Source organism: Nomascus leucogenys, chromosome 14 (genome assembly GCF_006542625.1).
Source record: "Nomascus leucogenys isolate Asia chromosome 14, Asia_NLE_v1, whole genome shotgun sequence".
NCBI classification, from domain to species: Eukaryota; Metazoa; Chordata; class Mammalia; order Primates; family Hylobatidae; genus Nomascus; species Nomascus leucogenys.
The window spans coordinates 31,637,406-31,781,584 of NC_044394.1; the positions used below are offsets into that span (position 1 = coordinate 31,637,406).

Here is a 144,179-nt window from a genome sequence, read left to right on the forward strand (position 1 = left end):
CATTTAGAAGTGCAATGATCATACTGAGGGAGAGAAAGAAATTCAGTGGAATTGACATGTCTATGATTAGGAAATAGGCTGAGACTTATTTTTGTATCACTGAAGAGTAAACTAAAATTTAAATTAGATTATACAATGGCTGGTTATTTATAGGCACACATATTGAAGTAAATCTGTATATAAGGACAAGTATCTTACTTTTAAAATTCAAATTACAAATAAGTTTACTGAAATACACAAATAAGTACATTCTTGAAATTAGCAAAATAGCTTTTCTTCTTCAACCAATTCTGTAATTCGGATTTTGCCAATGATGGTAAGTGTCTACATCGTATAAGTGAAAGTTTGATGCATATGGAAGTCAAGCAAGAAAGTAGGCTGTTCTTACCTGTTGGCATTTTGACACTATACTGTCATATTTTGTGAGTGTATATTTTGCTACATAGAGCCTATTTCTATGGACTTGCAAATAGTCTGTTTCTTCATAGACTTGCTATACAGATGTGGGTAAAGATTTTTTACATCTTCCATACTATATCTGTATTTCCAAAGTGTGGACCCTTGATGCCTGTCTATTGGCGATGTTGAAGTTTGCTGATATAATCCATTTCTGATATATTGACTTCCTCACCCTCCCCACCTCCAAAATTGAGATTTGCAATGTTTTGAGAACATTCAATGAAAATTATTAATAGATGCCTTTATGGAGATAAACAGTTTTCAGGACCAGATTATATATTTAAAAATACTCACAGACATTTTCTATTCAGCCAGTTTCTACCAGTAAGTGTGGCAGCCTGGGGTAGGAGGAACTTTATTACCTCCCACTGAGTGCTAGGGGACCATTAGGTAAATAACTGACTCTCCCTCAATGGCTGTCTTGCAGCCTGATGGAGTGAATATCTACAGAGGGACATTTACTCCTAGAGCTCACCAACTATGGCTCACTCCCGCCTGAGCAGGCTCCACTGACCATCAACTTTGATGGTTATTGCTGTCCAAAGAATTTTAAGGTTGCTGTAGAGAATAATGACAAAACCCATGGGTCCTGTGGCAAGACTCCAGAACTTTGAAGGTCCTCAGCTCTCTGACCAGTGGGCTTGTGGTAATATTTGTTGCTCTTGGCCTTGGAGCCAATCTGTTCCACACCCAAACGAGCATCTGGAGAAAGTATGACTTCTAAGAACTGTTCCCAGAGGCCACATCTGTCTCTCCATTACCAGAATAAAAATAGCCCTGGCTACTCCAACATACCCAGCTAATGAAAAGCTGTCTTATTTAGCCCAGCCAGCTTACACCAATGACCTATAGGTCGACTTTATCCTGCCTGCTTACATTTCCCACCAAATCAAGGGCATAGAGGACTTAAACATCTGTCTAAAAAATTCTCCTCCTTGTCATTCCCTAGGATTTATACATCATTTTGCTCTTATAAGTCTACAAGGTATTAATGCATGAGACCCAGGGGAGGGTACATGGACAGACATGGAGAAAAGCTTTCCTTTCCTGCTCCAGGGCCACCGACCTCTTAGGGCCTCACTTTCCTTGTTTATACAATGAAAATTTGTGTTCAATGAAAATTAAGGCATGTCAAGCAGTATCTTATGCTTAGGGTATATCATTATAACGTTTAATAGTAAAGTGAAAAAACATGTACTATACTATCACAATTATAGAAAACAGCTTTGCGGCCTACAGATTTCTCTGCAGTTGGTGCAGGTTAAACCTGCACTCTATAGTGAGATAACAAATCCTTTTTTCTTCCCACCACTATCAGAAACATATTCCAAGGCACTCAGACCCTAAGCAGGTCCCCTCACACCAAATTTCCCCAAGCTGTCCAAACCGAAGTTTGTACAATGCTGCAGGGAAATTAGGATGGGGAAAATGATTCAAAATGGTGAGCCACGCGAGAGGAGGAAAATCACATGTCAATGTATAGCAGCAGGCGTTCACTGTTTCACCTGAATTTAGAGTTGGGATGGAAGAGAAAGTGGTGATTAAGGATTTGTTCTTTGTGTGTGTTCTGAGGGGGTGATATGGGTTCTGAGGGGGTTCATCCGTTTAGAATCGCTGGGGGACTGTTTGTTTCTTTTCACATGGCCACAGCCCACTCCTGCTTGATCAGTATTCTATGGTGTACTTCTTCATCAAATTGCCAAAATTCTAGTTAAGTCTTCTGTTTGGGGAAACTCAACCTGAAAATTTGTATTTGAACACTAAAACATGCCCATGTTTCTGTTTTATATCCTAAGACATGAACTCAAATGGGAAGTTCCTTTTCCTGGGCTATTGAAATAGTTCTTTAGTATATTACTGTAGTGGGGAGAGAAAAAATTGTATCTTAAAACCCAAATCGCCTCCATCAGAGGGTGGGTTCTTGACCTCAGGATTTTTGCTTTGATGAGAGACTCAATGAGTTGGCCTCAGAGATATTTGGAAGGGGAGAATACAAGGAAATTAAGAAGAATATGGAGTTTCTGGAGCAATCTTGTGAGTCAACAGAAAAAGAGAAATGAGAGAAGAAAGAGAAGCAATTGGATAATAACAGGCTAGGGTGAAGGGGCTAGTGTTGCGCCATGTGGAGACTTTTAGGAACAGGGACTGGCCCCATTGGTGGTCTGTGTTGCTGTGACATAAACACCTTCCTGCTCTCTGCATGCCACATCTCAGCTGGAATGAAGTCTCTGTGCACACAAGTGTATTGTGTTAATACAATGATTGCAGAGCTGGAGGAAGCAGCTGAGTTTTCCATTTAGGTGCTCTTTGGGCACAGCAGGCCCAGAATGGCAAGATCACCCATACCCTGAACTGATCTAGGAAAAGGAAGAAGTTCAATCCAGAGGTAACTATGAGAACACCACTTCCGAGAATTTGCAAGAATCTCAGGGACTCTTTCAGGCTCCCATAAAGCATGGAATGTGAAGCTTGTGACTATCTTATCTCCATTGTAAAGGGCAGGGAGACCCCAGCTGACATATGGGTTCCATTATGGGGGAAGACTTTTGTTACAGCAGCATTGGGAATTAAGCTAATCTCTTTGTATCAGACCTTATCTGTTTGTGGTAATATTTTGTGGAATAAGATAAGCCCTGGAATATATTCAGATGTGGGTGATAAGTGATTTTATAAGTCAGTTTTGCTCAACATGGACTATTTGACTTCTAATGCAAATCTCCCTCCTCCCATACCACCCCCTCAGAACACACACAAAGAACAAACCCTTAATCACCACTTTCTCTCCCATCCCAACTCTAAATTCAGGTGAAACAATGAACACCTGCTGCTATAAATAGACATGTGATTTTCCTTCTCTCGTGTGGCTCACCATTTTGAATCATTTTCCCCATCCTAATTTCCCTGCAGTGGGTTCTGTTGTCTGCCTTCAGCCCTTGGCTATCCTCATGGCCAGCCCCTCCTCTGCGAAGAGGGGGCTTCACTTCCTCTTACATCTTCAATGCACCACAGTGACCTTAGAGGCTGATGCAGGTGCTTTGGGAGACCAGTTCATCAAGTGCTGCAGACAGCGAGGGCTGGGGTGAGCCATCAGCCCCTCAAAACTATGGTCTAGAACTGCCCTGGACCAGATTAGTAATGGTGACCTGGAGGTGAAAGGCTCTGTATTCCATTACCAGTCTCCTGAGTAATCTACCTAATTCAGTATCCTTTCATTTAATTGAAACATTATTTTCTCTCTGTTAGCCAGGGCACTCAAGCTGGTATAGCAGTGTTAATCTTTCAGCTGATTTCCATCTTTGCAGAATTACCTTTCCAGCAATTAGACCCACTGGTATAAATTTGCTTTGCTCCTTCCTGGAGTTCAACATTAAAATGGAAATCTCCAAGCTCAACACGTTTTCCTCCAGGCTGACCCAGGGCAGGTATTAATTAACTGGGGTGTCGTGAGAAGGTTGAGCTGAAAAAGCCAAGTAGGAGAATGCTACTCTTGGGATATCTCTGCGGCCAGCAGACGGACTAAAGAGGGTGAGACCCGGATGGAGAAGAATCACATTTAAAGTTACGTGAAATGACCGCACTATTAGTGAACCGGGGAGCAGAACAATGGTTATTCTGCAAGTACATCAGTACGTTCAGGTAACAAATCTTTTGCATCCTTTGTTGAAGTCTGCATGTAGCTAATTTGTGAACATTCTCTAAGACACACAGGGTTACAGTGGTAAACTGTCTCAGCTTGTTGGGTACTGAGAGATTCTGGGACCAGAGAGACTTTCTGAGTAAAATTGTCAAAGTCCTGCAAAAACTAGGATGTGTTGGTCACCCTGTTAAGTCCAAGTTGTTGTTTTAAGCAGTCTCATTCTGTCACCCAGGCTGGAGTGCAGAGGCATGATCTTGGTTCACTGCAACCTCCACCTCCCGGGTTCAAACGATTCTCCTGCCTCAGCCTCCTGAGTAGCTGGACCACGGCCGGCTAATTTTTGTAGTTTTATTGGAGACAGGGTTTCACTATGTTGGCCAGGCTGGTCTCAAAATTCTGACCTCAAGTGATCTGCCCGCCTTGGCCTCCGAAAGTACTGGGATTATAGGCGTGACATGCCAGTTGATTTCTCACATTTCTTGCCAAATGGCAACAATAAGTTGATACTCACCCCTTATTTTCTGTCATTTGACTTTTTCTGAAATCTGGTGTCTGCTCCTACAAAAACAGAGAAATTAACCCTGGATTTTCAAGGTGGACAGGATTGCTAATTGTCAAATCCAGTGACCTTCTCTTAGAACTTGCCCTGTCTCTAGCATTGAACACGACTGAATACATCTCTTTTTTGAACTCTCTTCATTTGATTTCTAGAGCTGTGAAATTTTCTTATTCTTCTTTCTAACCGTGTCTCTTTCTCCATTGCTTGAATTTCCACTGGCAGGCATGCCTGTTCTTTCTCTGCAGTTATTCCTGTAGACGCTGCTGGTAATCTGCCTATTGCCTCTCAGTCCTGCATTTTATGCTCTGCTTTATGCTGCCAGGGCTGGGAGTTAGCAAATTCTTATTTCCTTGGGTTCACTCGCCAGCTGGTTTGCCATTTGGCTCTGTCAGTAGAGGCACCTGGGGGAGGTCAGAAGGCAGGAGAAACTAGAAACCTCCTTCTCCTGACTCCAGCAGTGTGGCAGTCACTCACAGGGACAGGTAGTTGCCATTGGCACAACAGAATGTAGGGGATTCTAGTCTCCAGAAGCCTGGGCAGGGGCGTGTCTTCCCAGAAGCTCCAGCTGTGGTCAATGGTGAGTCTGGAACTAAATTTTGATAGCTTTTCCAATAGCACAGAAGCCAGTGAAGCTGAAGGCTCCACTTCAGGCACATTCAACACTTGCATCCTCTGGCTATTGGCAACCCCAACTGTTGCTCTTCTAGTCCTTTCGATATTGTCATAACCAATTCTGTGCCCTCAAGTGTGAAATATACAGAGTGGCTGGTGGTTTCCTGACTGAGTCTTGACTGATCTACTCTTGGGCTTTCAATTCTTTTTTTTGTTGGTTTGTTTGTTTTGGGGGGTGGGGTTGGAGCCTCACTCCGTAGCCCAGGATGGAGTGCAGTGACACGGTCTCGGCTCATTGCAACCTCTGCCTCCCAGGTTCAAGTGATTCTCCTGTCTCCACCTCCTGAGTAACTGGGATACAGACACACGCCACCACGCCTGGCTAATTTTTGTATTTTTAGTAGGGATGGGGTTTCGCCATGTTGTCCAAGCTGGTCTCAAACTCCTGACCACAAGTGATTCACCCGTCTCGGCTTCCCAAAGTGGGGTTTCAATTCTTAATGATATATAAAAGACTCGACCTCGGGCCTGCATCAAAAACCACTGTCAGGACCTATCCACATGGTTGTAATGCTAGTTTATACTATACTAGTCGTCATCCTACAGCTCTTGATCTTCCTTCCCAATTACTAAAACAGCGACTAGTGATGAAGCCATCATTCTTCTATTTATCATGGACACTTGCCACTCCCTTGCTTCCAAAACCTAATCAACCACCAATTCTTTTCTTTTTATTAGAAAAACAAAATTATTTCACATGGGTCATTTTGTTTCCTTTCCTTGGTTTTGGCCTCTGTAACGTCAAGTCTGAACAAAAGCAATATCTTTCTCATTTGTTAAGAAAATACTATTAATACCTTCTGTCTTGTAAAGTAGTGGCTACCCTGGAGAAAGTACTTATTTACATGATTTCCAGATGAATTGCCTTGACTCTAGGATACATGCTGTCTCCTCCTGCAGATGAGGTGACTGAAGCTTAGAGGTTAACTTTTCAAAAGTCACAGGGGTGTTAAGTGGAAGAGGCTGGATCTGAACCTAGGTCCTTGTCACTCCATAATGTATGTGTTTTCCTTCAGTCCCTCCCTTTTTAGTCTCTTCAACATCAAATCTGTCACATAACTAGCCTGGTTAATATTCCTAAAGTTTACTTTTAAATCACCTGACTCATAGACAGGATTCAGTAAATACTTACTGAATGAACTGAACATACTACTCCTCTAATTAAACACTTTTAAAATAAAGTTTTAACAGCTTGATTGAGGTACAAAAGGCATATAATAAACTACACGTATTCAAAGTGTACAGTGTAATAGTTTTTGACATATACAAACCTGTGAAATTAATCATTACCATAATCAAGATAATGAACGTCTCCATCATTTCCTAAAGGTTCCTCATGCCCTTTCTCATTTCTCACTCCCACCTCTCTCCATACCTACCCCCTACCTTATTCTCCAGTGATTCCCAGGAAAGCACTAATCTGCTTTCTTTCACATAGATTTGTTTGCGTTTTCTAGAGTTTTATATTAATGGAATCAGACAGTGTGTAAGATTTTTTTCTCTAGCTTCTCTCACTCAGCGTACCTATTTTGAAACTCATCCATGTTATTTCAAGTATTGCTATTTTTATTGTTAGTGATAGCCCATTATATAAACATTACTTTGTTGATTCATTCACTTGATGATAGCCACTTAAGTTTCTAGTTTTTAACCATTACAAATAAAGCTTCCATTCAGCATTCACTTATTAAGTCTTCGTCTAGGCATATGCTTTTGTTTCTCTTGTGTGAATGTGTAGAAATGGCATGGCTGGGTCATGCGGTAGGTGTATGTTTAACTTTTTAAGAAACTGTCAAACTGTTTTCAAGTGGTTGTATCATTTTACATGCCCACCAGCAGTGTATGAAAATTCCTGTTGTTCCACATTCTTGTCAACACTTGATATGAACGGTCTTTTCAATATTAGCCATTGTAAAAGGTATGGTAGTATCACATCATGGTTTAAATTTTCAGCTTCCTAATGACTAATAATGTTGAGCATCTTCATGTGCTTTTTGTCATCCATACGTCTTTGCTGAAGTGTCTGTTCAAATATTTTGCCCACTAAAAAATTAAGTTGTTTGAATTTGAGATTTCTCATTATATTTTAGATTTCAATTCTTTATCAGATATGTGATTTGCAAATATTTTCTCCTAGTCCATGTCTTGTCTTTTCATCATTGCCTTCTAAAGAGCAGAATTTCTTACTTTTCATGAAGTCCAGTTTATCAAATTTTTGTTTAGTGCATCATGTTTTGGTATTATATCTAAGAAAGTTTGACCTAACACAAATTCACAAAGATTTTCTCCTATTCTTTTTCCTAGAGGTTTTAGACTGCCAGGTTTTACATTTAGCTCTGTAATTCATTTCGAGTTAACTTTTATATACAGTTGTATTGGTTGAGGTTTAGTTTTTGCCAATGAATCTCCCATCTTTTTAGCACCATTTGTTGAAAAGATTGTCCTTTCTCTATTTAATTGTCTTTGCACCTTTGTTGAAAATCAATTGACCATATTTATATGGATCTGTTTCTTCTCAGTTCTGTTGCAATGATCTATTTGCCTATGTTGATGTTAATACCACAATCACTCTAATTTTTAGATCAATCTTGATGTTAGGTACTCTTAAGTCCTCCAACTTTATCTTTTTGAAAGTTTTCTGGTCTATCTTAGGTCTTTTGTATTTCTATGTGAATTTTAGAATCAGCTTGCCAATTTCTACAAGATCTTGCTAGGATTTAGTTGTGATTGTATTGACTCTATACATAATTTTAGGGGGAATTGACTCCTTGATAATATTAAGCCTTCCAGTCTATAAATGTGGTATGTTTCTCCATTTGCTTAGATCTTCTTTAATTTCTCTCAGCATTATCTTATAAATTTTGTTATATAAATTTTACATATCCTTTTGATGTTAATATAAATGGTATTGATTCTTTTAAAAATTCATTTTCTGAATGTTGTTAGTCCATAGAAATACAATTTTCCCCAAATCTACAAACTTGGTAAACTCACATTAGTGATTTTAAAAGAGATTTTATAAGATGTTGTACATAGACTATGATGTAACCTACTAATAAAGACAGTTTTACCTCTTTCTTTCCAATCTGGATGTCTTTTTTTTCTTGCCTTATTAAACTGGCCAGAACCTCTAATATTATATTGAGTAGAAGTGTTGAGAGTAGACATTGTTGTCTTTTTCCTGATCTTAAGGGGAAAAGCCTCCAGTATCTTCATTTTAAGTTTATTGTTTGCTATAAGTTTCTTATAAGTTCCCTTTATCAGACTAAGGAAATTTCCTTCTGTTCCTAATTTATCAAAAAGTTAATCTTATTTTCATGTGTTCCTGTAAATATTCTTGAACTTGGTCAAATATTTTTTCACTATCAATTCCTGCCTTTTGAATTTCGAAAGCCTGTGTCTCATGGTCATAAGAATAACTCGTGTTTATATAAAATAGATTTTGCAGAAGTGCTCACTGCTTTTCTGGCTCACTCCAGCCTTTCCTACTTGGCTAAAGAGGAGAAAGAATGAACAGGGAGGGAAAAGGGAAGCAGACCTGCAAGGACTTCTAGACAGGGGCCACTTCTTTTTCTAGCCTCTAATCCAATGCGTAGGAAGTTCCTGGAACAATGAGTTGGCCAGCATTCCGTCGTATTTATCATGTTATGCCTTTGCTACCATGTTTGTTGATCTTGCTTTTACAAATGGTTATTCACTTCATCATGTTACTGGTTAAGTGGATATTTTGCTTTTTTTTTTTTTTTTTTTTTTTTTTTTGAGTTGGAGTCTTGCTCTGTCGCCCAGGCTGGAGTACAGTGGCGCAATCTCAGCTCACTGCAAGCTCCACCTCCCGGGTTCATGCCGTTCTCCTGCCTCAGCCTCCAGAGTAGCTGGGACTACAGGCGCCCGCCACCTTGCCAGGCTAATTTTTTGTATTTTTAGTAGAGACGGGGTTTCACCGTGTTAGCCAGGATGGTCTCTATCTCCTGACCTCGTGATCTGCCTGCCTTGGCCTCCCAAAGTGCTGGGATTACAGGCGTGAGCCACTGTGCCCGGCCAATATTTTGCTTTTACATTTATTTAATACCATCTAGCTTTTTATTATTTACTTAAAAAATTTAAAAAAGTATTTAAGAGAATTTTCATCTTGTCTACTTAATCTTAAATCTAAGATTTTTATGATAAAATCTAACATTTTATTATTTGTTTTATCTTCAGCTTACTTCAAAATTGAAAGCAAGAATCATTGACTTGAGGGTGGGATCTGTGAGAACTATCTATAGATTAAGCAGAAATGGCTGGAAGACTTTCCATTTCCCAGGGTCCTCTTCAGTAGATTTTTCAAACCCACCTCAATATTCCTCAGGGCTGCAGCACTGCAAGGAGCACTGTTCAAAATTGTGTTCCATGTAAATGTTAGGAGGAAACTGCTCCAGAATTCCATTCACATTTGCATACAATACAATGTGCATAATCTCTGAAGGTGCACAACAGTGATACTGGCCACCTTGCAAAGATGATACACTTCATTTTAAAGTCTTTCAACTGAATAAAACAATAGCTGCATGGGTCAATCTCTCTTTCCAAAGCTCATATTAACCCTACATTCAGTCACAGCACAGCCAAACCATTGAAATAACGTTGTCTGTTCACATCACAAATTATCCAAATCCTTTATAGGGATATGAATTATTTAAACTGATGATCTCTTTTCAGTACAACCACTGGACAAGAGGTAAATAATACGCATACTATAAAAAGAAATTGTATAGGAAGTTTCCAGCCAGAAAGGGCTCTCAAATAACTCATTTATTTCATTTTTCTTTACAATTTCTAAAAATTCCAATATTTTTATGTTACTTAAAAAAGTAGATACAATGTAGAATAGCAAGATAAAAATATGGAACTAAAAGTTAAAAATGGGAATTAAATAGCATATGTCATTTAAGTTTAATTTTGATAATGACCCAAATTACCTTAAAGGTAAGCAGTTGTCAATAGATGCTTCTTACAGGCAGAATTAAAAAAAGAATTCTCTAAGTGTATAGACTGAAGGCAAAAATCAAGTTGACTAGAGCTGGAATTAAGGTTGAGAGTGTTATCCAGAGGAAGGCAGCACCACCAGTGATGAATGATCCATACACAAACACACACACACACACACACACACACACACACACACACACAAAACAATTTTATTGAATACTTGCCCAGTCTTACTCTGTAATTATACACGACAGTTTCCTAAAGAATACCTCTGAGGGCAAGTGGACTGAGGGCAGGCTTATTTACTCCCTAAATTAAAAGACAAACGTGGATAGACCTAACTTTCTACAAGGTAATTTGATTGACATTCACTACTTCCTCCATAGATGTTATGACCACCAACCCAATGAGATTCTTAGTAAATAAACTTTCCAAATACCCTGAGGCTCACCACTTAAGGACTCTATCCCTGTTGTGGGCCCTATCTAATTGATACTCTCTTTAAGTGCTTGTATACATTTCATTTTTTTCTCTGCAATTTTATCCCTTTCTAGATGGACATAGCTCTTTAGTAGGGGCTGTGGAAGGCCCTCTATAGATGGGTGATGAAGTACTTGCTCTTCAGAAATGCGCAGTGTTGTGGGGAAAAATATTTGCATACATGAAAGATCTGCATGTAGTCAAGTGATAGAATCAATTGGATGATATTCTGTAGCCAGTTATACCCGCCTGCCTTTACACACAGAAAAGATTCCATTGAATTCCCATTGTGAAAGAATCACATGGCCTGCTGTGTGGAGAATAGATTATAGAGGGACAACTACAGAAAAAAGGAAACTAATTAGGAGGCTTCAATGAAAAGCCAGACAAGAGATGAGGGTGGCTTGGACTAGGGGATAATGGTAGAGAGTATATGTATTTTGGTTTTAACATTCTCTCTCTCTCTTTTTTAAACGTTTTAGCGTCTTTGAAATTGGAATGAGTCTTGTGATTGATGGCTTCTTACCATCACTGCAGAACAGGAGACATAGAGATGTAGTTGCCACTTTTCTGCACACACACATAGTTGGTTTTGCATTTTTATTCTCACTCAATTGCATCACAGATTCCTGGAGCTTTGCAGCTTCAGTTCAAAATCTGCAGGAAGCAGAGCATTGCATTGCCCACTACTCTTAATGGCACTATGGATGATATTTTGTGGAAAACCATGTACTTGTATGATTCTGAATCGAAAGTAATTAAGAAGCTAGGTTTTGAAATCAGTAATCTTTTTGGAAACTTTAACCAACTTATTTCACATACACTTTCCTCATACTGAATAATGATATATGGCAAACTTATGTTTACATAAGTGTAGAGGTCTTCAAATACATATAAAATAAAAATTCTAAGCAATAGCACTGATAGATTGCTAGATTTTTTTTTCTTTTTTAGGGATGGATAAGATAATCATGTACCTCACAATTGCTGGTAGCTTAGATTCTATAAATTACTGTATTTTGAGGGTAGATTTAATGAGAAGAATGAGAGGAAAAGAGTCAAGGATGACTCCAAACTGTTTTGTCAGAGCAACCAATAACCTGGAGCTCCCAGTCACATAGAAAGGGAGAATTGTCCAGGGAGGAGAGTGGGGCAGGAGCCCTTCTTAGGGCATGTAAGATTTGACATGCTTCTTAGGCATCTGCGTTAGTTTTCTAGGGCTGTTGTGACAAACTACTAAAACTGCATGGCTTAAAATAACAGACATTTATTGCCTCACAGTTGTGGAAGCTAGAAGTCTGGAATAAAGTTGTCATGCTCTTTCTGGTGACTCTAAGGAGGAACACTTCCTTGCCTCTTCTAGCTCCTGGTGTTTCCCACAAGCCTCATTATTCTTTGACTTGTCCATGCATGCCTCCAGGCACATTGCCCTCTTCTCCCTCTGCATCTTCACATCATCTTCTCTCTGTTTGTGTCTGTCTCTGTATCTAAATTTTCCCTTTTATGAGGACACCAGTCATATCAGACCAGGGTCTACCCTAATGACCTCATTTTAACTTGATTAACTCTGTAAAGACTTTATTTGCAAATTAAGCCACATTCTGAGGTACTGACACTTCAACATATCTTTCAGGGGTTGGGGAGACACAAGTCAATCCATAACAACATCCAAGTAAAGACGTCAAATAGACAGATGTCAACGAGGCAGTCTACAGTCAGGAGAGAGGTTTGGTCTGGAGACAAAAATGTGGGAGTCGTCAGCATTCTAAATGGTATAAATAAGACTGGGTGAGATCACCAGAAAGTGAGTGTAAACAGAATGAAATCGGAAGTCATTTAGAAGCTGGGAAATGTAGAAGAAGTGTCAACATGTCATATTGGGAAGATGTGTTCTAGTGCCTCATGTAGGTGGAACTTATAATGAGTCTGCCAACCTCAGAAGAGCTTTGAACTAGTTTTTTTAATGCCTGTTACCGAAGAGAATAGGGCTGAATAGATATTCCTAAGTCAATTTGTCTAAATAAAAACTACTCTCAAAAACACAGTCAGATAACTGGTGCTAAATTTCGGTAGAACATCCCATCAAAACTCATTAAAGAATAAAATAGGCATGGATTCTGCATAATGCAAAAGAGTCTAACCTTAAGTGGGCAGGCTTTCAGTTACAATGTATGAAAATTTTTTGGATCATACAGTCACACAAGTAAGTTTTCCAAAAGTAAAATTTTCTAGTTGTGATGGAATTTAGAGTTGAGTGTGGTTTTCTAACATCCTGCTGACAGACAAGGAAAGGGAGGTCTGGAGCTACCCAGGGACTAACCCAGCCAAGACGGCATACCCAAAAGGACATGACCCAGGGTCAACAGAGTCCTTTTACTTCCAGTTCAGTGTGCTTTCTAGCACACTGCATCATTACACCATTGAAAGAAAAAACACCAGAGAATTTTATGAGAAGAGTCATAACTTCAAACACAAATCAAAGCCTTATTCCAGTAACAACAAAGTAAAAATGTATAAAGATCACGGTTGCACATCAGAATGCCATGGATATTTTATCACCATTTCATGGATCTTTAGAGTTTCACTGGACAGTAACTTAGCTTGAGAAATTCAGTTTAAATGTTGTTAAAAACAAAAATAAGATAAAGTAAAGCTGCATCCTCCACTTAGGGCAGTTTGGTGTGAAGGCAAAGAGAACACTGAAAAGACTTCCATGAGGCAAATGCTTAAGTCTTGTTCAGTTAGTCTCAATAATTAATAAACATTAAGGTTATTTGAGTATCAAAATATGACCATTCTCTCCAAATAATATGATCACCCCTCCTTGTGAATAACCCTTAAACTTTATCAATATCTTTCACTTTCAATTTGGTATAGGCTCAAACTTATAGCACTTCCATAATAAAGGTTAATCTCTCTCTTTCTCTCTCTCTCTCTCTCTCTGTGTGTGTGTGTGTGTCTGAGAAAGAAAGTTCCTCAATAGAAAGCTACTCACTAAATTAAGTAGTAAAAAAAAGTTGAAGCTTTGCAGTTAGACCTGAATTCATACTTTAGCCTATTACTGATCAGCTATGTGACATTTCCAAGTTTCTTGATTTCTCTGGGGCTCAGACATCCCTAATTTGAGAATTGGGATGATATTACTCACTTGTAAAGATGGCTGTGCAATATAAATGACTTAGTTAAGATATATGAAATCTTAACACAGCACTTGGTACTTACTAAATATCCAAAAATGGCTTCACAGTACATGTTTGTTTTAGCCATTTTTCTTCCTGTGGACATCTCTGCCACTGTTTATTTTCTAGTCTATCCAGATCAGATTGTTTTATTCACCTTATTGTCATAGGTAGTAAAAACCAATACAAATATGTTTTATAATGTTGTGTTTCTTTTTATTCAAGAATCATAAACATTTACAATCCTTCAGACACCTTTTTAGTTGATCTCTTTTTGTATTTCTTGATTCCATTCAAGTTACAGAATAAGTAGCTCTCATGTATCAGCATATATCTGTTTACTACTTAAGACAAATACTGTTTTCCTTCTATTGAGTAAAAGAAAGAGTTGCTTTTATAGAATATAAATCTGAATTCATTTCATACCTTTACTTCACCCTAACTGCACAGACACCACCTTCAGGGTATATAGTACATAATCAATTTAGGAAAAGATAATTTTGAAAAAAATCACATTTCATTGTGGTTTCTCACATATATTTAAATGACTAAAGCGATTTTTCAAAAAGCTACTTAAAATCTTTCTAACAAAAATTTAGATCTTTCCTCTATACAATCACCACCCTGCCTATGACTAACTGATCTTTGAGGTTTAGACAGTAGCTTTGCTTGAGAAATATCTTCTAAATTTTGTCAGAAACATAAATAAAGTGTAATAAAACTGCCCCTTCCATTTGAGGAAGTTTTGTAAAAAAGCAAAGAGGAAATGAAATGATTTCCAAAAATGTACCATTTTGCTGCATGCTCAAACTTGAGTCCTTTTTGCCTTGTGCTCATTTTAAACAGAGCCAGTTAGACCAAGATGAGCAGATCACTTGAGGTCAGGAGTTCAAGACCAGCCTGGCCAACATGGTGAAACGTCTCTACTAAAAATACAGAAATTAGCTAGGCATGGTGGCAGGTGCCTATAATCCTAGCTACTAGGGAGGCTGAGGCAGGAGAATTGCTTGAACCCGGGAGGTGGAGGTTACAGTGAACCAAGGTTGTGCCACTACACTCTAGCCTGGGTGACAGAGCAAGACTGTCTCAAATAAATAAATTAAAATGAAAAAATAGAAAGAACCAGCTGTGGATGACTGGGTACCAGAAGTTCAGCACCTTCAGCTTGAGGACTTGAGGTCTGTAACGAGAAGGGGGCTAGCTGTTGTCTGTACATCTGATGGTTCCGGGAACTTGTCTAGGGAACACTTCATCACCAAAGAAACACTTCCATCACATCAAGTCTAGCACCTTCACATGTACAACTCATTTGACAAGCACCAGATGTAAATAAGTCTGCACTCAGGAGCAGGAATATGTAGAGTCCTAGCACCTTCCATAAGAATTATAAATTGCCCAATTTCAGGATGGAGTGAGATGCTTTAACAAAAGTTGAGAACAGCGGCAGATCTGGCACCAAATCTATTGCACACTAATTGTTTCAATGAGATAATTTTGAGGTAATTACACCTCACCAACCCACAAGTAACCTCACTCAAGCTGTACTTAATCCAGTGTAGCTTGCTATTTCCAAAAGGTCAGGAAATCTCTTTCCTCACCTCTAACTGCTCACCTTTCTTGGGTGCACTATGGGGATGCATAATTCCAACGGAGTGGAAATTCAGTCGGTAAATGAACCCTAGACATAAATATTCATGGTAAAAACTTTTGGAAAAAAGTCAAGAAATGAGGCTAAGTAAATCACACCCCACCTCTAGAGGTGTCTAAGATATGGTCTGACAATTTGCATGGATTTGCTTAAAATCTTTGCTCTGTTATTTAAGAACTATTTTCATGGCAACTGACACATCTCCTGGGCCAGTATTTGGGCACCACCTTTATGCTTTGGCTTATTGAAGAAGAAAGCAAGTGCATTTGGAGCCTCTCAAATTCTTATTCCTGTGACACTTTATTCCTTCTCTATAGTTCTGGTCCTTAAAAAAATAATTCAAAGATTTAAACATTTTCTAATGTGGATAAATATGCCTCAACTAACATAAAATTACTTGGAAACTTGGAATTTGTTATACACTGTGAAGCCTGCTATTGAATTCATTCATTGCCAAAATTGGCTAAACAACACTCAAACATTGATTCTAATGTATTCTATAAATTATAAATTCTACTAAGTCAATAACCCTTCTCCCCTTTCCCATCCAAAAATATGTATGTAGGCGTGAGATGTGTTTATTATAAAAAACAGCCATCCTCTAGTAATAGCAATGGCTTTTCTCTTTATTACTTACATGGTTTCGCTCTGTGTCCCCACCAAATCTCATGTCAACTTGTGATCCCACGTGTGGAATGAGGAACCTAGTAGAAGGTGATTGGATCATGGAGGTAGATTTTCCTCTTGCTGTTCTCATGATAGTGAGTGAGCTCTTCCAAGATCTGGTTGTTTAAAAGTGTGTAGCACTTCCCCCTTTGCTCTCTCTCTCCTGCTTTTCCATGGTAAGACATACTTGCCTCTCCTTCACCTTCTGCCATGATTGTAAGTTTCCTGAGGCCTCCCCAGTCATACTTCCTGTACAGCCTGCAGAACTGTGAGTCACTTAAACCTCTTTCCTTCATAAATTACCCAGTCTCCGGTAGTTCTTTGTAGCAATGTGAGAATGGACTGATACAATCACAAACACCAGACTTAATTTTTATACTCTTTAACCCAAAGATGCTATCAAAAAGGTTACCTTTCCTTCAAGAATCAACACACAGAAAACTCCTGGTGTGACTACAGTTGCAGAAGCAACATGTAAGGGGAAGACCTTTTATGACACTTTACTTTGTACTTTATCTTCTTATGCCTTGGGAAAATTAGTAGCAATTCTCCTTGTCAGGATGCACTAAGAATCATACTGGGAGGAACCAGAAATTTTGGTTCTTTTTAGCGTTTGATCATCAAACAGTGCAAGTAGCTATGCCTTGTGGTCTTTTGTTGTTGGACTTTGCCCAGTAGCAGTCAGTGTAAACTTGCCTGTCATAATTAACCAAAATCAGGATAAAGCAGAATTTCTTAATTCTATGCAATTAAAGTTGTTAAAATATTGATATACAAGTAATTGTTTTGTCTTATTTTTGTTCACTTGTTTCTTTGTTGTACCATTGACTAGTGTGGGGAAACCCCCTTATCCAATGAATTTGATGATTGGATTTAAGGATTAAAATCACAACTACCAGATAAAACTGTGAGAGTTCTGCTATGACCCCCCTGGTGGCACTCTTTTTTGGCAATACTTTAAGTATAGATTAGCTTAGAAGGAGGCATGTGGCTCTAGTATGCTCCAAACCAAATACTAGTGGAAGACAAGAATGTTTACCTTGTTCTTTATTGTTTTCTCAATTCTGCTACATGATATAAACAGAAAAATAATCTTTTTACAAATTCTTGTGGTAATCCTATATGTAATTATATAAATAACTTTGAATAAGTCTACTTGATTACCTTCTTGATTAACACACTAAAAGGGCATCTTATCCTTCCACTACCAAATTGTAAAAGAAAGAGGAAGACAGCACATATGTGTTTAGTGGCCTTATAAATGTGATGCCATATCTTGCATTTTTCATGCTTGATTGTGGCAAGACCACAGGGCTGTAGAACAGGACTATGTCGTCTTATGCTTGCTTTATGTGTGACCTTAGGCAAGTTGCTTCCCCTCCTCTTGGACTCAGTTTCCTTACTCTTACAGCTGCTGGTCCAGCAAGTATTCAGGAAACAGTTTGGAAAATGACTCCTTTCTGCCTTAAAATATAATGTTTTAGGTGGACAAAAATGAATGTTCCTTCTTTGGGATCTGGGCCTTCCATCTTAAAAGATCTATTTCCCATCACATTTTCTATAGTATGTGCTTATGAGCCTCAGGTGGAAAAAAAAGTAGTTAGCCTTTGGAAGGGCTACAGGTATATCCAACCTTTCTGACATATAAATTGTTTTAAAACGGGTTTGGTGAGACATGAATATAGCATTCCAAATTCAAACCCAAACTCAAAATTTTTCTTTTTTGTTTCTTATTTCGCAGGGATTTCCAAGAATAGCCATTTCATGGTTCAGTTGTGAAATAAAATCCTCATATCACCATCCAGGGATGTTGAACCATAACTAAGGGGAACTAGAAAATGTACAATTTGCTCTTATGGCTTCCACTATGATCTTGTGAAGTTTTTATTATTTTACTATTTTTAGTAATCATCTCAGCAATATAATCAGAGCAAAAAAGATTCTAAAGGCACAAATCAAAGACGAATCTTAGTTTTCAGTAGGAATATCTTCTCAGTCAGTCCCCTTTCTTCAATCTTCTGGTTTCATGAAAGAGGTGATGTCATAATTTATGATGTTAAGCTGACTAGTGAAATGTCATTGTAGAAGTGATGTTTTAATTGATGATGTTAGGCTGGTTAGCAAGAAAGTATCAAATGTCACTTTTCTGACATAAACTGGCAGTTACGATTATATAATACCAATTATTCTTTGGAAAACTGCATTAGATCAGTTAGAGCTGAACCAATTTAGTTTAAGCAAGTTCATATTTTTTTTTCCTAGCTGCTCATCCAGTTCTAATTATTAGGAGTAAAATACATTTTGGACGTAGTTTAGACTTTGATAATGTTCTCTTTGGAAAGGTAATAGGTGTCTTACATGGCCTTTGTGTTGCAGAAGAGGTATAAGCAAAGTCTGTAATGACCTTCCTGAAAGGAGGCTGCACCTTGAATTGCTTTAGCAAATCATCCTCCTCCCAAATTAAAACTCTTGGAATTATTTTAATTGTTAATTGCAATTTAAGTGAAATATGACATTGTGAAGGAATAGTTTTTTAAAAGTCTTAGCTTATTTTGGTTTTCTATGCATGTCAGCTGCTAAGTTAATTTAAATTTAACCACAAAATACTAAGCACACTTGCTTCTGCCCTTTCCTTTGCTTTATAAGTAAAAAGAAAAAAAAAGAAGTGAAGAAACATTTTCTCAGATTCTTTCTCCTTTACTAGGACATCATTTTGAAAATGTGATGAGTTAATTAGAAGGATATAGGAACTCACAACTCAAAAACTGAATGATAAGATTAATATTAATAACAAATACCATGATATCAATAGCTACTATTTGTTGCAATTACTATATCCAGGCACTGTGCTAATCCTGTAGATGCAGTCCCTTATTTATTCCTCACAACAAATCTGTGAACTAGATATGGTTGATATCATTTTGCATAGGAGAAAAAGGGAGGCTTACAAGTACTTTGGCATGAATCAGAAAATAAACATTTTGTAAATGTTAAGTATTTTCAGGAGTATTAGTATTGTTTGGTGGAAGGTAATCATGGGGAAATACGTCAATGGAGGGAGTCACCTTTCTCGGCTTCTGTCATCATTATACCCAAGGTGAAGCATGGCAGCTGAATCTCAGTGTGAAGGTTCAGTGCTAGCAGAAAGAAGAGCAAGGAGAAGTTGGTGAAGCTGGGGCAAAGTGAGGATATGTGTGTGTGCAGGTGTGTATGTTTGTACATAAATTTGCACGTGCATGTTTGTGTGCATGTATGTATGCACAGGTGTGTGCAAATGTAGACTTGTGTGTACACGTTTGTGCATATGTACGTACATGTGTGTGCACCTATGTTTGGGGAGTGGGAAGCAGGATGAGGAGGAAGTATAGAGTAGTGCCAAGACAGGAGTGATATCAGCCTCCTTGAACATATCTAGTGCAACCTGACCATCTGGTACAGATTTAAAGACAGGCCATCCCTCTGGAGCAGGGTCCAGGAGGTGCCATGTTGAGCTTGGCATTAACTATCCAATTTCTGGATTTGGGGCTGGTCCAGTAGGGAAGACTTATGGGGGAGGGGTCAGAGGGACTAAGGCAGGAGGTAGGCTCTGAGGGGTTGGTGTATACTTAACACGTGGCACAGCTGTATTTCAAAAACTGAATAGCAGATACGGTCCTACCATTTAAAGCTGAGGACATAAATTCATAGATTATTGGCCTTCTCTTGTCCTTCCCATATCTCCTATTTCCAGTTCTATCCACACTTACTCCAAAATGAGCTGCCTTCTTTCCACTGCTATAGAAGGGATTTCCTCCAAAACATTGAGCTCATCGATTTTTTTCAAGCACTTCAATTCTACAGGACTGCTTTCCTTCTTACAGGTATTATGCCTTTTTGTGGGTGTGTGTGTGTGTGTGAAAACTAGAAAAAATTCAAACCTGGGGCTGAATGAGTCCATTGGAATCACAGAGGAATGTGAAGTTGTAAGACAATATCAGACATTCTAGAACTTGGGTGAAAGGTTTTCACATTCGCTCGCAGGCTCTGTCAAACCACATAACAAAAATAAATTAATCAATAAACGTGTCAAATGAGAAAACATCACATTCTTGTCCTTGGCAGCATTGTATGGCTTCATGATACTTCTTCATGGTAGATTATTGTATGTGCCTCGGTCCAAGTCTCTTCCCTTTGTTCTCTTCTCCTTCTCTACCTTGGTTTCAACTTGGTTTAGGAGCAAAGGCAAACTATTTCATTTGGAATCTGATGAAAAGGCAGAAATGGTTCCTGGGATTTTGAACTTTCCTCTCTTACTCCAACCTACAAGAGAGGCAACTCCGGAGGAGGTAGGACAAATAACAACTAACAATTGTCTAGTGCTTTGTGATTTTGCAAAGTGCTTTTATGGATAAACTCACTGTTTCTTACAACAGCTTTGTAACATCATGATTATTGTTTCCCCTGACAGAAAACAAAATGTCTCAAATAAGTTAAGCAAACAGCTTAAAGGTTTTCTGAGATACCATAATGTATCCAGTGTAATGTGGGATTTTTTTAACCTATCCTCACTCTGGTTATTAGGAGAAATCCTCAGCACCCATGCCAGGACTCTAAAATCATGTAGGCTTGAACTTTCCTTGATGTAAATAATGACCACGACTCGCTTGCTCACTCACTCACTCCAGTTCTAATGGGGACTGGAAGTCAGTGGGTTAATGCTTTTTCCTTTTTCCCTTTTTCTATCCCAGGAAATAAATACCTTTTTGAGATACGTTTTATTGAACAAATGCTGATTGAGCATCTATTATGTGCCAAACACTGTCCTATGGCTTGGAATATGATTGTTAGCCAAATCATGCCTTTCTAGAGTTTGCATTCTCGTGGAGTGAAGCCTAAAAAATTTTAATAATGAATTGTGGCACTAGGTGTTATATGACAGTTCTTTTCATTAGAAACAAGTCATTATGTTTAGCTCACAAACAAGGAGAGAGGATTACACTGGGCATGTGTACCAGTAGTTGGTGGTCTTTGGAAGCCATTTTAAAGAGATTTCTATCAAAGGATCTGAGAATGTCTCTCAGAGGCCCAAAATATCCTCCCCCAACAATAACATGCTTAATAAATAAAATCTACAAGCCAACTTCTGCCTTCATATGATGATTTTCTGTGTCTCATACCTTCAAGTTCTATCTCTTAATTTCCACTAAGAAACAAGCAACTAAAGACTTGAGGTGTTACCATTTTGGGGGTTAATTCCCTATCCACGAGGATTTTCCACACCTGAAAATCTTTTAATTAGGTAACTCTTAAGCATCATATCTGATCTTCTAAGCCACACCTATATCCTGTGGCAGCCACTGTTGCCACCAACAGTTCTGTGTAGGCTCCAATCAGTTTCCAGTAGGTACGGTTTTGCTTCAGGCCCAAAATGCACACCTCTTGCCTCCAGCAGGTGTGGAGTTTCTTTACCGATGTCACTGCATTGAGAACTATAGAAACTTAGTGTTCAAGAATATGCATCCTGAAAGTGAGAGTGCTTAATACCAGGTTAGAAGAAATGTTCACCAGTGGGGACTGGAAGTCAATGGGTAAATGCTTCTTCATTTGACTTTTCCTGCCTCAGGAACATTTTGCAAAGCATTTCATTCTGCTTCTCAGTTGAGCTCACAGGACTGAACAACTGGTCACCCATGGTGATATACTTGCATGGGCTCTCTCTCCTCCCATGTTTTATTTTTATTTATTTTTATTTATTTATTTTTTTAATTATACTTTAGGTTTTAGGGTACATGTGCACAATGTGCAGGTTTGTTACATATGTATCCATGTGCCACGTTGATTTCCTGCACCCATTAACTCGTCATTTAGCATTAGGTATATCTCCTAATGCTGTCCCTCCCCCCTCCCCCCACCCCACAACAGTCCCCGGAATGTGATGTTCCCCTTCCTGTGTCCATGAGTTCTCATTGTTCAATTCCCACCTATGAGTGAGAACATGCGGTGTTTGGTTTTTTGTCCTTGCGATAGTTTACTGAGAATGATGTTTTCCAGTTTCATCCATGTCCCTACAAAGGACACGAACTCATCATTTTTTATGGCTGCATAGTATTCCATGGTGTATATGTGCCACATTTTCTTAATCCAGTCTATCGTTGTTGGACATTTCGGTTGGTTCCAACTCTTTGCTATTGTGAATAGTGCCGCAATAAACATACATGTGCATGTGTCTTTATAGCAGCATGGTTTATAGTCCTTTGGATATATACCCAGTAATGGGATGGCTGGGTCAAATGGTATTTCTAGTTCTAGATCCCTGAGGAATCGCCACACTGACTTCCACAATGGTTGAACTAGTTTACAGTCCCACCAACAGTGTAAAAGTGTTCCTATTTCTCCACATCCTCTCCAGCACCTGTTGTTTCCTGCTTTTTAATGATGGCCATTCTAACTGGTGTGAGATGGTATCTCACTGTGGTTTTGATTTGCATTTCTCTGATGGCCAGTGATGATGAGCATTTCTTCATGTGTTTTTTGGCTGCATAAATGTCTTCTTTTGAGAAGTGTCTGTTCATGTCCTTTGCCCACTTTTTGATGGGGTTGTTTGTTTTTTTCTTGTAAATTTGTTTGAGTTCATTGTAGATTCTGGATATTAGCCCTTTGTCAGATGAGTAGGTTGCAAAAATTTTCTCCCATTCTTTAGGTTGCCTGTTCACTCTGATGGTGGTTTCTTTTGCTGTGCAGAAGCTCTTTAGTTTAATGAGATCCCATTTGTCAATTTTGGCTTTTGTTGCCATTGCTTTTGGTGTTTTAGACATGAAGTCCTTGCCCACGCCTATGTCCTGAATGGTATTGCCTAGGTTTTCTTGTAGGATTTTAATGGTTTTAGGTCTAACATTTAAGTCTTTAATCCATCTTGAATTAATTTTTGTATAAGGTGTAAGGAAGGGATCCAGTTTCAGCTTTCTACATATGGCTAGCCAGTTTTCCCAGCACCATTTATTAAATAGGGAATCCTTTCCCCATTTCTTGTTTTTGTCAGGTTTGTCAAAGATCAGATAGTTGTAGCTATGCGGCATCATTTCTGAGGGCTCTGTTCTGTTCCATCGATCTATATCTCTGTTGTGGTACCAGTACCATGCTCTTTGGTTACTGTAGCCTTGTAGTATAGTTTGAAGTCAGGTAGGGTGATGCCTCCAGCTTTGTTCTTTTGGCTTAGGATTGACTTGCGATGCGGGCTCTTGTTTGGTTCCATATGGACTTTAAAGTAGTTTTTTCCAATTCTGTGAAGAAAGTCATTGGTAGCTTGATGGGGATGGCATTGAATCTATAAATTACTTTGGGCAGTATGGCCATTTTCACGATATTGATTCTTCCAACCCATGAGCATGGAATGTTCTTCCATTTGTTTGTATCCTCTTTTATTTCATTGAGGAGTGGTTTGTAGTTCTCCTTGAAGAGGTCCTTCACATCCCTTGTAAGTTGGATTCCTAGGTATTTTATTCTCTTTGAAGCAATTGTGAATGGGAGTTCACTCATGATTTGGCTCTCTGTTTGTCTGTGATTGGTGTACAAGAATGCTTGTGATTTTTGTACATTGATTTTGTATCCTGAGACTTTGCTGAAGTTGCTTATCAGCTTAAGGAGATTTTGGGCTGAGACAATGGGATTTTCTAGATATACAATCATGTCGTCTGCAAACAGGGACAGTTTGATTTCCTCTTTTCCTAATTGAATACCCTTTATTTCCTTCTCCTGCCTGATTGCTTTGGCCAGAACTTCCAGCACTATGTTGAATAGGAGTGGTGAGAGAGGGCATCCCTGTCTTGTGCCAGTTTTCAGAGGGAATGCTTCCAGTTTTTGCCCATTCAGTATGATATTGGCTGTGGGTTTGTCATATATAGCTCTTATTATTTTGAGATACGTCCCATCAATACCTAATTTATTGAGAGTTTTTAGCATGAAGGGTTGTTGAATTTTGTCAAAGGCCTCTTCTGCATCTATTGAGATAATCATGTGGTTTTTGTCTTTGGTTCTGTTTATATGCTGGATTACATTTATTGATTTGCGTATGTTGAACCAGCCTTGCATCCCAGGGATGAAGCCCACTTGATCATGGTGTATAAGCTTTTTGATGTGCTGCTGGATTCGGTTTGCCAGTATTTTATTGAGGATTTTTGCATCAATGTTCATCAAGGATATTGGTCTAAAATTCTCTTTTTTGGTTGTGTCTCTGCCAGGCTTTGGTATCAGGACGATGCTGGCTTCATAAAATGTGTTAGGGAGGATTCCCTCTTTTTCTATCCATTGGAATAGTTTCAGAAGGAATGGTACCAGTTCCTCCTTGTACCTCTGGTAGAATTCAGCTGTGAATCCATCAGGTCCTGGACTCTTTTTGGTTGGTAAGCTATTGATTATTGCCACAATTTCAGAACCTGTTATTGGTCTATTCAGAGATTCGACTTCTTCCTGATTTAGTCGTGGGAGAGTGTATTTGTCAAGGAATTTATCCATTTCTTCTAGATTTTCTAGTTTATTTGCATAGAAGTGTTTGTAGTATTCTCTGATGGTAGATTGTATTTCTGTGGGATCGGTGGTGATATCCCCTTTTTCATTTTTTATTGCATCTATTTGATTCTTCTCTCTTTTCTTCTTTATTAGTCTTGCTAGCGGTCTATCAATTTTGTTGATCTTTTCAAAAAACCAGCTCCTGGATTCATTAATTTTTTGAAGGGTTTTTTGTGTCTCTATTTCCTTCAGTTCTGCTCTGATTTTAGTTATTTCTAGCCTTCTGCTAGCTTTTGAATGTGTTTGCTCTTGCTTTTCTAGTTCTTTTAATTGTGATGTTAGGGTGTCAATTTTGGATCTTTCCTGCTTTCTCTTGTGGGCATTTAGTGCTATAAATTTCCCTCTACACACTGCTTTGAATGTGTCCCAGAGATTCTGGTATGTTGTGTCTTTGTTCTCGTTGGTTTGAAAGAACATCTTTATTTCTGCCTTCATTTCATTATGTACCCAATAGTCATTCAGGAGCAGGTTGTTCAGTTTCCATGTAGTTGAGCGGTTTTGAGTGAGTTTCTTAATCCTGAGTTCTAGTTTGATTGCACTGTGGTCTGAGAGACAGTTTGTTATAATTTCTGTTCTTTTACATTTGCTGAGGAGAGCTTTACTTCCAACTATGTGGTCAATTTTGGAATAGGTGTGGTGTGGTGCTGAAAAAAATGTATATTCTGTTGATTTGGGGTGGAGAGTTCTGTAGATGTCTATTAGGTCCACTTTGTGTAGAGCTGAGTTCAATTCCTGGATATCCTTGTTAACTTTCTGTCTCGATGATCTGTCTAATGTTGACAGTGGGGTGTTAAAATCTCCCATTATTATTGTGTGGGAATTTAAGTCCCTTTGTAGGTCACTCAGGACTTGCTTTATGAATCTGGGTGCTCCTGTGTTGGGTGCATGTATATTTAGGATAGTTAGCTCTTCTTGTTGAATTGATCCCTTTACCATTATGTAATGGCCTTCTTTGTCTCTTTTGATCTTTGTTGGTTTAAACTCTATTTTATCAGAGACTAGGATTGCAACCCCTGCCATTTTTTGTTTTCCGTTTGCTTCATAGATCTTCCTCCATCCCTTTATTTTGAGTCTATGTGTGTCTCTGCACGTGAGATGGGTTTCCTGAATACAGCACACTGATGGGTCCTGACTCCTTATCCAGTTTGCCAGTCTGTGTCTTTTAATTGGAGCATTTAGCCCATTTACATTTAACGTTAATATTGTTATGTGTGAATCTGATCCTGTCATTATGATATTAGTTGGTTATCTTGCTCATTAGTTGATGCAGTTTCTTCCTATCCTCGATGGTCTTTACAATTTGGCATGTTTTTGCAGTGGCTGGTACCGGTTGTTCCTTTCCATGTTTAGTGCTTCCTTGAGGAGCTCTTTAGGGCAGGCCTGGTGGTGACAAAATCACTCAGCGTTTGCTTGTCTGTAAAGTATTTTATTTCTCCTTCACTTATGAAGCTTAGTTTGGCTGGATAGGAAATTCTGGGTTGAAAATTCTTTTCTTTAAGAATGTTGAGTATCGGCCCCCACTCTCTTCTGGCTTGTAGAGTTTCTGCTGAGAGATCAGCTGTTAGTCTGATGGGCTTCCCTTTGTGGGTAACCTGACCTTTCTCTCTGGCTGCCCTTAACATTTTTTCCTTCATTTCAACTTTGCTGAATCTGACAATAATGTGTCTTGGAGTTGCTCTTCTCGAGGAGTATCTTTGTGGCGTTCTCTGTATTTCCTGAATCTGAATGTTGGCCTGCCTTGCTAGATTGGGGAAGTTCTCCTGGATAATATCTTGCAGAGTGTTTTCCAACTTGGTTCCATTCTCCCCATCATTTTCAGGTACACCAATCAGACGTAAGTTTGGTCGTTTCACGTAGTCCCAAATTTCTTGGAGGCTTTGTTCATTTCTTTTTATTCTTTTTTCTCTAGACTTCCCTTCTCGCTTCGTTTCATTCATTTCATCTTCCATCAGCGATACCCTTTCTTCCAGTTGATCGCATCTGCTACTGAGGCTTCTGTAATCTTCACGTAGTTCTCGAAACTTGGCTTTCAGCTCCATCATCTCCTTTAAGCCCTTGTCTCCATTGGTTATTCTAGTTATCCATTCTTCTAATTTTTTTTCAAAGTTTTTAACTTCTTTGCTATTGTTTTGAATTTCCTCCCGTAGCTCAGAGTAGTTTGATCGTCTGAAGCCTTCTTCTCTCAACTCGTCAAAGTCATCCTCCATCCAGCTTTGTTTCATTGCTGGTGAGGAACTGCGTTCCTTTGGAGGAGAGGTGCTCTGCTTTTTAGAGTTTCCAGTTTTTCTGCTCTGTTTTTTCCCCATCTTTGTGGTTTTATCTACTTTTGGTCTTTGATGATGGTGATGTACAGATGGGTTTTTGGTGTGGATGTCCTTTCTGTTTGTTAGTTTTCCTTCTACCAGACAGGACCCTCATCTGCAGGTCTGTTGGAGTTTACTCGAGGTCCACTCCAGACCCTGTTTGGCTGGGTGTCAGCAGCGGTGGCTGCAGAACAGCGGATTTTCGTGAGACCACAAATTCAGCTGTCTGATAGTTCCTCTGGAAGTTTTGTCTCAGAGGAGTACCCGGCCGAGTGAGGTGTCAGTCTGTCCCTACTTGGGGGGTGCCTCCCAGTTAGGCTGCTCAGGGGTGAGGGACCCACTTTAGGAGGCAGTCTGTCGGTTCTCAGATCTCCAGCTGCGTGCTGGGAGAACCACTACTCTCTTCAAAGCTGTCAGTCAGACAGGGACATTTAAGTCTCTGGAGATTCCTGCTGACTTTTTGTTTGTCTGTGCCCTGCCCCCAGAGGTGGAGCCTACAGAGGCAGACAGGCCTCCTTGAGCTGTGGTGGGCTCCACCCAGTTCGAGCTTCCTGGCTGCTTTGTTTACCTAAGCAAGCCTGGGCAATGGCGGGCGCCCCTCCCCCAGCCTCGCTGCCACCTTGCAGCTTGATCTCAGACTGCTGTGCTAGCAATCAGCGAGACTCCGTGGGCATAGGACCCTCCGAGCCAGGTGCGGGACACAATCTCCTAGTGTGCCGTTTTCCAGGCCCGTTGGGAAAGCACAGTATGAGGGTGGGACTGACCCCATTTTCCAGGTGCCGTCTGTTACCCCTTTCTTTGACTAGGAAAGGGAACTCCCTGACCCCTTGCACTTCCTGAGTGAGGCAGTGCCTCGCCCTGCTTCGGCTCGCGCACAGTGCGCTTCACCGACTGTCCTGCACCCACTGTTTTGCACTCCCTAGTGAGATGAAACTGGTACCTCAAGCAGAAATGCAGAAATCACCAGTCTTCTGTGTCGCTGAGGCTGGGAGCTGGAGACGGGAGCTGTTCCTATTCGGCCATCTTGGCTCCACCCTGCTCTAATCCCCTCCCATGTTTTATTCTGGTTCCCTGGAACTACATTTCCAAATAAGTTACTCACACATGGCCTTCTCCTTGCACTTTACTTCTTATGGAATCTAGGTGAAAACAGCCTTTAAGCTTTAATACCTCAAAAAAGACTGAAATCAATACATTACTGATGATGAGATTCTGTGCTATATATAATACACCTAAGCTTCAGTAGTTACAATGGCATTTTATGAGGTATGTGACTTACATGACGTTGCTCATGCTGGGCACTGGAATATTCATTCTCATAATCAGTTACCACACTGGGCTCATGCATTTCTATTATGATAGAGGGTTTTTTAAATTTGAGCCATATAAAATGAAGATGAAGATAACAACAAAAACAATGAGTAAGACTCACTCTATAATGAGAATCATATGATATTTTGTAAGTATTTATACATATGCACTTATTCTGGGCAAAGTTCTCAGGATGGATGCCAGCAATGACATTTGGTGCAGGCTGAAACTCAGGGGCAGAAGGGTCAGTAGGTCCTGAGTTCTCTGCTCACCCTGCAGGGCTGTGCTTGGCCAGGGAAGCTACTGGATGTACCGTGAAGCTATTACACCATTGAAGGAACCTCAATCTCTACTGTTAACCCTTTTTGTAAGGCTATTGTTTGAGAATACTTAGCTTAGGACCAATGGTTTTAAGGATGTTCTGAAAAAAATATAGATGACCAGCATCTGGAAATCTTAGGGTTTCTGGTTACTTAGGAAGTGATTTGGGTGTAGTCTCTCATGCAGTCTCACACCCCCCTACAAAAGAAGGAGGCCATTAGTTCCAGCTAGGTCATTTTAAGGGAGGCCAAGGTCATTGTCAGAGAGCTCCAAGGTCATTTATTAGAAAATCCTACCCACCTCTTTACAAAATGTAACAGATACACAGTGGGCTTGGGTGATGATTTTCCACTTCCTCACAATTTAGGATTTAGTGATAACCTTTAGCCAGTGTGGTCAAGAGAATATTACTGAACTGCTCCTCATTCTTTACTTGCCAAATTTGGCTCCTCTCCCACATCATTTACACCTCTTGGTTGGGCAAGGTATACTTTTGGTTACAAAGGCTATACAAATACTATTGAGTGTTATTCTTCCTTGGGCCCTTCACAAGAGCAGAGTCATCAAGTTGAGTCCTCATCAAGTGGTTTTCATGGAAAGCTTTGCCTGCATCCATCATCCTCTGTGGACTGCTAGCTGTGGCTGGCTCTAGGAGGTTGCTGTACCTCTCTAGCTCTTAAAGCCATCCTGCAATGTCTGCCTTCTCCATTGCTGGATTAATAGGTTCTCCTATGGACTTTGAAATAGGCTTGGTGGGTACTGGAGCCATACAGGAAGAAAAGGACCTTAAAACATTTCTTTTACAAAAAAATTTTTTTTTTGCTTGAATTTGGAATTAAAAAGAAGTTCCCTTTTTGTACTATGACAAGGTGCTCTCTATGAATAACACTGTTAAATTCCCTGTCAGCTACCCTGGCATAAGAGGAGATCCAAGGTGTTACCATTTCATTTCACTGCTTTGTAGGTTTCACTAGGTAACATGATAAGCATGTCATGTTAGGGCAGCAATATTGTGGGCACCTGGGAGATCTTCTCAGTTCCTTTGGTAGGAAAGCTTCTAAAACGGCTCCAGTGATCTTGGCCTCCTGGCATCCCTGTCCTTCTATAGACTCCTTCCCTTGTATGTGGTCTGAAGCTAGTGACTTGCTTCTAATGCAGAAGTGATGGTGACTTCCATCTGGAAGGCACCCTCTCTTTTCTCTTCATTTTGCTGTGTTTGATGAAGCAGGCTCCCATATTAGAGCACGTGACATCATATGGCAAAGAATTGAAGGAGGTCTCCAACCAACACTCAGCAAGGAAACAAACCCCCAGCCCAACAGCCACGAGGAACTGAATCCTGCTGACAACTGAGACAGTCAGCTAGAAAGCACATCTTTTCTGTTAAAGATGAGAGGACCACAGGCCTGGCTGACAAGTTGATTGCCTCCTGAGAGAGACTCTAAAGCCGAAGACCCAGCTCATCCAGCCCAGATTCCTGATCCACAGATAAAAAAACAGTTTTGGGGTACTTCATTACATGGCAATAGGTAACGAATGCAGTGCTGCTCCAATTACAGGGGTTAGGAGGCTGTCTCTCTTTTGTGAGGCATTGCAACAGCATCCTGTGGTCATAATGCCCAAGAATTGTCTGTAATCTATGATCTCCTTTGAATGCAGGCAGCCATTTCCACTCCTGGATCACTAAGCAACATTCAACCGGTCAGAAACTAGGGCATACAAATTCTATTACAGCCACTATATTTAACACAGGAGCCTGGATAATAAGGTCAGAGACGTATTTTACAGCCTTAGCCTGGCATCACATCTTTTCTGGACTAAGGGCATTTTATATGGTTCTGATTGAAAATAGCAGTTATTTTTCCCCGTGATCAGTTATCTTTACTGAAAATGTACATTGCTGCTGCTCCTGACAAGGAGGACTTGTATTAGACACCATGGGCTTGCACCTGAATACCCAAGTGATGCATTACATGAATATAATTTACATAATGAGCCAGGCAAAATGCATGTGCTAGAGTGTACATGCTTGTCAACATTTAAAAATGTTGCTGTGTTGACAGAGAGCTGCCTCTTAGAGTGAAGAAAAGAGTGATACTTATCCCTCCAGCCTTCAAACTCTTATCTGTTGCCGTGCCACAAATATTACTCATGGAGGAAATTCAGATAATTCACACCAAGAAATAAACCTGTTATAGGTTCAAATGTTGATAAAACTGGCATATTGGACTTACCTGGCTACCTTAGAGCAGATATTTTTTTCTAATTTTTTAATAAATATGAAAGATTAAATTCAAGCACCAAGTGAATTTTATGGTTAAGTCACAATTTATAAGTGGGCGTTAATTAACATCAGATAAAAATGAGATTCCTAAGGAATTACATTTTGCCTTCTCGTTAGTGGCTGTTTTATCACTATAAACCTTGCTAGAATGAATAATTAAGAAATTATAATAAATAACTATACTATAGGAAGGCCCTGGGATAATTAAAACTACAGTGTTTGGCACAAGTTTTAGTCAATAACCTCTAGATCTGGGTTACATGCCATCCCTTTGGCTACCTTTATAACCTAAAGATTGATTAGGTTCTAACAATTAAACTTGAATTTCAGGATTATTTTAACTTTTTATTAGGTTTGAACTTCTGAGATCAGGTAAAATGAGCTGTAGAGATTCAGGTGGAGTTTTCAGATTACTGGTAGTTTTTTTTTTTTTTTTTTTTTTTGAGACAGGGTCTCACTGTTTCACCCAGGCTGGAGTGCAGTGACACAATCACAGCTCACTGCAGCCTTGACTTCTTGGGCTTAAGTGATCCTCTCACCTCAGCCTCCTGAGTTGCTGGGACTGTAGGCATGCACCACCATATCTAGCTAATTTTTTAATTTTTTTTTTTTATAGAAACAGATACTCACTATATTGCCCAGGTTGGTCTGTAACTCTTGGGCTCAAGTGATCCTCTCCCACTTTCCACCTCTGCCTTGCAAACTGTTAGGATTATAGGAGTGAACCACCGTGTCCAGCCTACTGGTAGTTTTAAATAAACTTGCTAGTGGACTTGAATCAAACACATACCACATCAACTGAAAAGTGAAATATTTCCTAGTTTGCTTTTTCCCCCATATTTTGAGATTTAGGGATTTACTTTTATGATATCAAAATGTATCTCCTTGGTAGAAGAAAACAATACACAAAAATGGCTATTTTGCTCCTTAAAAATTCCACCCAACTCCATCTCCCCAAGATATACCTTGTTTTTATTAATTCCACCTTTTTAAAGGCGATACAATTTATAAAATAAACACTTTTATTGTACCTTCAAAATTTTTAGTTCTTGTCCTAAATAAAGTGTTTAGAGGTATCTTTTGATACTGCAAATACTACTGTTACCTTGATCTAGTCACTAAGTGTTAATAAGTGCAGCACCAGACCAGGGGCCACATCATCAGCTTCCTAGGCTGACTCCTGTACCTGAAATAAGGAGGTCAAGAAAGCAAAAGGAATAAAAAATTCTGACATGCTGTGGCATTTATTTGCCCTATAACCTACTGACCTAGACAGATTTTATGAGGTAGGAAAGCATAAGCCAAATGCTGACCTAAATGGAACCTGTCAATCCTGCTCAAACGTTAGCCAGCTAGTAATTACCTTACAGAGTAACGGTTGAAATGCCAAAAGAATCGAAAGGCCTTTCCTTTTGGAATGAAAGGTGGTCACCTGTACTTTCTGGAGGATGTGGCCCTTACCAGTCTCTGGTGCTATCCTGCAAGTGGACAATGATGGCATTGATAAATGGGGCTTCCCCCAGCCTGCTGGCTTTCTCTCTTGACCTTCACTTCCAGTGTCTTCCCACTTCAGGTCCTTGCATTAGAAGTTGCTTTTGCTAGAAGGCTCTTTCTCACTGTTCTTCAAATGATCTTCATTTGGCTGGCCTCTTTCATTTAAGGATCCAATCAAAGGCTACTCTCTGTGATTAACCGTTCAAACTTTTCAGTTACCTTTGAGTTTTGGGTGGATGCATTTCTTGAGTCTCAAATCCCAAATCCATTACTTACTAGCTACATAAACTTAGACAACTTATTAAGACTATCTATCCATACTGTAATTGTAGATGGATGTATTCATGTTTATCCTTCATTATTCCAAAAATGATTTAAGACAACAAAGTCTGTTTATATTATTTGGGTGTTTCCCATTTGTAGTACCTTGACATTTCTCTTTTTCTTCTCAGTTGCCATAATTCTTCTCAATAACCATAGAAAAAGGGTACTTTTTCTATCTTAAGATAGAATGGAGAATAAGAGAATTGAGGCACAGCCTTAACAGGTCTGGTAAAAAGGATGTTCTATCTTTGAACTCTAAAAATATTCATTTATCTTAGATTGCATACCTTTCTCTGAATTAAACAGCCCAAACAGTATATAGAATACCAAGACAAAAAAAAAAATATCTAAACACACAGAGCCAAGAAGTTTCTGGATAATGAAAGAAATGTAGAACTTCTTTTAGGATTAGGATTTTTTTTTTTTAGAAATGCATTGTGATTATGATGTTCAAATTCCCAATTTAAGAAAGATGAGGTAGGTGATACTACTATGTCCTTTGTTCGATAAGGAAAATAGTGACAATAAAAGGATTTTATAATTTAGGTTTTAAAATCCCATTGAGATGATATGGTTTTACCTGATAAACTCAGCTACATATCTGACCAGTTGCAATTATCTATTTCGTATGAGTAAATACATTCCTTCTTTACATTTGTCCCATGTAAGAAATCCCCACCAACTAGAATGATTTTGTGACACAGTGACCTATTCAACAGAGACTCCCTTTAAAACTGCACATTCCATTGCATGTCTTCAGCCTTTATCTAGGGCTGTCATTCTCTTTGTAGGCTGCACATTAAAGTTACCAGGGGAGGTTTTAAAATATGTCCATACCTGAATCCTAACCACAGAAATCCCAATTTAATTGTTCTGTGGTAGAATCCAAGCAATGGTATTTTAAGAACACCTCACTAAGGTGCAGCCAGGTTGTGCAACATCTTGTGCACAGCCAGGTTGATGACTTTATTTCTCTTTCTCTCATGGCAATTGTTGAGCACCCTCAAAGGACCAGATAGTCTCAACCATGTTCAAGTTCACACATGGGGCTTATGCAACAGGGAGATCACCTACGACCCCAAGTTCTTTCCATCACAACCCTTCACTCAGCATGAAGAGGAGAGGAATCTGAGGAGCACTTCCTTTTAGCAGGCTTGGCTACTCTGTGTTGGCAAGGTGCCCCGGGAGAACTGGCTTTCAGGCATGCATGCAATGGAATGCAATATGGACCTTGACATTAATCAGACTGTGTCTTTTCCTCTTCTCTGCAAAAGCCAGCACAACCATAAGGTGAAAAGATGGGGCAGTTTCATCCTGGCTGGATTCCCCTCTCTCTCTCTGTTGTTGGGGAACATGAAGCCCTGAACTTCAAGCACTTATAATAATGTTTAACAACAAGCAAAGAGCTCTGGTCAAATTTCTGGAGGGAAAAGCAGTGAGAGGTTGGAAGTCACCATTTTCTTCTTGTTTAGGAAATGAAGCTTTTAATTTTTTTCTAGCTATGCTATCTGTACTGAGTTTTGTCAGGAAATATGCACCTGGTGATAGCCTGTTGCTGAAGTAAACTTCAGGCTTTTTTCCCTCTCTTCCTCTTTCTGGTTTCCTCCTGCAACTTGGGTTCATGATAGCTTGTTGTTGGGCAGGGCATTAGCCTTTTGTAATTTATTGCTTTTAGATTAAATCTGGGGAAACTCAATATTGCAGTTGAATGATTAGAGCAATACCCCTTGGAGTAATAAATTTTCTTTGGTGCTGTGCATCTCCAGATCATGTTTCCCTTCTAATTACATTTACATAAATGATATTCTGTAAAATTAAATTAACATTCAAACGGTTACACTGGCAGGGAGAGACAAAAATTAGTTACCAAGTTGCATCTCTTAAAAAAATCTAGTTCTTTTCATAATATGAATCACTACCCACTCTCAAGTGTCAGCAATCAGCACAACCTCGGTGCCAGAACTGCACAGGGATGTTTGTCACCAGTTAATGGAGATGTTTTGTTTCTTTCTTGGAGATTTAGACTGTAAAGCCTCATTAGACAGTGAGTATAGTGACTTTTCAAACTTGGCTGCTAATGAATTGCTAATTTTTCTTCAAGCTTCTTGCCTTGAAATTCTGCAGTCATCATGGGGAATGTCCAAATTGAATATGCACACAGAACTTTGTTACGGTCTTTGCCTTCCTCGCCACCCACCCAGAATCTTTTTCAAGCTTTGGTTTTCCAGCCTAGGCATTAACAGAAGGCCTGTCACGGATGACATCAGGATCTCCCTACTCTTTCATGATCTCTTTACCATTTCAGGATGTTTCCATTATAAAGAGTTTGGATTTCTTTAGAAGTTGCACTACTTGGAGGGTTTGAATCAGAATATTCAAAAAATCTACAGCTTCCTTGACTTGGCTAAGAATGTTACCTCCACCACATTTATCCTCAGAACAACTTCAGAACCATATCCATTATGACTTTCAGTAAAATTAATCAGTGTGCCATGTCTAAATGGATGATCCATCCATTTTATAGCTTGTTGATTGATACAAAATGTCATTTTATTTATGTTAAAACATATACCTCTATCTATAGGAAGATGTTTACCAAAACATTAGCAGTAGCATCCCTGAGCAGTGCATTTTTCTTATTTATTATTGTTTGTATTGTTTGAATTGACTATGTACTATTTTTATTAAGAAAAACAAAACAGTAAGTTACTGCAAAAGAAGCATCTCTTCAGGTCCTTGAGGTTCAGGTGAAGAGATGCTTACATGGAGTGCTGGTGGCACGGGCTGTAGCTGCTTTTTTCTCCCTGTTAAGCACCAGAACCTGTGATTCCTCATTACCTGGATTTGGCAAGACTTTGGCCACAATTATACCCCTAGATCATAATTACACGCATTGAAATGCCTGATAAAATGTGGCTGTCAGGAGTCCGCTCTCACCTTTTAGTGACCATCATTATAAGATGATGCAATTAAAAGAAGAAAATAAATACCTCTTTTCCAAGAAGACTGTCCTTTCCAGATCCTCGCCCAGATCAGTCTACTTGGATTCCACCACATCTAATGGGATTTCTCATAATCGCCTCTTTCTTGGGCTTACATTCACTTAAGACTCAATCATTCATTTCTCATGTTTGTATTAAGCACCAGCAGTGTGCCAAGTACTGTGATTGTCACTGGAGATAAAATGGGAAGCAAAAACATATGTAGACTAGGCATGGTGGCTCACACCTGTAATCCCACACTTTGGGAGGCCGAAGTGGGTGGATCACTTGAGGTCAAGAGTTTGAGATAAGCCTGGCCAACATGGTTAAACCCTCTCTACTAAAAATACAAGAAAAATTAGCTGGGTGTAGTGGCATGTGCCTGTAGTCCTAGCTAACCGGGAGGCTGAGGCAGGAGAATTGCTGGAACCCAGGAGGTGGAAGTTGCAGTAAACTGAGATCGGGCCACTGCACTCCAGCCTGAGCAACAGAGCAAGACTGTCTTAAAAAAAAAAAAAAAAAAAAAAAAAAGTAAATGTAGCTCGTTTTCATAGAGATTACAGCGTGCATGAAAAGATGGATGTATAGAAGTTAAATAGTCATATTGATAAATGTTTAATTACAAACTGAGAACAAACACAGTCCTAAGGCAAACATAAACTCAGAGAATCTATCTGAAACTGAAGATGAGGGGTGAAGCTTGAGATCAGGGAAGGCTTTCTAAGCAAGTGAAACTTTCATTGAACTGAGATGTCAAAAATGGGTCTAGGTGAACCAGGAGTCATGGAGGGTAGTCCCAGGAGGGAGGAGGTGACTTTGCCAGTTCAAAAGAAGAGCATGAGCTCCTGCCCTGCACCAAGAGGGAGCCTGCCATGTTTAATACCAAAGGAGGGCCATTGTGGCTGGATTAAAAGAAGCTTGGGGAGAAAGGTAATGAGGTTAGTGAGACAAGTTAAGTGAGATATACAGCAAGACCCGAGGTCATGCTGATGATTTTGGTTTTATTATCAGAGCAACATGAAACATGGAAATGTCATAACCATGGGGGTAACATAGTTATATTTCCATTTTAAAAGATCACTCAGTATGGGAAATGGATTGTGGAGTAATCAGAGTGGCTGTGGGGAGACCTCTTAGGAAGAAATTACAGTTCAGTATTCTAAATAGGAGTAGCCACAGAGATGGGAAAAAAGTGAATGAAGTCAAAATATAATTCAGAGGTAAGTTTGGTAATAGTTTGTGGTGGGAGAAGGATAAGCCAGTGGCAAGAATGTCTCTTGGGTGTCTCATTTTATAAATAAATGAGTAATGGATGATGGAATGATTAGGGAACATGAGAACAGACCTTCCATGCATGACATTGTAGGAAAACTTCACATACTCCTTTGACCCTGCCATTGATAATGACTTGCTGAACTTACCATTTCAGCTCCCTCTTCCATCAGCTGCCACAGTCCCATTGTCTTGAATCTTGAGAAGAGCTATGAAGCTATCAAAGATGATGCTTAACTTGAAACTCAGTTCTTCCATCTGGGCTTTATCTGGGAAAAAGGGCCTCCTGACTTCTAATTGATTTGTTCATTATTTCTGTTTGTATCAAGAGTTGATTTATAGTATATCCAAAGACATGTACTAATGAACCATGTCATAATGGAGTTCTACACTGTGCAAATGCATGTAATTCATTTTATACCTCTCATGCAGCACTTATGCCATAAATCACAGTTATTTTCATACTTGCTTTATCTCCCCTATAAGAATTCAAGCTCCTTGAGGACAGGGATGTTGCTTTGTGTAGTTTTTGCCGTCAGTAGTACCTAACATAGTGCGACTCACATAACTAAACATCAATATTTATTCACTGATTGTGTCTTCAATGACCAGGGGCTGTGGGCTCCCTAGGAAAAGCAATTGCAGTTATCCAGGTGTAGGGTGATGAGAAATTGAGGTAGGAAATAAAGGAATACCAATATCTAGCATGGAGTAAATATCCAACATGTATTTGTTGATTGATTGAATTTTAAGAAGACTGACAGGTAAAGAGGGAAAAGGTCAAAGTGAAGGATGGGAAATATACCCATAGTTAATAAAAAATGCCACTCTCCTTCATACCTCACATCTGGTGTATGCTGTTCCTTTGCCTGCAACTCCACAGCATTGCTTCCTCTGCTTCCTATGGGATTCAGCCCAGTGGTCACACACTGAATAGCCCTTCCCTCATTGGCTTGTCAGAGATGGCAGTATCTTCCTTTACAATCTCACTGGTCATACAGACTATTCTGTCATTCAACACCTTTTTTCCTATTTAACGTATATACCTCTGTGTTCTCATGGGACTTCACAGGGTCGGCTTCTAGCACAGAAGAGGTACAATAACAGGACAGATGGGTAGAAGGATAGACGCATGAATAGGGATCCGCGCATAGTTGAGCTTAATTTCAGCAGTACTTATGATACTATCCTACCTCTGAAATACATAAATGTGATTTTTTACCTACCTGACATTCCTTTTTAAAGAAAAAATAACTTTCAAAAAATTATAGAATTACTTTATTCTAGAATTACGAAGTTCAGGTTAAATGTAGCTACAGCTGGGATATGAGTCAGAAAACAAGAATTCTACCATTTTGTGTCTAAAAGCTCAATGGCTTTGGACAAACCACCTAAACAATGGTTTTAGTGCTATTTTCTTTAAAATAGGCATAATAGTCTATCAGGCAATGCGTGTGGAAGCAAATTATCAACTGGGACTGGACAGACATAATGGAGTGTCACACCAGTACTGGTTACTGCTGCTGATGTGAGGGAGGTCAGTGGTAGTGACCATCAAGCTATCATTCATCCCATACATGATTACTGGGTGCATAGTGTGCACCTGGTATCATGCTAGGTGCTTCGGAAAGGAGAATTTTTAGAAGATGTGGTTGGTGTTCTCAAATTATTTTCGATACAGATAAGAGAAAAAACTAAAGCAAATTAAAGACAAAATATGTGCAAGTGTAGGATCGCATACAATCAGATCATTTGTGCCACTGCAGTTTTCAGAAGGAAGTGGGTGAATGAGGGTATGGTTTCATTTTTATACTAGAAGAGGCCTCCCTTCCTTTGCTCTTCATAGCCACCTTTGGGTTTTTCATTATCTGATTTGTGAGCCCTCACATCAGGATCTACTAACAGGTACTTCCCTTCTTTGTCATTCACCTACCTTCTTCACTGCAACTCAGTTCTGAATACCCCATGCAGCTGAGACCTTCAGCTCAATCCCTCCCAACACCACCTGCAAGCTGTGGAGGACCAAATGTTTCTGCAGCCCTGGCTTTCCCAGGTGGGATGCTGGGTGCGGCTCTCAGAGCTGGATCCAGCCTGCTGGCCTCTCAACTGCCTCCATCTGGGCCTGCTATTAGTGGATGGATGCCCAAAGCATGGGCTCACCCACCCGAGGTGAACAAATGGGATCAGTGCTCCAGAGTTCCTTGGGGAGAGCTATGAAGACTGGTCACTGGAACCCTTCATTGCCTGTGACTTATACACCAGGGAAAGTTAGAGAAATTTATGAGCGGGCACCATATGCCAGCCCAACATCTGCTTCCTCATGTGGGGCATGAATACAGGACAGTGCTACGTACATTAAAGATGAGCCTCAGGCATATACACAGAAAATGCAGTTTAACTGCTTAGGGGGATGAGGATTCCAAGGCACTATTAGGAGGAGTTTTCATACTCATTTTTTCAAATTGTAGAGCACAAAATATAAATATAGGTAATGCTGTTCTCTTTAGGGGTGCTGAGAGTCCCTGAATCCTTTCCTTAGTCTTCTTCCAGGGGTCCCTGAGCTACTCCCATCAGTGCTGTGATTCTAAAAGACACAGTTTCAAAACAACTCTTTTGGTTGGTTGAGAAAGGAGAGCTGACTTTTTTTTTCTTTCAGTATTTTCTGCATTAAACCCTGGGGAAAGACTTACCACATTTAAACATAAAATGTTTGGATGAGGGGTCATCACAGATTGGATCTTGTTTTTCAGAATCTCAATGAAGTCAGTTATGAAATTAACTTGAAGTAAACAATCAACATTCTTTTGATGAGCTGAATGCTTTGCAGAAGAGAGGGAAGTACAGTGTTGGTATCTTGATGTTGTTCTTTAAACTTTCCAAATCTACTAGACAGCAAGGTCGTGTTTCTACTATACTATTGCTCAGAGCCAGGTTCTAATATCCAAGTCTTGGTTGATAGTGTCACGCAGGCAGTCATGAGAGCAGGAGGAAAGTGGTGGAACTACAGTGATAGTATCACCCTCAGATTTTGCCACTTTGGTTTTAAAAATGATGATGATGGATATCACTTTGGAGCCCAGATTTTCGCAGGACTGTACATGACAGGGTTCTTTGGAGTAATATTATTTAAATATTTGTCAGAAAGGAATAAAAGTCATTGTAATATTTTAGCCAAAAAAGCACCTATTCTGACAACCCGCTGTTACATAATTTGGATTTGGTTAGAATTTGAAAATTTGTCGTTCTGAGAGTAAAATGACGAGGTAATTAGTAAATGTCCAGGCTCTTTCACTTGTGTGCCATTGGATAAACTGCTTCTCGGGCCTAAGTTTCTTCATCTCTGAAAGGGGAATAACACAGGGATATGGTTTGGCTGTGTCCCCACCCAAATCTCATCTTGAATTGTAGTGCCCATAATTCCCACATATTGTAGGAGGGACCTAGTGGGAGATAATTAAATCATGGGGACAGTTTCCCCCATACTTTTCTCATCGTAGTGAATAAGTCTCACAAAATCTGATGGTACAAGGGGTTCCCCCTTTTGCTTGATTCTCATTCTCTCTCGAACTGTCACCATACAAGACGTGCCTTTCGCCTTCCACCATGATTATGAGGTCTCCAAAGCCACATGGAACTTTGAGTCTATTAAACCTCTTTTTCTTTATCAATCACCCAGTCTCAAGTATGTCTTTATCAGCAGTGTGAAAATGAACTAATACATACCGTAATATAACCCAACTTATAGGGTAGTTGGAATGATTAAACCCAAACTTATGAAGCACTTGGAAAAGTGGCACTCAAAAAAAATTGTAATTATGAATCATTTTTTAAAGCAAGTCACTGTTCAGGCAGCATGGCATAGTGAATTATATTATGAATCAGGCATGTGAGTTCTAATCCCAGTTCTACCACTAAATGTGTCTGTTAATGCCTTGGGACTTTGGTCCCTTGACCTGTAAAAAGGGGTGTTTGGGCCAGTTGAATTTGAAGGTACTTCTGATTCTAACAGTCTACAGAGTTCTGAACTATTTGGGTCAATGGATTGCTAAGAATTTTGGCTTTTGAACTGATTGATAGTCAGCATATGACCCTTTGACATAAAATGGTGCGCTAATTTCCTCCCTTTTTGACATCTCGCTTCCTCTATTTATTCCTGTTGTCCATGAATTCCACCACTTAAAGGAAAATTAAGAAGTAGTTTCACTTGCAATAGAGAAATACTGAATTTTCTTAAAAAGTTTCATTTTTCTGCTATTCTATTTTTTAAAAATTAGTAGCTTAAAGATATGAATCTAATGAGAGGAATAGAGAAAATGGTCAGTTTCCCAGCTCTTCCTAAATTAAGATTTCACAATATTATTAGTTTGAAGTGAATTTCTAGAATTTTAGGCATCTTTATAGTATAAATGTTAGGTTGAAAACATTCTAAAACAAAATATGATGTGTTTAGTCATTTTGATGACTTCTTATTCATTTTTTAATGTTTCTCTTCTATTGATTTGGAAATTCCAAAAATAACAGATTTTGAGGTTATACCATGGGTTTGAGGTGATATATGACAGTATCATCCATTTCAGGACACTTTATATGTTGGAGTCAATATTAAAACTTCTATTTATATGTTTTTTATCCGATTCTACTGTTATAATTCTGTATATGCTTTATAAAGAACATGATATATTATTGTTATGTACAGTATTACCTATGGCACTGCCTGCTCAAACATTATTTTGGTTGGGGAGCTAATGAAAAAGGTTTGGAGGCCACCTCTTTGGATAAATATAGCATGCAACACTGGTCCCAATGGGCTGCAGTTTTGATCAAATAGTTTGATGTTCATAAATTCATAAATTGAGTGTTTATTCAGCACATGCTGTGTGCCTGATACTATGCTAAGCACTTGCTGTTCATATGATTTTGTTTATAAGTTGTGCTTCTCAAACTGTTAAGTGGCAAGTTTATATGGCACATTGTTAGGAAAGATCAAACACATGGCCATACGATAGAGTTTATTTGTGTCAGATTGTCCTGATATTTACTTGAGTGTCTTTAATCTTTTACCTCCACTCTTCATGCATGCATGTTTGGCAAATTGGTAAGTGTGAGACAATCATATACAATGTGTATGTCTGAAAACAAATGACAAGAGACCTTCTCACAGGACTGACGGGGGAAAGTTCATGCCTGCAAAGTTTGGCACTTTGTGGTTGACTGGCTGACTGCTAGGAGAAGGAAGATTACAGAAGATTGAAAAGAGGCTGGCTGGAATCAGAAATAATGGGCTAAGTTTTAGAGGGCAGCTGGAGGAGGCTCAGTGTTCCAGCTATTCAGCTACTCTCCAAAGACAGTGTAATGTGTCATCGTTAAGGCTTAGAAGTCATAAGAGAAAGAGTTAAAGTTTAGGGTATCTTAGGACCCCAAATAAATTATACATTTCTTATACGAGGTAGAATGTGTATATGACTTTTCCCAAGGTAGCATCTGGGCTCCTAAACTTACAACGTACATCTATCTTTAGGGAGCTTGTATTTTGTTGGAAACATGGTCCTGAAGGGCTGCTGATGCATGTGAACAAGTAGTCTTGAATTTGGAGTCTAAACCATCTTAAACAAGGTTGGTGGAATTTGTAGGGAAGGTTAGAAAGAGAGAAATAGGAAGGTTAATGAGGAATAGCTTACCTGATTCAGAGCTCAAAAACGCAAGTCATGCACAGATGCAATGGTTGAGTTACCAATATGATTTAGACCAATATCAAATACTGTCATGGAGCTCAGTTGAGACTAGGAGTTTATTCAATGCATCCATTTGATAAAAACATACTGAGCACCTGCCACATGCTGGGCATTGTTGTTAATCCTTGGGATACATAAGGGAACAAAATGATAACAAAGAAAAAAGAAAAATTTTTTAAATCCTTAACATTTTTTAGCTCATATCCAGTGAGGTGTCAATGAAGGTGACAATATATTCGTGACATTTTAGGACAGAGTAAACATGAATCATAGGTGAGAATTAGCAATGTGACAGTCCACTCACTCTATGTGGTACCTCACCATGATGCTGTAAATTCTCTTCAGAACCATCGATGGTAAGAGAGGAAGAGCCAGGTGTAGACAGAGAAATGGTATCAGAAAAATCTGGATTCAAATCTTGGCTCTACCATTTATTAGTAGTCTAATATTGGTCAAGGAATTAAACTCTATTCTTTAGATTCTTCATCTGTAAAGTGAGGATGAGAAGGCCTATCTCACTTGTCTGTGGTACAGATTAAGTAAGAAACCATATACAAAATGTTCCACAGGAGATGACTTATAGTAAAAACTTAATTTATATCTTTTCCTTTTACTTCGGACAAACCTAGTTATCTATGACAATTATATAACTTTCTCCCATACTCTTAAGAATGGTATGTAGGCCATGTTATTACCTTTTTTACATTTGAGGTAAACCAAGGCAAAGAGCAGTTGGGTGAATGTTTTGACCAGAATAATTCTGATCTCTGTTCATCAGACAGCCTTCTGTAATAATCTTGATTAATCTGCCTTTCTCTTTCCATTTTAGTCAACCATTTGAGGTTGACCATTGAGGTTTCTGCCATTGGCAATCTTTTTATATTTTTCTATTCGTTTTGATCAAAATGCTTCTTAGTGGAATGGTTGGAATGAAACAACCACAAAGACTTATGTGCAAAACGTGGAAGGAGACAGTGAGGGTCTGATGTTCTTAAATATGTCTCTGCAACTCTGCAGGCAAAAAAGTAGGTCCTACCTCTGGGTTAGTAGGACCTCTGTGGGTTCAAAGTTCCAGCTCAAGGTGAGAAGACTCGAGTAACTTCATAAAACTGATGGGACTGTTGAATGCAGTACCATCTAGAATGTCGAGCATTTTGCTTGGCACATAGTAGGTCTGGCTTTTCCTTCCTCTGTGCCTGGCAATACCATAAAATAAAACTCAGCTTTCATGAGATTATATGGTAGATGAAGCAACTTTGAATATACATTGTTCTATATCAAGGTAGGAAACATGGTAACTTCATCTGAAAATGAGGAATTTATAGAACAAAAGAACTATGTTCTTCAGTAACACTGGTATCCTTGCAGCTGGAAAGACATTTTTCTTAAGTGGTTGGAGCTTGTCATTTGGCTAGATACATCCTATTTATGGTGACTTTCTCTAAAGCTCATGATTAATGTGGGCTTTTAAAAATTGTTTTTCTTTGTGTTATGTTTCTCTCCAGTATGCCTGAATGCTGGTTTTAATTAAATTTAGGAAGGAAGAGAAGGGGAGTTGGGTAGCCTGACAAAGTTGAAGAGCATCAGTGAAAATCACATTTATGTTTGGAGCATGGCATTTGAAAGCGGAATAAATAATATGAAAGAGAGGACTTCTCCAAATGGGAAAATAATGAATATGCTTAAACTCTTTTCTATTATTCTCATTTTGGCTGAAGATGGGATTCTTGCTTTGGGAAAAAGTTTTTTTATTTAATCATTAACTCTATGTATTTTATACATAGCACCCCAAGAATCACCTTTCTTTTTGTTTTATTTTTCTCTGGAATAAGTCATTACATTGTAGAAGTGAATTTTGCTCTTTAATTCATCATACGTTTACTTATGTGACTTTAGCTATAATGTAATTGAAACTTGGAGCAAGGGTATTCTGCACTGGGCTAAGGTTAATTATGCAGTGATGAAACTATATTACTTTTGGCTAAAATTTACCTTTACTCAGCATACTCTTTTTTTTTTTTTTTTTACAAAAAGTACAAATTAGTAGCATAAATAAGATTACTTAGGAAAAAAATTGTTTTCAAGCACTTAAATAACCTACCTTCATTTATAACAGCTATGCTAATTAGAAACTAGTCTCATCTATTTCTCAAAGCAGTTCCTTAAGAACCTTCAGTCGGCAATAGCATGAATGGATAGACCTAGATGAGCTGAAATTAATGTGGGTATTTGGGAGTCATAAAACAGTATTTCTTCAAAATATGTCCTTATCTAGATTTTTTAATGGTTTCAGCCTGACCTTCCCCTTGGCTAGTTCAAATAAGTAAAATTGGTCTGCATTCCTAAATCATTCCTGAATGTTCTGAGTCCCAACTTCCAATCAGTGGTGTCTGCCTGGCAGTATACTTCCTTGTGGGCCGCCTCTCACCTGAGGCAGTAACCAAGCTCACTAAGAAGGCTGATTAACCCCCTCTCTGAAATAAGATTAGGGTTTAAAGTGTGCATTTTTTGATGAAAGGGAAAACTCTAAATTTAAGGCAGTCATGCTTCTTGTAGGGAGGTCAAAGAGTGAGTAGATTATGGGGTGAGGGAGATGAAGAAGGGAGGAGGAAGATTTATGCGCTCTGTGGTATTTGAAACCAATTTACAATTGGCTCCTGGAGTCCAGAGATTTACATATTGTGTAGTTTGAAAAAATGGATGTGAAATTTTAGAGTTACACTCAAAAGTGCCTCCTATAAGCTTTCTTGGTCAATAGACTCCCAGATTAATTTTAAAAAGAAAATAAAAAATTGAATATTGAAAAAAATTAATTTGCTTGAATACATAACTATTTATCTGGCAATATTGGGCAATGGTTAAAGGCACAAATTTAAGTATTCATGAAGCTTTGTGAATTTGGGGAATTTCTTAGCTTATTTATGCCTCACCAATATAAAAAGGGTAATAATAGTAATGAATTAAACCCTACACACTCAGTGTAAAAGAATTCAACACTATATGTTTGTTAAAAGAGGAGGGAAGAGAACAATAATTTAAATTGCAAGAATGATTCCATCTGCCATTGAACTCAATATGTCTTTTCCCTGGTAAACATGAGACAGGAGATAGCAATCTGCTTTTTCCACATTTTGTCTTATTTCCTGAGGTCCTCTTGTGATATAAGTATTTCAACTAGCTTAGTGTGCTTCTACTGTTTAAAGATACAGTATACACTTCTGTGCAATAGGATCCTAAATGCATAAGCTGCTATCTATACCTGGGGATCCACTGACCAGTGATAGAGGTCAACTGGCTGGGCCCTTCTTTTTGAGAAATATTTTCTGTCATTGACATACCTTTCTTCCCTACGCCTTTTCAGTAAGAATATAGATGGTTTATGTTTTCTGCTTTACATGTTAACTTTAGAACTTCACTAAGCATGTTGTAACTCCACCTTTATGGCTACTCTTAGAAGGTAGTTGGTTTATAGAAACTGAAAGTAGAAGAGTTAGGTTAGCAAAGGTTGGAGGGAAGGAGAAATGGAAAGTTATTGCTTAATGGGCACAGAGTTTCTGTTTAGGATGATGATAAAGTTTTAGAAATGGATAGTGGCGATGGCTGCATGACGTTGTGGATGTACTTAATACCACTGAACTGTATGCTTAAAATTGGTTAAAGTGGTAAATGGTATGTTATGTATATTTTACCACAATAGCAACAAAAAAGTAGTTGAGTAATTTCCGTGAGAAAATAATGCATAGCAAGCAATTAGCACAAAGTCATGAAGAGCCAATGCAAATTAACTACAATGATTAAGGGGATAATTTGGTTACTATTACTATTCGGCTATTGTTTACACATCAGGACTATCTACCTGATTTTATGCCTTTTGACTCAATCTAATTCACACACAAGCAGGGATGGGATGAAATGTTTCTCCTGGCCCCAGGTACATTTTGGGACATAAATCTCAGAACTCCTTTCTGGATCCATTAAGTCCTTGCTCTCTCTCTCTCCTGCTGCCCACATCTCCTGTGTTCCTCTGTGTGCCCAGTGTGGGCATGCTTTTTGGGTTTTTGCTTCCACTTCTGTCTCTATAATCACTATTTGGACTTGTCTGTTTCTCTATTATTCTTGATTCTCAAAATCGTTTGGGATTCCTTTTCCCATTTCCCCTACTTCTTTGCCCAGGATCACTTTCTATGTGATGAGCCTCAGTCCTCAATCCTCAGTGCAATGATTAGTGACTCGACTGAATGACCTATGTACCAGGCTCGGTCCCAGCCATCTTTCAAGAAGATCAGACATAGTTTCCAGAGTAGGGACCCAGAGGCCTCAGGAGCTTCGTTTTAGAACCATTTAAGGCTAATCTTCTAATTGGGACACAGTCCCTGCACGTGCCTGGGAAAAGTAAGAAAACAGAGATTGAGGACCTGGTGTGAGGGAAGGCCAGGAATTAGAGAAAATGTGAAGGGAGCCAAGGTCAGAAAAAAAAATAGTGGAATAAGAATGACAGAAGGTGTTGAGAACATAGAGAAACCACACTGAGGTCAAGGAAATGAACAAACTCCTGTAGACAACTCTGACCTGGGACTCAGTGGCTAATTACCTCTCTGAGCATAGCCAGCTGTTTAAAGTTGCAGACCAATTCCCTCCTCTACCAATCTCCTCCCCCTCTTAAAATGGCTGCAGCTGAATCTGCATTACAGTGTGCAGGATCATAGAGAGAATGTAACTCATTGTCTTATTTTTAGATAAGGCATGACCCAGAAATGGGAAATGCTCTGCTCCAGCTAACCCAGCTGTTCAAGTGTGTATGGGGGGAGGGGAAGGCAGGGGATCTGGACTTCAACTCAAATCTCACTATTTTGAGTAGTCCCCTTGTGCTCCATGGACTCCCATGGGTGAGGGCCATGATGACGGAGTTGTGTAGAACCATACCGAGTATAGCACCATATGCATTGCAGCAAGCAATAAATGCTTCTTGATGGTGGTGGCAATGAAGATGATGATGTTTATGGCATAGAGAAAACTCCATTTAGATGAAATTAAATGATACTACATGGATGAGAGAGGAAAATGCCAAGCTATTTAATGGCTGACACGTAAGATGAATTTGGTAATGAAGCTCGGGGACTTATCAGGCCAGAAAACTGCATTCTCTCATTATATAGTCCTTAATGACCCACTTATTACTAATATAAAGGGAAAGATATACATATAAACACATGTTCCTGAATGTTTGGCTGCAAGAAAGGAAACCAGTACACCAGCTTGAGGGGTTAGCAACAGACGCTGTTTCTGTATGAATGATCAAATTTGCTGTTTTCCAGCTGGAAAATGACAACCGAAGTAGAAGGGTAAAGGATGATGTGACTATACTTACACAAAAGACAGGAGAGAGTAATGTAAAGAGAGCAGGTAGAGCTGGCTAGCTCTAAGAATTGCTATGAGGAAACTGGAAGAGGAAATAGATTTATTTGGAAGCATGACTTATGTCTTCTTTTGAGATGTGCACTGCTAAAAGTATTCAATTTTTCACTTATATGGCATTTATTTCTCTGACAAACTGAATTTTCCAAGATATCACTGAAAACTATCAGGGAAACCAAAATGGAAGCCACATCTATTGGCAAAAGCATATGCACTTCACTCTTTAAGAGTTCTTCTTAGGTGCTTGCTCAGAATTCATTCACGCCTAATTTGACAGCCGGTCAAAGAGTTACCTGGTTTCCTATCTCATAGCAAATTATAAGTAGTGCAACATAAGGTGTGAATGGCACATTCTTTAGGACCAGAGCAAGTGACACATGACAACTTGAAAATGAGAGGAAAGAAAGAAAACCGTGAAATAAATAAACAAAAGAAACTTGACCATAGTGATGTGTTGTCATTTACTGCAAAGAAGTTCCTACGTATCACTTTGCTCCTTTGGGGCATTGCTGATTTATATCATAGCCAAAGGAACTTTGTGTCAGTCATGGCATCTGAAGATTTAGAGGGTTAGACCAAACAATCTCCAAGGCCCCTCCGAAAAATAAATGTTTTCAAAAAAGATTTTGATGCTATCTTCACTGCAAAGACCATATTCAGACATAGTGTAAAAATATGGGCCCCTCCTCCTCCCAAAAATGTTGGTAGTTGAAGCATTCATCTCAGTTATCTGGAAAGGTGTCTTCCTGGGAACACTATACCATGCTGCTGTCCCATCGAAGTGGCCTCGTTTTGGCTTTGCCAGAATTAGAATCTCTTGTCTACCATGTATTAGTGAGTAACCCTAGGCAAGGTACCACCCATTTCTAATCCCAGTTTCTTCATTTATAAATTGAAGATTATAATATCTACCACATAGAGCTGTTCTAAGTCTTAGTGGCTTGAACCAATATGTGTCTAGTGCTTCGCTAAGTGGCTAAAACGTAGGAAATGTTCAGTAAATATTTGTTATTGCTGTGTTGTTGGCAGTAATAATAACAATAATTTCCCCTTCTACTTTAGTTTATGTCCATGCTGCACGTATAAAGGGTGAGGTTGTAGGGCAGGAAGTCTTATGACACTTGGACCAGCTACTCAATGGAAATCACAAACAAAATGAGTTTCATGCACATGCATGAGTTTCATGCACACTACTATCAACAGAGCTATTTCAGGACACCTATCCTAAATAACTAGCTGTCTCTTCCACTTAAAGCAAGGTATGTATTAGTTTAACCTTATTCAGCTTATATGATAATTTTGCAAACTTTATTTCATTTGGCCTTCACAATAAACTTGGGAAAGAGGTACAGTCCACCCCATATCACAGATGAGGAATGAGCTATTTAGGATTTAAATAACTTGTCTATATTTAACCAGCTCTAAAAGAGAAATAAACTTGAAGTTTACACTCTGACTCTAATGGTATCTCCTTTTGGTAATGCTGCCCACATACTACAATTGATAGCTTACAATAGAGTTGTTAACGATTTGGGAAATAATTGGTCTTGGGACTATGTGGGTTTTTTGCTGTTTTAGAGAATACCTTGAAACTGCATAGAATTGGATGAGAAATTCACAGTAATTCAGAGAAAACTGAATCAAAGCTTTATTTTGTCCAACAAATACTTTATCTATAGATAATTTGATAGTATAAATAAAATAAGAGAATTTTTTCTCTTTAAATAATTGGAGAGAAAAGGATGTTTTCAAGCATCTTTAAACTTATTTGGAAACATCATTTTCATATAAAAATCCAACTGCCAGTTACAAATCAGCCTTCTTTGAGTCAAAGCAAGTCTGCAGAGATCTAAACTGGTGAAGGGCTTAGTGGAATGTATTGGCTTAGTTGGTATGGAGTTTGATATAAAAAAAGCATATTTTATGTAAAATAGTGCATCTTTTCCCTTTTACCTGTTTTCTTATTAAATCAAATAACCCTTTCTCCCAATTAAAAAAGCAGGAAAGAGGAAAGGAAGAGAGGAAATGAATATTTATTGGGCATCTAAACAGAAACATATATTTTAATAGGCACTTTTACATGTTAACTCATTTAATTCTAAAAATAGTTTTCTGCATTAGGTACTGATTATTCTTTGAATTCAAAAGAATACGTCTTCAGGAATTTGTACAACAGATACTCTGAATGTATTTGTGATCGTATGTGGAGGGTTAGAATCAAGTCACACACTTCTCAAAGATATGTTTTGTTTGGTCTGCAATATTGTTTTTAAAATTTTCAGCCAATTTCCAGCTTAAAGAAAAGTCAGAAGCTCTGGCAACAGTGGGCCTACATCCAGAATTGCACCAAGTGGCTGGAGTACAGCAAGGACTGCCCTTTCCACAGCCTGTGATACCTACTTTGCCATAGCCATGCTCTGGCCTGTTCTGCTTGGTGATATTTTCTCCCATGTCTTTGTCAGTGTTTTGATGGAGATCCATAAATGATTAAAATCTTCTGCATGGATTGTTATCGAAGAGCTTTGAATGTACTTATTTGTTGACCACATATGTCAATTTTCAGATGAGAGCGAAACTGAATGGGGGTCAGTTGTTTGGAGCATCTTCTGAGGACAGCACTGTCTAATCACTTTACTTTTTGTTTCTGCTGCCCCTCAATGACACTGGGGCAGATGTTGAAAGCCCCTGCCACCCTCTTCCATTCCTCTCTGCCCATCTTCAGCAAATATTTACCAAGCAGTTGGTGTGTGCTCAGCAGTGTGTGAGAGATATAGAGGTGACTGATGTGTACCTGCCCTCAAGGAACATATAGCCCAGAAGAGGATTAAAACATCAGAGGATATAACTGCAATGTGAGAAGCTCTATCTATAACAGAAGAACAAACAAGGGCCCAATATATACAGGAAAGGCTGATTAATTCAGGCTCAGGGGATCTGGGTGGGTTTTTATAGCAAAAGTATTATTTAATTAAGCCAGAAGTCTGAGTAGACATTTTTATAGTGGTAAAATATACGCAATATAAAATTTACCAGTTTAACTATTTTCAAGTGTATAATCAGTGACATTAAATACTCTCAAAATGTTGCACTACCATCACTACCATCCACTGGGTAGACTTTTGATGGGTAAAGAAAGTGATATTATCAGGTTCAATCGCTCACATGCATTTGTAGAACAACATGAACTAATTTACTCATCTGCTGCCTCAACCGAAAGAGGATTTGATGTATATTATAAGAAAACGTAGCATACAATAAATCCAATCTATAAAGTTTTATAGATAATTAGAGCAAAGGAATGAATTGTAAGGCTAGAAGACAAATTTGTTCACAGAAATTTTCTATAAGTTGGAGACAAATTTGTGTACAAGCTTCATAACTATAAAAGTGAAGGGAATCGTGATTTTAAAAAAAATCCTTTAATGTAAAATTGTTATTGTAGAGGTTTTTTTTCTGAAATCATTTGTGCTCCTTTCATATATTTGTTGTACCTTATATTTGCACATACTGGGTTGCTTCTGATTTTCTTATTTAAGAGTAGCTGGGGATTTTTAAAAGATATGCTACTTCTTTGAGATATTTCAGAGCTCAGCACCTAAGTAATTTATTTTAAAAGGAACATTTATATTAATTTTATTTAAAATGATATATTTTATAATTTTTACAGCTACAAGGATAATAGTAATAGTAATGGTTAAGAAATGCTTACTATGGGCCAGAAACTGGACTAAATATTTTGCATATATGATTTAATTTTGTCCTCACAATGTATCTATGATGTATGTACTTTTTTCCCCTCTGCAAAGTGAGGCATACAGAAACTAACCAGGTCTCATGAGAACTCACTATCATGAGAACAGCAAGGGGAAAATCTGCCCCCACGATCAAATCACCTCTCACCAGGCCCCTCCTCCAACACTGGGGATTATAATACGACATGAGATTTGGGCAAGGACACAAATCCAAACCATATCAGTAACAATAACAATACTCTAGAGCAAGGGGTTGGCAAATATATTCTGCAAAGGGCCAGATAGTAAATATTTTAGGCTTCGTGGACCATATGGTCTTTGTCACAACAGCTCAACTCAGTTGTAGAATGAAAGCAGCCCTAGACAAAAAAGAAATCAAACCAAGTGGCCGTGTTCCAATAAAACTCTAGAGAACAGTTCACTGGCCCTTTGTAAGAAGGAATCAAGGCTGTATTCACCCACTTCTGTACAGTTTCCTACAGGTCTTTGCAGTCCTCTGGCTTCTTAATCGAGATTGACTAGGGTTTCCAGATCATGGAGTCTTTTCAAACATATGTCATATAATTCTCATATTACCCCCAGTGAATGGATTGTTCCCTGGCTCTATGGATGAGAAACTAATATCAGGTACTTACAGGCCCCTGCACAAAGCCAGTAAGTGACCAAGAAGAAATGCTAGTGTGAAGCCACATGTTCTGACTTTGTAGGCAACTACTCCTGCAATGTGTATCTTTCTATCTGCACAGATCATAACATGAAAAATTAGCTTCATTTTGAATGACTTCGCTGACAGTGCCTATTGACTACTCATACTTTGGATATGTTGTTTACTTATTCATCCATTAAACCAATATTTATTGAAAGCCTCTTTTATGTCAGAAATGAAGCTAGATCTAAGTGATGTAAAATCTGTCAAAAACTTATATGAGTCTTTCTCTTAGAGAATAGCAAAGAAGAAACATTACTCAAATAAGACCAAAAATACTACATGATTACTATTGTAGTAAAAACTGTGAAGGAGAAATATCTGTGAAGGAGAAGTATTCTAAATGTTTGAAGTCTATTATAGGGATATTTTATTCAGTCTATAGAAGTCAAGGAAGACTCCTCCTAAATAAGGGATAATTAAGAAGTAAAAAGAGAGGAAGGATTTAACAGGGCAACAAGAATCGAGGGTGTAAGAGCTAGCTTTCCAGACTGAGGAGCCAGCATGTGTAAAGGCACTGTGGCAAGAGGGATCCAGACCAAGGTCAATGTTATGGTTCTGACTGTCATCTTTGAGACCTCCCTGAGAGTACCTCTTTACTATTAAAAACAAAATGTAGTCATTAAAATATTTACATAGAGGAACAATATGATCCTATTTTCATTTTGAGAAGATTGTTTTACTGCAGTAGGAAGAGTGGCTTGGACATAAATGGCTTGGTCTCATGGTTATGAGACCTCACTAGGCGTTACGGTGGCAATCACAGTGGATACGGAAGTGGATAGATGCAAGAGATAGCTGGGAGGTAAAATCAGTAGGATGAGTGGTGAACTGAGTAAGAGAGTTGAACTAGTGGAGATAACTAAGAATGCCCCCTGTTTTTCTAAACATGGAAGGCTGGTAGCTCACTCACTGAACTGGAAGCATTCTTCTGGGATCTTTTAAGTGGAAGTATGAACCGTGTGATTAGCCTTTCACATTTTGAGCTTGACATGCCTTTGAGACATCAAGGGAAGGCGTCAAATAACACTTATAAGTCTTGACTGTTCAAAGGAATAATCTAGAATGAAAATTTCTGAGGGATGCCTGATAGCTGAAATCAGCTGAGGTGTATCCATCTTCTCTTCACATATGCTTCAGTTTTGTTAAGTGAGGAGAAAATATTTCTTTTTTTTTTTTTTTTTTTTTTTTGAGACAGAGTCTCGCTCTGTCACCCAGGCTGGAGTGCAGTGGCGCAATCTCTCGGCTCACTGCAAGCTCCACCTCCCGGGTTCACGCCATTCTCCTGCCTCAGCCTCTCCGAGTAGCTGGGACTACAGGTGCCCGCCACCACGCCCGGCTAATTTTTTGTATTTTTAGTAGAGACGGGGTTTCACCGTGGTCTCGATCTCCTGACCTCGGGATCCGCCCGCCTCGGCCTCCCAAAGTGCTGGGATTACAAGCGTGAGCCACCGCGCCCGGCCAAAAATATTTCTTATAGTCTAATAAAATACAATCCACAAGTGATTAAACCAACTCAATGTGGTGGAAACAAAGGCTCTCCATCACAAGGGACTTTCTAATGCATATAGTGCAAAAAATATACTTTTAGGTTTGAGAACAAAACTATATTTTCTTAGTTAAGTGGAGATAAATTTATCCCAACTCACATTTGGAATTCAGGAAAAACCATTAGTAATCACCTAGAGCTTGCTGCAAATCTTTGAGACTGTTGTAGCTGAGAACCAGGGTGAAAGTTTTGAAATCTGCATTGTGTAGAAAGCGCTTGTTGCTTGTTTGTTTATTGTGCATCTTTCTCTCCTTATGCCTCCTCTTTGCCTGAAGCTACCATCAGGAATGAGACGTTGCAGTTGCCATTTTCTGGTGAAGAATGTAAAAATAAACATGAGCTAAATGCACATTTATGCGGCGTTTAGAAGAGAGGCACTGCAACTCTACATCTGATTTTATTTCTTCCTTCTTTGCTTTCTTTCCTCGTGGTTTTTGTCTGCAGTTTCTGCTGCAGCCATGGGTGACTGCTGTATGGAATCATTAAAAAAAATGGAGTCAGCTAAAAGAGGCAACTGGAAAAAAATAAACACTGCTACCTGGAGGCACAGATATTAGTTCTAACTCTTCTACAAACTGTGATCTTGAAAAATGACTTGATTATTTAATTTCACTATAAAATGCAAAAGGAAGTTGGTTAAAGTATTCCCTAGAATCACATATCTCAGAACGAGACACTTAAACCAATCACCCCCTACCAGTGTACCTGGCATCAGCAGGATCCTGGGATGGGGGCTACCCACACTCTTAGAACAGTACCTGGCAGATAGACAGTGGGTCCTCAGCAAATATTTGATAAATGGATGGATGAGTAACAAGTAATCATTGGTCTCTTTGAAGTTCTCCTAGGTCAAAGAACTCATTCAATTTTTCTTTCTTCTTTCATTTTAAGACAACTCTCACCACATCTTCCTTGTATTAAAGTCCACTCAAAGTGTGTCCAATAAATGTTTGCTGAATTTCTCTTTAGAAGATATCTGAAATCTTTTTCCAGAATCCCTACAAGTTATTACTAAAGCACCTACAAACTCTAATAGTAGGCTCTGCCAAGGTACTTTAAAAATAAAATCTTCCTATAGGCATTTCCAGTTTTAAAAAACCTTGCAGAATTCTCACAACATGAGCAGCCCAACTCTCACCCTGGAGATTTTGTCTTCTCTTTCTCCTACATACATTTCTTATTATAGTCACTGCCTACGTTATCCCAGAGTCCTTGGTTAGTAGCATCCATGTAGCAATTCACTCCTCCTCACATTATCCAAGAAGCTTGCTAAACTCTCCTCTGGGGAATCAGTGGCCCTGATTGGGGATTAGGAATACATACAAATGAATTCAATGCAGTCGTTCGCCATCCAGCAGTGGGAACAGACCCTAAATAGTCACGGAGTGATGGGAGATGCTATACCAAGTGCTATGCTCCTAAGAGGAGTGGGGTACTGACTGCCTAGGGAGGCAGTGAAGATAGCTCAGAAAAAGGACACTGGAACAGAACATGGAAAGACGAGTAGTAGTGGGTCAAGAAAGGAGATGAGGGAGGTCACCGTGAGTAGAAGGGTGACAGTGGCATGTAAGAGCAAGTATATTCTAGTAATAGGGAGAAGCCAAGTATTGTTGAATCTGGTTTCCCCAGACCACCTACCCAGGGTGGCAAAGCAATGTCTTCATGCTGAGCTCTGGTTTCCCAAGTTCCTGCTCTAATGCCACCATCTGTACCTAGCTCTCCTGGCAAGATGCTTTAGGCTACCCTTCACGCTGGGCATAACAGGTGTTACCAGTGGTGCCTATGCCTAAGGTAAAGCTGACAAATATCCTTGTGCATGAGAAAAATGGGAATCATATCTACCTGGTATAATGAATGACATTTCTTGAGGGAAGAGGTTTTTCTTCACACATTTGTGGATTCTCAAGAGATGGCATACAATCACACATTATGGGGAACTCCAAACTCCGTTAGCCTTCTGTCATGTCAGTCCTTAGAGAACTTTTTATTTATATTTAACTTATATCATTGAAGTTACCTAAAATTGAACAGGAAAGAAGCTTCTTTTGCAGGCTCCTTATATTGATTTATTTGATTTGGGGGAAGAGAGCATATTGGTTTTTTTCATTCAGTAGAGTTACATCTTAAAGTGTAAAAGTAACATTCCAAATTTGGGGACTCTCATCTTTATAATTGTATGCACTACTTTTTATTGTTTCAAATGGGCAGTCTTTAATTTTTACCAGATTAAATACTTTGATAATTACTGAATTTTAATTTTCATGTAAAACACCATTGCCACAACACTTTTCCCCTGCTTTATTTTTTTCTTTCTAGAATAAAAATGCTAATTTTTTAGCACTCTGGCACTTTAGCCACACAGCCCAGATTTGCGGCTTGACCTTGAAAACACTATAGAGTGACATCAATTTCTCAGTCAAGTTACCATGAGGATAGTTTTAGTGCTGGGCAAAACAGGTATACGTCAGCTCACAAGTGTCTCATGCACACTCTCTCTGTTTTAGTTACCTTGTGTTCATACCATTACATTTCCCTTGGTTTGTGAATCTGAATTTAACCAGCCTCATCTTAAGCCAATCCTTCAGCTTTCCTCATGGAAGACTTCAGCTTGGGTTGAACTGAGCCTTTTCCTTCCCAAGGAGACTTGACGAATGAAAGGCTCCAGTAACTTAGTTCCTTCTGCATTGAGGAATTTGTTAGGATAGTTGCCATGTATTTAAACACTGTAATAAAAAGCCTGGAGCATTTCCAATCTATTGAGTCCCTCCAGTTCTTTGTGCCACTGTGCCTCCGAGATTTACCATTTGGTTATTTAGAAGTTACCTGGACTGGTAATTCTCAAATAAATACCTGGTGCGATGGCTGGTGCTAATGGGCTGCAGAAGAATCCGCGGGAGCTTGGCAAAAGTACAGCATCTTGGGCTTTACACAAAGCAAATCTGATTCAGTAAATTTATGCTGAGGCCCAGGAATATGTATTTTTAGAAATCTCCAGGGCTTTCTGGAGTCAAGTTCAGTTGCCAGAATTTTCTGAAGTTCTTCGACTCTTATCAAAGATGTCCTGAAGGTAAATGAATCACGAACTCCTTCAAACCATGAGATGCTTTAGTTTTTCTTCTGCTTATGAGAATCATAATGTGCCTCAAATTGTGTTTTGCAATTAATTTCTAGTTTTATTGCATGGTATTAAAAAACAAAGCATAAATAATTATTACTTTGAAGAACTTCTTGAGATTTTCTTTGTGACTAGAATGTGATTTTTTTTTATAAATGTACCATTGGCACTTGATAACTAAAAGTTAGATTCAAAGGTCTAAAAATAGTGATGAGATCATTCAAGTCAGTTTATTATTTTATTCCGAGTACTTGTTTCGTGAAAAATTGAGAAAAGCATATAAAAATTTCAGTGTCACTTTTGATTTTCTCTGGTTGAACTTGGATTTCTGTTATTTATGTAGTATATTAATACTTGAAATTTCACTTGTAATGTGTCAAAAATATTTAATTTTTAAAAGATTATATAGTCTATCAATATAAAATTGTGTGACATTTAATATGTTTTTTCTCAAATGCAACTTTATTTTACATTGCTGTTTCCACCTCTGTATTCTTTTAGTTTGCATTCAGTTGCATATGTTAACCCATCACATACTTTAAAACTTTTATTATCATTTGTTTTGGGCATGTTTACTGCATTGAGAACTAGGCTCTGAGGTTACACTACGTCTTGGATCCTGATTCTAATACTTACTTGCTATGTGATCTTGGACAAATTTCTCAATATCTATAAGCAGTGCAATGAGTTTAAGTAAGACCTTCGCACATGATACTCAATAAGTATTAGCCATTATACGATAATGGCAATAACAGTAGTAGTCATGGTAGTTGTGTAAAAGTAAGAGTAGAAGTAATATCATCCACTATTTCGTTGTATGCTATTTTATTATCCTCTCTTCTAGTTTTTAATGTCTTTTACTATTGCTTGTTTGTCCCTTAAGTTTTCTCTAGAGATTTGAAGTCTGTATATTCTTTTTATGCTAGTAATGATTTACATATAGTAATTTAAATTCTACATATTTAGAGTCTGACTTAGCTCCGTGTTTTCACCTGTCAGAAATGAAAGGTAGATATTGAGCTTTCTTTTGAGATATCTAAAAATAAATTGCTTTTATATTCTTTAATTTCCTGCCTAATTTACAAGTTTTCTTTTTAAATAATCTTAGATCTAAATGGTTGTTCATTTTTTATATGATGTGTATTCTTTATAAACAATTATTTTGACATTTATATTGGCTTATAACCATAATAACATTTATTTAAACGTTATTTATCTTAAATACTACTGTTTTTTTTTTCACATTTTCCTTTCCAGATACTTTATACTTTCACCAGTGAGTTTAAGCCAATCATTAAGTAATGTTTTTACATTTGGATATATGGTTGGAATATCTGTTTTCCTACATGTTTCTGTTAGTATTGCACACACATAAATGATTGTCTGGATTTAGAATTTCTAGGTTATAGTCTTCCCTCTAAATAGATGTAATTCAATTATCTTTGGGCATTTAGTATTTCAAAGGGAAAATCTGAAGATAATTTTATATACATATGTATGTGATATTTACATGTTTATTATAGTTCATATATTTATATACACATATATGGGTGAGCATTATCTATCTATCTATCATCTATATAATCTTTTCTTTGAAGATAACAGAACAGTAATGGGATGTTTTATCTTCAAAAATCAATAGTTTTGCTCAGCGATTGCTAACCTGGGGATTACTTTTCATTAATTTTACCTAATATTTGTAGCATCTTGTTGAAATAATTTTTTAATTTTTCTAAATCAAGAAAGTTGTCTATTAATTCATTGTCTATTGCTTTTCCTCCATTTACTATTTCACCTCTTGTAGAATCCTTAGGGAGTTCTTATATCTGCCTTCAGTCACGCATCTTTTATTTCATCATGTAAATACACTCATGTTTTCTCTGATTTTGGGAAGAGTTCCCCCTCTTACCTTCTAATTCTCTTACTCAGCTTTCAGTAGTATTTAATGTGTTGATCACACAATCCTATGTGTTTTAAATTTATGAATCATAATTTTCATCTCCAATGAAACATTCCAGGTAGTAAAATTTTCCTTTTGCATGATTGCCTGCTCTTGAGATATAAAAGCAACATCCTCACGAGTCTTATTATGAATGCCAATTAGTGCCTTTTTAAACTTGATGGTTTCACAGTGAGTAAATGGCAAAGCTACATTTCTGATCCCAAACCCTGAATTCTTAATCCCTATGTTTTACAGTCCCTTATTTTAATACCTGTAAGTATAAGATCTTTCTTTACTTTTAAAATTTTTTTTAAAAAGGCACATTATGTTCAGATGCTCATAGTTTCATTAAATTTGACTGGTTAATGGCAAGCCTTTTTTTACATCGGAAAACTAGGCTCTTTTCCAGTTTAAAAAGGTGTCCTATTACAGCTTGATTATTTCTCTTGTGTATTTGTCTATTTCCTTCTTAAAAAATAGCAGTTGCCCCACTGCCTTGGCTCAGAATTCTGGGAGCACTTCCTTGGTTAACATCCATCAGTTGATAAGCTTTTCTGTGGCATGGATCTTGCTGATGAGGAATTTCATTTTCATAAAGTTAATCACGGGAAATGAAAGTCACCCTGCATCCTGGAAAGAGTGCTGTGCTGGAAGGAAATGTATCACCTTTCTGTGGCCAGTAGATGGGTGCTAATGAGGTACCTCACCTCTCTGTAAGCCTCGTTGGTCTCCTTTCAAAATGGGGAGAATAATAGTTGCCACATCTGCCCACAAGATCAAGGGAAATATGGCATGGGATAGTGCTGCAGAAATTGAAAAATAATCCTTAAACACTCAGAAATTTTAAAAGCTATTTTTAGTGCCAGATCCAGGACAATGATCAATGCATATAAAATATTGCTTGAAAACAAACTAGTCTGAAACAAGTAGTCCAGGACCATCATGTTACAAATGAGAAAGCTAGGGTCTAAAGAATTTAAGTGACTTGCTTATGGTATCCCAGTTAGTAATAGACAGGGAGTAAAACCCTGCAACCCTCCAGCAAAGAGATCTGTGTTATTTTTATTTGTGCTTGAGACACGTTTTTCACCCAGGAACAATGTGGTAACAGCCAGATCACTTGCTTTAAAGGCTCTTTGAGATTTTTCTGAGACTTTTTTCTATATGTAGATATCTTAGAGAGTTAATCTGGGGTGTAGGTAGTGAGCTACCTTGGCTGGATGCTACAGGCCACTTCCCTGGGTTTTCTGAAATGGTTCTTCCTGGCTGGGCGCAGTGGCTCACTCCTGTAATCCCAGCACTTTGGGAGGCCGAGGAGGGCGGATCACAAGGTCAGGAGATCAAGACCATCCTGGCTAAAACGGTGAAACCCCATCTCTACTAAAAATACAAAACATTAGCCGGGCATGGTGGCGGGCACCTGTAGTTCCCAGCTACTCGGGAGGCTGAGGCAGGAGAATGGCGTGAACCCAGGAGGCGGAGCTTGCAGTGAGCTGAGATCACTGCCACTGCACTCTAGCCTGGGCAACAGAGCCAGACTCTGTCTCAAAAAAAAAAAAAAAAAAAGGTTCTTCCTGCTGAGGGATAAGAACAGCTTCCCCAGGGAAAGTACAGTCTTCACAGATGAGTGAGTTCCCTAACTTTTTTCTGGGATACTCCTGTTAGAGCAAAACTTGAAGTAAAGAAGCTAAAAAAGGCAAAATCTTACTCTGTGGAAGAGATAATCAAACAACATAATTTCAGTAATGTTCTAAGATATCCCAAATATTATAACCAGCATTATAACTAACATAGGTTAATATGCAGCACAAGGGAAGGATGATAAACTACAGCAAGCCCCCACATAAAAACCCACCTTTTCTTCTTGTCAAAACCCCCAGATGTGCACCAAGTGATCAGTGTTTCCATTAAAAGTTCAAAAGATGGAATCCAGATGTTTCTTTCAGCTCCATGCCCTTTGACCTCTCATGCATTTACTTGCTCTTGGAGTTTTTGGTCACATGACTCTCTGAACTTTATGTTCTACCTAAATAGCTCTGAAATTTACTCTATGATAATGGAGCATAGAGTTGTTTGGGCTGGGGATCAATTTCATGTCTATGAAGTGTTGCTGAAACTTTAAAGTTTTTTTCTTTCAATTTTTTTCAAAAGACTGTCTGTGTTTAAGTCACGTTATCACTAGTCTATCTGGAATTTTAAGTGCTAAACATTTCAAGTGCCAAATGTTTGACCCACTTTGGCAATAAAGGGTTGCAGTGGATGAAGGTACTAGTAGAATATAAATTATCTTTCTTAGTACTGCGAATAGAGCATTCATAGATCTATCACTGTGATGAGGTGGACAAAATGTTCTAAGAAACAAATTGCTTCAAAACGTATTCCTTGGCTTTCAATAACCAATCAAAAAACCATCTACACTTACACAACGTAGCAACAAAAATTGTTCTGAAGAAGATAAACAGCTCTCCACCCTGGACACAAATGTGTTAGCTCCTAGGCATAGGATGGTAATAGGATCCCTTGAAAATTTAAAACAAAAGGATGTGGAAAATTACACATTTCCAGTGGCAACTATTCAATGTGACGTGGAAAGTCAGTTGTAATATATAATGATAACTGAAGAATGCGGCATGGGGACTTATTTTTTCTCTAGCTCTATGAGCAGTTCCCCAAATTGATTAGAAGTAGTAGTTATAAATTTAGATTCCTGCTGTGGAAAATAACAGTAAAGCCATGTTCATTTTTAACATTTTTCAAAGGTCCTTAGAAATGCCATTTTTCATACCATAAATCTGTGGTAGTTGAATGTTGGGTTGCTTTCTCAAAGGAATGTTGAGAGTACAGTTGCAGTTTGCTGTGGTCAAGCTTGGTGGAAAGAAAGTGTTACTAACGGGGACCCAAAAGGATTCTTAGAGTATCTGACCAATGTTGTTTTTGACAAAATCATATTGCTACAACTGAGAAAGATTAGAGAAAAAAAAAAACAGTTATCTGAGACTAAAATGATTCTTACCAATTATATTTGGCAGGTTTTCACCCTTTAATATTTTGTTCCTGGAAAGGCCTATTCTGGAAAAAGAGAGATGCTGGCTTATCCATGTAGGGCAGATCCAACTAGGGAAAGCAAAACAGCATCTCAACATTATTCCTCTCTGAAAATCTAACTTATTCACTAAGTCTTCTGATACACGGTTTGTTTGGATAGGAGGCAAATGGTTCCCTGGTTCCCTGGTTCCCATGCCCACTGGGAGGCAAGTTAGTCCACAGAAGAGGAAAACCGACCTCCTATTTGTTTCCTGGGACTAGGAAGATGACTTTGTCGCTTGAAAAATGAATTATTTTCCTACATTTCTTATCACCTCTGTTATAGGTGACGAATGTAAATTACAAAGTAAAAAATATTTAGCTATAGTCTTTAAAGCTATAAAAACAGTTTTTACAGTACTTTTTTTTTTACTTTTAGTGTAATAATTAGGTAAGGTATATTGCTACTCAATCTACCCACTTTTCATTTCATCTGGCTCTGTGACTTGCATTTATTTCAATGGCATTAACTAATACAGATGGAGTAATATAACAAAATTGACAATTGGCAAATAAATCAATTTCAAGTAACAGTATTTCTATAGCTAGTGTTCTACTAGCCAGGTAGTAAAATAAGGCAATTATTTGGTAATTTAGGTACAAGTAGAATTCTATTTGTTAAAGAATGGGAATCAAAATGATATGCATAATTGGCTGCATATTTTATTCATTCATTTACTTAATCATTCATTTATTTGACAAATATTTATTAAGTGCCAAAGGATAAAACATGGTTCTTTGTCTTACAGAGCATATAATGGAGTTAGGATGACTGGATACACATGTAAGTCATCATCTTTACGTGCTTATTGTCATTTGGATCTGGCAGGTTGACTATCGAGTAGTACCTGACTGGCACTAATAAAATCGCTAAACTGCTGTATTTCAAGTTACTTCTATTTTGAAACACTTTAATGGAATTATATAATTGTCACATCAGGAAAAACAAATTATTTGGAAATGACTCAAACATAGTAAAAGTAGACTGATCCATAAATTTATTAATAATTAAATTATACATTTATACCTTCACATGTTTCTTAATGTAGCAATTCTAATTTTAACACCAAGTCTGCCTCCTGAAGGACTTTATACATTTTCTCATGAGCCATTTGTGGCTTGGTCAGTGCTTTCATTTTTATTCTTGTGTCTTCTTTTCCTTCTTCTGTCAGACCCTGACTTGCTGTCTTAGGCCCTAACATCCTCGTTAATACAGATATCTTTGTTAATGGTACCGCTGTTGGTAGAATAACTGGTAAGTTGAGATGGAGTGGCAGTTTCCATTCAACTTTATTTCACTTTTTCTGCTCTGAATGAAAACTCGGGCTACTTGCAACAATTCTGGTCACTGTCTAATAATAAAGAGTCATTGGGTCACTTCAATTCATTAAGTCAGAGAACCAAGTCACAAAATAATTAAAAGACCCAATCACATCAGAACTCCAAAGCCTGACTTACCTTTAAGTTGCCTCTCAACTCTGGCTTGTACCTGCTTAAGGCTGAGACCCTGCAACAGTGAGTGTGTGGGAAGCATTTTTCTTTCTATCGTACTCTGTCTCAGCTTACACAGACAGCTTCCCCCACCCTCCACAGACAGCTTCCCCCAGCCTCCACCTGTGGCTTTTCTCCTACCCAGAGTTTGAAGGTAGGAGTGACAGAGAGTGGGGAGAGGTAAGGGGATAGAAAAATGCCACTTTGCTGAGAAGTACCATGCTCTCTGGATCTGGAGTACTGTTAAACTCATTCTTTCCTTGTGGGCACCTATTTATCATATTAAGAGATTCCTCGGTAGAGCTTTTTCTCCTGAAGTTCTCTTAACTCTGGTGGATGAAACTGTATTCCAGGTAGTCACTGAAACTTCTTGAGAAGAAAATTGCTAAACTGCTGTATTTCAGGTTACTTCTATTTTGCAACACATTAATGGAATTATGTAATTGTCACATCAGGAAAAACAGAAATTATTTGAAATTGACTCAAACATAGTAAAAGACTGATCCATAAATTTGTTAATAATTAAATTAGACATTTATACCATCACATGTTTCTTAAAGTAGCAATTCTACTTTTAATACCAAGTCTGCCTCCCAAAGGACTTTATTGGCCCCTTGTGGGACACCTGTACTTTGTGGGTGCTGAGTGTGTCATTGCTCCGGGAGATCGTATTGGACAGAACCCAATGCAATGCCACACTGGTCTTCTCTTCCACACCTCCCTCATGTGATTCATGGGAGACACACTTGCATCTCTTGTCTTGCCAACTCAGAAAGTGCAGGCCAGTCTCTCCGCCACAACCTTTCACCACCAACGCAGACAGCCAGCCTTCTCCAGATCACATGAGAGGTGCTGGCATTCCTGCGATCACAAAGGGCCCTCGGGATGCCTGAGGCTACAGACAGACACAAATTCACCATCCCAAGAGTCAGGCATTAGTCAGGGACCCGGCTCAAGTGCTAAGTAGTTTCCCGAAACTCTGCTCACTTGGTTTATGTGAGTACGAACACCCTCTTCCACTCACCCATGGGAGGGGAAGATGAAATGACAACACTGGAAACTCTCTCTCAAAAAAAAAATCCTCCCCACTCTTCTTGAAAAAAATCCTCTTTCCTCTATAATCTCTTTTATCTCCTGCATCTGGTTGAGTGGTCAAAGAGTTCTGAAACAGTTTCTGAGATCATTCTTTTTATCAGTCTTTATAAGCACAGGAGAGGTGGGAGTCCATGTCCCATCCCTTTGTGCATCATATCTGTCACATTAGGGTCTTGGTGAAGATTGGGGCAGGGAGAGTCCCAGGCCAGCTTTCATTTGTGGTAGTATTTGGAATATGAGAAATGAGTGATTTAATTTTTGTAATATATATGAGGGGCTGCCCTTTCTGAATAAAGTAAATCTGCTACTGATATGGTCCTGTCCCTTGGAAGTCTACCTCACATTTAGTCCATTCCTCTATCTCAGATAGGTAGAGACGATTTGTTCAACTTTATAAACCACAGAATTTGAGGTGCATGGCTTCTAGGTATGGCCCCAAAGCACACTGATGCCTTGGGAAATCCAGATTCTCTGTGTCCAGTATGTTCCATGGGCTACCTCAGAGATTCCCCTGAGTTTAGCAGATTATTTGCCAATGAATAATCAAAACACTGTTAAGTGTTGAGAGAAAGGGAATGCGTTCCAGGCTGAAGTGACCATAGAAGGCTCTCCTCAGATGGGGCTACTTCTTTTTAGCCATTCTTAAAGCTCCAGGTAATGAGTCGCAACCAACTAGCAATCCTTCTAAAAGGTCTAGGCTAGGCATTCATGATTGACTCTAGAATCAATGAATGCTTCAGACCTAAAATCAGCCCAATGCTTAAATTCTTATAAAGAAAAGAAAATACAGCTTGGATTTTAAATGTTACACTGTCCTGAACTTAAAAAGAGTACTTAAAACACAAGTCACAAGGATTGACCAGGGCAATTCAAAAAAGCTTATTCAAGGGGTGTTGGTGCTTGCAAAAATCAAATCACTTGTTGATTTCATAAATTGTATAAACTATTTTAACATTGCACAACTACTTTTTGTTAAGACTAGCAATGGACATATCAGGCCTTGCTGCCTTTCCCACATGAAGCAGCGTAAATTAATTGGTCCCAGTTTGCACCTCTGTTGTCGAATCCACACGGTCTGGCCACCTTTTGTGAAATGCCTAACGGATCAAAGCCTCTGGAGAATGACCCCTATTTTCCCCCAAATATGTGTGGTTTTCTGGAAATCCATATCTCTTGCCTCTTAAATGTCTGTGGGTTATTGCGAGAAGACAGTTCCCATCAATTTTACTTAGGCCTATCTTGTTCCTAATTTGCAGCCTGTAAGCCATCTGAGTGTTCCACGCCCATGAAGGTCATGTTTTAGTGGGTTGTCCATGTTTCTGCCCAGTGACATGCATTCTAATTCTGGCTGTCCCATCTCTGTTCCTAGTTCCATCTGAAGCAAGCACAGGTTGGTTCTTTGTGCCTGCCTTAACCTTCCTTACTATACGGGTCACTGTGCAGACCGTCTGCTTCCTAGGAGAAGATGCTAGGAAAGAAAGCACCAGTCAGACATCTCAGCCATATAGGGGCTGAGTTAATATTAATTATTAATATTAACATTAGATTAATATTATATTGTGAGTGTACATAATATTTATCCTTTTAGCCATTCTAGGCCTTAAGTACAATCACAATGCACTAGAATCATCACCGCTATCAACACCTAACACTTTTTCATCATCCCCAACAGAAATTCTGTACCATTAAATAGTAACTCCCCTTTACCCACTTTCTTTAATAACAATGAAAGATACCCAGATGGGAGAGGAGACTGTTGAGTCAGGGTCCTCTTAGCACTGCGTAGAAATTCCCGTGGTAGACAATGGATGGGAGAGGGAAAAAAATAGACTAAAAATCCAAATGCTGTCTCATGTAGTATATAAGGAAAAGCTGGGGAAATGTGCCTTTCTGTTGATTGAAGTCATTTTCAAGATTTCATGTTTTGGTTAGCTTTTATTTTCTTTCTTCATATTCAAGCAAATTAAATATAAGCAAAAACTGGAGGAGACACCACTATGGCCCTGACATAGAAGAGAAAGGGGAAGTTCTTGACCACCTAACATATGCCTTGCTTTCAAGACAAGCTGCAAAATAGGTTACTTGGGCAGGCAGTGCACTCTAAAGATCCTGGCTCAGGGCAATGGGACCAGATGACAAGTTGATAAAGACCAGGGCTGGCCTCCACCCCTCTGTCTGCCTCTCAGGAATGACCCTCCCACCGGCACGGCTGTGCAAAAGGACAATCCATTTTAACAGGCTGAGTAGCTCCAGGGGCTCAACAAAAGCAAATAAGCTCCATGTCCCACAGTAAATCGTCTCTAGCTGAATGATGTCTGGTTCCTTTCTGGAAAGAATGTTCTTCACTGAGTTGTAGTTTGCCAAGGGTCAAATATGACAGAAATGAAGTGTTGCTAATAGTGATTGAAAAGGATTCCTACTGTTTGTGGCCAGTGCTGGGAAGCAGAAAGGCCAAATTTGTGGGCCAGAAAACAGCAGGAGACAGTAAACTTTCCCCGAGACTTACTAAACTTTAAGTCACCTCTGCTCCCCCAGCCATTCTGTCAGCCCTGTTTGGGGGAAACTGATATTATAATTGCTAATCTCAGAAAGGGCCTAACGTGCAACCTGAAGCTTTTTTCAGCCTTTGGTGCAATTAGGGCGGAGGGCAAGGCCCACAGACACCAGCGGGCTCCGCCCCCTCCCCCCAAATTGCCCCACTTGGGTTTCCTCCACACCCTGACATCCTCTGTAGACAGGTAACTGAGCAGTGCTGGCTCCCAGCTTTCAGGGAGAGAAAATTATTCCTGCTTAAGCTGGCTGGGAGCTATTAAAGGTTTAAATGTCACCTCAAAAGAACTCTTTGCTAACCTTTAAGTGGTGGCGTCTCCAGGGCTGTTTGGGGCAGGATTTGCACCCTCCCAGGGAGTCTGGAGAGCCGAGAACATTTGTATATGCATTTCCTACACCCCTCCTTTTCTTCTCCTTTCAGGCAATTATCACTGTACCTTCAAAGGGGGAATTTGTGGGACAACTGGCACCTGCTGGACTGGGCTTCCCAATGAAGGCTCTCTTGGCTGAGTGTATAATTTCATTTAATCCTAAATAGCCCCTTTTACCTACTGCCGACAAATTCCCTTTAATCCTAACCACCACTTACGAGAATATTTACTATCAAAAGGAGACAAATCGCTATTTAAATGTGGATTTACTCAAATCTGAAACTATGACAGTGACATACAGTAAAATGATAATATGTAAATAACAACTGGAGACAGATTTATCTTCTGAGAAAGCTGGGCAGAGCAGTGGATTAAAGTCATATGTGATCTACTTTGAGTGGACTCAATTCAGACACAGCGTTCAGTTATGACCAACAGCGCCATTCATTCTGCTTACTTCAATTCATTTGGCCCTAGTTCTCAATGACCCTCTGTTACCACGCATACACCTCCGATAAGTAGGCCTTGATGTTTACAGCACTTTGGAGAAGAATAAATGCAAACTGCACATTATTTATGGGTGTGCACTCTTAGCTTAAGAGGGATTTGTCAGGAGTGTGAATACAGGTAGAATAAGTAGACATGTGTGAGCACAGACAGCCTGGTTTCCAGAAGCTAAGTAGAAAGAAAGGAACTAAATAAAATATCACCCCAAGACAACAGCTTTCAATTATTGCCCATGATCCTGAATTCCTCCCAATGAATTGAAAGGAAATCTATACCAGATGGCATTTTCCTGAATCAGCCAAGTGCACCAGTCATTCCCGCCTCTTAGTGATGGGCAGCAGTGCCAAGGAAGAGCCGGCCTTTCATTTTCTGCCTCTGCTCGCCAGTCACAGAAAGCAACTTTGCTTTCTAGGGATGAGTTTCCTAATTGCACTGAAATGTAATTAAAACAGTTAGAAATGGAGGGCCTTTTTTTCTAAAAAAGCAGAAATCAAGCAAATTGTGCCCTGTTTTCTTTGGCAGCGGTGGTCTAATGAGCCTAAGCCAGAACTGGCAAAATATAGAACACACATTATGTCACTTATTGACATAGTGATAATCTTCTCAATTGAGAGTAGCTCAAAACATGTAAAGTCACTCACAACTCTTAAATGTATGGAAGGTGGGGTATAAAAATCACTGTATTGTAACGCAGCATTAGAATACATTGTATTGAGCCCACTCATATATTAGAAGGGAGAGCTGGCCTATGTTAATCGCAGTCTCCCTTAAATTATCTTGTCCCAAGACACCAAGTCTAAGAATGAAGACAAATATATTCCATTGAAAAAGCCAGAATAGATCTGACACCTCTAACTTGAAAAGTACAATATCTGATATTGGAGTGTTTGTAGGTTTTTTTTTTTTTAGAAAATTGTTCCCTATATAATACCCATAGGGTTGGATCCAATGTATTCTTCATTCACAACTAAATATGGGGAAGCTAAAAAAAACAGGCGTCCTACATATACTTCCTTCTGCCAAGGAAAATATATTCATGACAAAGAGACAAATATCCAGTTAATTTATCCAACTAATTACTTTTTAAATGTATTTTCTCACCATATAGTATAATTTTATCAGTGGATAAATTATTTTATTGTGTTGTTTACTACCTTGGCAACTAAAGTTGATCCTATTTTAAGCATGTGAAGATCTGAAACACTTATCGGTAAATAAAGGGCAGAATTTTTTTTTTGGGGGGGCAAAGATTCGTCGCTGATTTGGAGAAGAAGCAGGGAAGGATGGGGATGAGGAAGAAGAGAGCAGTAATAAAATGTGATTGACTATGAATGACAGATTTCTTTCCAAGCTATGAAACTCTTCCTCAACATGTTATGTAAAGATCACTTTGGTTAGACCCAATACCTTGGTGATTCAAATATACAGCTGTTTGTTTAACAGAAAGTAGAACAAAATACCAATTCAATCTAGGAAGAAACTTGACTGACAGAACAGGCTAAATGTAAATGGTCCATGAAAGATTCTTCTGTTTAACTAAATATAGGTATCCAACAGTTGATGGTTGAGGTAGCGAGGGGCCTCCAGATGGTTGCAAAAAGATAATCTATCAATGTTAACTCAGGGCCCGAGTGTCTTGAAATAATGGGTTTTGGGTCTTGTTCTTGTATGGTAGCTTCTAGAAAGCATAGACGTCTCACTTTATTACTTGAGGGTCTTTTTTTTTTTTTAATGAATTGAGTGTAGCTTCGGTTGCACTGTGATAATTTAGTTCACTTCTGAACTTGACAATGTATTCATCAAAAAACGAAGGAGAGAGTCTTAGAAGGATGCGTATTTGCTGCTAATATGCACTTAACCAACAACCATGCATGCTTTGATAACCTTCAAAATGGTTGACAGTTGAAGAAAATAGATCTTGCATTGAAATGTATTAAGAAAAAGTTTTAAAACCCATGCCATCTGTGGGTTTGAACTGGATATAATATCAATTTTTGTCCCATGCCATCTGTGGGTTCGAACTGGGTTTAATATTAATTTTTGTCAGAACAATTTTCATGCATCTTCTGGACTCCAAGTTCAGGGAACAAAATGGTATTAATGACACCATGAAAGTAAAATGAGCATCTTGAAGTTCAAGCTTCTCCCCTAATAAAGTAGCAGAGGGGATCTCTTCCCTCAGTTGCTACTGAGAATCAACAACAACTGATGGCCTGAAGTTAACAAGCTAATATTTCATCCATGGATACCAGAGTGTTAATGGCTAAATGTGCCAGTGGAGGAAAGGAGCACATATGCAGCTATTTGCCCGACACAACTTCTGCTGTCATGGCCTATTAAAACCAGTTTACATGTGCATGTCGAATTTGATGAATATGTATGTGACCCTTTTCAGAGCCATCACTCATTGGGCTATGGCCCCATGGCAGGAAAAACAGCACCTCTCATTAAACACAGCATGAGTTACAGGCATGTTATGTTAATATTTCTTCAGAACTTTAGGGGGTTTTCTTCTTCTTCTAATAAATTGTGTGAAGAAAATAATTTAAAAGTATAATTGATTTAAATTAAAACCTTTTTCTCATTTTCTTCCTAACTATTTGATTTGGTGTGTGGGTTCTGGAAAGCGCTTTCCTCAGGAAGTTGTCGGACATGTTTATGAATTGTGCTTTGTATCACTCATTTGGGACTCCCGAGGTAGGCCCCCTCCTCAGTGCAAAATTTAGCAAGGCTAAACAGGAGACCTTTCTGTATAGAACTTGAAAACTCAGGAAAGACAGGGCTCCTTTGGGCCATGAATGAATCATCTGTTAACTCACAGTTCTTATCAGTGGGTCTGGCACACAGTAAGTTTTCAACAAATGATAGCTACCCTGATCACTTTTACTATTGTTATTTAAGCTAGAGTTAAAACAATCTTTGTGCTAGGGAAGATAAGAGGCTTTCTGAACATGCTTTCCAAAAAATCTAGGGAAAAAAATCAGAATAGAGTTTACCTTAAGTAAGTACACATAAACTATTGATGCAGTAATTCCAAAGATTTATGCTGAAAACCCTAAAAGGCCAAACAAGTCCAATTCCTCCCATATCTCTCATACTCCTACTTCTGTCAAAGTCTCACAATATCCTTTTCCATCCGCTCTGCTCCTCTGGCCCTTCCCTGGTGTCTGCTCAATGGTTAAAAGCTGCTTGAGGGCAGGAGTGATTCTTGATACTCTTCTGTGGCATCCCAAATACCTAGCTCAGTGTCTGATAAACAGTGGGTGCTCCATATCTGTGGGTCCCTGCTCTGCAGATTCAACCAACCTGGAATAGAAAATACTAAAAAATTATAATAATAACTAATAATAAAACAATAAAAATACACAAATTTAAAAGTACAATATAACAACTATTTACATAGTATTTACTTTGTACTAGGTATTGTAAGTGATCTAGAGATGCTTTAAATTATTAGAGGATGGGCATAGGTTGCATGCAGATAGTATGCTATTTTATATAAGGGACTTGAACATCTACAGGAGTTCTGGAACAAATCTGCCTCACCCCATTGATAAGAGGAACAACTGTGTGAATTGTAATCGCCTCCCAAAATTGATCCCCTAATTCATGACCCCTTTATACCAAAACCTTGAAGACCATCTTCTCTGAATACATGCAAGGATGTACTGGATGATTACTAACCTATGACTCTAAATGCCTGGACAGTTTAGCCACTGTCAAGAGACAGTACCTAGGGAAGAGATGATTTTGGTGAGGAAAAGAACATCATTTCAAAAGGAGCTACCCTCTGGAAGGCTGGGCTCCCTAGAGAGCTACAATACAGGAACATTGAAATAAGAGCTTAGAATTGGGGTTCTAATCTTGACTCTGCTTTTGTCTGGCTGTGAGGCCAAGGAACATGTTCATTTTAGATGTCAGTTTCCTTGTTTGTGAATTATTGCCAAGGTCTTCAAGATCTGAACTGCTCTCCACAAAGAATTTCACTCCACTTTTAAAGAATTGGTCTTGGTCTCTATATGTTCCTATATACTGTGGTATATCAGAGTATTAGAAAAGATAATTACATACTTAACCTTCCATCATAGGTCTTTTCTCCCTGTGGAGAGGAGATGGCACATTCCTGCAATTCTCAAACAAAGATTACAGAGATACTCAAGTTTCTTTTCCCCTTTCCAGCATCACCATCTGCAAGCCTAGAATCTGGGAGCTGGGCTGCTTCCTGTGCTATCTGTTTGTCCATTTAAAATATCCAGGCAGTACAGAAGATCCCCTTTGAAATTCCTCATTGTGGTCACAGGTCTTCAGATTGACCCCTAGAAGGTGGAAAACCAAACCATGAGAGAAGTGGGAAAGTGCATTTGCCGAAGTAATAGTAGCCAAAGTTCAATGCGTATTAAGTCACCATTGGCTATGTCTTGTTCTAAGTGCTTTACATTTTTGCTTCTTATTAACTCATTCAATCTGTACAACTACATCATGAGATAAGTGCTGTTATTATGCTTACTTTAAACAGAGAGAACTGAGAGGCAAAGAGGATTAAAAATATGTCCGAGGTCACACAGAGCTGGCAAGGGAAGAAGGCTGTATTCAAGTCTGGCCCCAGAATCCTGGCTGGTTTTTTTGTTTGCCATTCTGCCACAGTCTGTATGAAATTTCTTCTCCCAGGTGTACGCCTCCTCTGGATAATAGATTTGGAAGCAGATAGAGTAATGTCCTCTGTAATAGAAAAATACAAACTCAAAAACAAATAACAAAACAGACCTAGTTTCTCACCAGAGAAATCTTTTTCTTGCTCCAGCTTTGCTGGAACCAGGTTTTATTAGTATGGTGTGCACCAGAGAAGAGTGGCTTGAAATTTGGAGACTGCTCCATGTGTGAGGCCAGTCTCATTGGGACCAGCTCTCCAGTCTGAAGCAGGAAGCTGAAGATGCCAGTGGGAGTGCTTAGGTGGAACGCTCTCTCCCAGGATTCACGCCATTACTCTTCCCTCATTTGAGAGGCCCCCAGCTGGCTAAGCAGCAGCCTCAATCGCCAAAGCCATCTCCAGCTCACTGTATAAATCTAGCACCAGAGCTGCCAACAGACAGTGCTGGATAAAGTCTGTTCTGCTCCCTGCCAACCAAATGGCCCCACAGCATAAGGTTCCAAGTTTTCTCAGTCTCATAAAACTTGGCTGAATGAGGCAGTGGTGCCATGAAATTTGCATTTATCTTGTGCACCTGACACTTCCCATCATAATGATGGAGTGCTCCCCTCATGTCAGAGTGCCTTTGGCTCTTAGGGAGGACAGGAAAGCAGAGTGGAGGTTGGTTGTGGGATAGGCTAATCAAAGCCAGGAAGAAGAGTAAATCCGTAGGCATGAAGAATGAAAAACAAGGTATGGAAGAAATGGAAGACTGGGGAGCACTGGGGGACTTCAGATAAAAGAGCATTCCAGGGCCCCTTGTGCATTTGGGTCATCAGTCATCTGTGCTTTTCAGGGACAACCTTGTTGGTGACCTCCAGGCCCTGGCGTACAGCATCCACGCAGCTGCCCCAGGGAAGCTGATCTCCTCTTTCATAGTACATTATTGTGTGCACATTTCGAGCTACGCTGCAAGAAGATTGGCCTACAGGGTCTACAAGTTGTTGTAATGAAATGGTTTATGTTGCATTTGTATTAAGGTTTTGAATGGGATAGTGGGTGGGGGAGACTTTAGAGTTTCAGCTGAATGTGAGAACAAAAATAAAGAAAAAGGAAAAATAAAACTTGTACTCAAGTGAAAGTTCCCTTATCTGCCTCTTTGTTCATCTTGCTTAAAAGTTCTCAAATTTGTTTTAGTTAAAAAAAAAAAAAAAGGGGAAAAAAAGGCTCAGTGGCTAAAGAGCTTGGACTATACAGCAGAGGTCTAGGCTCAAATCCCAGATCAATCATTTACTGGTGGCCAAAGTCTGAGTCTTTCTTTGCCTCTCTTTCCTCACTGATAAAATAAGGTTATTAGAAGGAGTATTTTATAGAGTTGTTTTGAGGTTAAATGAGATAATGTGTGCCATGTACTTGGTGCAGGTGCCTTGTAGGTATCATAGGTGTGGGTTAATACTTGACCTCAGGATTTTGGAGGGATGATTCAGGGTTTTAGAAACCATGAATCTCAAGTCTGTCATTTATAACTCCACCATGAAAATTATTGCCTAATGTAGATCTATTTTTTAATGTCTTAGTAAGATTCATAATGTCTGAATAATTGTTGAAGTTAGGCTTGGTAGAAGGCCACCCATCAAAACAATTATATATTTTCTCTATTGTGCTCTTGTCTATTAGTCAGATTTTTCCCTACTAGATCTGAATTTTTGAGAATCAAGTTCCACTACTGCCTCAACTCTTTGCCCCCTTCTCAGAGACAAAATGTGAACTAGGCATTTATGATACTCTTTTTCACTAGAGGAACTGGCCTAGATTCGCCCAATATGACTACATGGATGGTGGGCTTGACATTTCCTGTGTGCTTGGAAATCTAGGGCCATGTGATATTCCTGTGGTCAATGAAAGTTTCTTCGCCATTCTTTGACTACCACTAGCCTAATTCAAGGCTGAGTGTGGTGGCTCATGCCTGTAATCCCTCCAGATTTTATTAGCAGCAGTAAAGAAAGGTGCCTTCTTTTGGTAAGAAAGCCAAAATTAAGAAATGGAAAATTGATTCTGAAAGTGAATTGTTAACTTGAATCATTCATTCATTTATTCACTTTTTATCAAATATCTATTGTGTGCCAATTTATATTAAACATGATTCTGTTTAATTTTTAAATTGCTTATATCTTCCAGAAAAAAAGTGTATGTGTACATACAATACATAAAGTTATATATATATATATATATATATAAAGTAAGATACATATGTGTGTGTGTATATATATAAGACATTTAAGTTTATATGTATGTGTATATATACATATATGTGTGTGTATATGTGTATATATATATATATACACATATACATATAAAGTTAAATGTTACAGTTTCTGAGCTGGTTGAGTGAATACAAATAAATAAGCATACAAATAAGCAAACAAATGAATAAAAACTGTCTTTGTTAAATATCCAGTGAATTTCTAAGTTCCAAATTTTTTGAATGAAACAGGCCAAAAATGGCAAGCAAATCTTTTCTGAAATATACGTGCTAACAATTACTTTGTCGATTTCCTCATTGTTTAGGAGAGGGTTCTCTTATCTTCAAGAAGAATAAAAAATGAAGCTGACATTACTTAGAAAGAGAATAAACAAAAATCTGTCATAAGGACTACAGGGATGAATGACACAAACCAGCCATTTCTTTGAGAGTCAGGAAGTATCTAGTTTATACAATAAGCTGATCTACCAATGAAATACAATTGGTGTTGAAATATATGGCTGAGGAAAGTCCTCATGTTTCAAGGTTCAAAGTTATTCCAAAGAAGTCCTCGCTCTACAATTGTAATATTGAGATGACGTATTATATGCTTATCAGAATAAACTAAAGGAACATCAGTTCAAAGATATTTTCACCCTAGAAATATATGTATAGGTTTTGTATGTGTTTGAGTATATATGTATGTATATTTTGTACATATATATTCATATGTACAAAAATATATACATTAATGTTACATTTAGATAAAATATAATACTAAGATAGTATAAAACATTATTACTTCAATGTCATTCATTTATAGTTTTTAAGCCTTTCTCAATTCAAATCTAGAGCATAAATTATAATAAAAGGAATTTATGCTAGTATTAAGAAATCATAATTTAGAATATGCCTTTGTGGGCAAAGTAAGAAGAGTTAGTAATTATTTATGAATCCTTTCCTGAGAATAAACACTTATTGCTGCTCTCATGAATTAGACTGATTTCAAACAAAAACCTGTTAGAAGATGTAATGAAAGAAAATGTCCCATTTATAAGAGTAATGAATAAGATAAAATACCAAGGAATAAACGGAACAATAAATAAGCCACTCCCACATGAAGAAACATTTTAAATATAACTAACAGCCTCATAAAAGACTTAAACAAACAAAAAGGCATAGCATGTTCTTGGATAGAAAATTCCAGGTCATAAAGACGTAAAATTTCTCTAAGTTAATTTCTAAATTTAATGTGATCCTAATCAAATTGACATTTTATAAATTTATAAGAAAAAAGAATAAAAATAACAATGAAAATTGTGAGAACAAAGAAGTGTGAGGACAGATTAGCCCTCCCAGATGTTAAAACATATTATAAAGACTCAAATATCAAAATAGTGTGGTGTTGGGGTATAAATAGAAAAATAAAAGAGCTAAATGGAAAGTTCAGTAAACAGTGCAAACATATATGGAATTTAATAAATGGTTAAAGTGACATCTTAAATCAATGAGGAAAAGGAGATCGATACAATAAATGATGTTAGAGCAATTGGAAAGCCAAATGAAAAAATAATTTTTACATACTTCACATTTTACACCAAGATAAATTCGAAATTGTTTGAAGATTTAAATAATAAACCCATAAAAGTTCAAAATAGAAACATGAAGAAATTCCTTCATAATCTTAAAGTAGAGGAGGAATTTGTAACTGTAACTCAAAATCTATAAGTATAAAAGATACTGATAATTTTGATTACATAATATACTAAGAAATTGATTTATGGCAAAACAATAAAATACCTAGAAATGAAAGACTTGTATGCTAAAAACTACAAAACATTGATGAAAGAAATTAAAACCCCAAAATGGAAAGATAACCTGTGTTCAAGAGTGAAACACAATATTATTAAGATGGCAATATTCTCCAAAGCCATCTACAGATTCAATGGAATCCTTATCAAAATTCCAATAGCCTGTTATTTGAAGAAATGAAAAACATCAATCCTCAAATTCATTTGAAATACAAGGGACCCTAAATAACCAAAAAAGGTACTGAAAAAGAACAATGTTGGAGAACAGATATGTTATCAATTTCAAAACTTTCTATAAACTACAGTAATCAAAACGGTGTGGTACTGGCAAAAGGATAAACATGTATCCTTTTATTGGTTTATTCATGGTTTATTTTATTGATTTAAATTAAATCAATTTATTGGTTTATTCATGGAAAAACCAGTTTATTGGTTTATTCATGGAAAAACCAGCTTATTCGTTTATTCATGGAAAAACCAATTGGATATCATTGAGAGTCCAGAAAAAAAATCCATAAATCTATGGCCAATTTATTTTTTAAATTGATATATAATAATTAATTTATGGGGTACATAGTGATGTTTTGATATGATGTATAGTGATCAAATCAGGGTAATTAGCATATCCATCCTCTCAGACATTTATCATTTCCTTTCTTGGGAACATTCAGGATCCTACTTCTAGCTCCTTAAACTATTTATTGTATTATGGTTAACTTTAGTCATCCTACCACTGTAGTATGTCTTTAACACTAAAACATTTCTTCTACCTACCTGTAATTTTGTATCCTTTAACAAACGTCTCCCTAACTTTCATTTCTCCTTGCCCTTCTCAGCCTCTAGTATAGTCTATTTTTATTTCTGTGAGATAGACTTCTTTTTAGTTTCTGCATGAGTGAGAATATGCAGTTTTTAACTTTCTGTTCCTCGCTTATATCACTTAACATAATGTTCTCTAGTTCATCCATGTTGCTATGAATGACAGAATTTCATTTTTTAATGGCCGAATAGTATTTCATTGTATAAACATATACCAATTTTTTTTACCCATTTATCTGTTGTTGGACACATAGGTTGATTTCATATCTTGGCTATTATGAATAGTGCTGCAATAAACATGTGGGTGCAGATGTTACTTTGATATTGATTTCCTTTCCTTTGTATAAATTCCCAGGAGTAGAATTCCTGGATCATATGGTAGTGTATTTTGGGGAACCTCCCAAAATACAACCTCATCATAGTGGCTATACTAGTTTACATTCCCACCAACAATGCATACGAGTTCCCTTTTCTCTACGTCTTTTTCAGTATTTGTTATTTTTTGTCTTTTTGATAATAGATATCCTAATTGGGATGAGATGATACCACATTGTGGTATTGATTTGCATTTCCCTGATGTTTAGTGATGATAAGCATGTTTTCATGTATTTGTTGGCCATTCATGTGTCTTCTTCTGTTAAATGTCTGTTGAGATAATTTACTCATTTTTTTTCATTCTGTTGATTGTTTCCTTTGCTGTGCAGAAGCTTTTTAGTTTGATATAATTCCATTTGTTTATTTTTACTTTTATTGCCTATGCTTTTAGGTCTTATTCATAAAATCTTTTCTCAGACCAGTGTCCTGATGTGCCTTCTGTATATTTTCTTCTAATAATTTCATAGTTTCAGGTTCTACATTTAGGTCTTTAATCCATTGTGAGTTGATTTTTTGTATAGGGTGAGAGGTAGGGATCTAGTTTCCTTCATCTGCATATGGATATTCAGTTTTCTCAGCACCATTTATTGAAGAGACTGTCTTTTCCCTGGTGTTCTTGGTGTCTTTGTCAAAAATCAGTTGGCTGTGGATACATGGATTAATTTCTGGGTTTCCTATTCTGTTCCATTGGTCTATGTGTCTGTTTTTATGGCAGTACCATTGAGTTCCCTCCACTTCAATTAATTTTTGATAAAGTAGCCAAAATTTCTCAATGTAGAAAGAATCATCTCAACCAAATAGTGCTGGATCAACTGGATATCTACATGTGAAAGAATGAAGTTGGACCCCTACTTTACATCAGATAAAAATTTCACTCAAAATTGATCAATTACCAAAATATAAGAACCCAAACTAGAAGAAAACATAGGGAAATATATATATATATATTTTTGCTTCAAATACAACATTAAGGAAGTTAAAAGACAACCTACAGGATGGAAGAAAATATTTGTAAATCATTTATATGATAAGAATCTAGTATCTGAAACAAACAAAGAACTCCTACAGCTCAACAACAAAATGACAAACAACCCAACAAAAAAAGTAGGCAAAGTATTTGAATAAATATGTCTCCAAAAAAGATATACAGTACAAATAGCGAAAAAGGACGTGAAAAGATGCTCAACATCATTAGTCACCAGGGACTCAAAACCATGAGATACTACTAGAAAAAAATCAGCAACAGAATATAACAAGTGTTGGTGAAGGTGTGCAGAATTTGAAATGTTGGTGGTGGAAATATAAAATGGTGCAGCCACAGTGGAAAACAGTTTGGTAGTTCTTCAAAAATTTAAACAAATGTCCATCAATGGATGATGGAAAAACAAAATATGGTAATACATACAATAGAATATTAGCCAGAAAAAGGAACAAAGTACTGAGTACTGACACATTCTGCCACATAGATAAATCTCAAAAACATTACACCAAATACAAGAATCCAGAATCAAAGGTCACATTTTGTAGAATTCCGTATATATGAAACATTTAGAATAGGGAAATCCACAGAGACAAAAATCAGATTGGTGGATGCCAGTGTCTGAAAACACAAGGGAATAGGGAGTGACTTCATAATGGGAATGAGGTTTGTTTTTGGTTGGTGATAGTGCGTTAGGACTAGATGGAGGTGGTGGTTGTACAACACTGGATAAGTTCCACTGAATTATACATTTTAAAATAATATGAAATATCTACTGTGAAGGATCATTGGAAGATTCAATTGGCCATGTATGTAGAACACTGAGTAAGTGCTTTGTAAATAGTAAATATATCATTTTATATAAAGAAAAATATTGCATTGCTTATTTCAGTTAACATAATCACTGAGATGTTAATGTACAAAAATGTAATCATAATTAAAATAGAATAAAATAAAATAGTAAATTTTATGTTACACAAGTTTCACATCAATAAAAACGTTTTAGCAAAACAAATCAGCATAAAATATGAACTTCAGTTAATAATAATAATAAAAATGGGCCATACTAACATAAGATGTTAATAATGGGGAAATCAAGTGTGGGGTATATGGGAATTCATTCACAGAACTTTTTGGAAAAGTAAAACTGTACTAAATTAAATTTTTTTAAAAGACAAAAAATTTTTAAAAACAAAATTGAAAAACAGATGACAAAGTTGGAAAAATCTGCAACTCATGACAAACTAAAGGCTAATTTTCTCAATTTTAAGGACTCCTAGAAATTAAGAGAATGTTCACACATCCAATAGGAAAATGGGAAAAGAAAGGTTTATCAAAAGTAAGACAAAGAGTTCATTAAAATATCTCATTTAAGCATATGAAGAGATGTTTAACTTCTTTTATAAAAATAAAGAACGGTACATTTAAAATGACCCTATTGTAATATTGTTACCCACCAGAATGACAAAAATCTAAAAGTTTGACAACATATTCTTTGGTAAGGCTGTGTAGAAACAGGCATTCATAATGATATGTATATAAACTGGTATAACTCTATGAAGGATAATTTATCAATATCTATCAAAATTACAAATGAATATACTCACTGACTAACAATTTCATTTGCAGTAATCTATCTTACAGATACACTACATACATAAGAAATGACATACGTACAAGTTTATTCATTTCAGTGGTGTTTTGAATAGTAAAAGACTAGAAAAATCCTGAAAGTCCACTGGGGCTGGACAAATATTATTTATGGTACATTATTCATATAATGACATACTATACAGCTTCAAAAAAGAATGAAGTAATTCTCTATGTGCCAGCATAAAATGAATCTGAGATTTAATGTTAAGGGAAAACAGTAGAATAGTATGTATGAATGCTATTTTTTTGTAAAAAAAAAAAAAAAAAAAAGAAAAATAACAAATACGTTTTCATTCATTTGTGTATGAATCAAGAAACTCTAAAAGATATACAATAACAGTGGTTATACCATTATACCTTGAAAGAGAAGGAGTGTTCTTTGGGTGAGTAGGGAGGCATTGGATGGAATGAATTGAGGGAATGCATTTTATTAAGTACTTAAAAAAAACTTGAACCATGTGAAAGTATTACCTATTTAAACTAAAGAATACTTAAGCAACCAAGTTAGAAAGAATTTGTAATGTACAGATTGGTGTAGACCTTCTCAAAGGAAGACATTCAACGAAGCCATTGTTTCTGAGGCTTCTTGTTAAAACAAGCTACAGACTTCCACGTATATGAAAATTGTTATGGAAGACAAAAGTGCCCCAACACCTTGTCTTCTTTGACCTTGAAAAGCAAAACCATTGGTTTTTCAGGGAGTGTTTCTGGGCTAGCCTCATCATTCAGGTGGTCTTGCCTTCCTCAGACTCTGCCTCTGGCTCTACCTCCAGTGCCAAGAACAATGCTTGACACCAACTCAGTGCTAGTTAGTATTTATTGAATGATTAAATTTAGGGAGTGTCTATCACTGTGTAAGTAGCTTTAGTCATAAATATTGAATCAGTGGTCAAAGGAGAATGAGAATTTTTTTAATGAAACATCCACTTTAACTTGACAATGTTTTGGAACCTAAAATCAGAAAGAATCTTTTTTTTTTTTTTTTAATCCACCTGGAAATCAGGTGTAGCTCCCTGGGTCAGTTTTATTTTTATTTTTTATTTTTTAGAGATGCGGTCTCCCTGTGTTGCCCAGGCTGGTCTTGAACTCCTGGGCTCAAGTGATCCTTCTGTTTTGGCTACCTAAAGTGCTGGGATTACAGATGTGGGGCACTGTGCCCAGCCTTGGGTCAATTTTAGAAAATACTTCCTGTGAATCACAGACTCACCATAAAACAAAAACCATGTTTCTTCCCAGAAGAATGGGAGGAACTACTTGCATGTTTTTTCTATATTCTTTTCAGTGTGCCACATCTCAGTGGCAGGAAAATATTCCTTGAAGAAGACATTGACAGTCTCTTGGTGGAGGAGCAAATGAAGAAGGGTTGCTTCTACTGGGTGACTTTTATCCCTGAATAGACATATGTTACTTTAAAAAAATTTTAACATTTGAACAATTTTCATATGTTTTTCAAGCCTTGGGAATGCTGAGTATATCAGAATATGAAATTAGAATGAGAGCAGAAAAAACAGCCTTCAGATTTCCAAAATGAGAATAGAAAATAGAAGAAAAAGAAGTGTGTCCTTATACAAAAATTAACTCAAGATGGATTAAAGACTTAAATGTAAAACCCGAAACCATAAAGACCCTAGAATAAAAACTAGGCAATATGATTTAGGACATAGGCATGGGCAAAGACTGTATGACTAAAACTCCAAAAGCAATGGCAACAAAAGCCAAAATTGACAGATGGGACCTAATTAAACTAAAAAGCTTCTGCACGGCAAAAGACACTACCATCAGAGTGAACAGGCAACCTACAGAATAGGAGAAAATGTTTGCAATCTACCCATCTGACAAAGGGCTAATATCCAGAATCTACAAGGAACTTAAATTTACAAGAAAAAAACAACCCCATCAAAAAGTGTGTGAAGGATATGAACAGACACTTCTCAAAAGAAAACATTTATGCGGCCAACAAACATGAAAAAAAGCTCATCATCACTGGTCATTAGAGAAATACAAATCAAAACCACAATGAGATACCATCTCATGCCAGTTAGAATGGCAATTATTAAAAAGTCAGGAAACAACAGATGCTGGTGAGGCTGTGGAGAAATAGGAACACCTTTACACTGTTGGTGGGAGTGTAAATTAGTTCAACCATTGTGGAAGACAGTGTGGCAATTCCTCAAGGATCTAGAACCAGAAATACCGTTTGACCCAGCAATACCATTACTGGGTATATACCCAAAGGATTATAAGTCATTCTACTATAAAGACACATGTACATTCATGTTTACTGCAGCACTGTTTACAATAGCAAAGACTTGGAACCAACCCAAATATCCGTAAGTGATAGACTCGATAAAGAAAATGTGGCACATATACACCATGGAATACTATGTAACCATAAAAAAGAATGAGATCATGTCCTTTGCAGGGACATGGATGAAGCTGGAAGCCATCATTATCAGCAAACTAACACAGGAACAGAAAACCAAATACCGCATGTTCTCACTCATAAGTGGGAGCTGAACAATGAGAACATAGGGACACAGGGAGAGGAACAACACACAGCACAGCCTGTCGGGGGTGGGGGGTAAGGGGAGGGAGAACATTAGGACAAAAAAGTAATGCATGTGGGGCTTAAAACCTAGATAATGGGTTGATAGGTGCAGCAAACCACCATGGCACATCTATACCTATGTAACAAACCTGCACATTCTGCACATGTATCCCAAAACTTAAAAAAAGAGAAGTGTGTTTGAACTTGGTTTACTATTTCAATTTTAAGCATCTATAAATGTAATGTGTAAATCTCTCCCATTGTCAATTGCCAAGAAAGTACCTTTGGATTTTATATTTAAGCATGGAGACTTATAATTTACCACTAGGTCAAGAGATGGCTAGAAATACTTTTATCATAATTTGCTTACATTAATTATTTTCTCTAATGCTTTGTGGTTTTGTAGCTGAAGGGTTTTACAAAATGTTCTCTTTGGGATGAAAAGACATCTTAAGCAGCATGCTTGTCAATGGGAACACACTTCTCTTTCCTTCTCAGTACAGATTTTCTAGGTATGATGAAAAAGTTCTAGGTGGGATATCTGTGTGTCCAGGTATCACCTGGGTCTGTGAGGCAAGAATGTAATAAAGTTAACTTTCTGGGGAAATTCAGTTCATTTCATGAACCCTGAACTCACTTAGGGATTACAGGCAGGGAGAAATGACTATTAAATATCTCCATCCACGGTATATGCTTACATAGAAAAGTATATCAGTTAAAATATGTTAAACCAATTTTGCAAGTAATGCCAAAAAAACTCAGCAACATTAACAAGTGTGTAGAAATCACTCCTCTTGACAAGTGATTATGTAGATTAGGAAAGATGCAGGAAGTGTGCTATATGGCTGAGGAATGGAGACTGAGAATACATCCCCTGTTGACATAATAGCAGGTGTGTTCTGTTCTAGGTTAACTCTCTCAGAACTTACATTGAGGCCACAGTCAGCCACACAAAGATGACAAAATGGGAAAGGTACGAGTGATGCTTTGAGGTCCCAGGTATTTTGGTCCCCAGAAAAGTTGTTCCAAAATATGTAAGATTTTCAGGTCTCCTAAATCGATATCACAGTCTCTTAGACTTTCAGGCTTTTAAACTCAGATCTCAATCAGACCTTCTGAATTATTTCATTCTGGTCAATATTCACATTTTTACGTCTACATTGAAACAAAGTTGGGAGATAAAAAGTAGACTGTGTTTGTTTGCCACCTTGACTCTGAAGTTTATCCACTACTCCCACCTTCATTATGCCTGTCCTCTGGATCCCAGGAGAATTTCTGACTGTGCACTTTGATATTGTCCCATCATATTTGCTGAGCATTGTTACTGTTTCTTTGGTGCGATAATGAGCTCTTCAAGGGCGGAGCCTGTGTCTGACACTTCCTGTGTCCACCCAATTCTTGACCCAGGATTCTGTATACTGTGGAACTGGGCAAACAGTCATCATTTTAGATGACGGCTGACCACAATGACATCTTACAAATATCTGCATTTAGGAACGTGTTATGAGCAATGTTTCAGCAATAGAGCCAAACATCTCCTGTGAACCAGAAATTTTATGTCTCACACTTGTCTTTTCAATGAGTTGTATATTTATGTGTGAAAATGTATGCTATTTGTTGCCACCTATCAAAGGAATAGACTTTGTATAATTTTCCACATTGGACAATTTAAAAGTATTTGTGAAGCAAAATTAGTTATGAGTGAAATAATGATTTAATTTTCTACATTTTTTTTTTTTTTTTTTTTTTTTTTTGGAAATGGAGTTTCGCTCTTTTTGCCCAGGCTGGAGTACAGTGGTGCGATCTTGGCCAATTGCAATCTCTGCCTCCAGGGTTCCAGTGATTCTCCTGCCTCAGCCTCTGGAGTAGCTGGGATTACAGGCGCCCACGACCGGGCCCGGTTAATTTTTGTGTTTTTAGTAGAGATGGGGTTTCACCATGTTGGCCAGACTGGTCTCGAACTCCTCACCTCAGGTGATCTGCCCTCCTCGGCCTCCCAAAGTGCTAGGATTACAGGCATGAGCCACCATACCCGGCCTATATACCTTCTTAAAATCACAGAGAAAGGAAAAACTAAGAAAACAGTATACTACCGGTTCTTTCGGGACAGTCCCTAACATCAACCACCTAAGAGTACATAGTAAGGCTCATAAAATGCTTCTTTTCTCCAGAGTCACTGTTATTTAATACTAACTTGAGTTCAATAATGACCTTCTGGGGGTCCTAGAACCTCCAGAAAGCATTTGCAAAACTTTGTGTTTACACACATTTTACTAAGGAAAGGCAAGAGCTTTCATACCATAGTTCCACGGGGGCCAATGACCCCAAAATATTAAAAGCACCAATTTAGAATCTTACAATCCACTTATGAATAATTTCAGATGGATCTCATCATCAAATTGTATATGGATTATAATAAATATTTCAAGTTATTTATTCATTTATTTAGTACACACAAGGTACTGTACTTCCAGATGCCGAGTACTGTCCTTGATGCTGGGAAGATAAGAACAATAAGCTCATAGAATGAGAATGTTAGAAGCATTTCTCAAGTAAATAAAACCAAACAGAATTAGGCCAAGGTGACTCTCCTTTAAGTTTTCTGGTACTGATCTGACACTTTGTTCTTTCAAAGGTTGGTTATCACTACAAGTATATATTTTTAATTGAGTTTCCATAATAACTATAAATCAATTAACATTAACTTCTATTGTGGCAGATGTAATTAAGAATACATATGTGACTGTTTCTGCCTTTTGTAATGAGCTTTCATAGTAATCACTATTGGAACTACAGTATTAAGTATAATTACTGAGTAATCTACTAGAACCCAGAATTACTTTATAATTATATGATATTTTCCTAAGCATATAGCATGTAGTTACTTTGAGAGTAAAGCATAAGAGTGACATTTTAGCAATCCATTATGTAATTGATGAAATTTTGCTAATAAATGTGAGTTAGCATTCATAAATGCTAGACATTTGATTTCCAAAATAAAGCCAGTGATTCATTCAGCTGCTTTTTGAAAGGGGAGACACCTTATTTTAAAACCCTAATTCCAAGGGGGAAAATTATCTGAACACACAAATCATGTGGTTTTAGAATACAAAAGTAAAGCAGATGGCATTAATTGTCTATATTGAAAGTAAGTGTGTGTTTAATATGCTAGAATAGGATTCTTAAAAACAGTTATATCTTTGTCTGCAGCTCGTTTTTTTGGCATGTATCTCTAAAAGTTTCTAATAGAAGCTGGGATATATTTTTCAAAAAATTATTTTCAGCTTAAAAAATGTATTTTCTGGCAGATGCAGAACTCATATTAAATTCTAAAAAGTTGAGGGGAGGGTGATTGTGTTTTCTCAAGATCTGTGACTTGTTACTTAACAAAGAACCCATTGTAAAATTTCCAAAAACATTGTAGCAATCTAAGACAGAAAGAAAATATGGCACATAGCAATGATCCCAATTTTTAGGAGCATAGAGAATTAGAAGACAAATTATATAATAAAGTGTATTGATTATCTAGGGCTGCTATAACAAATTACCATAAATTTGGTGGCTTGAAACACCAATTTATTCTTTCACAGTTCTGAAGGCCAGAAGTAAAAAAAAAAAATCAAAGTGTTGGACAGGTGGGTACCTTTATGGAGGCTCTGAGGGAGAATCTGTGCCATGCCCATCTACCAGCTTCTAGTGGCTATCAGCAATCCTTAATGCTCTTTGACTTGTAGACATAACAATGGTCTCTGGCTCCATCTCTACCTGGCCTCTTCCTTGTGTCTTCTGTCTCCTATCTGGACACCTATTCTTGGATTTAGGGCCCATGCTAATCTAGAGTTTTATTATATCCAGAAAGACCCTTATTTCAAATAAGGTTACATTCTGAGGTTCCAGGTGGACATATCTTGTGGAGGACACATCCAGCTACTACATAAGGTATGAATGTACATGTAACTTTTCAAAAGGAGTCAGAGCTGTGAGGTGTCCAAATGAAGCAGAACCTTAGAAAGAGAGCTCTTAGACCTGGAAATGATCTCTAGAGAAAAGTAGGACTCTTCCTTCCATTCAACTTGTAGGAAATTATCACTACTTAAGAGAAAAAACAAGGAATGTCAAGAAAACTAAATGGTTTAACAAGTAATATCATCCAGGAAGTGACCAAAGAGAGCCAGTACTTGTCACTGGCTTCCCATAGAAGTGCTGTTTTCACTCCACTTCATTCAGAGAAAGCAGCACTTAAAGGTGGCCTTAAGGGGTAGGTAAAGAGGAAAGAAAAGGAGAAACCTGAAGTTATTGTAGGAGAAGGAAAATGGGCTCTGTTTGGTGGAATTTCTTGTGTCTGACCACTGTAACATCTCAGTGAGGTTATAACTACTACTTTATTTTATCCACTGAACTATCACCTTCGCCTGTACTCATTGTATCACTGCCCATTTAGCCATGAGAAAAGTGTTAAATAAATATTTTTGAGTTGCAGTGAACTAAATTGATTCGATTATAGGTGGGTGCCTTGGGACTCTGCCTAGGTGAGGTTAATATATGCATAATTTATTTATCAGGGGATTTGTTTTGAAAGCAAGTCTACCTCAGTTTCAGAGTTCAGCAACGTCGATTAATTAATTGAACATTTTGAAACATCCTTCCACCCTTTCAAGAACAGATAGAGGGCTCTCGCTGCCACTAGAGACGTAGTGGTTCATGCCTGTAACCCCAGCACTTTAGGAGGCCGAGGCGGGCGGGTCACTTGAGATTCAGAGTTTGAGACCAGCCTGGCCAACATGATGAAACCCGATCTCTACTAAAAATACAAAAATTAGCTGGGTGTGGGTGGTGGGCACCTGTAATCCCAGCTACTTGGGATGCTGAGGCTGGAGAATCGCTTGAATCCGGGAGGCGGAGGTTGTGGTCAGCCAAGATCGCACCACTGCACTCCAGCCTAGGCAACAGAACTAGGCTCTGTCTCAAAAAAAAAAAAAAAAAAAAAAAAAAAAGCAGATAAAGGACATGCACATGGAATCCAAGGTAGTAAGCAGGGAAAGTATTGGAGTCGTGTGGGTTATATTGTCTCTATTGCAACTACTGAACAATGCTGCTGTAACAGGACAGAAGCCATAGACTATATGTAAGCCAATGGATGTGGTTGTGTTTCAGTGTAACTTTGTTTATAAAGATAGGTGGTCGACCTGGTCAGGTCCGTGGACTGTAGTTTGCCAAACTATGTGGTGGGATACTTTCTAAAATTTTCAGTAAATAGTACCTCCAGTCCCTTAGTTGTGCTTCAACTACTGACATGATCTTTTTCAACTTTACTGGCCATAGCTAGGCAATCTCTACCTATTATTGAGCACATTATTTCTACTCCTACAACCATCTTCTTGGTTCAGAGAAGTCCCCATTATTCAGACTCTTCCTCAGGAATCTTTCTTGCTCTCTTGTTTTTAGTTTTTCCCTCCTTTGACGTCTTTTACAAACCATAGGTAGAGTTACCCTTCTAAAATATTTCTCAGAAACTACGTTCGGTAAGTGAGGATTCCATGGAGTACTATATGTTCAAGCAGTGAAGCGCTAGAAAAATATGAGTAACATAGTCCATGGTGGCAAGTTAGCATATCTATCCACTCGGTGACTGATGCGTATTCTTTGGACTTTAGATACCAATGCTTTCTTTCAACTTAATATATCCATTATATTTCCTACTCATTGTATTATGTGAATTTATGTTTTGAGGAGGCTTGTCAAAAAACAAAACAAAACAAGAGAATAACATTCAGACCAGTTAGCCTGTTATTCTTGACTCTCAAAAGCCTGGCTGTAGCTGAAGATAAGTCAATTGAACAGACATGCATTGAGCATGTAGCAAAGTGTTGAAGAGGGTGTGTTGTTGAAGCAGATCATTTACTTTCAAATCTCAGCTCCATAATTCTAGCTGTGTACCTTAGATGTGTTACTTACTTAACTTTTTCTCACCTGAAAATGGGAATAGTAACAGTTTCAATCTCATAGGATGGTTACAAAGATTAAATAATTTTTTGGGAGGTGGTGAAAATACTGACACATAGTAAGTGTTAATGTTTTCTTTATTATCATTGTTATCATCATCATTATCATCATCATCATCATACCAATCACATGCCAGTCCCATTGCTAGTGCTAAATACCTATTGAATTCCTTGTACAAACTAGGCACTGTTCTAGGTGTTGGGGATGTAACAGTGAAAAGATAGACTAAGCCTCTGCCATAATTATGTCATATTAGTCATTGGTTTATTCAACGAATATTCACTGAGGGCCTTTGATGTGCCAGGCACTTCTAGGTACTATGACAGCTGTTTATTAAGACTGAAAAATCCCTGCTCTCATAAGCTTATGTTTACTCATTTAGGTGTGGTCTTTTCATCTAAACTATGTGTTTCTTGGGGCCAGTAACTATATCTTAATTATCCTGTATCCCAAGAGCCTACAAAAGGATTATCACATAGAGACTTATTTCATAAATATTAAATTAGTAAATGCATGAATGAATGAAAAAAATGAAATGAACACCTATGTTCACTAGGCACAAATAAGTTAGCATTAACTAATTTTGAATGAAGTTGAAATCAACCATCCTGGTCAGATTCACGTCACACACCATTCCATGAGATTCCTATTGAGGAATGTAACACCCACCCTACTTCTGAATTTGGAAGCTCAGGTTTCACAGGCAGCATGTATGGCAAGAGGGAATAAAATCCTCACAAGAAACAAGATTCCAAAGGAATATATTAAACAGAACATTAGGACTCTGCACAATTTGCAGCAATAGAGATTCCAGCTAAATTTCTCAATTCAGGTTTGCTTTCTATTCAAAGTAGCAATGAAATCATGAAAAGTGTAAAAGATGTGGAATGATAAAAACAACCTGGAGACCATGTCTAAAAAACCTTTAGAAGTCTTTGCAAATTAATTAACAATGATTTTGTTCTGCTTGAAATAAAAATGGAGAGATTATATCTAATAACACTTTGTGATATGTATAAAATAAAGAAGGACAATAACCATGCCCCCTCCTTGAAAGAGCACCTATTGTAATTAGGTGAGATAATAAAGTTTGCGCAGGATGAAAGCTATGTTCAGGTATTGGGAAGAGCAGGAGAAAGGGGAGAAATTTGGGATTTTTCTCAGGCCTGACTTGAGGAAAACTTGAACACTTCAGATGCTTTATGAAAGCCTAGAGTATATTGCTCAATGTGGAAGATGTTTCTTTAAACAGCTTCAGAAATATAGTCTGACCCATTTTCCTCCGCCATGCTTATGGGAAAGCTTATCAACAAATCGGTTTTATAGGGAAATGTTTCAGAGATCTTCTGGCTGCCCCCACATGCAAATCATCAGGCAGCATGCATTTGGAGAACAAGAATATAATCAATTGCACAATGAAACATTTCCATTTCTCCTCTTGAACAGAAAAGAAGGAGCTAAAAATGTCCCAAATCCTAGAAACCTCGCCAGTAAAGTAAGAATCATGTAAAGTTTTTGCTAAGGCTTAGGAAAGATGTTTAATCACGTTAACCTCTATTGATACAGTGCTTGGTATAAAATTACGTTCTATAATATTGTCCTAAATTTCTAGAGAGGAAAAAATAAACCCAATCCTGGTTGCTATTTTTCCTTAGGTAAATAAGTTAAGGTCATGTGGATAAGTAGAAAATGAGAAGCTTCCACCATAGCCTAGTGAATATACCTTGTGTGTGTGTGTGTGTGTGTGTGTGTGTGTGTGTGTGTGTGTGTGTGTGTGTGTGTGGTTTGGAAGATGCTTTAAGATTCAAATACTGATTATGGGAGCTATAGGAAATTCTTTACATGTAGTCAGGTTGGAAATGTGACAGACACTGTTTGGGTAAGACAATACAGCTAATATGTCCCTATGGTAAGATGGTCACAGTATGCAAAGTTTGAATTTTGGGGCTCCATCTTAACCCAAGGACCAAGCATATATTGTGCTGGCTGGTCAGAGAAAAACAAACAAACAAACAAACAAAAAAGAAATTGCCTAAAAGGAAATCTACCTCATCCTGAGATAAAATGTACACGAAATAGGGTTATAACGAGATTTACATTCTATAATCATTAGGAATAAAGGGAATATTTGCAGATCTATCTTTCTAAAGAACAAATTGAAAAACTTTTCTGATAAAATCTTTCCACACTGTGATTTTCAGTTCTGTCAGATACCATAGAAAAATGGTGGCAAGTGAGCCTATCTATCCACTCAGTGACTGATGTGTATTCTTCAGACTTTAGATACCGATGTTTTCTTTCAACTTAATATATCCATTATATTTTCTACCCATTGTATTATGTGAATTTATGTTTTGAGGAGATCAGGAAAAAGTCCAGAAAAACAGCTTGTTTGGGGATATCATTTTTAAAATGACTTCTGGAGAGAGGATATTGCTATCTGGGAATTAATTTTGTGCTGATAGTTTTAAACACATATGCAAATATACACACAGAGCAGAAAAAGGATAGATTTGATTGTTGCTATTAATATTTAAAATCATCCACAGACTTAATTGACATACCATCATCTTCTTTTTGAGCCACTGTGCCACTGATATTCAGATATGTCAGTTATTTCAAGGGTTTTTTTTCATATGCATTATGGCTTATATGTAAAAACAAATGGAAAATAGTTGTCTAGGAAGATTAATATAATTAAGCTGTGATGTATGTGAGAAAAATCTACTGGTCCAACTTTTTCAGCATGGAGGTATAATGACTCTTTTTGCTTTCTTAATAAGAAAGAAGACATTTGTGATTTTGGGTGGATGCTGATTGCAAACTCTTCTAGTGAGAAAGCATCATGCCAGCTGGGAAGTACTCCCATTGGACTCTGCTGCTACCTGGAAAAGAAAGCTCACAATGGATACATGAAGATCAAAGTGGTTGTGTTATCAAATAATTATAGACTAGTCAGAAAGTGACTTTGGAAAAAAACTTGGATTTAGAAATGGGGAGTCATTAGCAAAGGCTGCCTGAATCATCCTGATGTATCACAGGTAGAACAGAGCCACTGCTGCTGACAGCACAAGAGGTTTCTTACAACAATCTTTGGACAGAGTACTATGGTCAGAAAAAGATAATAAAGAGGCTAGAACATGCACCATCTGGTCTAACAGAAGGGAAGATGGAAAACATCAACGGGGAGTTAGAATTGTTATGGAAAGCCAGACGGTGAAGCATTGATTAAGATTATTTCGTTGATTAGGTGATATCTCATGATTTATGCCATGGACAAGGAAAAGCAAATCACTTTTATGTGTGTGTGCCTGTGAAACCAGGGTATGCTATAGAGCTACAATTGTTTGAGACCCTGGGAGCTTCAGAAAAATCTCCCTGTCAAGGTATAGGAGGCCAAACTAAGAACCTAGGCTCCCTGAAAACAGGAGAACTCTTTATTAGTATAGTAGAAAAGGTGTGGTGATCCAGCTGGTTCTAAAGTGTTGGCAGACGGCTGGGTAGCAGTGGGGTAGGATATTACAGAGGGGCTTCTTTTTTTTTTTTCCAAAGAACTCATCATTGCTGACTTTATAAAGGAAAACCAAGCCAATCAGGCTAAGAGGCTAAATCTAATGAAACCTACCAGACTAGGTGCCATTTGGGGCGTTTCTTACTCAGATTAGAAGCCAGTGTGTGAGAAAATGTATCAGATGCTTGCCTTCAGAAATTTCCAAGGTTTTTTAGGATAAGCCGAGGCATAGTCTCTCAAGTTCATTTCTTTCTTTCTTTTTTTTTTTTTCTTGAGATGGAGTTTCACTGTTGTTGCCCAGGCTGGAGTGCAGTGGCACATGATCAGATCACTGCAGCCTCCACCTCCCCGGTTCAAGCAATTCTCCTGCCTCAGCCTCCCAAGTAGCTAGGACTACAGGCACCTGCCACCACGCCTGGCTAATTTTCGTATTTTCAGTAGAGACAGGGTTTTGCCATGTTAGCCAGGCTGATCTTAAACTCCCGGCCTTAGGTGATCTGTCCGCCTCGGCCTCCCAAAGTGCTGGGCTTCCAGGTGTGAGCCATCGCACCTGGCCTAAAATGGATTTCTTATGTGCAGTTTTCATAGTGCTCTGTCTCCTTTAATCCCTCTCAATAGTATTCTCTGTCCTTATCAATAGAAGTATTTTCTTCACAATTGCAAAGGGTCACGATGTTCATTTTCAATCCCCAGGATGAAACAAAATACCTTAGCACTTAGCGATTGTCACATCCCTGTGAAACGTCTTCCTGTTTACTAAGCACTTGCATGTGACTTCTTCCCCGACATCGGAACCAACCTTTGTTATAGGCTTACCATGGGCCAGGAGCTTTGCAAAACTTTTATATACATTAGTCTTTATTTAGTTTGATCTCAAAAGAATTATGTGAGAAGGAACTATGTTTTATGCCCATTTAAAATATACGTATAAGGAAACTGAGGCTTTGCTTAAGACCATCAGCTAATATGTGGTGGAGTCCAAATTTTAAAAGTCAGTCTGATTTCCAAGCCTTTACTCTTAACCACTGCTCTTTGATGCCTTGAACATTTACCTCAAATATATTATCTCAGTCTTAAAGCTGAAGGAGTGAAAGTTCAGAAAGCGTGGTGTTCTTGATTAAGCATTGGAATGGGACTTAACTCAAAAGCTTGGGCTGAAAATCCAGCTTCTTCCCCCTCTACCATCCCGCTGCTATACATTTTCCCAGCAAATAACAAACATGTCCTCTGAGAGGGAATATCAAGCTGTGTCTTCTCTCTCCCTTGGTTATCTCATTTAATGAGAAGGGAGTTTCTTCATAATTCAAACCTGTCCTTTGCCATTTTACAAGAGATTTGTCACATGGAAATATTTGTAAGGTGTTAACTAATCATTAGAAGGTATTTGAAACACCCATTTTGCTTCTTGATGACAGAAAATACTAACTTCTTATACTAAGTATTACATATTTTGAATTGAAAGCTGGAGTTTGAGTATGGACAACTGTGTCTTTCTTTGACTGGAAGTTCAATCTGGGCAAGAATCATGAAGGATGCATTTATGATGTTATGGGTTAAGTATCTCATCAATGAGAGGGCACATGTAGGTATATACATTTGCTTCCCCATTTCATCCCAAACAGTTACAAAAGGATAGTATGGGGTATCAAAAATGTTACCTTCTGTAATTCATAAAGTTGAACTGAATAGAATTATCACCTTGAAATTACAGGGTAAAACTCCCTATACAAAAACAGATTAAAGACAAATTAGACTGTGGGCCAGGTCACTCTGATTGTTAATTAGTGATAATGGAAATACAATTAGCATAATGAGTTCCAATTACTGTATATGGAGAAATATGAGCATACTGCTTTCATAAATCTTGGTTCCAGGAAAAATAAAATGCATCTGGCTTAACAAAGCATGTCCTTCTCTTCTGCAGAAAGCTTCCTGGTAAATATCTTTTTGTGAAGCTAAATCCTTCTTCTGATGGGTTGTGATTTAAAAAAAAATGTAAAAAGGCAACAGAATGGATTTGCCCCGTCTGATAGCTGAGCAGTTTTGTATTAGCTCAGCTTCTGTTTTAAGCTTCCTAGAAAATCTAACCATCTGTTTCTCCAATAGCGGGTTAAAAACATTGGGGAGAATCATAGACCATCACATCAAATGTGCTTATTGTCTTTGAAATGTCGGTGAGCCCCCCTTTATGCCTTTGATAAGCTGTGAAATCGGAAAGCCAATTACAGTCACATATTTACACAAATCTGAACAGCTTTTTGAAAACTCTGTGTAAGAATGAGTGGATGAGAAACAACAGCTTTACACCGAGCTTTGGTAGCATGCCTGTGGTGTGTTAATGAAGTTATTTTTAAGAGTTGCACCACAAGGTCTGTATATTTACTTTCACCTTGGTCTTACACTGTCTCAACTTTTCACTGCAGGCACTGATTAGTCTTAACTTTTGCAGAAGGTCCATCAGCTGATAGCACAATATGCCAGTTCTGTTGTCTTCTCTCTTCTATTCTCTCCTGCTACCTCTCATGCGATGAATGCTCAACTGTTGACAGATTACATTCCAAGGCTGGTTAAAACCCAGGCCATTTGGACAATGAATGGTAATGAATGTGGACTGCTCAGCCCACACAGGTGACTTTACACCTTACACTGGGGGAATGTGCCATCTTCCTTGTTGTACCCTGTAAATCTGATAGATGCTATTAACCTTTTCAGTGAATCCCCATGGATCACTGCAATGGCAAATCTCAGTAGTAATTGCTAAGACAAAAATGCCCCAGCATGCCTATATTCTCTGTAAGGATCTATGAAATAGGCAAGTTGGCTACTCAAGTGCCTTTTCCCCAACTGCTGTCTTGATTTACTTTCAGCTGTCAGTCTGCACCCAGGCCATGGTGCTTCCGAATCTTTCAAACAAGCACAAGTAGCAGATCTTGCAAAGTACTCAGAGAAATTCAACTCTCTTCTTTTTTACTTGAACAGGATTTTGCTATAGAGGAGAACAGTGTATATCTTGACCAGGGGATCTACTATAATTAGCTGAGTTCATTGAGGAGAAACCTCCCTGTCCTAACCTTATGATTCACAGCACAGTTCCCATCTGGGCTTTGATTGTGGTTGTCATATTTTCAACCTAGTCAAGTCTCCTCAGTCTGTCTGGATGCATTTGTAAACTGGATTATTCAATGAAAGAAATGCTTGTCAGGCATCATTGTCCGTCAGCGGTTTGAGTTGCTTCCTCTAAAAATGGCTTTCACACTACTACTATCTCTCCTTGAAACAGACACACATGCGTGCATGTGCACGTACACACATAGGAATGGAATCAAAATGATCACTGACTCTCTGTCAGCCCATATTTATTATGGAGGCATGGTAGAGCTTAAAAAGACAAGCTTCTCTCCCTAATATTTTTAATATTAAAGTATATATTAGATCTGTACTACTTTATACATTTCGACAAGGAAAGGCGATGCATTTAGAGGCACATTGGGTATCCTGGAAAGAAGACGGATGTCCTGGGTCCTGGAAAGTGTTGCATTGACAGGCATAAAAATGTGTACTTGATAAATTCTGATTATAATGGATACTTGATAAATAACTCTGGCAGGGTCTCTCAGGCAATCATTGAAACTCTCTGGGCCTCTTCCTACTCATAGTAAGAGGAATTTTGCCTAGATGTTCTCTGAGTTTTCTTTCAACTCTAACATTTTATGATTCTAAAGGACAAACCCACAAACCAGGAGATATAACATAAAGAAAGTAATACCCACCTGTATCATTTAGAATTAGATTTAGATTTAGCTATGCCTAACAGAAGAGCCCCATATAGAGTAGAGACTCATATCTCTAGCAAGGTTTGGTAGTCCTCAAAAGGCTTCCAGCCTCAAAGACTCCTCATTGTTCAAGATGGCAGTAGGTGCTCCAGCCATCACACGTATATCCCACACAAAAGGAGACAAACAGGTTGGGGATAAAAGAGTGAACCACCTCCATACTCAGTGTTTTAAGGAACTTTCCAAGAATCCCGACCCAATGACTTCTGTTTATATCTTATTGGCATACATAGTTGTGAAGAAGGCCAGAAAATGGAGTATTTTAACTGGTACATTGCAGCCCAGAATAAACCCAGGTCCTATTAGTAAGGAAGAAAAGAGGAATAGATTCTAGGCAGACAACTAGTAGTATCTGCCATGTAATCCATTTCTCCTTCATTTAAAATATTTTTGTACTATGGTCTCTGGTCCTAGAGAAGAGTCTCTCCAAAATAAAGAAAAAATTTATTTCATTTTGTGACCATGGCTGTGATGATGGATGATCAAGTCCCATCCAACCTGACACTTATTCCTTGAAAACCAAGTAGGAGGAATTCTGTTATATAGTCTATCACAATGCAAATTTAGAAGTTCATTTATGTTTTTAAAAATAATCCCCTTTTGTAGGTGACATTAAAAGTGAAAATAAACATTTTTGGTGTGTGGTTTTTTTTACACAAAGTTAACAAGGAAGTCATATTTAATTGAAAATCAGTAAGTTCAAAAGTTGAGTCTTTTAAAATTAACTGTATTTATGAAAAACCAATAGATTTTATCACAACTAATGTTTTCAGATTAAAAAAGAAAGCAAAGGGTTTATTTTGCTATTGTCAACATCTACTTGGATGAAAAAGTTTAATGAGCTTTCACTTTTAACACAAAAAGATTCTTATTGTTTTTGTATGCAATAAGAAAAATTGAAAGTAGACTTCTATTACACAGCAGTCAATCTTCTACCAGAAGACTAATTTTTGTTCCCCCAAACTTGGCGATGTCATATTTATTTCAGAAATATTATTTTAAAGTGTGAGCAGGCCACCCAGGCAACAGCTTGCCAGTCTCTGAATTTCAAATTAATTTTACCTCTTGATGGTTGATTTTTAAGGGTTCCCACTGATTTTTACCCCATTTGTCATTCCCAGGTATATAGCAAAACAGAGAAGAATAAATGTGAATGGCCACACCCAGTGGAATTATTTTATAGAGGTCGAACCTTCTGGGGACTTAAGTCTCTTGAGGTTGTATTGATAAAATGGGATGGCATGGAAGATTCTAAGGTGATCTTTTGTACTGGCCTATAGTGCCTCATAAATCAGTTTTCTGAAAACAAAAAAAGCTTTCAGAAAACAAAATCACAATCAGCTTTTTGCCATGCAATGAAAAACTACATTTAGTGTCCTTAAATATTTTGGATGAGTCAATACAGAATATCAGTTAAGGATTTAGGTTGCAAACAAAAGAATCCAAGCCTGGCTAACATAACCAAAAGTGAATTTATTGGAAGGATAACAGGTAACTCACAGAATTCAGTGCAGGAATAGAGAACCAGGCTCCTAACACAGACAAATCTAAGAGTGAAGAGATGGTGGCAGCAGAACCATGCACCTGTCTCATCTGCTACCATCATTGAATGAATGAACTTCAGCTGTTTTTCAATGTTTTCTTTCTTCCATTTGGAGATAATGTCTAAGGACAGAGAATCTGCTTGGCCTAGCTAAGGGACATGTCCACTTCTTGGCTGAATGAGGACTTGACGGTGCACTTTGATTAACAGCAACCTTTGTACTACACAAATGGAGTTGAGGCAACTCCCTCGAAGGGTACTGCTTTTGTCTGAAATGGAATGAATTGGTGTTGTGGTAATCTGTAAAAAAAACCAAAGCTATTATAACCATGCTTCTTAGACTTTAATGTGCATATGAATTTTCTGGGTTTCTTAATAAATTTCACACTCTGACTCAATAGGTTGGGTCTGAAGCCAGATTCTACACTCCTGGAAAACACCCAGGTGATGCTGCTGACAGCCTTGTGGCTCACCATTTGAGTAGTAAGCCTTTATCATCGTGAGCACCGGGAAGACAATTAGTTTGACATTTCTTAATCCGTATATACTTATCTTTGTTTTAATTGGGGTATAATTACATAAATTAATGAATAGATAAAATGAGTTGAACTTAAGTCCAAAATTTAACTCGTCTATATGCACCCATGCAAGGAACAATAAGCATCCCTCCCAGGGGATTTTCCTCCTGTCTCTTTTTTGTGTCCCCCTCTACCCTCAGAGAGAACCACTATTCTGATTTCTATTACCATTGACTAGTTTTGCCTGTTCTTGAACTTTATTTAAATAGAATCACATAAGGATGTACTCTTTTGGGTCTAGCTGATTTTGTTCAACATAATGTTTGTGAGATCTATCGATGTACTTGCATCTATGATTCATTCCTTGGTATTGTCGATTAATATTTCATTCTGTGAATATGCTGCCAGGTTTACTACTTCTTTTGATGGTCATTTGGCTCCCATCCAAATTTTTGCCATTATGAATAAAACTGCTATGAACATTCTTGGACAAGCCTTTTTTGTGAACATATACTTTTCATTTCTTCAAGGTAAGTACTCAGAAATGAAATACTTGGGTTGTAAAATATGTGTGCATTTGGCTTTGTAAGAGACTAGAAAATAGTTCTCCACAGTGGTTGTACCACTTTACACTCCCACCAGCAGTGTCACAGTGTGTGAGAGAATTCTAGTTGTTTTGCATTTGGTGTTGATGGTCTTTTCAATTTTAGCCATTCCAGTGTAGTGATAACTCACTGTGGTTTTAATTTACACATCCTTGATGACAATCCATGTTGAGTCTCTCAGCACAAACATATTTTCTTTTAATCTTTTACTGAATCTCATTTCCACCTTTAAAATACAATCTGCCTTTGAATCTAAGAAACATTTTGCTTACAACCTCACCACATGATGGAATTTCAGCTTGATTCTTACTTGCTCTTTTAGATTATGCTTACCTCTCACAATTATTCCTAACTGAGAATTTTGGTCCTGAGTATCTGAGCATGGGCTGGCAGACATAGTAACAATATTTTCTCATGAAATAATGCTCAGTTCTTTCTCTGATGGTATTTAAATTTGCCATCCCAGGCTCTTGTACTCAAATATATTGATAGTGTCCCATGTGTGTTCCCTGACACTTGGGTGTAATTGTGGTGAACTTTGAATTCCCATCTCAAGGTCAGTTATTAACTATTGATGGATTCTCCTTTTCTGCACTTAATGCTAAAGTATTCATACTAACCAAGACAGATGGGAATGGCTAAGGAGTTTTTCAATGCCATTGCTGTGTAAGCTGTCTTTTGCTTCCCTCATGTGAAAAACTCAAAGCACTTTTGTAGAGAAGATCACTTACTCAAGGTAAAGGAGGAAAAAAAAGAAAAGAAAGAAAGCTCCCACATATATTCTGAAAACCCCCCAGTTTTCAAAGCCCCATATACTTTTGCTGGAACAGAGTTTTCTGGTCATTAAAGATGAGAAAATGGCATCTTTGACAACAACGTTGGCTGACCTACTTTGGAGCCAAATGGGATCCGGGTGTAAGAAGGATGGCCAGGACTTCAACATCCTGGACAAGTCACCCTGACAAACAGCGGCACCGGTTTTGGATTTCCCAGGAGGCAGAAGAGTGCCCTCTGAGATTTATAAACACATTTATAATAAATGGGAGGCTGAAGTTTAAACTGTTATGGAGCCTCCTGTGCTATGCTGCCGAGGTCTCCTGTGATTTAGAGAGGTGACATTTACTGTGTGCAGACCTATTATTCAGAGTGACTGTTTGTGTATAGACAATATTTTAAAATGGCTTGCTGTAGATGAAAAATTCTTATTAAGTCAGAAAAACAGTTAAAGTAGGTAACACTCTCTCAGTTTAGTCTGCTATAAGTCTTACTGTCTTGCCACATGGAAAGTGCTTGGGGTGGGAGGTAGTGACACCTCACAGGTGCTGGCTAAAATACTATTTCTGGAGCAAACAGAATCAAGGCATCAGCTGGGAGCAAGGCACTAATTGCACATCTGAAGTTAAACTCGGAGGCATTTTTTTCAGGTTTCTTCCCTTCAATGCAGTTTTCCTTTAGTACTGATGCAATGCCATGGTTCAACCAATAGTGCATGGTAGAAAGAGCACTGAGAGTCTAGAAACTAGGGAAGTAGGTTCTGCCACACTCTAGTAGTGTGTTCTCATAGATGTTCGTTAACTACCATGATCCTTGGTTTCCCTAATCTGCAAAATTTAAGGATTGGGTAAGGTAATTTCTAAAATCTCTATAAGACATGTCTCTTTCGTGTTGCCCCCTTTTAGAGAGGAGTGCCTGCCAGCCTCTAGTGGCTGTATAGTACTTTATGGGCCAGCAAGAGCATTTCTACATCATCACTTTTTCTCATTTAAACTCCATGTAGTCCTGAGAAGGAGGCAGAGAAATTATTGTTGTGCCATTTCTTCAATTGAGAAAACTGAGGCTCAGAGAGTTAAGGTGACATGGCCAAGATCACATGGCTGGAAAACCCCCCAACCCCACAGTTCGCCTCTTAGTCCAAGACTCTGTGTCATCACGTTTCTTATACTTCTGCCTGCCATAAGACATCTGGAAATTGTTGCATGTGGTTCACCAGGAGAAAATAATTGCTGCAATAGAGATATGAATGGAGAGGGGTAAGAGGACAGACATAGACCCTCTTTTCAGAAATCTTCCAGGACAAACCGAAATGTTTCTGCCTAGTCAAACTCTACCTATTTTTCCTTTCATTTTAGATTCAGAAGGTACATACATATGTAGGTTTGTTACATGAGTATATTGTCCAATGCTGGGGTTTGGGCTTCTATTTACCCATCACCCATATAGTGAGCATAGTAACCAATAGGCAGTTTTTCAATCCTTGCCTCCTTCCCTCCCTCCCCTATTTTTGAGTGCCCAGTGTCAATTGTCTCCATCTTTATGCCCATGGTACCCATTGCTTAGGTCCCACTTACAAGTAAGAACATGCAGTATTTTTTTTCTGTCCCTGTGTTAATCCACTTATGATAATGGCCTCCAGCAGCATCTATGTTGATGCAAAGGACATGATTTAATCTTTTTTTTGGTGACTACCTGGTATTCCATGCTGTGTATGTATCATATTTTCTTTATCCAATCCACTGTTGATGGATACTTAGGATGATTCTGTGATTTGCTATTGTGAATAATGCTGCAATAAAGATATGAGTACAGGTGTCTTTTTCATAAAACGACTTATTTTCCTTTGGGTATGTACCCAGTAATGGGATTGCTACATTGAATGGTAGTTCCATTTTTCATTCTTTGAGAAATCTGTATACTGTTCTCCATAGGAGTTGAATTAATTTTTATTCCCACCAACAATGTATCAGTGTTCCCTTGTCTCTGCTTCCTCACCAACATCTGTTATTTTTGCACTTTTTAATAACAGCCTTTCTGACTGGTGTGAGATGGTACCTCATGGTGGTTTTAATTTGCATTTCTTTGATGATTAGTGATGTTGAGCATTTTTTCATTATTCTTGGCTGCTTGTATGTCTTCTTTTGAGAAGTATCTGTTTGTGTCCTTTCCTACTTTTTAAAGGGGTTGTTTGTTTCTTTTTCTTGTTGGTTTGTTTAAATTCCTTATGGATTCTGGGTATCAGTCCTTTGTCAAATACATAACTTGCAAATATTTCCTTCCATTCTGTAGGTTGTCTGTTTATTGATTGTTTCTTTTGCTGTGCAGAAGCTCTTTAGTTTAATTATTTGTCAAGTTTTGTTTTTATTGCATTTGCTTTGAGGTCTTACTCATAAATTCTCTGTCTAGGCAAATGTCCAGAATAATTTTTCCCAGGTTTTCTTCTAGGATTTCTATAGTTTGAAGTCTTATATTTATATTTAAGTCTTTAATCTGTTTTGAGTTAATTTTTGTATATGGTGAGAGGTGGGAGTCTAGTTTCATTCTTCTGTGTATATATGGCTAGCCAGCTATCCTAGGGCTATTTATTATACAGGGTGTCCTTTTCCCGCTGTTTATTTTAGTCAACTTTATCAAAGATCAGTTGGTTGTAAGTATGTGTCTTTATTTCTGTGTTCTCTATTCTGTATGGTCTATATGGCTATTTTTATACTAGTACCATGCTGTTTTGGTTCCTACAGCCTTGTAGTAGTATAGTTTGAAGTCAGATAATGTGATAGATCTAGCTTTGTTCTTTTTGGTTAGGATTGATTTGGCTATTAAGGCTCTTTTTGGTTTCATATGAATTTCAGATTTTTTTTCTAATTCTGTGAAAAATGACTTTGATGATTTGACAGAAATTGCATTGAATCTGTAGATTGCTTTGAGCAGTATAATCATTTTAATGATACTGATTCTTCCAATCCATGAGCATGGAATATTTTTCCATTTGTTTGTGTCACCTGTGATTTATTTCATCCATGTTTTGTAGTTCTCCATATAGAAATCTTTCACCCCCTTGGTTAAATGTATTCCTAGGTATTTATGGTGTGTGTGTGTGTGTGTGTGTGTGTGTGTGTGTGTGTGTGTCTACTGTAAATAGAATCAAGTTATTGATTTGGTTTTTGACTTGAATATTACTGGTGTATAAAAATACTACTAATTTTTGTATATTGATTTTGTATCCTGAAAGTTTACTGAAGTCATTTATCAGGTCTAGGAGTCTTTTGGAAGAATCTTCAGGGTTTTCTAGATATAGAATTATATTTTTGGTAGACAGAGGTAATTTGACTTCTTCCCTTCCTATTTGGATGCCTTTTATTTCTTTCTCTGGCCTAATTGCTCTGGCTAGGACTTCCAGTACTATGTTGAATGGGAGTGGAAAGAGTGGACATCTTTATCTTGTTCCAGTTCTTAAGGAAAGTATTTTCAACTTTTTCTCATGCAGTATGATGTTGGCTGAGGGTTTGTCATAGATGGCTCTTACTATTTAGGGGTATGTTCCTTTGATGCCTAGTTTGTTGAGGGTTTTTTTCATGAAGGGATGTTGGATTTTATTAAATGCTTTTTCTGTGCTTAGTGAGATGATCATATGGGTTTTGTTTTTAATTGTTTATGTGGTAATTCACATTTATTTATTTGCATATGTTGAACCATCCTTGCATCCCAGAAAAAAAGCCCCCTTGATTGTGATAAAATCCTGAACAGACCAATAATGAGTTAGGAAAGTAAATTAGTAATAAAAATCTACCAACCAAAAAAGGCCCTGGACCAAACAGATTCACAGCTGAATTCTACCAAAAGTATAGAGAGTAGCTGGTACCAATCTTACTGAAACTTTCCAAAAAATAAAGGGTAGGAATTCCTCCCTAACTTATTCAACAAAACCAGTGTCATCCTGATACCAAAATCTGGCAAGGCACAACAACAACAAAGAAACTACAGGCCGATATCCCTGATGAACCCAGTCATAAAAATCCTCAACGAAATGCTAGCAAACCAAGTCCAACAGGACATCTACCTATTTTGAAGTTCCAGACTTGATTTTTTCCTCCCCTAAGGAGCCTGTCCTACCCCTATCCTCATTCCAGCCTGTAGGATTTCTCTCTTCTGAATTGCTGATTGAACTCCACTTCAGGACGGGTGCAAGAGACATGCTCTTTCCTCCTCTCTTTTACTTTAGTAAGTGCACATTATATTTCTTCTGATTTGTTAGTAAGCTCCATGTGAGCAGACTTTTGAATATTAGTAGTCACACATATTCATTCACAGTAAGAAATCAGTTAGTAATGTGATTCACTAATCAACTAAGGCACCTATATCACCTTGGGTAAGGGTAGTATCAAGACAGAATGTTACACTCCTCTTTTTACATTAATGTAATTAGAAGCTGTGATATTACAGCCTTTTTCACCTAACAAATGTGTGGCCTTGTTTTCTCCATCTCTGCCATCACCTCCATTATTTTTAAATCGTAATACTTATTACTATAAGAACTTAAACTTTTTTATTTGTTCCTCTGTCTCCCAACTAGAATGTAAGCTCCATGAAGACGTAGTTTTGTATGAATTGTTCATTGTTGATTCTTCATACCAACAACAATGTGCATTGTAGGTGCTCAATAAATGCCCATTAAGTGAATGAATAAATGAATGCATTTCGGGGTTTGTGACCACAGCATGTGACCTCCAGTTTGTACCTCTATCCTTATTCCATAAATTTTGCATATCAATCAAGCACTTCATATTCTAAAAATTTGAACACTAATAAGCTATAACACTTGCCTTTTACAGTTTGTCTTTTAAAATTACTAAAGAAAGAGTAATCTTTGGGTACCATTAGGCATATCCATGATCATTATTTTGGTAGGAAATATAAACCATGTATTTTGTTTCAGATAAATCCTTTGTTTCTCCCATTACAATCCACTCTGGAAGTAGGTACTAAAGAGTTATTTCCTTCAAAATGATAGAACTTTCTCTGTTACCGATAAAATTAACACTGTTATGTCAAAATTAATATCTAAACCAAGCGTTAGCATAGCAGATTAATAATGAAAGTCTACCATTGAGCATAATCAATAGAGTCAAACTGCCAAGCTTGAATCTTTGTGTCTGCTGAGTAGCTCTGCAACTTTGGACAGGAGATTCTACCTCTCCAAACCTCAGTTTCTTCCTTCATATGCAAAATGGGTATAATAGTATCTATATCATGTGATTGTTGTGAAGATTAACTGAGGTAATCCTCTTATTTATTGACACACACAAAGATCTCAGTAAATGTTAGACATTACTATTACTACATGGAATTACAAAAGTATTGCACACAATTTAAATGCAAATAGTAATTATACTATAGTACTCTGCATTTTTATTTTATTCTCCTAGGATGCCTGATTGCTTCTGCTAATTTAGCAGTAACAACATTCAAAACATATGTTTGTTCTTCTAAGAATTAACCATAGACAGACATGATTATTTGTTGGCTTTGGTCTGTTTCGATCATTGTAATAGGTGCCCCATATGTAGAAAGTGCCATGAATTTCTACAGCTGATTAAAAATATAATTTTCTGAAGAGCCATGGTAAATCTCTTTTCCACAGACACCTTTTAATAAAAAACATAAATTATAAACCTACTCTTATGCAAACAATATTGGCACAACAAGAAAATGATTAAGATGCAGACAGGGTAGGTCAAAAAGACTATAAAAGGATTAATGCAGTTTGTTTGATGTATATTAAAACAGTTGGTAAAAGTTTAAGTAGCATTTTAATTTTTGGTGTCCACATACTTATGACCCATTCAAATCTTACCAAAAGCAAACAGAAAATTTTTTTGAAAGTACGAGTTCAATAGAAACCACTAGAGCATGTAAAATATGTCTACTGCCACTATTTTATAAAAAAAGTTTCAAAATAAAAAGAAGAGCAGCTCTGACTGTTTTTAATTTATAAAATTAAGTAATAGCTATTTTCTTCCATATCTAACTTGATGTTTCTCAGATGTGGAACACCTTTAGTGATGCTTTGATTTTTCTCTTTGGCAACCCATGCTACACCTCATTTCTTGAGTCACTATGGCCTTGTGAGCAGCAATTTTCATGCAAAGTTGCAAAAACATTAAAAGAGGATTTCACATGACTTCATAACCTTCCTGGATGCACGTTGGGTGTTTTGAACTAGTGGCGAACTCAAGTGTAATACCCCAGTTTGGCAGCAACATGGCGAGATCCCACCTCTGCTTGTTGATGTGAAACAGCACTCTTACAACTTGAGTTTCCTGATGCCTCACTAGGCCATGAGAACAAATGGCATCATCTTAAGGAAGTCTTGTAAAACAATAACAAACCACATTTTACCCTGGCTCTTACCATTATTTTCATGAAGCACATCTTCAATATGCTGTATCTCAGAATTTGGGAAAAGCCTAAACTGTGTCTCATATCTGCTCCCACACAAGTATGGTCAGTTATTACTGGTCATTACTTGAGTTTCCTCTGTGTTCCACTCAATCTGTCATCATGCACTGCTATGGCTTCTACCTCCTTCTCTCTCAAGGACCCAAATCTGAGTCTGTAGGACTAGGTGGTGTACATGTTTACACTATGCCCCATTTGAAATTGGGTTCCTAACAGTCAAAACTCAAGTGTTGTCTTGAGCGGCTCACCTTACCTGAATTGACTTCCAAGAGGCTTCTCAATTCCTTTATACTCTTAAACTTTAGACCTGTCTTGTCCATTTTCCGGAAATATATAATAATTAAAAACTATGTTGTGATCATTGTTATATCTGGAATTATGCCACTTTTTATCAAGTTTTACTAATATCTTATATGCAACTATTGATATAATAAAATTTAACATTCAGGAAATGTATTGATCAGCTAATTCCATAATGGTACAAAGTAACAAGTTATCATAAACGTAGTGGATTAAAACAACAATTTATTCTTATTCATGCATCTCCTGTTGGGCTGGCAGCGAGAATCAAGGTGGTTTTTAGGCTGAAACAGGCTTGGCTCAACTAAGCACGGTTCTACTTTATACATCAGGTTCAAATCTTGTCTATATTTTTCCCATCCCCCTCAGATTAGTAAACTAGCCAAGGCATTATCTTCTCATGGTGATGACAGAAGCTCAAGGAAGAAGCGTGCAAGCACATTTCAATCCTCTGCTTGTATGTTTGCTAATATCCCATAGGCAGGACATGTAGTCAAGCCTAAAGTTAATGGGCGGAGAGAATCGTGAAGGGCTGCTGAGAATCGTGAAGGGCTGTGCTGGAGGTCACCCTTAGAACATGGTAATGACAGGCTATAGTTACCATGTCCTGGCTACCAGTGCAGGGTCCTTTTCTCCTTACCCACCCACTCTCTTACAACACATTTAAGACAACCTCAAATGTGTTTTTCAGAGAATTTGACATTCTATATCATTCAAATCTCCACTTAAATTCCCAAATCGTGTGGTTTTATTCCTTATTGTGGAAAATCTTTTTTAAAATATCAGTTGCTAAAATGTCCATTTTATTGTTCTAGATGTCAAGTTGAATGAATTAACTGGAATCTTTGATGATTAAACTGATGGAACAGATGATCAGTTCTCATCCTCCAAAGCTGTGACTGTAGATGGTGTAGGAGACTGAGCTGAAAATGTATTGAGCCCAGTAGCTTAAATTCTGAGCTCTCGAGAGAAGGGACTGGGTGCGTTTTGTTCAATCTTCTATCCTGGATGCCTACTAGATATCTAGCATGAAGTAAGCACTTAATGAATATTGGTCGAATGAATGAATACTATGTAAGTGATCTTCAGAGTGTGCTTTTTGTTACTGACTTCCTTCTCCAGAAAGTCAACTTATAAATTAAAATAAAGAAAAAGAAAGAGAAACAAATTAAGGAAGGAAGGGAGGGAGTGAGAAAGGGAGGGAGGAAGGAAGGAGGAAGGAAGAGGGGGAGGAAGTGAGGGAGGAAGAAAGGAAGAAATATAAGGTGGGAGGGAGGGATGAAGGAAGGGAGGAGAAAAGAAAAAGAAGGCAAGGGGTAAAACAGGAAGGAAGAAATTGTGCATTTTCAAGTGTTGGCTTTACTTAGAAGAAGCTCTAATTCATTTAATCAATATTTTTATCCATTAAGATTTAAAATTCATTTCTTGTCCCTGTTTCAATGTCCATCTCCTTCCCATTCTGTGAAACCAGGACAAGAGCTTCCAATTTTATGACTCCTGGGTCCTCCTAACACCCTCAGGCCTTGGGAATGAGGTGGGGGTAGGAGAAGCACGTGTCACTCGACCTGGAGCAGCTGAAATCTATCTTGAAGGGGAGTTACCTCCTGCTTCTCCCGGCTCACAGGATAACCAGTGTCCCCACAGTGGGCTCCCTGTGAACTGCTGGCTGTGGACAGAGTTGCAGGATGAGTTCTCTCTTTGTGCACTCCTTGCTGACCATCTAAGTGGTGTGTCTGACTAGTTTGGCATGTTGCTTGTTAAAATTCATTCTTTTAAAGCCGAGTATCCATTTAGTTCCTCTCCTCCGAACTTTCGTCATTCATTATTAACAATGAAAGCCAAAGTGCATGAAACAAGTTCAGCCCTATCTGTTTCTGGCATGAAAGTGATGTCTTGGCATATTAGTGGGACACGGCTCTATCTTACATAAAATGCTGCCTGGGACCACAACAAAGGCGCTGTCTCTCAGCGCCTAATAGGATCACCTACTTCAAATGTGAAACTTCCTTCTTTGAAATATTTGTTGAGATTTCATAAACCTATGAAGATTCTCAAACTCAAACAAAACCTTCTAGGCTTTGGCGCAAGCTCTGACTCTAAAGAGCTTTCTGTTCTATAAACCGGTTATTGGATCTGGGTCCCAAGCGCAGGCAGATGGGGAAGTGTGGGGGCATCAGGAGAGGAAGAGCTAGCTTTCCACTTTCTCTTTTTGATACAAAAATAAAAGTCATCTGGCTTTGACTGCAGAAAATGAATCATATTAAGTATTTTAAAAGCACTATTTTTTTGGTAAGACCTAATTTCAGACCGATTAACACTTTAATATGAAACAGAAGCACATCATTTCATTAGGAGGCAAAATAAGGCCTCTCGGCTACCATATGTTGTCTCTTCCTTTGCAAGAAAGGAAAAAAGAAAAAAATCTCATTTGAAAGCTCCTATTGTAGATTGAGCTACAAGAGGGAATGTAAATTTGGCACCATCACCCACCCCAGGTGAGGAGAACGCATTGAGGAGCCACACAATCACAGGGTTTTGTTTTTGTATTTTTGGCAATGCTCATATTCACTCTGTTCAGTAACAGAAGACCTGGCTGTTGCCCTAGAAATCTGACAGAGAAACATTCTTTTGTGAAAACAGAAGTGAAAAGAATATTTTAGTATGTTCTTCCTAAGAATGTCTATGCTGACTCAAAGAGCAAAGAAACACTTTGTACCACTGATTTCACAGATTACTTATTTATTAAGTAGAAGAAACAAAATTATAGCTGTCCCTTTTCAATATTTAAATTTTTTAAAGATAATGCCTTTAAAATGCACAGAACATGAATGCAGGAGCTGGTGTGATAGGAGAGAGCCTTATTGCACATAATTAACAGACACATAATGTCTGGTAACTAGTAATTTCCTTCTAGCTGAGTAAGGAAATAATTTAATCATGTTGATCAAATGAATCCCAGGAGCCCAGTGTAACATTATGCCTTAAAAAAAAAAAAAAAGAAAAAGAAAAAAGAAAAAATATCTGCAATAACTGATAAAAGACTACTTGGTCAAAAAAAAAAAAAAAAAAAAAAACCAACATTGTTTCCAACCTTATTTAGTTAGGTATCCTTAATAGTATTTAAAATGCAGGCCTTACCTGACGTTTTGAGAACATTATTTTCCAACACTGGTAGAGGCTACGAATATTGGTATGGTCCACTTTTCTATAACCAACTAATACCCAATTGTAATAGATGTATATTTCCCTCACCAATGAAAATGGTCCCTCCGACTCCTGCTTAGAGGAATGTGCAGAAAGTGTGAGGAGCGGCTAAGTGGTAGTGGGGGTAATTAGACCACATGTCTGTTTTCTTAAGAATCTCTCTTTCCTAGAATAGCATCCTATAGTCAGTAACTAAATATAAACCCCCATTGTTCATCTGTGAATTCCAACTTACTATTCAAAATGGGCAGGAGGAGGCATTCTTCCAAATTATTCCCCCAAACAAATGTCTCCTCAGTAGAATATATCCTAGTTGTGATAGTCTGGTGTTTTCTTTTGAAATCTTTTGTGGTCTTTGCCATTGTTCTTCTGAACTACTTGGAAAAGGCAGTGAGCCACCTTCATGGTATCTGAAGTTGGCTCTCCATAATGAGGTGATATAATTGAACACTTACTGTAATACATTTTATCCATCTATTGTTTGCTAAATAATTCCTGCAATAACACTTTTATTCTTTCCATAATTCTTCAGGGCAATGCTAGAGGAATAATATTTCTACTGCAGTGATTGATGTCAGGTCCTGGTGCTATATAGCCCATGAACAAAGGTTATTGATAAGCATCAGGAAGATTGGAGGGCATGGAGGGGGCAGGGAAAGCATTCAGAGGCCCCTGCTGCATGAAAAGAACATCAGGGATCAGAGGGTTAATACCATTTTATGAGGTTGTAACAATCTACCCCAAGATTCTTGTGTTAGCAATATTCTTTGTGTAAGATGTATGTTATTAAAACAAGTAGCAGCATCTGAATTAAAGTGACAGTATGATGGATGACTACTGAAGGGGAATCGGAGCCATTTGCAGCATTTTGGGCTAGATGTGGGAATTCTGCCTCAGAGGAAAGGAGCTTGTCAGACACATTGATTCCGGGCTGACGCATGTTCATAAATATGCCCCTAGAGAGGTGTGGCCTAGCAGAATTTACAAAATTATGTTCATGAATTATTTAACATTTATTTATGGATGCTATATTTAAACAGTATTTGCCAAGGCGAATGGACCATAGCTTACAAAGTGATCTTTAGATAATGCAAATTCTGCACAAGGCAGAGGTGGCGGGTGACTTGCCCAGCGATGCTAGGCCTATCAAAACTGTATTAGAGGAGGTGAGTCCACCAAGGAAGGAGCTGCCCCTCCAGGACACAAGGTGTTTCCTTGATGTAGCTGAGGTTCAGAGCAAGAGGACAGATCTAGGAGGACTTTTTCTCTTCAGGAATGTGGTTACATCAGAAGACAAGATTGTACTAGAGCTGATTCAAATTTCAACATAAGGCATTTTTCCATTTACGGCACTTTTTTTAAGGATTGCAAAATGTAACACTACCAGTTAAAGGTCATAAAGAAGAAAGGAGGCCAGGTGCGGTGGCTCATGCCTGTAATCCCAGCACTTTGAAAGGCCAGGGTGGGCAGATCACTTAAGGTCAGGAGCTTGAGACCAGCCTGGCCAACATGGGGAAACCCAGACTCTACTAAAAAAAAATACAAAAATTAACCAGGCGTAGTGGCATATGCCTGCAGTTCCAGCTACCTGAGAGGCTGAGGCAGGAGAATTGTTTGAGCCCGGGAGGCAGAGGTTACAGTCAGCCAAGATCATGCCACTGCACTCTAGCCTGGGTGACAGAGAGAGACTCCATCTCAAAAAAAAAAAAAAAAAGAAAAGAAAAGATTGAGAAAATGTTAAATCTTAGATGCCTCTCTAATCGTGTTAAGTCATGTTCAAACACATGAAGTTAAAGTTATGATTTATAAATTTATTAATTTAGTGTCATATAGTTTGGCATGGTGGATATGGCAGTGACCCTGATGCTCATGAAATACTCTATTTGCTCTCACCATTTGCCATCCTCCTTGAAGTCGAGTGGGGCCTTGTGGTTAGGTCTTGCCAATGACATGTGTTTGGAAGTGGCAGGTGTTACTTATGTGACAGAGGCATACAGGCTTTTGCTTGTCTGTCTTTCTTCTCCTGTGATGGTAAATGAAGACGACACACAGTACAAGAGATTCAACTACTAGAGGGTGAAACATCCCACAGCCCATCCCTATGACTGCAGCTGAGCCCCCACCAACTTGTATGAGATGAATAACATGACGGAGAAATTAGAGTTGGTGTATTAGCCCATTTTCACACTGCTATAAAGAACTTCCCTGAGATTGGGTCATTTATAAAGGAAAGAGGCTTAATTGACTCACAGTTCCACATGGCTGGGAAGCCTCAGGAAACTTACAATCATGGTGGATGGGAAAGCACACACCTTCTTCACAAGGTGGCAGGAGAGAGAAGGTGTGAAGGAGGAACTTCCAAGCACTTATAAAACCATCAGATCTCTTGAGAACTCACTCACTAGCATGAGAACAGCATGAGGGAAACTGCCCCCATGATCTAATCACTTCTCTCCCTCAACACATGGGGATTACAGGTCCCTCCCTTGACTGTAGGGATTACAATTTGAGATGAGATTTGGATGGGGAGACAGAGCCAAACCATGGCAGTTGGGTTGGGTTAAGCCATTGAAATTTGGGGGTTGCTTGTTGCTGCAGCATAACAAAGACTGTCTTGACTAATGCAGTAGGTCAGTGCTACTCAAACCACCTTCCTGCAATGAAATAAGATGCTGGTGCCAGAATGTAAATCAGTACTCTACTCACTTTAAGAAAGTCTTACCATGAAAAAGTGGTCAGCTGAACTGAACATGGTGCTTAGTGACAGTTGATTTATTTTCTGGCACAACGCTCCTTAACTGAGGACACTTGCCAAAGAGCAGTTCATGGACATACTACAAGAGGCATTGCACGGACAATGGCATATTTTCTCAAGTAGTTCTAGGTTCATATTTTGTTGTTTTTTATGGATGACTGACATGTTTTAATGCTTCTTTTGCCTCTTGATAAGCTCAACCCTTTCCATCAAAAATGGGGGAGGCGCAAACAGAAAAAGAAGTATAATCTGAAATGGATAAGATAACTTTGTACAGGAGATGGACCTTACGATTTTACCTTTCTGCTAATTTAAAACCTACATCTCACCCCCACAAAATCAGAGCTAGACTTTTTCATTTTGTTTCCTCATAAGAAACATAAGTATCTTCCTCCTCTAGCAAACCTGCTTTAAATGTAACAATAACCTGACCAATGGCGTTATCAGGGTATTCCAGGTTACTCAAAGCTAGGATGCTAGCAATACCAAGAAAAAATAAAGCAAATAATCTGATTTTATCAATTCCAGAAAAGACACAGTGACAATAAAGAGAGGCAAGACAATGGGATTGAGTTTTACTTTGCTAAAAGGGGGGAAATAGAAAGGAAACCTTTAAATATATACATCAAAAAAGACTGCATAAGTTCAAACTCACTAGCTAATACAAAACTAAAATGATAACTTAATATATGTGCTTTAACTACCATTTAAGTGATAGAAATCTTTCCCTTTTAGTTGACAATATTGGTATTACAAAGGTAGAGCTGCAACTGCAGTGTCACTGGTGTCTCCTTTTGCCACTCTTAGAGCAAAAGTACAAGCTAAGTTTGTAATCAGAAAATTGATACTCCATGGTATATATGTGGATTCTGAATGTGATATGTTATTTTTAATTGATGTCTGATTGTAAAATTCCTAGGAATGTTCTATGACCGAGCATGCACACACACACACATGCGTGTGCACACACACACACCCCTCTCTATCTCAATACTTAGGATAGTTACTAGAGCTAAAAATTTAGTCAATTATTGATAAATAAATAAGTGAGTGAATATGGGTGAGTCTGTTTGCATTATCCAGAAGGCAACTACTAGAAGCACTAACAAAACTCATAAGAGAGTGTTTAACTATGGTGTTTGAGAATGGCACTAGCATCTTAAGATATGAATTCTATGTCATTAACCAGAGTTTCCAATAAAATAATGTATGAAAGCTCCATATAACTCTGGTTTGGCCTATAGTGTTGAATTTTAATGTTTTTTCCTCTCTCTTTTATTTATTATTTTATTATTTGATTTTATTTTATTTTACTTTATTTTATTTTATTTTATTTTATTTTATTTTATTCTATTGTTAGACATGGGATCTCACCGTTTTGTTGCCTAGGCTGGAGTGCAATGTTGTGATCCTAGCTCGCTGCAGCCTTGAACTCCTGGGCTCAAGTGATCCTCCCTCCTGAGTCTCCTAAGTAGCTGGATTACAGGCACGCATCACCATGCATGGTTTAATCCACTCTGTTTATGAAACTTTTCAGGATTTTTAAAGGATTGGTAAGAAGTGCTGGAAAATTAGGGATAGACAAGTTTACAGATAAATAGGGAAACACATTGCTCTTCCCTTAGTTCTAGTCCGCTAGGAAGCAGAGCCTGAGGCAAGGATTAAAGTTCTGTTGTTGTTTTGTTTTGTTTTTAATTTGAGAGGGAGAAGCCCATTGTAAGGTAGGAAAAAAAAAAAGAGAAACAAAGCAAGGGTAGATGCAAAGCAAGCGTAGATGCAAAGCAATGTGATGTTCTGAGCCATCTAGCTGGCATTTGCTACACAGTGAACTGCAATGGGACATAGCAGGTTGCTCAGCACATGTGTGTGCTAAGCACTCAGTAGAAACTGCACCTCAGAATAGCCCAGAGAAGGAAGAAATGAAAACGAACTCACCTTCTTCGCACCTTGCAACCTCTTTTTGTTCGTTGATCCAAGTTTACTCCATGCAGAGCTAACTCCCCAAGGTTGCATCCTTCAACCTCTTGGCAGCTATGCCTGCAATCAGACCCCAAGCTTCTCTATAGGTGTTTTTTCCAAGTTAGAAAGTGGAAAAATACCTTAGAACTGAGAGGGCTTGGCATGAGGGAGGCAAGGTTCTGCATTTCTGTGATTTCAATTCAGACTACAGCTGCTGGGGAGCTATGCAAAGATAGCATGGGCATAGTTGTCCAAGAGGCACATTTAACCTTTGTAGATAAACAGGCAGTTAAGTCTGAGAAAGCACACAAGGTTTGTGTTCAGCATGGTTCTCCAACGTTTTAAGAGTCCCAAGGCATGAGTTTTTGTGGTTGTTTTTCCACAATGCCCTCCACTTTTTCTCCTAGTCTTTTTCCTTTACCCTTTTCCAGTCCATCCACCCTTTACTCCAGGTTCAGTGTTCACTCATTTGCCCACATTTACCACTGCACCCTGCTCTTCGTTGAATATCGTACCCAATGCAAAACATGTTCTGCAGCCAGTGATCATTGTTATTGAAGGAATACTTTTCTCTGGTATTGAGAACAAATGCCATCCTTTTTCTAAAGCTCTATCCTCTCCAATCTGATGCGTCTCCCTTTGCTGTGTTCACATACTCCTTATATCTTTGTTTAGGTATTTGTCAATGCCTGGTATGCCCATAATTATTTATGTGTATTTATCTACTCACTAAGTTGTTAGCTCCTTGAAAACACAAACTATGAAATCTAGCAGAATGAGCTTGGATTTTGGTGTCTGGCAAGTCTGAGTTCTCCAAGACTCATTTGCTTCATGTTTTTGTGGTTTGTCTCTTGCTTCACCTTCGTGGGTTTTATCATCTTTTATGTAAAACTGTGGCAGTTGTACTTTATTTGGTTTTAGTGAAAATTGGCAGAGACAATTTAATGCTGATGGCTAATGGGGTGACTGACACATAGCTGGTGCTAAATAAAGGCTACTTTTTGTCTTTATCCAATTGTTATATCCCTTTATCAGCACCAATGTAATGAGTGGTTAATGGAAAATGTAAATAATTTCCAATTTATGTAATACTAGGGAATGCATGTAGTAATTATTTACATGCCAGGTACTATTCTTAGTGCTTTAGAAGAGTTTACTTATCTGTGTTAGGGTTCTCTAGAGAAACAGAACTAATAAGATATATATATATATACACACACACACACACACAGATATAAGTGTGTACATATGTGTGTGTAGATATATGTATGTGTATACACATACATGTGTGTGTGTGTGTATATATGTATATGGAGTTTATTAAGAGGTATTAACTCACATGATCACAAGGTCTCACAGTAGACTGTCTGCAAGCTGAAGGGCAAGGAAGCCAGTCTGAGTCCCAAAGCTGAAGAACCTGGAGTTCGATGTTCAAAGGCAGGAAGCATCCAGCATGGGAGAAGCATGTATGCTGGGAGGCTAAGCCAGTCTAGTCTTGTCATGTTTTTCTGCCTGCTTTATATACTGGCCACGCTGGCAGCTGATTAGATGGTGTCCACCCAGATTAAGGGTGTGTCTGCCTTTCCCAGCCCACTGACTCAAATATTAATCTCCTTTGGCAACACCCTCACAGACACACCCAGGATCAATAGTTTGCATCCTTCAATCCAACCAAGTTGACACTCAGTATTAACCATTACACTATCTAATCCTATAAGGAAGATACAATTTTTATGTTAAAAAAAAAACTTCCATAGAACTTCCTATATGCCAGACACAGTTCTAATTACTTAACATTTATTAATCGTTTTAACCACATAACATTCCCATGTGGTTAGTACTGTCATTATTATCTACTTTCGAAATAACGAAGACACTGAGAGGCTAAGTACCTTGCCCAAGGTTACACAGTTAGTAAGATACGGGATTTAAACACAGCCAGTCTGTTTCCAGAGTCTGCATTCCATAGAGTGTGGTATAATGTATTATAAAATAGCTTCTATGTAAATACCTTCCTCATATATTTAAGAGTTTTTATTGCTTTTAGATAAATAATACTTCTCTAGAAATTGCCAGTCCCTTTCTTTAAAAGTGAACATGTTATATACTTACTCCCAGAACAAAGGGTATGGCTTATTCAAATTGAGCAATTGACTCAATTGAACAGATTTAAGCTATTGCAGCCTAGCTTTGATGGTAAATGGTAGGAGTCAATTAGACACAACTAGTATAAATCACTGTGCGAGATTGATATGACACCTGCACAAAGACAGGGCAAAGAGAGTTACTTATTTTTGCACCTATTTTCAATACTGTATCATATTGCTGTTCGCATTCATACCCTGTAGGATATTTCTTTCTAAAGATTCTTGCTTTCAGCCAGGCACGGTGGCTCATGCCTATAATCCCAGCACTTTGGGAGGCCGAGGCGGGTGGATCACGAGGTCAGGAGATCAAGACCATCCTGGCTAACACGGTGAAACCCCATCTCTACTAAAAACACAAAAAATTAGCCAGGCGTGGTGGCAGGCACTTGCAGTCTCAGCTACTTGGGAGGCTGAGGCAGGAGAATGGCATGAACGCTGGAGGCGAAGCTTGCAGTGAGCTGAGATCGCGCCACTGCACTCCAGCCTGGGCGACAGACCGAGACTCCATCTCAAAAAAAAAAAAAGATTCTTGCTTTCACATACAGCTTTTTATATATCCCACAAAACCTACCAGAGTTGACTGTGTGTGTGCATGTGCATGTGTATTTATTGGGAGGGGAATGATAAAATAAATTTCTCTAGTTCATAAAAAATATATAGGCATGATAATAACAAAAGTGAGAGAACATTTTCCCAATAAAGTGCAACACTGGCAACATTGATGCTTACCTTGCAAATGAATTGAGATTGGGCCCAGACCCAAGTCACCATGATTTCATGAACCACCAGAGAATGTTCATACAATATTGAATACCTTCCAATATCTGAAGGACAAAAGTGAGCACATATTAAAAATCTGAAGAATTGAATTTTTAGGCAAGGCCTCAGTAGAATCAGATAAATTTATCATTATCATCTCTCTCTTCCCTTTCTTCCCCTGAGGCAAGAGTGTGAGGCCCTAACATAAACCTAATGTTGTCATCATCTTAAAGGATATACTGTTTTTCCACTTATGCCATATTTCATACACTTTTTAGCTATGAGAAAAGATGGTGCACATTCCAAAGAAATGTTATTTGGAGGGTATCAATGTCCATCAGAGAAGCTGTTCAGTTCAGGTAAGATGAGGAGAATTAGAAGAGCTTTTCTTTAAGCTAACAATGTTTCCTTTTGAGTTAGGGCAGATATTAATCACGTCTGATCTCTTACAAATAAAAGGGAAATAATCCCAAATGGCATGGCATGTAGCTTTCTATCCTGGGGTTTCTCCCCTCAGTTTTGGTATTTATATATTTGAAAGATATACCAGCATGGTTGATATTAGTTATGACAGTTCACATTCCTCCTCTAAACCAAATTCTAGTGAAAAAAACGCAGCTGTCTGATAACGAATCTTCCTTTCATTCCTCCTACCCAAGTCTAATTATCATTGAGTGACAAGCTTTAGGTACATTCCTGTCTGAAGAACTCTCTCTCTGTCTTTTATTTTCCATTTTGGACATTGGCCTTTCTCTCTGTGTAAGCTGTGCCTTTGACAAAACTGTGGGGCAGACAGGAAGTGGGGAGCCAGACCAAACTACCCAGGCTACCTGTGAAATTGGCATAGTGCCACTTACACTGTATTATAGAGTTCAGTCACATTCCAAAAGAGTACAGAATATGTTGCTACTTTAGCAAAATAGTTTTTTTAATTTAACTGATGATTGATCTTGAATACAATAGCCTAACTGTTCCTTGGAGAAAAATCCCAAATATCCAGAAAACAAATTCTTATTTATCTCCTTGGGGAGCCAAAGAGGAAAATAGCTCAAATTATTTTATAGTAAATCTGTAGCCTATAAAGGAAGCTCATTATTTTTGAAAATAATTTAATCTGCTGAGATGCCACTATCTTGCCATGCCTACACGTTATAGGAGTTAACATGGTGATCTTAGGAGCTAGAATTGTAGATCTTCCAGCTCAGTGTCTCCCAAATGCCTATTTTTACTGCACAACTTTTTCAGTGGTAGTGGTTGAGGTTCATTTTCTCTCCCTCTTAATTCCTTCCTGGCAGAGGTGGAGAATTCACCTATTATTCCATAATAAGATTTGGGTTAGGAAGAAACTATCTGTATTAGTTTGTTCTCACACTGCTATAAAGAACTACCTTACACTGGGTAATTAATGAAGAAAAGAGGTTTAATTGACTCACAGTTCCACAGGCTTAACAGAAAACATGGTTGGAGAGGCCTCAGGAAACTTACAACCATGGTGGAAGGCGAAGGGAAAGCAAGCACATTCTCCTCATAGTGGCAGGAGAGAGAGAGAGTGAGGGGAGGAATTGCTACACTTTTAAACCATCAGTTCTCATGAGAATTCACTCACTATCATGAGAATAGCATGGGGGAAATCCACTTCCATGTCCAATCACCTCCCACCAGGCCCCTCCACTAACACTTGGGGATTACAATTTACATGAGATTTCAGTGGGAACACAGAGCCAAACCATATCACCATCCATTTCCCTCTCTGTCCCTCTTCACTTTGCAAAGGAAAAGCCCAAGACAACATATCTTTCTAGGGGCGATAGCAAGTAGAATAAAACTAATGCTTGAACCCATTTAATATGGATTCTGGCTCCAAATTCGGTGCATATTCCAGCACAACAAAAGTGGTATGTACTCACAGATGGAAAAGAAAAAGAAGCTCCACCATCACACCCCCATCCTTTTCCTCCATGCATGGCCCTGTCTATATTCCCATCATGGCACGAGATAGTATGCGTGGGAAATGAAAACATGTCAAGTGCCTTCAAGGGGGATGAAGAATCTCACAGATGATGAAGAGGACTGAATTCTCCATGTAAGATTTTATACAAAAGAGAGTGGGAGGCTAAAATCACAGAGAAAGCAAAGGAGTTTGTTCAGGGTCTAAATTTGCCAAAAAGAGAGAGAAGCTCCATACAGGTAGATTAACAGATTTGTTGACTTTGTCAATGTTTCCCACATGAAGAACGGCAAGGAAAATGGAGGGGCTGGATAAAGGACTTAAACTGTGAAGAAACTAGCATCAGGTCAGTACATAACACCTGGCCGGACTTGGGGCCAGAGTACAAATGGAGGACCATATGCCTTATGAGTAAATATTCAAAGGATCTAAATCCAATTGCCAATCTGTTAAATAAATATATCTCATTCTCAAACCTTGATATATGTTCATTTATAACAACAAATTAGAAAAATATAAAGCTAAATTTTTATAACATTGAAATTTGGCAAAATATGAAAGAATCATTCATTCAATTATATTGCACATATCTGAGTATTCTATTGATGGACCAGTGCTGTTGGATAAGTAATAACCTTAAGACAAATAATTCATAAATTATCACATATTTTTCATAAAATATATATCATCTGCATTTAAGCAAAATCACTGATAATCACTATAATCAAGAGTTTTGCATAGTTTATACACTACCGACAATAATGCCAAATTTGACAACATTTCATGACTTATTGTAATTATTTGGAAGTACTTTATTAACTTTAGTTTTAGAAATTTCAGTCTACTGTGGCAGTAGCAACTTAAATTTTTAAGGTTCTTAAATACACTTAGATTTAGAAATTATATTAAAATTTTTGTATATCATGTTTAAATACATGGTTGCCTATGATACATTATCATTACCAAAAGTTATAGAGTATTTTATCTTTTTCATACAAGTTGTTAATATTTATATTTCAATTTTAGCACTTAACTAGTATCTAGATCTATACATTAATAGTAGGAATTGGTATTATACTTCATGATTGTTACTTGTAGACACACACACACACACAAATTTAAGAAAATCGTGGCTCTCCCAGATGCCCTGTAAGGCAGGCAAGTGGATATACACATTGCTACATGCATGGGTATGCGTGCTCCCCTTGTAGTCACCATGAGAGGGAAGGTCAAGCCAGGTTACTACCAAGAAGCATGGTTTTGTTCGAGGGGATCCAGTTTCTGACACTGAAAAATACCAGAATACTCTCCAGCTAGAACAAGAAATGAGAAACCAAGATAGATTCGTCTCTACACTGAAATTACAGAGTGCTGGGAAAACTGGTGAGTATCACTGCTAACCTGCGGCTGCCAGTGCCCTACCCCAGCAACACACATGCATCCCATTATGCTACTGCAGCTGCTGGCATGCATCAGAAAGTAAGAATCTTGCAGCTACAGCCATGACAAAGCACTTTGGATGACACCACCCATTGGAGTGTTGTGGCAAGTGGACCAGGAACTGGACCAGGCCACTCCAGTGCAGCAGGTTCCTAACCTCAAGGGGACAGATAATAAAGCAAGGGGACTGATACCAGGGCCTCAGAGTTAGAGGGCAGCCTAGAAGTGCCGATCTGAGTCTTGGTCCCCAAAAATCTTCCAGAAATGAAGCCAGTTGACTCAATCCCCCATGTACCATAATGAAACCCCAAAGGGTATCAAAGAAGATAAAAACAAAACAAAAATAAATAAAGATAAAAACCATCTAAAGGATGGCAACTTCAAAGATGGAAAGAACATCAGCCTACACAGATGAGAAAGAACCAGTGCAAGAACTCTGGCAACCCAAAAAGCCAGAATGTCTTCTTGCTCCCAAACAACTGCACTAGTTTCACATAAATTGTTCTTAACCAGGAAGAAATAGATGAAATGTCAGACATAGAATTCAGAATATAGATAGGAATAAAGATAATTGAGATTATGGAGAAAGTCAAAACCAACCCAAGGAATCTAAGGAATACAGTAAAACAAATACAGGAGCTGAAAGACAAAATGACCATTTTAAGAAAGAAATGGATGTGATGGAGCTGAAAGACATACTTCAAGAATTTCATGATACAATCACAAATATTAACAGCAGAATTGACCAAGCTGGGGAAAGAATCTCAGAGCTCAAAGACTGTTTCTCTGAATTAAATTGCTTAGACATAAATAAAGAAAAGATAATTAAAAAGAGTAACAAAACCTCCAAGAAATATAGGATTATGTAAAGAGACCATGTATATGACTCAATGATATCCCTGAAAGAGAAGGAGAAAAAGGAAGCAAACAATTTGGAAAACATATTTAAGGATATTATTCATGGAAATTTCAACAATCTTACTAGAGAGCCAACATTCAAATTGAGGAAATGCAGAGAACCCCTGAGAAATACTAAACAATCATTCCCCAAGACACATAGTTATCAGATTCTCCAAGTTAGAAATGAAAAAAAAAATGCTAAAGCAGCTAAAGAGAAGCAGCAGGATACCTACAAAGGTAACCCCATCAGGCTAATGGCAGACATTTCAGTAGAAATCCTGCAAGCCAGAAGAAATTGGGGGGCCTATATTCAGCATACTTAAAGAAAAGAAATTCCAACCAAGAATTTCATATCCAGCCAAACTAAATTTCATAAGTGAATGAGAAACAAGATCCTTTTCAGATAAGCAATTACTAATCTTTTTATTTGTCATCACCAGACCTGTCTTACAAGAGGTACTTAAGAGGGTGGTAAATATGGAAAAGAAAGACTGTTACCAGCCACCACAAAAGTACACTTAATTATATATACCATCGACACTATGAAACAATTACATAACCAAGTCAGAATAATAACCAGCTAAAAACATGATGACAGGATCAAATCTGCAAATATCAATATTAACCTTGAATGTAAATAGGCAAAATGCCTTGATTAAAAGGCGGAGGGTTACAAGTGGATAAAGAAGCAAGACCCAACCAAATGTTATCTTCAACAAACCCATCTCACATGCAATGACATCCATAGTCTCAAAGTAAAGGAATGGAAAAAAATCTACCAAACAAATGGAGAAAAGAAAAAAGCAGGGGTTGCTATTCTAATTTCAGACAAAACAAACTTTAAAGCAATAATGATCAAAAAAGACCAAGAGGGACATTACATAATGCTAAAAGGTTTGATTCAGCAAGAAGACCTAACTATCCTAAATATATATGCACCCAACACAGGAGCAGCCAGATTTATAAAACAAGTTCTTAAAGACCTATGAAGAGACTCATATAACCACACAATAATATTGGAAGACTTCAACATTCCACCGGGAGCATTAAACAGATCATTAAGGCAGAAAACTAACAAAGATATCTGGGAACAGAACTCACACTTGACCAAATGGACTTAGCAGATATCCATATAACTCTCCACCCCAAAATGACACAATATACAATCTTTTCATCTGCACTTAGCACATACTGTAAAATTGGCCGCACAATGGGCCATAAAACAATTCTCAGCAAATTGAAAAAAAAAACAAAATAACACCAACCACATTCTTGGACCACAGCACAATAAAAATAGATATTAATACTAAGAAGATCACACAAAGTCATAAAATTATATGGAAATTAAATAATCTGTTCCTAAATGACTTCGGGGTAAATAATGAAATTAAGGCAGAAATCAAGAAATTCTATGAAACTAATGAGAACACATATACAATGTACCAGAATCTCCAGTACACACTAAAGCAATGTTAAGAGGAAAGTTTATGGCAATAAACACCCACATCAAAAAGTTGGAAAACTATCAAATTAACAACTTAACATCGCAACTAGAGAAACTAGAAAAACAAGAGCAAACCAACCCCAAAGCTAGCAGAAGACAAGAAATTACCAAAATCAGAGCTGAACTGAATAAAATTGAGATGCAAAAAAGTACAAAACATCAACAAATTCAGCAATTGGTTATTTGAAAGAATAAGTAAGACTGATAGACCACTAGTTAAACCAATAAAGAAAAAAGATAATTTCCAGATAAACAAAATCAGGAATGATAAAGGGGACATTACCACTGACCTCACAGAAATACAAAAAGAAGCCTTCAGAGATACTATGAACACCTCTATGAATACAAACTAGAAAGCCTAGAAGAAACAGATAAATTTTCTGGAAACATACACCCTCCCAAGATAAAACCAGGAAAAAAATAAATCCCTGAACAGACCAATAATGAGTTCTGAAATGAATCAGTATTAAAAGTCCTTCCAACCAGAAAAGCCAAGGACTAGATGGATTCACACTCAAGTTCTACCAGATGTATAAAGAAAAGCTGGTACTGTTTCTACTGAAACTATTCCAAAAACAATTGAGGAGGAGGGACTCCTCCCCAACTCATTCTATGAGGCCAGCATCATCCTAATACCAAAACCTGGCAGAGACACAACAAAAAAAGAAAACTTGAGGCCAATATCCTTGAAGAATCAAGGATTCTGATTGAAGGATATTGATTGAAGATTCTTCATCGATGCAAAACTCCTCAACAAAATGCTAGCAAACCAAATCTGGCAGCATGTCAAAAAGCTAATCCACCACAGTCAAGTAGGCTTTATTCCTGGGATGCCAGGTTGGTTCAACATATACAAATCAATAAATGTGATTCATCACATAAACAGAATTTTTAAAAAACCGACACGATCATCTCAATAAAAGCAGAAAAAAAGCTTTTGATAAAATTCAACATCCCTTCATGTAAAAAACACTCAAAACTAGGCATCGGAGGAACGTATCTCAAAACAATAAGAGCCATCTATGACAAAAACACAGCCAACATTATACTGAATGGGTAAAAGCTGGAAGCATTCCCCTTCAAAACCAAAACAAGATAAAAATGCCCATTCTTACCACTCCTATTCAACGTAGTACTGGAAGTCCTAACCAGAGCAATCAGGCAAGAGTAAGAAATACAGGACATCCAAATAGGAAGGGGGAAGTCAAACTATTTCTGTTTGTAGATTATATGATTCTATACCTAGAAAATCCCTTAATCTCTGCCTAATAGATGCTAAATCTGATAAACAACTTTAGAAAAGTTTCAGGATACAAAATTAATGTACAAAAATCAGTAGCATTCTTCTACACCAACAAAATCCAAGCTGAGAACAAAATCAAGAACACAATCCCAATCACAATAGCTATGAAGGGAATAAAATACTTAGGAATACAGCCAACCAGGGAGGCGAAAGATGTCTGCAATGAGAACAACAAAACACTGCTCAAGAAATCAGAGATAACACAAACAAATGGAAAAACATTTCATGCTCATGGATTGGAAGAATCAATATTGTTAAAATAACTATATTGCCCAAAGCAATTTACAGATTCAATGATATTCTCATCAAACTACCAATGACATTCTTCACAGAATTAGAAAAAACTATTTTAAAATTCATATGAAACAAAAAAGAGCCTGAATATGCAAAGCAATATTAGGCAAAAAGAAAATAGCTGGAGATATCACATTACCTGACTCCAAACTGTACTACAAGGCTATAGTAACCAAAAAGCATGCTACTGGTACAAAAACAGATACACATTCCAATGGAACTGAATAGAGAACCCAGAAATAAAGCCACCCACCTACAACCATCTGAACTTCGACAAAGTTGACAAAACCAAGAAATGAGGGAAAGACTCCTCATTCACTAAATGGTGCGGTGATAACTGGCTAGCCATATGCAGAAGATTGAAACTGGACTTCCCTACACAATATGCAAAAATTAGCTCTAGATGAATTAAAGACTTAAATGTAAAACTGAAAACTATAAAAACTCTGGAAAATAATCTTGGAAATAGCATTGTGAACATAGGCCCTCACAAAGATTTCATAACAAAGATGCCAAAAGCAATTGTAAGAAAACAAAAATTGATAAATGGTACATAATTAAAGAGCTTCTGCACAGCAAAAGAAACTATCAATAGAATAAGCAGATAACCTACAGAATAGGAGAAAATATTTGCAAACTATGCATTTGACAAAGGTCTAATATCCAGAATCTATATGGAACTTAAACAAATTTACAAGAAAAAATCAAACAACCCCATTAAAAAGTGGGCAAAAGACATGAACAGATGATTTTCAAAAGAAGACATGCACACAGCCAAAAATCATATAAAAAATGCTCAATGTCCCTTTGTAGGGACATGGATGAAGCTGGAAACCATCATTCTCAGCAAACTATCACAAGGACAAAAAACCAAACACCGCATGTTCTCACTCATAGGTAGGAATTGAACAATGAAAACACTTAGACACAGGAAGCGGAACATCACACACCAGGGCCTGTCGTGGGGTGGGAGAAGTGGGGAGGGATAGCATTAGGAGATATATCTAATGTAAATGACGAGTTAATGGGTGCAGCACACCAACATGGCACATGTATACATATGTAACAAACCTGCACGTTGTGTACATGTACCCTAGAACTTAGAGTATAATAAAAAAAATTTAAAAAAGAATGTGTGTGTGTTAGAGGGGAGGAATGTATAAGCCTACAGAAAGAGATATGAAAACATGAAAGTATTACCTCTCTTTAAACTTCTCAAATAAATATTTTCCCCACAGGAAATTACTATTAAGACCTTAGCTTTTATATTTCTGGACCATTTTCAACATAGTTTAAAAGCATACAGTTTCTTAAATAAAGGTAAATAATCAGATACATATCAGTTTTACAAGTAATTTATTTTCTAATCATCAATGAGTAACGGATCTCTTTTCATGTAAGTATATAAACTTTTAATTTGTACATAATATTTCATGTTGTGAATATACCATTGATTTAACCATTTCTAATAGTTGCAAATATAGGTTTTCTCCATTTTTGATATTATCAAAAACACTTCAATAAACATACTTGCACATTACTCTTTATTTACTTGTATATGTAAGGATGTATGCCTAGACCTGGTGCTGATGATTAAAAGAATACTTTAAAATTTGATAGATCTACAAAATCTCCCTCCAGAGCTTCTGTTTACTTCTACCACCAGTGTATGAAAGATATTATTTCTTCACTCTCTACCTAACATTAGTCATTATAAAATCTATTTGAAATATTATTTTCATTTTTACAGACTAAAAACATTCTGTTGTCATTCCAATGTGTATTTTTATGTTGTGTATTTTATGATTTTATTATTTGTTGTAAAATAGTATTTAGCATTTTTCCTGTTTATTCCTTATTTGTATTTTTTCTTTTATGAATTACTAATTCATAGCTTTCACTTATTTTTTTTCTATTGGTTTGTTTGTCTTCTTATTAATTTGAAAGAACCTCTGAAATATTAAGGGTAAAAGCTGGCTACATGGCCGGGTGCGGTGGCTCATGCTTGTAATGCCAGCACTTTGGAAGGCCAAGGCAGGTGGATCACCTGAGGTCAAGAGTTTGAGACCAGCCTGGCCAACGTGGTGAAACCCCATCTCTACTAAAAATACAAAAATTATCTGGGCTTGGTGGGCCTGTAATCCCAGCCACTCGGGAGGCTGAGGGAGGAGAATCGCTTGAACCCAGGAGGCAGAGGTTGCAGTGAGCCAATATCACACCATTGCTCTCCAGCCTGGGTGACAAGAGCGAAACTCCATCTCAAACAAACAAACACACAAACTGGCTACATATACCATAAATAGCTTTACTCCTGTGCCTCATCTATCTGTACCCTATTTACATTATCTATGCCATAGATAATTCTCTTGCTCTATCCTTTGTTTTTATCCTTGTTTAGGATATGTATTTATTTAAAGATATTTTTACTTTATGCACAGTCAATATTGTCAATTTTATCTTTTATGGCTTATGATCTTTATATTTTCTTGAAGATATAATCTACCAAAATAAGATAAAATGTTCTCCTTTACCTTCTTCTTCCAAGTTTATCATTTTGCATTATGTTTATCAGAAACTTCATCAATTCAGTATGTATTATAGGGGCTGAACACTGTTATAGTCTCAATAGGTATGTAATTGCTCCAAGACTTTTACTAAATTATATGCCTCCTAATTTAAAATAATTTCTATTATATTGTCATATTTATAAAAGTTTCTTGGCTCCCTATTTTGTCTCAATAATTTATTTGGCAAATCGACATTTTTTAAAATTACTGACATGTTATAATTTATTTTAACATGCCAAAGTGTTTTCCCTTAGATTTTTCTTTCTTATTCCAAATTTGCTTTATTATTTCAATCCTTTTGCTCTTCCAACTATATTTTACAGTCACTTTTTCATGTTCCATTAGATATTTTTCATCGGGATTGCATTGAATTATATTAGTGTCAGTAAAATTTCTATCCTATAATATTTATATGAATTCGTTTTACACACAGGTGTATGGGATGTCTCTTTGCAGTCAGGTCAGAAATTTTCCAGTTGAGGAAAGCATTATAATTTTTGTCATATCATTTTCATACATTTCTTGTCAAATATGCTTCTATTACATTTTATCTTTTGTTACTAGTATTAATTGAGTCTTATGGATTTTGTGGCTATTACAAGTTGAGTCTTATAGCTTTGTTATTATTATGAATTAAGTCAGTTTTCTATTACATCTACTAGAAAACTTTTTTTGTATATTTATGTTTTATTCAGCTACCTTCTGGATTATTTTATGAGATATAATCATTTTCAATGTATTCTTTTTAGATATTTTAAAATAATTTTTATTACATATTATATATTTTATGTATTTTTATTATAAAATTTTCAAGTAGATAGTCAAGGTGAATTGTACAGCTACCATCTATATACAAAATATCTAGATTCTACCATTGACATTGTACTATATTTGCTTTGTCACATATTTATTCATATATCAATGTTTTTCATCTAATAATATACTTTAGATTTTGAAACATTTCTAAGTAAACCATAGACATCAATACATTTTCTACATGCTTCAGCATTCTCAGTATTAACTAGAGCTTTATATTTTTGTACATTTTTCTTTTAAAAGTAATTTACTTACGATGAAACGCACAAATCTTAAGTGAGTCTTCACTGAGATTTGGGAAATGTACAAACCTGGCAACGAAAGCCCATTAGCCAGAAAATTCCCGTATTCCTTTTTCTAGTCAATCTGTGCTCTCACCTTCTCAAAGGCAACCACTATTCTGAATTTTTCCTCCACCAATTAACTTATCCTATTATAAAAATTTTATAAATGGAATTATACACTATCCAATTTTTGTGTAAATATTATTTCACTTATCGTCTGTTTAATGATAAAATTGAAGCACTTTTTCATGTGTTTTTGGCTATTTATATACCATCTTTTGTAAAGCACCTGTTCAAATATTTTGCATTTAAAGAATCAAATTGAATTTTGTTTTTTACTATTCAGTTATAAGAGTTCCTTGTATATGACAGATTCCAGACATTTTTTAGATATATTTTGCAAATATTTCTTCTCCCAGCCTGTAGTCGCATATTTATTTATTTCATATCTTTTGATAAACAGATGTTGTTAATTTTGATAAAGTCTATTACGTTCCTTTTTTCTATTGTATTAAGATTTTCTGTTATTTGTTTATGAAAACTTTTAGTAGCCCCAAGTCATGAAGATATTATTCTATGCTTTATTCCCAAAGATTTATAAGTTTAGCTTTTATTTTTAGATGTATATGCATCTTGAATTAATTTTTGTGCATTCACCGAAGTAGGTATCAAGTTCCTTTCTCTTTTTTTTTTTTATTTTTTTTTCAAGTTCCTTTTTCAAAACAATATTGATACTTAGTTACTCCAGCATCATTTGATAGAATTAGTTTTCTCATTGCATAACTTTGTCACAAATCAAATGACAAGGTATGTGTGAACATATTCTGGGTTTCCTGTTCCATTCCATTTATTTATGTGTCGATCCTTATGCCAGTCACTGTTTTAATTATTGTGATTTTGCAGAAAGTTTTGAAATTAAGTCATGTAAATCCTACAACTAAACTACTTTTCAAAATTGTTTTGGATAGTCTAGGTCCTTTCCAGTTCAGTATAAAATTTCAAATCAGTTCAATTTCTACAGAAAAGACTACTGGGTTTACACTTGAAATTGCATTGAATCTATAGATAAATTTGTAAAGAATTGGCATCATAATAACATTTAAATTTTTTACTTTATGAACATGGTATATCTCTTCACTTATTAAGCTGCTTTAATTTCTTTCCATGTTGTATTTTTCCTTGTAGAGATAATGCACATATTTTGTTATATTGATTCTCAAATATTTTATAATTTAAACACTATTGTAAATAAATTTTTAATTTAATTTTTCAATGGTTGGCTAAAACTATATAAAAATTCAATTGAATATTGTATATTTACCTTGTATACTATAAACTAATGAAATTCACTTATTGAAGTTGTTTTGTATATTTTTTAAGGATTTTCTACAAAAACAATCATAACAACTGCAAATAGAAAAAATCTTTCTTCTTTCTTTTAAATCTTTATAGCTTTTGTCATATTTTTTCTTTGCATTATTGCAATGGCTAGAACCTCCATTTGCACTTGATTTTAGCCAAAAGGCCTAGAAGCGGTAGAATATCCATTTGAATAGAAGTTGTAAGTAGACATTCTTCTTTATTACCAATCTTAGAGCGAAAGCATTTAATATCTTACCATCAAACAAGAAATTATCTGTAGAATTTTCATAGTGACTTTTATCAGATATCTTGAATTTTCTAAGGATTTTGGCATAAACACGTGTAGAATCTTGCCAAATTATCTTTCTATATTTATTAAAATAAACATGGAAATTTTTCCCACTTATTCTCTTTAGATAGTGAATTATTTGATTTATTTTTAAACACTTAGATTTTCTAAGTAGGTGACAATGACAGTTTATTCTCTTCTTCTAATATATACACATGTCTTATTGCTTTTCTTTTCTTCTTGCTGCATACATTAAGCCCTCTACCATGATGCTGAGTAAATATCTAATGGCAATTGAGTTTATTATAAGTGTTTTAAAATCAAGAATGTTGGTTGAACAATGCTTTTTCTAAATTATTAAAATAATCATGTATTTATTTCTAAAATATATTAACAGATTTATTATATGCATGGATTTCCTAGTGCTGAACTATTGTTACATTACTAAACATTACTTGATCATGATGCATTCTTCTTTCTAATAGATGACTATGAATTTTATCTTATTTAAAGTTTTTGTGTGCATAGTTATTGTTTGTGCTCTGTTTTTTTTAATTGTAATATCAAGGCTATATTGGCCATGTATTAGGCAATTAGTTTTCTTCTTTTACAAGGTTAAAGGAAAATATAAATAACAGGAAAATATAAATTATTTTCTGTTGCTTGAATGTTTGATTAAGTTATTTATAAAACCATCTGCATCTGATCTCTTTTCTTTGCAGGCAAATGTCTCATAAAATTATTGATCTATTCATGTATCTTTTACTTTTAAAAATTCACATTTTCCTATAAAATTATGTATTTCATCTAGAATTTCTTATATATAATTATATATAATATTATCTTATAATTTTAAACTATCCTTTCTATCTGTATCTATGGCTCCTTTTTTAGTTCTAATAGTTTTTATTTATATTTTTTCTATATTTTTATAAGCTTTGACAGAGGGTGGCTATTTTGTTGATCTTTTATTAGAACTAGATCTTGGTTTTATGTATCAATTGTATTGACTTGAATTTTGATTTCAGATTCATTCTCTCCTGTTTTATTATGCTCCCTCTTTATTTCTGGTTCCAAGCATTTTCTAATAAATGTACTTATGGTTATTAATTTTCTTTTGATTACTGCTTTGGATATAATGCTCAGTTTTTCTATGCAGTGTTCTCATTTCATTCACATCTAAGTAGCTTTTACATTATGTTTATTTTTAATTTTTTAACCCCAAAATTAAATAAAATAATATTTTTTAAATCTCAGCAGTATTTTTTTTGTATTAGCTATTTATTTTTTGTTAAAATGTATCTTATATTATTTCTGCTGATTGGAATCCTTTGGGATTTCCATTGTAGCCTACAATATTGTCAATTTTTATAATTTATCACGAGCATTTTAAAATGTGCAGTCTTAATTTTATTTTTATTGATATTATCTACACATTACTTTCGTTCTCTTGATCTATTACTTTTTGAAAAGGAGTGGTTGCATCTTACTCTAGTTAAATCCCTATGTGCTTTGAAACAATTTTTGCTTTATGAATATTTCCAAACTATATTCTTCATAGAATAAAAACTATGTTTTTGAAAATTTTTCAAAATGTATTCAGTATCTATCATGTACCAGATACTCAGATATAATGGCCAGTAAGACAGAATTGTACCTTCTCTGCCTTAAGGTCATACAGTCTTCTAAAAATAATCACAGTAATTTCTGGTAATGATAATGCTACGAAGACAATAAGGACAGGGGGAGTAAGGTGGGCTAAGTACATTAGAAAACAGCATTCATAATGAGCTCAGAAGGATTTTTAAGCAGAGGGGTAACTATCTAACTTACATTAAAATAGAGCATTTTGAATGCTCTAGGGATGTTAAAATTAAAAACAGGAACATCATTTAACAGGCTATTGCAGTGGATTAGAAAAGATATGATGATGGTTTGCATTAGGATCATGGTGGGCCAAATCAGTGAGGAGGATGTGATAGAAGTATTACTTTCAAGGCTTTGGCTTAAGCCACTGAATAGATAGTACAGTCTTCACTGGACTGTACAGAAACACATTTGAGAATGTAGAAACACTAAGGACAGAAACACATTTGAGAATGTAGAAACACTGAGGACAGAAACACATTTGAGAATGTAGAGTATGAGTGGGCATTTTAAGAGGTAACTGGGCAGGGATTGTGTGGAAATCAAGATATGCTTTGAAAATGTCACAGTCCTTATTAATATGCAACTGGATATATCAAGAAGGAAGCTGGATATATGAGCCTGGAATTCAAGGGAGTAATCAGGACTGGAAACTAAAGTTGAGAGTTGATAGCATACAGATAAAGTCATGGAACTGGATGAATTTACATAGAGACTTTGCACAAATGAAGATACGGGGGCCAGTACTGATCCTGGATCTATGAGCACTTAGAACAGCATAGAGGAGGAGAAGCAGGAGTGAGAAAAGGAGCTTAAGTTAGAGCAACTTAATAAATATAAAGGAAACCAAGAGAAATGAGTCAGACAAGACAAAAGAACATATGCTTCCAGAAAAAAGAAATGATCAAATGTGTTGAATGCAACTGAGATGTAGAATAGGATGAAAATGAAAGATTACCACTATCTTTGGCCACATGGAAGAAATTAATAACCTTGACAGAAGGAATTTCCAACCAGAGTTGGGTTTGAAAATAAATGCAAAGGATTTGTGCAGTGAATGGGAAGTAATGAAGTAGAAGTAGCAAGTGTTTTGGGTTTATCTCAATGAAATTCAGAGAAACAGTGTATTGAATTGGGTTATTTTTCATGGTATGCCCTGATGTAACAAAAGGAAAGGTCATTTCATCTAATAAATTCAATTTAGGAGATTGAGGTGATCCCATTTATTGCATTCAGTTAACTATTTAAACCCTGCATTGTTTTCTTCCTGGGATGTTCCCAGATTGATGGAGTAGATTAAGTATTTAAAGCAAACAAACAAATACAAACCTTGACCACTTCAAGTTGATGTGAAGAATATTCCTCTGTTTTTCTGGGTCTATCAAAACTTCATTGTTTCTATTGTGAAATGCTACATTCCCCATTAATTACATCATTTGGGAAATAATTCATCACTGCTGAAACTTTCCCACCAGAAACCTTGGACATGATACAGGTTTTCACTTTGGTTCCATTAAGATTTTATTTTAATACGTCTAACCTTCTGTCTGACAAAGGTGATTTTTTTCTCTTGCTCTACTTTTCATCTCTAGTGTAATGCCAAAAATGGGGTTTCTCATGCACAATCTTATTACTGGTAGCAATTGTATCATATCAAGTGACTTTTCTGGCAGCCAGCAGCAAGATTTTTAAAAACTAATAAAAAACTTTCTTTTCGCTTAGAAATAGAAAATCCCAAGATGTTTGTTTAAATGTATTCTGCCCCTTTTTACCAATGATTTCATGAAAATCGGATAGGAATACTTGATCACTTTACAACTATCTCCTTTCTTAATGAAATAAAGACATGTTGAAAATAGTATCTTCTACATACTATCTCAATGATCCCAAATGTGTGATCGATACTCATATAGGGAATCTTGTAACTAATCTTTTTAGACATATTAATTTATATTTCAGCCCAAACTCTTGATTCTGTTGAATAGGACTCAGAAGGGTAGGAGAAGAATAGCATTCATATTTTCAATGGCTAGAGTCTCTTTGAAAATCCCTTAGGAAAGAAACCTATTTTCAAAATAGAATACATAAAGCATGATTTTGAAGGAAGTTTCAATAGGTCTTTTGCAAAATGATGGCAAATGGACACTGTGACCACTTCAGTTTGTGGAGGGTAGTTTTCACCAAGGCCTTACCGGGATTATCTAGAAAACTGGTTTTTATCTAAGAGGGATGTGAAGATTTGGCTGCTCAGAGAGGCATCCAAAGAGATTGTAGAGATGAGCAGTTGTAATAAGGGAGTATTCTCAAAAGCTGAGAGAAAATGTTTGCCAAAACTACCCACTGTTATTTCATAAATTAAAATATGGATTTCTCTTAATTTTCAATAAATGTTGTATCTACAAAGGAAAATATGCTCAGAACAGTGACTGGTCCTCTTGGTAATTGGAGCAACATTTTAAGAAATCTAAGTATAAAACTGACTTAAGCCTTGAAATGCTTGTAAAAATCAGATATCTGCCAGTAACATATTGGGACGGAATTTGCCAGATGGAGTTTCAGTGTTAATAGATTCAGATTTGTTTGCCATTCTACTTGATTGGTAGATAAAAGTGGTTATCTGTGGATAACTGAGTTAGCAAATGAATGTCAATGGATCAAAAAACACACCTTGCAAAATGAAATCCTGGAATGTGGAAATTGAAGAACCCTTGGTACCATGAACCAGTATTATCTGGTAGATTCATGATAAAGTAAGCCATCAGGAATGGTATCTGAAATCTTTCTGTAATCACTATAATGGTCAGAAACGTAACTCAGTGAAAACATTTCCTACTGATTTGGGGTCAATCTTAATATGTTACCCGGGTTAATGTCACCCTTTCTTTAGGAAATAATAAAGAAGTGGTTGTATCCTCATCCCAGAGGAAGTCCAAAGGGAACTTTGAATTGCTTGTAATGATTGCTTTCTATTGGCCTGAATGAATTGAATTAACTGCCTCCTCAGGGAATGGTGTTCGGTCTGTGCCAAAAAGATAGGGAACTTTAAGCTTGTAACTGGAGAATGTGTCAGGAATTAAAAAGAGGATGGCAGCAGATACCAATATCTGCTGGAGCAGAAATGCATAGTCTGTGATTATGAACAGGCTGATTATCTAAGCTCTCCGTTTATCCTCTAGTTATATTTTTCACGTAATAGGGTAACATTTTACTAAGGTTTTACTCTCTGTCAGGCTCTGTGCTGATGTTTACTGTGTATTTAACCCACTGGGAGGGGTGCTATTGATACTGTTTTACAAATGAGGAGAATTGGGACCAAGAGATGTTAAAACCAAAACCAAAACAAACACAAAAATCTGTCCTAATTTACTCAGCTAGCAAGAGCAGAGCTGGGATTTAAAACCTAGACAGTGTGACTCTAACTATGTACTCCTAACCATTATGCTACACTGTCAACTTTAACCTAAGGATTGGCCTATGCCACAAAGAGGCAGACAGAGTTTAAATCAATAAAGAGAATAAAGAAATTATCTCAATTGAATGCTAGCTTTGCATTTTCAATGAGGCACAGTTTTTTCTGCCCTCCATTATCAAAATCAAGGGAATTATATCTGCTAAGATTTTATATTTTGGGGGGAAAGTTTGGAAAACCTCTGGCTGATAATTAAGGCAGTCAACTACTGCAACCTACACTATGATTGCTCCTGGTATCTAGAAATTGCCAGAGCATTTATGAAAACATAGATCAATCAGTGCTCAATAGTTATTATCCCTTTTACTGTAAATTTGACAATTAGAAAAAAGCACTAGAGATGAAGTCTTCTCACATAATCTTTATGCATGAGTAATTCCCGGCACAGACTCTAAGAAAGATAAAGGAGGATAATAATAGAATAGAAGGATATGAGAAACTTGAAAACCCCAGTATGTAAAACTGATGAGAGAGTGAAATGCCAGAACATTTTATTCACACTTAAGCTTCTGGGGAAAAATAATCAGTGAGGATCAACTTGTCCAAGATTATCCAATTGTCTTTTTGGCTGAGCAATTTGATATTTGAGATTTTATTGTGTTTATCAAAACTATAATACCATACTCAGAATATTCTCAATCAGCTTTGCTTCATTTTTTCGGGTTTGGGGGTTAGGAGGGCAATTTCACATTGTAGGATAAGTTACTAATAGGCATTTCTTGCTTTTTATCAAATAGTCATTTATGAGGAATTTAGTTTTGATTAAGTAGAAGGTATTAAACATTTTTCCACTAAGAACTGTTACGGCTGACACTAAAACTCTGTTGAATGACACACAAATCCTTTGCTCATTTATTTTTTCATTTTAGTATTTGAAAAGCTGAAAATACCTTGCTCAATCAAAAAAATTTTTTGCTGTCAAAAAAATACGTTTCTTCTTGCCAAAGATAGTAATAACTGTTCATTTTACCAAAAAGCCATAATGCATTACGGTCCCCCTTTTTTTTGTCATGGAAATATAAACTTAAGAATTAAGATTGGGTTGTTTGCCTAACAGAGTTAGAATCAGAGAAAGCATAATAACACACGAAGAGTTTTGTAATGCTTTAAAAGTCTATACGGAGTTGCTGTTCCCTAGAACCTTCCAAGTGACTTAATCTCTTAACTTCCAAGTCACCTAGAAACTTTTACCTCAGACAGTTTTTAAAATTGTGCTTTCTCATCTCTTCATTGAAAGATACAAGAAAGTAAAATAATAATAAACATAATTTCTTTAATCCAACTTGGCCTAGAAGTAAGATAATCTTCAATTAATCATCCAAACTGGAACACCAATTTGAGTAAAAGAGGCCATTATGAATAATTGCCACAGGTGTCCAATGGGTGTTGTTACCAACCTGAGAGCAATTTCCCTAGACATGAAGTGACCGGAAATGACTACAGGAATTGAAAAATCTTAAAATTCAAAATACTTCGAGAAGCAACATTGCTTTGTTCTCTGGAGGCCCGTGAGAGTACATTAAATAGCTATGGAATTTTATTTCAGGTGTTTTCTCTAGATGACCAGGTTTTAAATTCTGAGCTTACAAGGATAGTTACTTTATTTAGTTCAGCTTATTAGCACACATTGAACCTAAAAATCTCATTATTTCTTTTTAGCAGTTCTTTTCAGTTCAAGACTCAATCATTTCTTCCCTGACTAGGTCTACAAAACACCAGCTATCTGTAAGCAAGATTACTAGTTAGTTACTTTTCTAATGACTACTACGAATTCCCTCTGGTTCTTCTTAATGTCTCTGAGAAAACCATAAACAAACCTGCTTCTGGGTTTTTCCCCACTTTTATGCTTAGGTTTGTAGAATCTACTTTTCATCCGAAGCATTATCTGACCTCCCCACTAATTTATTGTAACATTCACTGTCTCCTGTTCTGGGTTCTTGTAACACTTAATGTCCTTGATGTTTATAAGAAGCACTATTTATTATTGCAATATTTTTGTGTATGTATATCATAATATCTCCATTAGACTGCAAGTTATTTGAAGAAAATGACCAAATCTCATGTTTATTTTCTCTTTTCTTTTCTGCTTTCCCATAACTAACACAGAATCTTGCTATGGCAGGGATAGATTGGCATGTATTTTCTAGCCTGTTCTCTTCCTCTCTCTAGGCTAAACACTCCTCTGCCTGTAGCACTGAAGATCTAGGCCGTACTCATAGGTGACACAGCTGGTTGCTCAAGGCTGATTTTTACCAAGATGGAACCTAACCCATGCTGCATCAATTAGATTCTAATTTCTAAAAATAGGACCCAGGGAGGACAATTAGTTTTTGTTGACTGCTCATCCTGAATCAATGTAAAGACAGAGATGGGGTGGTCATTTACGGTCATGTGGATAGGAGTCAACATGGCATGAGAACAAAAAAAAAAAAAATGAAGCCAGGCTTCCAAAAGAAACAGAAGTGAGGGGCCATGTGCTGGGAAGTTGGAGAACATAACCTAATCTCCTGTCCTTCTGGCCAAAGCCACTTCCAATCATTCTTTTCCGCATATCCTAATTTTATCTTCTCCATAGCACCCATCAGAGTTTGAAATGTTTTTTTTTTGTTTTTTGTTTGAGATGGAGTTTCATTCTTGTTGCCCAGGCTGGAGTACAATGGCACGATCTTGGCTCACTGCATCCTGCACCTCCCGGATTCAGGTGATTCTCTTGCCTCAGCCTTCCTGAATAGCTGGGATTACAGGCATGCACCACCACACCCGGCTAATTTTTTTGTATTATTAGTTGAGATGGGGTTTCACCATGTTGGTCAAGCTGGTCTTGAACTCCTGACCTCAGGTGATTCGCCCGCCTCGGCCTCCCAAAGTGCTGGGATTACAGGTGTGAGCCACTGGGCCTGGCCTGAAATGAAATTTTTAACTTATTTGGCCCTGAGTGTATTTTGTATCTCTCTCTTCTAGAATGTATTTCATATCAGCAATGACTTTGGTATGTTTACTGCTGCCTCTCTGGCACTTGGACCAATATGCGTAACATAGCCACACTCAATCATATATGTGGAATAAATGAAGACACGAATAAATATTTAAAGGAATTCCTCTTTCTTAGCAGTTTAAGGGACTTGGAGCACAGACCATGTTGATATATTCAGAAGGAAAATCAGAACACGAGGTGTGACTTGGGACAGGGGAGTCACAGTGGAAAGTTCTTAACCAGGCTGAGGTCACACAGTGGTTTGGGGAAATAGAAGAGAAAAAAGGAACAGGGAAAAAGAGGTCCCAAAAAAGAGATTGGGAGGAAATCAGAGAATAAGCTCTCCATTTAGAGATTTTGCTGTTTGCTGCCCTTGTATGACAGCAGGTAAAGTAAGCGCCTCCAAATAGCCAGCTGCCAGGATAGCCTGAGAAAGGGGTGGGAAACAGGGGCTGGAGAGAACAGAAGACTTGGGGCCTTTTACAGCAAGTGCAAACTTTCACACCTGTCAGCTATAAATTGAGAGGTTTATGGGGCTGCAATATTTACACTGTAATTAAAAAATCATAAAGCAAGCACACTTTCAGGTTGTGGAAAACAAAACTCTCAAGTTCTACAGCAGCGGCTGTTAATCAGTTACTCCTAACGATCTGCTGCCCAGATTGGGTGCTTACTCAGCCACAAACAGCAAACAGGACAATGGGAGAAAGTGGGATTTGCACATGATAACGGCTTTCAGAGGTGGCTAGGACTTGGCCAGAAACCTTTCAGTTTACTGCACAGTCTCTGTTGGAGCTTGGGAAAATATTTTCTGTGAACCTAGTTGGCAGCTTAGGTTTCCTTCTCCCCTGTTCCCATGTGGAACTGAAGTCCATTTACTAAGGTGAGTATGGTGGTGGTATTAGGCACTGTGGGTAGGGTTAGTGGCAGACACAGAATTTAACATGGGGGAATAACTTACCTATGGAAGTGGCAGACACACCGCATGCACCTGGAACTGCAGACCTGAGAACTCGGCAAGCTGAAGTTCACCTCAATCTTTTTGGTGTTTCCTGCCCTTCTGGTGGGTCTTCTTTCCACCCAGAGGCCAGGCCCGCCAGTTGCTGTTGGGCACACAGAACAGTCCATGCCAGTCCTTCAGGCACCTGCCTGCTATTGCACCCTTTACTGCCCTCTCATTCCCCTTCACCTCATTTCAACCTCAGGGGCCTTCTTTCAGCTCCTTGAAGGAATGGTGCTCTCTCACCATCAGAGCCTCATATGCTTTCTGCCCAGTATTCCCCTGCAGGGTTCCTTCTCATTTTTCAGATCACTGCCTTAGAATGGTCTGCTCTAAATTGGAGAAGCCATCCCTGTGTTTTATCGTTTCTAAATTTGTTTTTCATTGATACATAATATTTGTACAATTCATGGGGTACATGTGATATTTTGTTACATGCATAGAATGTGTAATCATCAAGTCGGGATATTTACGATATCCATTACCTCGAGTGTTTATCGTTTCTATGTGTTGGGATAATTTCAAGTCCTGTCATTGTCTTCCACAGCACTTTCCACAATCAGTGATGAGATACTCATGCTTTCACTTTCTTCTTTTTCCTCACCGTGTTGCTCACCCATGGCATGGCTCTTTCACACACTACTGAATATACAAGGCCTTGCACAGTGTCTGGCACATAAAAGCTTAATTTACACTTGTTGAATGAATGAATGAATGAATGAATACCAATCAATTGTGCTTCCCAACTTGGCTTTCCAAGTTTGACAACCAGGATGAAATCTCCAGAAAGAATTGGTCCTTATTTTCTTTCTCTGTCACTACCTAACGTGGTTTATACAATATATAATTTTGTTTCCTTCCTTCTCTAACCCACAAAGTGGAAATTCCCACTATGGTGGGAATTTCAACAGCTGTATGTATGAGGAGAAAGGTCACATTTTGGCAGGTATTAATTCACACCACATGGCAAATACTGTCGGACATGATGGAAGAATTCCTGACCTTGCTTTCAGTAGACCTGATTTTGAATATTGCCTCGTATACACATTAGAGTAAATCATTTCACCTCTATGAGCTTCAATTTCCTTATCATTGCAATAAATACAAAATGAGCTATCATTTAAGGAAATCTTTTGCAAATGATCAAGAAGACATAATTATTTCATAATTTTTATTCCACTGATCATAATTTGGAATAAATTAGGCAGCGGTCTGGGGTTCCCTGTCTACAATCTGGGGTCATGAAATTCACCTCCTTTCCTACCCTCCTTTGCCACCTGGAGGAACCTTCTCAACTTGTGCCCTCTGTGGGGACTCTCCCCTGTTTTCACCCACTGGCACTGTGCTTTTCCTTTGGCCCTGGCCGTGTGATTACTTGTAGGAGAGTGCTTCCAAGGCCTCTGAGAATATCAGTGAAAGTGTTAACCCTATCACCCTCCACTGTTCTTGTTTCTTGGGTTGTATTCATTTTATTCGCAAAATACACAGGCCTAGTGAAATGGAATAGACTTCTACCTCCAAAGATAATTAGAAGCCCATTTACTTGCCAATTCAATGAAAAGACAACCACAAAAGGAAACCAGCTTTTATCAGCACATGCTCACAGCTCAGATCCCTGTGGTGTTGTGCTGCTCTGGCACTTGTGAAAAAAATAAATCCTAGGAAAACTAGGTTGCATTAGGCTTCCTGTTAAACACAGGAAAGAAACCGCTGATGTCTGAATTTGCTAATTTCTGCTGATTCAGTTAGAGGGCAATGCACTCAGCTAACAAGGGAACTATCCAGGTATGTGAATTAAGGCTTGAAAACAAAGTGTAGGTTGTAATCAGTGCATCCAGCATTGAGTTGGAATCATTATTTAGTGAGCATTTTCCAAAGAAATTAGAAAAGATTTCCAAGCTTAACAGACCTTTCTGGATTCTTCCTTCTCATGGACATAATATAACAAAAATACAATCCCCTGCCCCTCCTTCAATCCTGGGATTTTAAGCAATGCTCAAGTGACCTTGTTTTCATGTCCTGTGAAAATAAGGTAGATACTGTTATCTCACCTGTATTAATACAGAACCCTGTATAACAAAGAAGTTGTAATTTATCAAAGGTCACACAGTGAGTCATTGCTGTAATCAATGACTTTGTAAACAAAGCAAATGTTCAGGTTCTCATCTCCTTGGCAGCAAATATTTTGTTCTCTAGGTTAGACTATCTTCTCTAAACTCTCATCATATGCCACTGCCTTCCCCTGCTGGTCTATCTCCAAGAAAGATACACACACACACACACACACACACACACACACACACACACCTATTCATCCCATCCCTCCCCTATCCTCCCACCTATCCACCCACTAGTCATCATCCATCCTATCTAGGATTGTCAGTTTTAAGAAAATCAGGACACCCAGTGAAATTTCAATTCAGATAAACAAATAATACTTTAGTATAAGTCCCATGCAATATTTAGGACATACTTTTTCTGAAATACCATTCACTGTTTATTTTACATTCAAATTTCACTGGATGCCTGTATTTTATCTGCAAACCTAATCTGATCACAAATGTCTACATCTTTTCCATTTATCTCCTAATTCCATGACTCTTTCATCTGCTTTTCTCCTTTAACCCCTATCATTTCAGATTTCAGCTAAACAAACTACAACCTATTTTCCCAGTGTTTCCAAACCTGTCCCGAGGCAGAGATGACTGTAAAGAGCCCCTCAGGAGCACTTATTTGTGGTTTCTAGGCTGAAGGCTGGCTGTGAAACTTTGGGTAAGTATTGTAATATCTCTAAAGGTCACTTTCCTTGTCTGTAAAATGAGAGTTTCAACAGTTACTATCTCATAGTCCTGTGGTGAGGACTAAATGACAATGCACAGTCCCTAGCACATAGTATGAGCTCATTAAAGTGGCATTAAATGTCAGCTAGTGTGGTTGAGGTTGGTGCTCTTACGTTTATTGTCATTTTTTAGATAAGAACATGCCTAGAGACCTGAAATTAGTTGTTGATGTTTACCTAGTGATAGTGATGCTAAATATTCAAGGGATAGTTTCTGAGACTCTACTGCAAATGTCAAATGCAATGTTTAAATTCAACATCTTAGACCTACATCACTTGAAGACCAATTTGGCAGACACTGTTAGTCATTTACCCAATTGCCATTCCCATTGCTTCATTTTTTCCTTGCTGGAAGAGCTTCAGTTTTAGAAAGTGCCTCTGCCCAGCCACATGTGTGTCTGGGAATGTGTGTCCTTCCCAACCCAAGCAAGGACTTGTTATCATGCGATTGGTTTATGCATGGATTTGTGACCCCTCCCTGGCCAATGGGCCCTGAGGTATGCCGAGGGGCTTCTGGAAAAGATTTTTTTCTTGGTAATAAAAATATGTACATGTGAAAACATCCTTTTCTGCTCTGGATGGGACCACGTCAAAGCATAATTCTTGAAACTACCACAGTCAACTTGTTACCAGGAAAGGAGAGCTCCCCAATACCCTGAACATGGCAAAGTAGACGAGGAAAACGTCTGTGTTGTTGAGGATTGTCAAGCTACTAAATTTTCCTTGGAACTGACTTGACTTTAGATTTTTTATTTTGTGAAATAATAGTTCCTTTTTCTGTTTAAGCATTCTTGATCTATCACCTGTGACTGAAAGCTCCCAGACTGATGCAAAACTTCGAACTACATAGGAAAGAGATGGATTCAATGGTGATCACTTTCTTTTGGATCTCTGCAAAACTATGTACCTACTCAACATATTTTTGGATAGAATTTCAGGTAAGAGAACATCTTTCACCTCAAACATCTGATTTCCTAAACTATTTGTGAGCCATTTGCCTTTTGTTCAAGGGTTTCTGAGCATGGTAAGCAGCCCTCTTCACAAGACTTTTGAAAAGAGATTTTCTCCTAGGAAACTGCAAAGAAAACTGCTTCTTGCTCAAAAAGACTGCTTCTCCTAGGTGCATGGAAATCTGGGTTCTTTGGACAGCTCCATGAACTTATTACACTGCTACCAAATTTAGCTTCTTTCCAATGAATTCCTTTTATGTCACACAGACATATGTACACATGTATTTATTTCCTGTGAACAAGTGTTTGTTGAGTTTGTTATCAGCTTTCTGCTAGGTCTTGGAGGCAACAAAAATATACAAAGAAACTGACCTCAAGTTGATTACCTTTTCTTTGGAAAGATATATCAATAATAACAATAATAATAATACAAGCTTATTAATTTAAAGTTTAAAAATGTTTTCAAATACACTATCTTATACTGGGCAGGACTTAATAAAGTTCCAAATCTGATAAAGTATATATTACATGGAGTAACCATATAAAAACAATACATTTTCTGCCAATACTTAAGGCACATATCAGTAATTTTCAGATTTCACAGTGCATCAAAATCACTGAGGAAAACCTGCTAAAAGTATAGTAGGAGCTTGATTCAGGAGGTCTTAGTGGAGAGCAGAAATTTGCTTGCCTGTTTTCCAAAAAGTGTGTATATGATTCTGATGCAGATGTTTCATAGACCATGTATTAAGGGACACAAC

At 37.5% G+C, this 144,179-nt stretch overlaps 1 long non-coding RNA gene across 1 annotated transcript; it reads left to right on the forward strand.

The window, feature by feature from the left end:
- Window positions 1-36,906: 36,906 nt before the first annotated feature.
- On the forward strand, window positions 36,907-75,798 carry LOC105738567. Its single transcript, XR_004033280.1, has 4 exons — window positions 36,907-37,050; window positions 38,919-39,007; window positions 49,312-49,508; window positions 75,607-75,798. It is a non-coding gene; the product is annotated as an uncharacterized LOC105738567 (long non-coding RNA).
- The last annotated feature ends 68,381 nt before the right edge of the window (window positions 75,799-144,179 follow it).